We start from the raw sequence: 107,752 nt of genomic DNA on the forward strand, positions 1-107,752 counted from the left end.
CCCCTGCGGAGCGGGGGTCTCAGTGGTAGTAGAGGTTTCTCCAGCAAGGGTGTCCCGCTGGGGGTCAGGGCGGTCATCTCTCAGCGGCGGGGACTGCTGGGGACCAGGGGGTGTGACTGGTGCCCGCCGGGGGACAGGGGAGCCGTCTCGTGGTGGCTGGAGCTGCTGGGGAGCAGGGGGCGTGTCTGGGTACCGCAGGAGAACCGGGGAGGCATCTCGTGGTGGCTGGGGCGTGTGGCAGAGTTCCCTTGACAGCCGGGGGACGTGGGGTGGGGTGTTCAGCAGTTGCGGCTGCTGTGGGGCGGTGTGGGGGTCTCCTGTTGGCTGGAGCAGCTGGTGGACAGCGGGGGAGTCACTCTGCAGCTGGAGTGCCAGATGATGGGGGGGCAGGTCTCCCAGGTTCCGCGGCAGCCGGCGGGCAGCGGGTCGGGGTCTTGTCTGCCGGGGCGCATCAGTGGGCTCCTCGGGCACTGTGAGCGGTGGTGGCTGGGGCGCAGGGTGAGAGGCCCCCTGTGGCTCAGACAGCGGCGGCCGGGGCAGGTGGTGGGGGTCCCCTGGCTGCATAGGCGGCAGCAGCGCGGAGCAGGAGATCCCCGGTGGCCAAGGCAGGGGCGACTGGGCCACGTGGTGGGGCTCCCCGCGTCGCCCGAGTAGTTGCAGCTGGGGAGCGGGGCAGGAGTCCCCTGGCGGTGGGACCAGCGGCGGCTGCGGGGCAGCCGGGGAGCGGGGCAGGAGTCCCCTGGCGGTGGGACCAGCGGCGGCTGCGGGGCAGCCGGGGAGCGGGGCAGGAGTCCCCTGGCGGTGGGACCAGCGGCGGCTGCGGGGCAGCCGGGGAGCGGGGCAGGGGTCCCGAGGTGGCGGAGGCGCGCCGCAGGGCTCTCCGGGCCGTGTAGGCAGCGGTAAACGGGGAGCGGAGCAGGGAACCCCTGACGGCGGCTCGGGCAGCAGCGGTCGGGGCACGCGGTGGGGCTCCCCGGGCTGCCCAGGCAGAGGTGGCCAGGGCGTGGGGCAGGAGTCCCCCACCGGTGGCTGGGGTAGGGGCAGCTGGAGCACGTGGCCCGGCTCCCCAAGGTGGACACGCGGCAGCGGCTGGGGCTCGGGGCAGGGATCCCCCGGCGGCCGGAGCAGCAGCGGCTGGGGCGCGTGGCGGGGGTCCCCAGGCTGCGCCAGCGGCGGCAGACAGGGCATGGGGCAGGAGTCCCCCGGTGGCATGGGCAGCCGCTCTGGGGAGGGGGGGCAGCCCCCCGGCGTCATGGGCGGTGGGGGAGCCGTGGGAGAGTCCCATGGAGGGAGTAGGTGCTGGGGCTCAGTGGGAAGGATACCTGGCCCCAGGGGCAGCAGATGGCCAGCGGGGCTCCTCTCCGGCAGCTGGGACACGTGGGGACGGACTCCGGGTGGCAGCATCAGCTGGGCGGCAGTGGATGTCTCGGGCAGCAGGGGCGTGGGGAGGCAGTCTCTCCGCGGCTGCGGCTCTTCCCGCGGCAGGAGCGAGGTGGAGCAGACTCCTGGTGGCTGCAGCCGCTGGTGGTCGGCTGCAGGTTCTTCCAGCGGCTGGAGCACTGCGGGGCGGCCTCCCGGCGGCTGGAGAGCGAGGTGTACGTTCCTCCTCTCGGTGATGTTCCTGGTCTCCGGATGGAAGAGCTTTCTGCAGCAGCATCTTGGGGGCGATTCTCCTTGTTTTCGCACTTCCCTCGGGATCTGCTGGTTTGCCATGGCTCTGAGACACCGAGAGTCTTCTTTCGGGTAGTGATCTGAGAAGATCTCCGGGGAGGACCAGGCATAACAGCCGGGAGCCTGTGTCGAGCAACAGGCTGTGCTGGGACAGTGGTCGGAGCTTTAGGTTGCGTGTTAGGGTCTGCGGGATGCATCCCAGGGCACCATGAGCTCTTCAGGATAGCTGATATAGAGTATCAGTAGAAATTAAGATTAAACTGATATAGATATAGGTAGTAGCTTATCATGTAGAATTAATAAAGATTAAACTGATAAGAACAGACACTACACTTTCATCTTAGCTCTAAGGAGCCGAGAAGCGATACTACACTAGACAGGGTAAATGTCTTTTCCTCTCTCTACTTCCCCCATCTCCATCCAACTTATCAATCACCACTTGTGTCCAAAAAACTTTGGTCCCCAATGCATCAGGTTTATTTTTCGTTAGGTTCTCTAATAGTCTTTTTGTTGTTAATTTTTGTTATTAATATATTTGTATTGTTAGTTACATTTGCTTGTATTATTATTAATTCCACACTTTCCTCTATGCACTCTGGTTCTATTTCCCCAAGCCCTGAAGGGTAGTTCTTGGGCCCCCATAACCTGTAAGACCTTGGCCCATAATTGTATGGCCCCATCTTTCAGGTCCCCAGAAACCTCTAAGAACAACTGTTAAAAATAGGGAATTCTACAACATTTTAGCAACTGAATGTTAGTTTAAGTCCAAATCAGCTTAACCTTGCATAACAACTGTGGTACTCCTACAAAATCTTATTTGCTGTGCGTGCTTAAGAAGGCAGCATCAAACTTGGGCCTCATCTTGTTTGTCAATGTACCCAATTATTGTAATGGTAATGGTTTTGTTGTATTTCCAATTATTATAATTATAATTGTTTGCATTTGTGTTTATGTTATATCTGGTGTTTAGTCAATTGTAATGGTTTTATTTATATTCACCTGGTTATAATTGTTTGGTTTGTTTGCAACAAATAGAAAAGATTTATATGGTGACCACTCAAGAATTGTTTTTGAGAGGTCAAAAGGGGGACAATGTAGATCAATCTCTGATAATTTTCATATCACTTTCCATTGTGCCTCTTCATATAACCTTGTGGTGGGTCTACCCACGTGTGACCTCTGTTTTCATGGGACTTTGTATCAAAGCCTCATTTAGAAACTTTGCATTGCCCTTGGTAGAATATTATAGCTCCTAAGGATAGAATAAGATAGAAGAAAATTTTCTTTTTGCTAGCAGTAGAACAAGAGCTCTCCCCGCCCCCCCCCCCCCCACTCTTAATCAATTGCCCTGTTGAATGAATGAGGTGTGGATGAGCAAGGCATGGAAGGCAGCACCTCCAGACAGCCTCAACTGTTGGAGAGGGGCTGGGAGCCAGACCCAAGGACAATAAAACGTGTCAAGTGGGCTCATTAAAGACAAGCAGACATACCTACGGCCTCGGGGGTTAGAAGCAAGCACCTTCTTTTGGAAACACCCTCTTTGCAGCATTGGGACAACACTCAAAAGAAAGCAGCACAAAGGACCAATGGACACAGACACAGAGTTTGAATCTGGTATACATTTGCATAAGAGAAAAGCTGGTATAAAAGTGAGGTGTCTTGTAGAGGACCCCGGGTCTCGTCTTGTCAACATGGGAGCATCGATCCGGATCGGCAGAAGCCCGGCTCCACCCCCTCCCCCATCTAACTCACCTGGCCAGTGAAGTTAAGGGGAGCAACTAATTGGTAACAACAAGACGGAGTGTGTATGTGTGAGTGTAAGTGTTATATATTATATGCATATGATACAGTGTTAATGAATACATGTATTACTATAAATGTGGCATTTTGTCTTATTCCCCCTGAAAAGATCCTGTGCAGTACTTTAAGTACAACAGTGGGAACTAGTGATCACAGCAGGGGGGGGGCTGGGAGTCAAGACTCCTGGGTTCTCTCCCAGCTCTGGGAGGGGAGCCTGGTACAGGTCACACCTCCACCTGGTCTTGAGGCTGCTCTCAAAGAAGGGGCAGTGGCTGGTGACTGGAGGTGGCTGTCCCCATGGCCGTGCCCCCAGCAGTGACTGGCTCTCCCTTCACCCACCCTACACAGAACATCAGTGCAGGGTCAATTCTGGCATGACCAGGACCTCCAGTCTCCTGAGCGGCAGCATGGTCTGCTCCATCTCCGAGCGCTGCGCCTCCTCCGGCCTGCATTGGTACGACGGAGCCGGCGCGCGGATCCTGGAGGAAACTGAAGCTGGCAAAAGCAATAGGCTGAGGATGCGCATCATCTGGCAGCACCGGGGGGCGGCGCTGGAGTGCCGGGTGCAGGGCTACCGGAATAGGTGCCTCCCCAAAGGGTCCCAGCCTCCAGCCACAGGTGAGTTGCATTATGTATGGGGCCTTCCCTTTCTAGGGGGTGCCAGCTCCCATCAGGCCCCAGGGCAGGGGCTGGCTGGGGGGCAGGGAATGGGGCACGGGGCCTTTCCCCTCTAGCAGGCACTGACTCTAATCCGGTCTGAGGGCAGGGGTCTGGCTGGTGCTGGGGGTGGGGAATGGGATACGGGACCTTTCCCCTCTAGGGGGCGCCAGCTCCCATCCGGCCCCAGGGTGCGGGACTGGCTGGCTCAGAGGGGCAAGGAATGGGACATGGGGCTTTTCCCCTCTAGGGGGCGCTGGGTCTGACCCATCTCCAATGGCCTTTTCAGGCCGGCCCCCCCGCCTGAAGGTCCTGGTGGACATGGACGTCCCAGACCCGATCAGGGAGGGCAACTCATTCACGCTGAGATGTGTGGGGGACAGCGGGTCGCTGGACCAGGTCTACTTCTGGATTCACAACTACGAGGACCTGCACGGGGGCCCCTCTCAGCAGATTGAAGGGGCAACCTTGTCTCACGGGGGCAATTACACCTGCATGAAGTGGGTCTCCGACATAGGGCGTGCCTACCTGGCCATATCCCCCACCACCTATGTGGCCATCCTTGGTGAGTAGCCAGTGCCAGGGCGGGGCCACAGCCCTGGGGGTGGGGCCAAGGAGCACAGATGGGAGGGGTCCTTGTCTCACCTACATTCCAAATGGGGGCGGGACCACAGCATCTGTTGCAGGCAGGGAGAGTAGTAGACACAGGGAAGGCGTCACACATCAGTGGGCGGGGTTATGCAGATCAGCAATGTCTGGCGGCAACACAGAGCAGCTGGCTGAGCCCAAGGAAGCGGGCGGAGAGAATTCTCTGTGTGGGAGCAGAATTCGGTGTGGAGAGTTGGTGGTTTGAGTGAGTGTATCGGAGTCACTTCGGGGCAGCGATTGCCACTTAGCTAGGAAGGTATGAAAGCAGGTCCTGGTGACATAGAAAGCAATGGGAGCACGAGGGGGGCGCGCTGTTCCGAGGAAAGGTATCGCTTCTCGGCTCTATGAGCTAAGATCAAGCGTAGTATCTGTTCTTATCAGTTTAATATCTGATATGTTCTCAATATGGGAACTTTATACTAACTGGATTTTTGGAACAGGGAGATGGAATAGGAGCTTGCTCTTTCCACTCCATGCATCAACCTGGTATTGCAGTACTTCCAGGTGTGGTGCGCCTCTCTCTGGGGAGAACATGGTTGTTCAAAAAATAGAAAAAATCTTTTGGGCTCTATCAGTGCTCATGCTGTTTGACTGTTTTGTATGTTGTTTTTTTTTCTGATGAGGGTTTACCTACTTACTTAAGCAGCTGCTTGCCTAATGGTCTCGGACACTATCCGTTGGTCCCGGGACATTTACACCGAGCACATCACCGGCCACCGCCAATACCGAGAGTGAGCCGGGGAGACCTCGTGCACCCACACACACCCCCTGCTGGACCCTATCCCCTGAGCCCTAAACCCACCAAACCTAGCTGAATCCCGCCACGTGAGGGTCACCCCATCCCCATTACCCAGCCCGCTTGCTTATACCCATGACTGTCCCTGCCTCCCGTATGGGTGGTGGACCCTCACCGTTTATCGACTGTCTCCTGATCCCGCCCACCGGTTACCCACCCCTCATTGGGGACATTGCAGTGTGTATATACTATGTGTGCTGCCCAGCCCCAAAACACCAACATACCCCCTTACTCTGCATGTTACCCCCAATGACCAATGACTAACGCTTCAAATTTTCTGTATCGTTTATTTCTTTAAATATTCTCTAATAAAATTTAAATCTGTTCTTATCAGTTTAATATCTGATATGTTCTCAATATGGGAACTTTATATTAACTGGATTTTTGGAACAGGGAGATGGAATAGGAGCTTGCTCTTTCCACTCCATGCATCAACCTGGTATTGCAGTACTTCCAGGTGTGGTGCGCCTCTCTCTGGGGAGAACATGGTTGTTCAAAAAATAGAAAAAATCTTTTGGGCTCTATCAGTGCTCATGCTGTTTGACTGTTTTGTATGTTGTTTTTTTTTCTGATGAGGGTTTACCTACTTACTTAAGCAGCTGCTTGCCTAATGGTCTCGGACACTATCCGTTGGTCCCGGGACATTTACACCGAGCACATCACCGGCCACCGCCAATACCGAGAGTGAGCCGGGGAGACCTCGTGCACCCACACACACCCCCTGGTGGACCCTATCCCCTGAGCCCTAAACCCACCAAACCTAGCTGAATCCCGCCACGTGAGGGTCACCCCATCCCCATTACCCAGCCCGCTTGCTTATACCCATGACTGTCCCTGCCTCCCGTATGGGTGGTGGACCCTCACCGTTTATCGACTGTCTCCTGATCCCGCCCACCGGTTACCCACCCCTCATTGGGGACATTGCAGTGTGTATATACTATGTGTGCTGCCCAGCCCCAAAACACCAACATACCCCCTTACTCTGCATGTTACCCCCAATGACCAATGACTAACGCTTCAAATTTTCTGTATCGTTTATTTCTTTAAATATTCTCTAATAAAATTTAAATCTGTTCTTATCAGTTTAATATCTGATATGTTCTCAATATGGGAACTTTATATTAACTGGATTTTTGGAACAGGGAGATGGAATAGGAGCTTGCTCTTTCCACTCCATGCATCAACCTGGTATTGCAGTACTTCCAGGTGTGGTGCGCCTCCCTCCGGGGAGAACATGGTTGTTCAAAAAATAGAAAAAATCTTTTGGGCTCTATCGGTGCTCATGCCGTTTGACTGTTTTGTATGTTGTTTTTTTTTGATGGGGGTTTACCTACTTAAGCAGCTGCTTTTTCCATTTCTATTCTACTCTTTCATAAAATTTTGAAAAGATTGGTTCTCACACGTTATGGAAGTGGGGGCTTTGGGTCAGTGTTTCTCAGCAGTGTTACCCCCCTATAGTAGAGAATTGTTCCATTCCTTTCCCCTTGTGAAAATATTCCTGTTGTTATGCAGGGAGCAGGATGAGATCACATGGAGGAGAGAGGACTGTTCTAGGAGCTCCAGTATGGAACCAGTCCTTAGGAGAGGACTGAGAGTCCCAGGAAGGATGCAGGGGGTTGGACTAGATGACCTCTGATTTGCAGTCACAGTTCTCTCTTCTAAGGGCTTGACCTTGAGGACTGTGAGTCAGCACTGCAAATGTTGCCAGCAAAGGACTTCCCAAGAACGATGGCTTGCACGCAGGCAGGTTTCAGAGCAGCAGCCGTGTTAGTCTGTATCCGCAAAAAGAACAGGAGTCCTTGTGGCACCTTAGAGACTAACAAATGTATTAGAGCATAAGCTTTCGTGGGCTACTGCCCATTTCTTAGTGTGCAAGCGCAGAGTTCCCGAGGTGACTGAGGGGCATGGGGGGGAGTGGTCGATGGGTGCAGCTGCTGCTGGGCGGTGTGGGGGTCTCTTGTTGGCTGGGGCAACAGGAGCGTTGGGGGGGGTCCCCAGCTGCTGGGGCAGTAGTGGTGTGTTTGGGGGGGTCTCCCGGCGGCTGAAGCGGCTGATGGACTGCGTAGGGATCGTTCGGCAGCTGGAGCGTCGAGTAGCGGGTGGGCGATTCTCTCGGACTCTGTGGCAGCTGGTAGGCGGCGGGCCGGGGTCTCATCTGCTGGGGCGCATCAGGGAGCTCCACGGACGTTGTGTGCATTGGTGGCTGGAGCACAGGGTGGGAAGGCGGCCGGGGCAGGTGGGGGGGGTCCCCTGGCTGCATAGGCGGCAGCGGCGCGGTGCAGGAGACCCCCAGGGGCTCAGGCAGCGATGGCTGGGGCAGGTGGTGCGGCTCCCCATGGCAGTCAAGCAGCAGCGGCCAGGGCGCGGGGCAGGGGTCACCTGGAGTCCTGGGCGGCGGCGGCAGCACACCGCAGGGCTCCCTGAGCACACCGCTGGGCTCCCCAGACTGCTCGGGAAGTGGCAGCCGGGGAGCGGGGCAGAGGTCCCATGCCGGCCCGGGCAGGGGTGGCGGCGGCCAAGGAGGGGGGCAGGGGTCTCCCGGCATCCCAGGAGATGGCGGCAGTGGCCGGGGAACGCCGCAGGGCTCCCCGGTCCGCTCAGGTAGTGGCAGCCGGGGAGCGGGTCCCAAAGTGGCCCGAGCGGCAGCGGCTGCGGTGCGCCGCGGGTCCGCTCGGGCCAGAGCGGCCGAGGAGCGGGGCAGGGGTCCGGCAGCGGCCCCGGCAGTGGCGGCCAAGGCGCGCCGCGGGGCTCTCCTGGCTGCCCGGGGGGCAGCGGCCAGAGCATGGGGCGGGGTTCATCCGGAGTCCCCGGCGGTGGCGGGAGCATACCGCAGGGCTCCCCGACTACGCCACATGGCTCCCCGGACTGCTCAGGAAGCGGCAGCTGTAGATAAATCTCTGATAATTTTCATATCACTTTACATTGTGCCTCTTCATATAACCTTGTGGTGGGTCTACCCACGTGTGACCTCTGTTTTCATGGGACTTTGTATCAAAGCCTCATTTAGAAACTTTGCATTGCCCTTGGTAGAATATTATAGCCCCTAAGGATAGAATAAGATAGAAGAAAAATTTCTTTTTGCTAGCAGTAGAACAAGAGCTCTCCCTCCCCCCCACTCTTAATCAATTGCCCTGTTGAATGAATAAGGTGTGAATGAGCAAGGCATGGAAGGCAGCACCTCCAGACAGCCTCAACTGTTGGAGAGGGGCTGGGAGCCAGACCCAAGGACAATAAAAAGTGTCAAGTGGGCTCATTAAAGACAAGCAGACATAGGGAGGGCTCGGGGGTTAGAAGCAAGCACCTTCTTTTGGAAACACCCTCTTTGCAGCATTGGGACAACACTCAAAAGAAAGCAGCACAAAGGACCAATGGACACAGACACAGAGTTTGAATCTGGTATAGATTTGCATAAGAAGGAAGCTGCTATAAAAGTGAGGTGTCTTGCAGAGGACCCCGGGTCTCGTCTTGTCAACATGGGAGCATCGATCCGGATCGGCAGAAGCCCGGCTCCACCCCCCCCCCCATCTAACTCACCTGGCCAGTGAAGTTAAGGGGAGCAACTAATTGGTAACAACAAGACGGAGTGTGTTTGTGTGTGTGTGTGTGTGTGAGTGTAAGTGTAATATATTATATGCATATAATACAGTGTTAATGCATACATGTATTGCTAATAAATGTGGCGTTTTGCCTTATTCCCCCTGATAAGATCCTGTGCAGTACTTTAAGTACAACAATATCACTCGGCTGCGTGCTTGTGTTCCCTTTTGTGCTGCCCCAGCTCTGCGCAGATAGCTGACACAGCAAACCCGATGAGAACCCCCAATGACCACAGAGTCTAGTAAGGTACAAAGGCACCTCGGCCAGGTTTATTGCGATCTCGGACACAATTGCAGTTCCCTGTAGGTTTCTGAGCCTCATTCAGGACATACTACGAGAAAAGTGCCTCTTGGCAAGGACCCGGCTCAGTGGCGGGACTTTCCACTGCCCCCGTGGCCGGACAAAGACACCACCCCAGGGACACATTCTTATACACAGGTACAAACAAGTTACACATCACTCCTGACGTATTGAGGTGCAACCCCTCTACGTAGCAAGGTACAACCCCTCTATGCAGTAAGGTGCCGCCTCGCACCTTGTACCTGTTGGTTCGATCAAAACAACTCTATCCATCATTTTACCCTTTTGCCCCTGTCATTGGGATGGGTCGGCCTGTTCCATGTTATCTGTGGAATGTTCCGGTATGGTATGTCTTGGTACCATGTTTATACTGTAACTATGCTAAATTAGGGTTACCATATTTCAGCAAGCAAAAAAGAGGACGGGAGGAGCCCCGCCCTAGCCCCGCCCCTGTCCTGCCCTAGCCCCGCCCCTGCCCCCACCCACTTCCCACCCCCCTCAGAACCCCCAACCCTCCCCCCCTGCTCTTTGTCCCCCGACTGCCCCCTCCTGGGACCCCTGCCCCTAACTGCCCCCCCAAGACTTCACCCCCTACCTAAGCCTCCCTGCTCCTTGTCCCCTGACTGCCCCCTCCTGAGACCCTCTCCCCAGTCCTAACTGGCCACCTAGGACCCTACCCCCTACCTGTGCCCTGATTGCCCCAACCCTTATCCACACCCCCAGACAGAGCCCTGGGACTCCCACACCCCATCCAACCACTCCCCACCCCCTGACAGCCCCCCCCAGAACTCCCGACCCATCTAAACCCCTCTGCTCCCTGTCCCCTGACTGCTCCGATCCCTCTCCCCACCCCTGCCCCCTGACAGCCCCCCCAAAACTCCCAAACACCCCCCCCGCTCCTTGTCCCCTGACTGCCCCCCCCGGGACCCCTGCTCCTAACTGCCCTCCAGAACCCCACCCCCTACCTAAGCCTCCCTGTTCCTTGTCCCCTAACTGCCCCTTCCTAAGACCCCCCCCAAACTGCCCCCCAGGACCCTACCCCCTACCTGTACCCTGACTGCCCAAAACCTAACCCACACCTCCCAGAAAGCCCCCCCCGAACTCCCTGCCCCTTCCCTGCCCCCTGGCTCCCTTGTCGTTGGCCTTCTGTTCGCCTAAGGGCTCTCTGGGAGCTTGCTGAGTCTGAGCCGTTCTCCCGGCACGCTGGGCAGCAGCGGGGGAGGAGCTCCAGCCTGCCGGAGGCCAATGCAGGGAGGGAGGGAGGGAGCTCTGCTGCAGGGGGAGGAGGGAGAAGTGCAGGAGGGACTCTCTCTCGCTGTCGGAGCCACATGTAAGTAGCACCATCCGGCTGCCCTCATAGACTCATAGACTCATAGACATTAAGGTCAGAAGGGACCATTATGATCATCTGGTCTGACCCCCTGCATGCTGCAGGCCGCAAGACCCTTCCCTGGACTCTACCGTTGAAGTCCCCAATCCTGTGTTTTAGTGACTTCAATCGGCTGAGACCCTCCTGCTAGTGATCCCTGCCCCATGCTGCGGAGGAAGGCGAAAAACCTCCAGAGGCTCAGCCAATCTACCCTGGAGGAAAATTCCTTCCCGACCCCAAATATGGCGATCAGTAATACCCCGAGCATATAGGCAAGAGTCTCTAGCCTGACCCTTGTTGGCCATTATGCTGTTCATGTACCAGTTGTGCTGTTCATGCCCTGTTAGCCGCGAGTGCTCTGCATGGGGGTGGGGGGGGAGGGAGGGAAGTTCAAAAATCCGGACATGTCCGGGGGAATCCGGACGAATGGTAACCCTAGCTAAATGAATATGTATTTCTGCAACATCAGCCCTTTCCTTGCCAACTTCTGTGAGCAGGGCCTGCCTCTTGCTCACAGCTTAACTTTGCTTCATATTAACAAAGTCTTGACCATTACTTTAGTTCAGGCCTCAGGGCCTTCATTAGGCCTTTACTTACTACATTGCCTTCACTTACTACATTCCCCCACTTTTTGTCTTTTTAAGGGGAGGATGTTTACCCATCGTCCCGGAAAAGCATAATGCATGGACTAAAGATAACCCAGTGGGCTAAACACTTATATGGTTACCTTCTTTTACTATCCATACACTTATGCCCCATCCGTCTGTTTAGTCTGCACATTCCCTCGTACGACTGGCAGACAGATTTTATTATCCAATTATTTTTTAGTCCCTTATGGTGGGCCTGGGAATGTTAGGCCCGGGACCATGACTGAGGAATGTAGTATTATGATTGAGCCTTAGAGGCACTCCCAAATAATTAATATATATCAATTATATGGATATGGCTTATATATTTGTAGTGTGTATGGGCATATATGTATAGTATGTATGTGTACATATGACACTACCTTATATGCAAGCATAACTGTTTTTTCAGTCTGGTGTTGTACTCTGGCCCTTTTACTTTGGTGACACAGATAGAAACACACTCCTGTTAGGGTAATTCCAGTTATCACCTGTTTTATCATTAGTAGTAGGCGGAGTGTTTTGAAATATTGGAATAGGGATTGTGATAGTATGTCCCACAGTGCTATGTATATGAGAAGTAAAACAGAAATTTGGAGTAGTGACACTACCACTGAGGCCTTTATATAGAAATATATTGTAATTAGTTACTACCTAGTACTGTCCATTCATGTTATAGGTCACCCTCTGGTTAGCTTCACTGGGCAGGAAATAGAAGTGGTTCACTTCTCTGTTCCATTGGTTGCACGGCTCTGTGATACACCAGTAGTTGACATAGATCCAGTTGTTTCTTATGGATGCTGTCTTCCAGATAGTTACTGTCCATTCAGTAAGTTAATTTATCAAATATTGCTGTGTCAGGATGTAGTATTGGTACCCAGACACTGAACACGATTGTTTTGAATAACATGTGCCTCAGTTAGGATGCAGTGTCACTGACCCAAATTATGACAGGTACTAACAGGCCATTTGTTTACCCCATTTGTAGTTACTGTGTAACTTTTTGTTTGTTTACTACTTTGTTTTTTCTTTGCCTTCACGTTGTTTGCTGCTATTTGTTTGTTGATTTTTACATGTGTGTTGGTTAAACAGTTTAGCAAGGTTATGCACATTGTCAATGTTGTACAGCAATAATACAGTTGTTTTTACATAGTAACCAAGTTGAAATTAAATGACGGCTTATCCTGGTCCAGCTAGTGGTTTTTAGCTGATTGTTAACTTAATTGTCCATATATGGTAGATCGAGGTGTGTTTCACCTGTCTCTTATTTATAAAGCACTTCATTTTCCTGTTCTTGATGCTTGGGGCTTCTTCACTGTATGCTGATATCATCTGGTGTCTTCAGGGTGTGATATTTTTTGGTGTCTTTGGTCTGTGGGATGCAACTTAAACAGCTGGTTAGTTAACATAATAAAGCGTTTTTTGCTTGTTTCTTTTTTGTTTTTGTTTTCAGTAACTCAAACTTAATACATAGTTTAACTTAGTTTGTTTACAATGTAATAAGGACAATGTAATAGGGACCGAGCCTTTTATAACACAAGCTATACTTTTGCAATTGTTGTATAGACATTCATTTTCATTTGAAGTGCATTACTAATATTTTTATACGAAATGTAATGCTTAACGGCTAAAATAAATGCTCACAATCTTCCATGAGAAGGTGTATTGCTTTTCCTTGCTGAACAATTTGTTTCAGCAAAGGAGTTAACAGAATTTTTACCAAGCTTTTTAGAGTTAATTTGCTTCTGATACCAATTTCACTCTTGTTAACTGTTTAGAAGCACAACTTTAACAACCACTGCTTCCCATTAACATAACATAACAAAAGAAAAGCATACAAAATTAAACCAACTATAAAATTAAACTAAAATAAATTTTAAATGCAGTACTTTGAGGGTATTTGAGGGTATACTTTTATGATGCTTTGCTATGTTTGGGAGCCAAAGGTGGAAACCTGTTGAAAACATGGAAACCTGTTGAAATTGTTTGGTTAGCTTTATGCATAAATTGTTATTTTAAAACATTTTGGTTATGACATTCTTATAACTATATTTAAAAGTGCAAACAAGTTTATAAAAAGCCCAAACAAGAAATTAACATTTTGTTGATATTGTTTTTACCTTAGTATTGAGGTTTCCCCTTACATTTTTTCTTTGAATAACAAAATAAAAAAAAAAATCTTAAAAAACAAAACAAAACTGTGATTGATAAGAGAATATTTTTTGTTTGCAATTGCATTATTTGTTGAGGCAGAAATATATGGAAATATATGTACATATATTTATAACTGAAACCTTTTTGAACTTTGCACAAAAAATTGGTGCTAATAATACTATGATTATACCCCAACCATGATTTTAAAATAGTGTGGTACCACATATACATAAATTTTTTAAAGGGTATAAAATTGACTTTTGTCGCAACAAAATAAAAATAATAAAAAATAGTCACGTAACACACACAACATACAACACAAGACAACACACATGACATACAGGACAAACTTAAAATTAAAAACAAATGGCGCCAGAATTCTATTTATAACTATACAAAATAAGGCAAACAAAAATAAAAAATAAAAAGGGTTATATTTGAATAAACAAATTATTACTTTATATAAAACTTGTTACATAAATTGTTAAAAATATATTAATATTTGCCAAATGTATTGTATTAATTTGGTAACAAGGAATTTTGCATTACTTTATATTTAACATTATTTGAAAATAAGAAAAGCCCATGTTTCAAATATTAGTAAGTGGTTAGGATTAGAAGCAGAGTGTGCATTTCTGTTGCTTGGCAACCATATCTTCAAGAAAGTTAGGAATAATTCCAGCTGTTGCATTCCTGAAGGGTTAAAATACTTAATTTACTGGGATTTATTTAAAGTAAAGTTTTTACCTTGTTTTCTTTTTGTTTCTTGTTTTATTCTGTTTTCAATTGCTGTATATTTTGGAGGTTTCTGTAAAAACTATAACTTTTAACTTTTTAAAACAAAAAGAGAGCAGAATTGAGGAGAGGCAGGGGAGAGAGGGTGGGGGTGAAGAGCAACTTAGGAAGGTAGTGAGACCTGAGCCAAGAGAGATTAACTCTATCAAGATATTTGAAAGTACAGGCAGCAGCAGCAAATTTAACAAACTAAGAAAGCATATAAAGGACAAAACTTAACCGGTATGTAAAAATATTTGAGAAAGACAATTCTATTTTCAGATATGAGTGCGGAGTGTGGTTCCGTGGGTCAAAGCAGTTGGGAACCTGCACAGTTAGGAACCGTGCCCCTGTTTTTTATCCTGGCTTTGAGAGGAGAATGGGGGTAGTTACTTGCTCTAGTAAAACTTGAATTTGTTCCCCCAATGTCTGTTGCTTTTGTGTGCATGCCAGATGGATGGCGGGAGTGCCCTTTTTTGTTGCAGTTAACTGGTTTTGGGCAACTCCATGTGTTAATGCATTAATTCTAGGTGTTAACCCACTTAATTTTGGTTTTTTACTTTGAAATGCTTTTTTATTCACTCCCCTGCGATCGAGTCGCAGCTCCTGTCTCCTAATGTGCTCTGTGAACTGTTCCATATTTTCCTTCATCTGATTTACCAATTCTGTGAAAGTATTATGTGCTACTCTTTCCTTCTGTGCACTTACTTGTCCCGTTCTGACAGGCACCAGTCTAGGTCTCAGTGTAAGTTTAACTGGAACCTGGCTTTTATCATAAGGTGGTGGTTGCAATGCAGTGGACCCCGTTTCATCTTTTAATTTTACTAGGACCACATTTTTCCACTTCTGTCCCCATTCTTCAGGCACAGGGTAGCTACCTGAAGCCTGCTGTTTACTACCAATATTTATAACAGGGGACGGCACTTTTTGCTTCTGCAGGTTTTCTACAGCTGTTTCCAATTTTTTATTTTCCTGCTTCACTTGCTCGAGCATATCATGAGTTTGGCCCGCCTGTTGCTGTGCTAACAGAGTTTGGGCTTTCCAGTGCTCAACTGCCCAGGTTACCTCTTCTACTCCTCCTGTTTTTTCTGTGACTTGTTTGGCTAGCATTCCAACATGCTGTCTGAGCCGTCTCACTACCAGAGACATGAGTTGCAAAATTCTTGCTTTTTTACTCTTATTACTGTTTCTCAGAGCCTCGGTTTCTACCATCGCTCTACATAGGCCAGTCCATGTTTCCCCACTCTCTTTTTTAAATTCATATGGACCCCCCTTACTGGCAATCCAGCGGGTCCAACAATTATCAAACTCCGTGTGGATCATAAGGGAGGGGATAAGGGGGTTCCCTAGCTCGAGGTTTACTGCCATGTTAAATCGCGATTCTTACCACGGCAGTTTTCCTTACTCACCAGATCAGCGGTCGGGGTCACCAGTGTTGTGAGAGGCTACCGGTGTGGTGCTTCTGCTTTCTCCTGTTGATATCACTTGGCTGTGTGCTTGTGTTCCCTCTGTGTGCTGCCCCAGCTCTGCGCAGATAGCTGACACAGCAGACCCGACGAGAACCCCCAATAACCACAGAGTCTACTAAGATACAAAGGCACCTCGGCCAGGTTTATTGCGATCTCGGACACAATTGCAGTTCCCTGTAGGTTTCTGAGCCTCATTCAGGGCATACTACGAGAAAAGTGCCTCTTGGCAAGGACCCGGCTCAGTGGCGGGACTTTCCACTGCCCCCGTGGCCGGACAAAGACACCACCCCAGGGACACATTCTTATACACAGGTACAAACAAGTTACACATCACTCCTGACGTATTGAGGTGCAACCCCTCTACGTAGCAAGGTACAACCCCTCTATGCAGTAAGGTGCCGCCTCGCACCTTGTACCTGTTGGTTCGATCAAAACAACTCTATCCATCATTTTACCCTTTTGCCCCTGTCTTTGGGATGGGTCGGCCTGTTCCATGTTATCTGTGGAATGTTCCGGTATGGTATGTCATGGTACCATGTTTATACTGTAACTATGCTAAATGAATATGTATTTCTGCAACATCAGCCCTTTCCTTGCCAACTTCTGTGAGCAGGGCCTGCCTCTTGCTCACAGCTTAACTTTGCTTCATATTAACAAAGTCTTGACCATTACTTTTAGTTCAGGCCTCAGGGCCTTCATTAGGCCTTTACTTACTACATTGCCTTCACTTACTACACTGGGCGAGCGCCGTCTGGCCCAGCCTATGGATGGAGAGCTCATGGGCCGGGACCTGCTGGGACCTGGAGGCGGGGGACGACTGGGTCAGGGCAGCCAAGGATCAGCCCCTGAACCCCCCACTCTCCGGCACCCCCCATCCTCACCAGGCACCCCAGCCCAGCCCACCTCCCCCCCTGCTCCCCGGGAAGGGCTGCGGGGCCCCGTCGTCACAGCGCCTGCTAGGGTAGTACAGCATTGGTACCCCCGGGAGAGCAGATACCAGTGCAGAGTATTAATACCTCAGAGAGCATCAATGCTCCTCTCACCGCTATAGACTACCAATGCTCCTAGAGCATTATCAGTCCAGAAAGTATTAATCCTCCCACCCCAAATGTCAGGTACCGATGCTCTCAGATTATTATTAACCGGGAGGGAGTATTCATGCTCCCACCAGAGTATTAAAGCCCCTGCCCCATTCTCAGGGTATTAGCTCTCCTCCCAGAGAACACCGGGTTTTCATTAGTATTCCCCAGCACCAACGCTCCTGCTTGTCTCGATGCCGCTACTGCAGCATTAATACCACTGCCCAAGTACTGATGCTCCTCGCAGAGGACGGGCGCCCCCGGCATGGGGCAGAGAAGCAAAGTATCAGTACTGCTCTGCGGGCACCTACCCCCTCGAACCGGCAGATCTCAGGGCAGGTCCGAGCCCCGTTTGAAAGGTGCACAGGCGGGGGGAGGGGGGACAAGATCCCACGAATCCTACATACCCCAAGTCCAGTAGTGGGGGATGGGGAGCACAGCCCTCCATCCAAGGTACTCCCCGCTAAGGCCGGGGGCTCCCCCCATATGGGGATCCAGCCCCTGGGGCACCCCAAGAGGGGATGCGGGGGGACGGATCAGTTCAGACGAGCGGGGGGTGGGGGACTCACCCCAGGAGGCTGCGGCGCAGCAGGCAGGGGAGGGCGATGGCCCCCAGCTGCCGGACCTCGCGCTCCACCCCCCCGTGCAGCCGCTGCGACTCCAGCGTCACGTCCTGCTCCGGGCCCAGCAGCTTCCTCTGCACGAAGGCCTGGACCTGAGAGACAGTGGGGGGAGACCATGCTGGTGCCCCTCAGTCCCAGCCCTGGGCCCCACTCCCCCAGCCCTGCCGGTGCCCCTCAGTCTTGCCCCACAGCCTCCTCCTAAGTGCGGGCGGGTGGGGTGTCTCACCTCGGCCTGGTCCTTGCGGAGCTGGGATTTGATGTAGGAGGTGCCTTTGATCAGCGCCCAGACGTGCTGCTGCTTTTCGCGCTGGGTGGATTGGGGGGGGGGGGTTTCCAGTCCTGGGGTTGCTTCGAGCCAGTGTCCCTGCTCCCCCCGTGCCAGGAAGGCACTGCTATATTCCCTCCCTTTCCCCCCAGAAGTCACCCCCATCCTCCCACAACTTGTCCAATCCCTCCCTTCCCCCATCATCCCCACACCCTTATATTCCCCCCCCAGCATGCACCCCCTCTACTTCCTTCCCCCTAGGCCAGCCAGGTACCCTGTGGATCCCCCTCCAAGAATCCCCCACCCATGGGCCCCTTCCCAGCCAACCCCCCCATATCCTAGTGTGTGCCCTATTGTCCCCCTACCCCCCAGGCAGATCCCATGTCCAGAGACTGCCCTGCTCTAACCCCCAGATTCCTCCCCCCCCCCGTACTCACCACCAGGTGGCGGAAGTCCAAGATGTGCTGCCGCTTGCTCTGCAAGGCCTGCAGCTCGGCGTGGCGGGCACTTGCCTCCCGCTCCAGCTCCCGGCAGCCCCGCCAGCCGCACAGCCCGCAGCTCCAGTTCCAGCACTGCCCTGGGGGCCGGGCGGGATAGGCCGGCTCAGCGGGCAGATGGGGACCAGCAGGGGGCGCACTCTGTAGGTCTGGGGCGGGGGGGACCACATGGGCAGGGAATCTTCCCAGCAGGGGGCACTCTCCCGGGGGTGGGTGGTCACAGACTGTGCAGGAGGGACCCTGGGTGGTGGGGATGTCTCCCCGGCAGGGGGTGCCCACCACAGGCCCCAACAGCACAGGGGGACCCCACGGAACAGGGTAGTCTCCCCAACAGGGAGCACTCTCCAGGGGGCCCTCACAGCGCAGGGGGACCCCTGGAGCGGGAAGTCTCCCCAGCAGGGGACGGTCTCCCAGGAGTGGGTGGTCACCAACTGTGCAGGGGTGAGCCCAGAAGGCAGGGTGTCTCCCAGGGGCTGGGGCAGCTACCTGGCGAGGATGGCACGCTCCGAGCCGTCCGCCAGCAGCCGGTGCATCTCCTGCAGGAGGGAGGCCAGCTGGGCCGTGCCGCGCTGCTCCCGGGCCTGTAGGGGGAGCTGTTGCACCCACAGCTCCTCACACCTGCTCCAGCCTTCCTGCAGCCAGGGGCAGGGAGCAGGTAAGGAGGGGCCAGGGGACACTGCCCCCTCCCCCACTATATCCCAGCTGGAGATATGGCCCTGAGGTCCCCCTGCAGTCCCTGTGACCCCCCAGCACTGAAATACACTCCCCTCCCCCGCTATATCCCAGCCCCCGGAACCTCCAGCCCCCAGATGTGCCCCCCCCGCACTATATCCTACCCGTTGGGACTGCCCAGCCCCCAGATGCAGCCCTGCCTGCCCCTCCCCATGTCCCCACTCACCTGTATGAGGCCCCGGACCGAGGGCAGGGCTGCTGGCGGCCCCGCCAGGTCTCCAGGCGGGCGCTCTCGTAGCGGAACCTGCAGGCCAGAGGGCAGAGGTACAGGCCCCCGCACTGGTGCCATGGGTCACTGCAGCACTGCTGGGGTGACAGCCCCCCAGAGCCCTGACTTTGCCCTCTGCAGTACAAACTGCCACCACCAGGGGGCCAAAGCCCCACAGCAGCCCCTCTCCCAAGCTCTGACTCTGCCACCCTACCCGCCCCCCAGTACAAGCCACCACCACTGGGGGGCGACGGCTCCGTACAGCACCATGCACCCACACTGCCACCCCCTTAGTGGTACCCACTTGAGCGCCTCTACGTCGCGGGGAATGTCAATGCGGCTGGTGAGCTCTTGCATCTGCAGGGTGTTCTCCAGGGCCAGGTGCTCCAGGGCTTCCAGGACGTGGTTGGGAGGGTGGGAACCCACGATGTCCTGCGTGGGCAGAGAGGTGGGATGAGCCACAGCGGGGCAGAGACGCTGTACCCTCCATCAGGGCTGGCTCCAATACCCCAGTGCGGTGCTAGGGGGCGCTGTGCTGAAGGGAGCAGGGCAGGGGGCTCTCCCGGGGCAGTCAGGGCTGGCCCCGATGCCCCAGCCCGGCACTGGGGGCGCTGTGCTGCAGGGAGCAGGGTGGGGGGGATCCCCCAGCAGTCAGGGCTGCCCCAATGCCCGGCGCTAAGGGGCGCGCAGGTGCCCCTCCCAGCTGTGGCTGTACCTTAGCACCAGGTGAGCTGACCCAGTGCAGCGTTATGTGCAGCTGTTCCCAGCTCAGAGGTGGCTGCATCTCTTCACCATGCGAGACGTCCCCAGGGTCCCTACCCTATTGCGCCTCCCTCCCCTGTTACCTCCACCGTGCTCAACCAGTGCTGGTAGGATGCCTCCAGCAGCTCCTCGCTTGTCCCGCTGCTGAGAGACACACACATGGGGCAGGTCAGAAGGGGAAGAGGAGGGCAGGGGAGCTCACAGGCTCTTACGCGAGGGCCCCAGACGTGCTGTGCTCGAAGAGCGACTTCAGGAAGTGGAAGCGCAGCTGGCAGGCTGTCCGCACATCCTGCTGCGGAGAGACGGACAGACACTTGGATGGGTTCCCGGGGTGGGGAGGAGACGACGGCCCTCAAGAAAGCTGCAGATCACCAGGAATCACTGGTGGAATCACCAGGATCTACTGGATCCTCCCCCTTTATTGGGATCCAGGCACAGGCTCAGTGAGATCCCTCAGGATCCCAAGACCTGATTGCCAATGGCCCGACAGACTCCCCCCGGGTCCCGGCACCAGGCTCAGTCCGATTCGCTCCTCCTCCCCAACCAAACCCCATCACCAGATCCCACGGTGAGATCACCAGAGCCCCATGCTGGCATTCACAGGGCTCAGATCACCGGGTACCCTGCGTCACTAGATCCTGCCTTGGGATCTCCAGATCCCCTCAAGATCCCAGGACTGGGATCCCCAGATCACCATCCCCAACTAGCACAGGGCAGAAGGATTCCCAAATTCCTCTCCGCCCACCCGGGAATCTACCCACTGTCCCCTCCCCACTCACCAGTACTTCAGGCTCCACGCCAGCAAGTCCGAGGTCAGGCACCTTCCCTCCCACCGTCAGCTCCACCTTGGCCTTTCTGCAGAGACCAGAGGCGCTGATCACACAAGTCAGGGTCAGAAGGCTACACCTAGAGAGAGAGCTGGGTTCTCGCCACTCTGTGAAGCCTTAACCCGTCGGGGGTCCCAGGTGGTGGTGGTAGGGGAGGGTCTAGAGTGCTGGAGACATGCAGAGCCCCCAGCACGATCAGTCAGGAGAAGACGTCTCAATGGAACTGATGCAGATGTTGGATCCAGGCATCAGAACACTTACTTGAGCGTGGGTAGGGGTTTTTGTAGGGAAAGAGCAATGGTGTCTGGGCGGGGGGGGTGGTGTCCTTCATGAATCAGACAGGCTGGATACTGCACCCTGGTTCCCCAAGAACATAGAGCTGACAGGTAACACCCCAGAGGCGGCCGCATCTCGGGGCTGGGCGAAGGGTCCCTGGATAACCCCCCCCACATGTCCCACCCCAGAAGCAGCCGCATCTCAGTGCCAAGCGAGGAGTCCCTGGATAACCAGCCCCCCCATACATCCCACCCCAGAGGCGGCCGCATCTCGGGGCCAGGCGAGGGCTCCCTGGATAACCAGCTGCCCTGTGCCCCATCCCAGAGGCAGGTGGGGGGGAGAGCAGGTCTTAGCTGGGGTCTCTGGATCCTTTGCACCCCAAAGTTTGTTCTTTCTAGGCTCCAAGAGGCCTGTTACCCACAGAGAGCCCGGGAGCTTGGCCAGATCAGGTGAGTGCCCTGGGGCCGGATCGGAGCCAGAGCCCCCCAGAGGGGAAAGGTCCCTGCCCCATTCCTCCCTTCCCCACCCCCGAGCTGGGCATTTGGGGTAATTCTCTCTCTGCCCCCGCAGGAGCCGGCCAAAGCCAAGAGGAAATCTTCACTTATGGTGGGTAGTAGCTGTTCCTGCCTCGAGCAGCAGGGGGTGCTGCTCCTCACCTCACTCGACTCAGTCGCCCCCTTCCCTCCTCCCTTCCAGATTACCACTCCCTGCGCAAGTGGGGCCTGAGAGCCTAGGGTTACCATCCGTCCGGATTCTGCCGGACATGTCCGGCTATTTTGAGTTAAAAATAGCATCCGGGGGGAATTTGTAAATGTCCGGATTTCCCCCCCATGCAGAGCGCGCGTGCTGACAGGGCAGCCGGCCGGATCGTGCCACTCACACGGGGCTCTGGCAGCCAGAGCCCCTCCTCCGCTTCCCCCTCCTCTCCCCTGCCACTTGAGACCACTCCCCTCCTCTCTCCCCTCCCTCCCCCTCCCTGCATTCGCAGATCGCCGGCCGGCCGTTCGCATCGGGCCTCCGGCAGTCTGGAGCTCCTCCCGCTCCCCCTCCCCTGCTGCCCAGCGCGCCGCCCGCAGCACTCTGTTCTGAGCGGCACGGTAAGGGGGCCAGGGGGTCGGAGAAGGGGCAGGGAGGTTCTGGAGGGGGTAGTCAAGAAACAGGGAGCAGGGTTGGATGGGTCGGGAGTTCGGGGGGGGGCTGTCTGGGGGTTGGGGGTGTAAGGTTTTGGGTAGTCAGGGTACAGGTAGGGGGTAGGGTCCTAGGGGGGCAGTTAGGGGACAAGGAACAGGGAGGCTTAGGTAGGGGGTGGGATTCTGGACGGCAGTTAGGAGCAGGGGTCCCAGGGGGGGCAGTCAGGGGACAGGGAGCAGAGGGGTTTACATGAGTCGGGAGTTCTGGGGGGGGCTGTCAGGGGGTGGGGAGTGGTTGGATGGGGCGTGGGAGTCCCTGATGTCTGTCTGGGGGTGGGGGTGGGGGTGTGGATAAGGTTTGGGGCAGTCAGGGGACAGGTAGAGGTAGGGTCGTAGGGAGCCAGTTAGGATGGGGGGAAGGTCTCATGAGGGGGCAGTCAGGGGACAAGGCCTTTCAAAGTTGATAGCTCTGTTACCTCTTCTTCTAAAGAAAGTTTTGAATAAAATAACAGTTTATCTTTTACAAGAGCTTTGAACATCTCTTTTTATTATGCATTCAAAACAGTGCAGTTTTCCTTTAATCCAGCCCTGCAGGAAGCACTCTCCAGTCAAACAATACCAAAAGCACTGGTGCTAACTCATCCCCTTCCCATTCATTAACCTCAGCCAGGTGTTAATTTCAGTGTTAATATAATTGAGGGTGTGCTCCAAAACCCACTGAAAGCCATGAAACTCCTTTGATTTACTTCAGTGTGTTCTGAATTAGATAACAGGTAATAGATTTAAAAAATAATTAAGTGGCTATTATGAGGTAGCCAGCATTGAGATTTTTACTCTAAAGAAATCTAATATGATTTAATAGAAATGTTTCCACACACAAATACAAAAAATTCAGAGAATGCATGTGTTTTTAATGTAAACGGTCCTTTGCAATGTTTATAACCCTAACAATTTTGAGTTGCAAGAGAACCAGAGAATGAAATTGACTGAAAACAAGGAAAATTAACTGATTGATTATTTTCTAGATAAATGCAACATGTAAAGAGCATACCCTTGAAAAGTAAATTAGATTTTTAAAACCCTCTTACTTTCAGCAATCAAAGATGTAACACAGGGAGAAGTCAACATTTTTAATGACTTCTTAGCTGACAGTGGTTTCTAATATTACTTTCAGGTATAGCAAGATACAGAGGTGGATTACATACCAAAACCACCTTCAAAATAAACCTTTGAAAATGGTTTTAAGATCTTGTCACTGAGCTCTTGATTTGACACCTCCCCCACCACCAGCTTTAAAAACAAAACAAAAAACTGAATTGGGATCAAACTTGGATGTTATATTTATTTTTAAATATCCACACCCAAATACAATCTTCAGAGCCTGATCCTGCAAAGAGAACTGCAGGGGATGGCCACCCTACACCTGAGGTGAAAGACCAACTCCACTGAAGTCAATAGCAAAACACACATCAATGGGGCCAAGATCTCACCCTTTGGCTTCAGTGGGTTCCAGGTGGGTGTGAGTTCTTTTTTCAGCACTGGAGAATCAGATCTAAAATTAATATGCTATTTAGCACTTCCCCCTCTAGTCCCTTTGTTTTGCTCTTGTTTCATTTTGTTCCCCCTCTCTCATTTTCTATTAAGAGTAAATGGATTGAATGTCTGTTTAAAAAGGATTATAGGGTGGAGGATCAAGAGAAGCCTGGCCAGGGCAAAGAACCTGCAATGTTTGGACAAAGCCCTGAGCATTAGGGACAATAAAATGAATAAATTATACCAGGTGCTACATTACCTGACCCCACAACATAATTGTGGGAAGGGCTATTGGCAAGGTTATAAGAGATACAACCATTGCTTCCAAAAGCAGGCAATGTTTTATATTATCTTAAAATGAATCATTATTCCTGTTTCTAGCATTAGCATAGTTCAGCTTAACTGAAACTTCTGTAGCATGTATTCATGATTAATATGATCACTTTCCCCTGCGACTCAGTCTATACTGGCATATAGAAGCCCAGTAATTCACCACCATGTTCACTGGTGTAGCAGCAAGACTGGGGTAGCAAAGGTCTACTTCTCTACTAGAAGCACTAGTTAAGGCATTTTACCACCGAGTCATATAAGTCTACTCTGTCAATTTAAGAATGATACCTCTGTCTGAATCTTGTAACCTATTGTTAAAGAAATTATTCAAACTGAAAGAGATGAGAAAATGGGGAGGGAGGGTGTTGTTTCCTTTGTCCATTTGGTAGACAACACCGAATAGAATGAAACTGACTCTTTCTCCTGTAGAAGCAGTTAGTGCCTGATCTTGCATCTGGGCGTGCTACTGAACCTGACTATATAGATGCAGGGGCCCACATTAATTGAGCTGAGTGCAGAGTTAGGCCTTAGACACTGTCCCCATTTTGCTTGTGTGAGTCTTTTACGGGGAAAGACAAATATTTCGGGTGTACTTTTTAAATTTCCCTCTGAACAGAAGATTAGTGAGCTGCACAGTTACATGGAGCTGAGGTGAAAATCTCCTCAGAATTTGTCTGCAGTGGAGGCAGATTTGTGTTGGCTCCAGTAACATACAGTACATTAGCAGCAAAACAATGAAGCAGGCATTCCTGGAAAATATATTTTGATGCAGTGTTTAAGTAAGGTACATAGAACATGGCAAAATGGTTTACAGTTTTACTCACACACGCAGAGATGGTACGTAGCTTTTTCCACAATTTTCAACTTTTCCTTGTTTTTTTTCCCACAAGTTTCAACTATCCCTGCTCATCTGTGTAAATTCCATGCAGATCATTGGCTCGGTCCTCTTCCCATCTCTTATTTGGCATTAAGCTCTCCATGGAAAAGGCATCACCTCTGGAACAATAGACTTGGGTGTGTATTCTTCCAATCGAATGGCTAGTCTGTCAAAAGTCTTTCTCCTGGAGATTTATATTTCTCTCTCTTCTCTTGCCCCAGGTCATTCACAGCCTGGAAGGACGTAGGATATAGTAGCCAAGTATCCTGCTATATCTAAGGTGAAGTTGTCATATGATGGCTGCACTGGTTCCCCTTTGTGCTGGCAACCAGAGTCACATCTATGATCTGTAGGAGACATGCAGTCACCCATAAAACACTTTGGAAAACATTTCATGTAGAGACCGTATTGCTTCAATATCAGATTTCTTTCTCCTCCCTTGTTTTTTAACTCCGGGGGACATAGGGTGTTTGCTAGGTAGAGGTCCTGCTCACTTCAAGTCATAATCACCTGTGATACTGCCATTAATTGCTCTGCATTTGATGATGTCACATCACAGACAGAATTATGACTCTCAACTCTTTCTATACATTTACCAAAGTTGCCAACACTGGTTCTACTCCACTGGGAGCTCTAGTATAGATGGGGCATTTTGTATTTCTGTTGTTTGGGAGGAGGTTTTGTTGTTTTTGAGTTTTAAGACACTATATATTTCAGGCTTATTCTGAGCAGAGGTAGATGACATGGCTCTTAAAATGTCTGGCAGCAAAAGACCCATCCACATGAGGGCTCGCCCAGTGTTGCCATGCTGATGTAGATGGAGATTAATGTGTGTAAAAGCTGGTCTGCGCACAGAATTTACCTTGTTTTAACCAAAGGGGTTTTAATCTGATTGGTTTGCACAAATTCAGTCCAATGTAGACACACTTATCAATTTAAAACTGATTATAACAACTTAGCTTGTGCCTGTAAAGCCTTGGCTGAACACAAAAGTTGTACCACTTTAATTATACCATTATAACTACGTCCACACTAGGGGGTGTAGTGGTTTGCCTACATTAGTAAGAAATTACATCCCTACTGATTGTAGCTCAAGCCTAACTTGTTTCAAATCCATCAACCCTACCCCCTGTGGACAATTCCATTGATTTAAGACACTCAAACTGATTTATCTTAAGGGCTGGTCCACCCTTCAAATCTTATTGAAAAGCTCCTCTTCAGATACAGCAAAAACTAGAGCAGAACAAGGCACCTTTATACTGATATAACTGCATTTCCACTAGGCGAATGGTACTGTTTAACTCTCCTGGTAGAGTTAAAGCAGTACAACTTTTTAGTGTAGACAAGGTCTAAATTGAGTACAAACTGATTTAAACTAAGATGATTTAAGACACTCTTAAAACTGTGCAGAGATGCTCTTAAATCAGTTTATCATCTGCTCACTGCAGGAACTGACTCTAGTTCCTCACACCATATTCTGAAGCCCTTTGCCAACTCTAGAGAGTCAAGGACAATGGAGATTCCACCACTTCCTTTGGCAGGCTATTCCCTAATCTATTAGATCCTGAGGCTTTCCTGACATTCAGCTGGTTTTCTTTTTTCACTTTTCATCCTAGTTACCTAAACCTCTTCTATCACCATCAATGATTATTTCCCCTTCTTGGCGTGAAATCCTGGGCCCATTGAAGTCTATAGGGCAAAACGTCCATTGACTTCAATGGGGCCATGATTTCACCCTTGCTATTGCACTAATAGTGATACATAGTGATGATGACAAAGATTTACTACTCTTGGTGGTGGTTTAGTCAAGCTGCACATATCTAGCGGTTTTAATCTTTCTCCATACATCAGTCCCATCTATGTGTCTCTAACAGAATGTTGTCCAAAGTTTCTCTTGGGACCAAGGTGATTCTCTGAGGACAGGTATAGGATCATGTGTACACACAGGTGTTTGAGGGTCCTGTGGCACCTTTGCATCTGAAGAAGTGAGGTTCTTACCCACGAAAGCTTATGTTCCCAATACTTCTGTTAGTCTCAAAGGTGCCACAGGACCCTCTGTTGCTTTTTACAGATTCAGACTAACACGGCTACCCCTCTGATACTTGACACAGGTGTTTGTATATTGGCTATGAATTAACTGAATGAATAGTAGGAGCTCGTTTTAAGGAGAGAAAAATAGTGGTGGTTGATGATACCTGAATGTGTGAAGATTCAGTGGGAAAAAAGTATCAAACACTAGGTAAAGATCAAAAGGTATCTGACTCAGAGTAGATCCCCATCCTGTTTTGAGAAGCCTCCACTCCTCCGTCCCTCCCCACCATTGTGGGCTGGAGCTACAAAGAGACACAGCAGTAATAAGGAGCCTCCGCGCTTATCATCAAATCTGCACCCAAAGGCGCGATTCACACATTCTCCACAGCCTGCCTCTCCCTTTTTATAATTCTCTCCTGGTCATCTGTGAGCCAGTAGAGGGCGCAATTACTCCGCTACCAGCGCGGAGGGACCAGGCGTGAGAAGCGTTTTGCAGCCAAAGCCAGGAGTGGTGCAGTACTGAGTCCCTGGCTAAGAATGTTTGTTTCCTGCAGCGAACCAGAGGCCTCGGATTGTTTTTCCCTGCAAGCTCTGAGTGTAGCATTACACGTCACAATATTTTAACAAATTGGTGTGATAGCACTTTCCCCCCAATTGCTTCCCCGAGGTTTGTTTGTAAGTGCACAGGAGGTAAAGGAAAGTTTGTTAAGAAGACGCAGGGGGAGCAGTTTAATCTGAGCAGCAGGGAAAGGACCTGGCTCGTCTGACCCTTTGAAGCCAGCTGCATTTTAAAATGGTGCCAATCACTCTCAAGTATTGGGTCTGTCTCTCCCCGGTTGGCTGTGAAAGGATCTCATGCCAACCAGGTTAATACGTAAGAGACAAAACAGGCGAGAAAAAGCGTAACTAGGGGACAACTCGGTGACCCTGTGAAACAGGGCGGGGCAGTGTGAAATAAATGGCATGTTTAGGGTTACCATTCGTCCGGATTTACCCGGACATGTCCTCCTTTTCGCGCTAAAAATAGCGTCCGGGGGGAATTTGTAAAGCACTCACAATGTCCGGGATTTCCCCCTCCCCCGGCAGAGCGAGCGGCTGGGAGGGCTGCAGAAAAATCCCGGGCTGGACTCCTAAGCAGCTGTAGAGGAGCCGGAGCCGCCCTGCATTCTGAGTTGGCCTCTCCTGCAACCCGGTCCGGCAGCACTGTGCAGGGCCAGGGACCGGGTTTTGTTGTGCAGGGGAGCGCAGCCACGTGTCCGGCTCGGCTCGCACAGAGCCCAACACCCTGTTCTGAGCAGCAGGGTAAGGGGGACCGGGGGCAGGAAGGTTCTGGAGGGGGCAGTCAAGAAACGGGGGGGGGCTTTTGGGGGGGGTGGAGAAAGTTTTGGGCAGTCAGGGTACAGGTAGGGGGTAGGGTCCTGGGGGGCAGTTGGGGGGGGTCTTAGGAGGGGGCAGTTAGGGGACAAGGAACAGGGAGGCTTAGGGGTGGGGTTCTGGAGGGCAGTTAGGAGCAGGGGTCCCAGGAAGGGGCAGTCAGGGGACAAGGAGCAGGGGGGTGGGGAGCTGGGAGTTCTGGGGGGGGGGGCTGTCAGGGGGCAGGAGTGGGGAGAGGGATCGGAGCAGTCAGGGGACAGGGAGCAGAGAGGTTTAGATGGGTTGGGAGTTCTGGGGGGGGCTGTCAGGGGGCAGGAGTGGGGAGAGGGATCGGAGCAGTCATGGGACAGGGAGCAGAGGGGTTTAGATGGGTTGGGAGTTCTGGGGGGGGCTGTCAGGGGGCAGGAGTGTGGAGAGGGATCGGAGCAGTCAGGGGACAGGGAGCAGAGAGGTTTAGATGGGTTGGGAGTTCTGGGGGGGGCTGTCAGGGGGTGGGGAGTGGTTGGATGGGGCGTGGGAGTCCCAGGGGTCTGTCTGGGGGTGGGGGTGTGGATAAGGGTTGGGGCAGTCAGGGGACAAGAGGCAAGGAGGCTTAGATAGGGAGTGGAGTCCTGGGGGGCAGTTAGGGGCAGGGGTCCCAGGAGGGGGCAGTCAGGGGACAAGGAACGGGGGGAGGGTTGGGGGTTCTGGGGGGGCGGGAAGTGGGAGGGGCAGGGGCGGGGCTAGGGCGGGGCTCCTCCCGTCCTCTTTTTTGCTTGCTGAAATATGGTAACCCTAGGCATGTTGGCAATCCCAGGTGTCTGGAATAACTGGGCAGGTAGAGTATCAGTAGCAAAGAATAAAGGAGCCGCCAGCAGGCGGGGATTTTTGCGTGGTAGAGAAAGGAAAGAGTTAATGGTTTTCCCTCCCTCCCTTTACCTGGGAGATGAACCTGGCGGAGCCGCCCGTCTGCTGGGATAAGGGCAGGCTGAGCCTGGATCCATTTCCCTCTTTGCAATCTCCGCTGAGAAAGCTTTGCACCCGAGTCTGTCATTTGGGCGGAGCCAGCTGGTTTATTAAGATCCCACTATTTTCCCCCAGAGGGGGGAAGATACTTTTAAATTAAAAAGGACATCGAGGCTGTGGCGGGGACACCAGATTGCAGCAGCCATTTGGGGAGTCAAACCAATTGTCTCTTGCCCCTCTGCTTGGGTTTGCTCCGTCTAGTACAGGATCTTTTCAGGGGGAATAAGGCAGAACACCACATTTATTAGTAATACATGTATTCATTAACACTGTATTATATGCATATAATATATTACACTTACACTCACACACACACACACACACACACACACAAACACACTTCGTCTTGTTGTTACCAATTAGTTGCTCCCGTTAACTTCACTGGCCAGGTGAGTTAGATGGGGGAGGGGGTGGAGCCGGGCTTCTGCCGATCCGGATCGATGCTCCCATGTTGACAAGACGAGACCCGGGGTCCTCTGCAAGACACCTCACTTTTATAGCAGCTTTCCTCTTATGCAAATCTAGACCAGATTCAAACTCTGTGTCTGTGTCCATTGGTCCTTTGTGCTGCTTTCTTTTGAGTGTTGTCCCAATGCTGCAAAGAGGGTGTTTCCAAAAGAAGGTGCTTGCTTCTAACCCCCGAGGCCCTCGGTATGTCTGCTTGTCTTTAATGAGCCCACTTGACACGTTTTATTGTCCTTGGGTCTGGCTCCCAGCCCCTCTCCAACAGTTGAGGCTGTCTGGAGGTGCTGCCTTCCATGCCTTGCTCATCCACACCTTATTCATTCAACAGGGCAATTGATTAAGAGTGGGGGGGGGGGGGGGAGAGCTCTTGTTCTACTGCTAGCAAAAATAATTTTTTCTTCTATCTTATTCTATTCTTAGGGGCTATAATATTATACCAAGGGTAATGCAAAGTTTCTAAATGAGGCTTTGATACAAAGTTCCATGAAAACAGAGGTCACACGTGGGTAGACCCACCACAAGGTTATATGAAGAGGCACAATGTAAAGTCATATGAAAATTATCAGAGATTTATCTACAGCACCGCACTGGGGTATTGGAGCCAGCCCTGATGGAGGGTACAGTGTCTCTGCCCCGCTGTGGCCCACGCAGGACATCGTGGGTTCCCACCCTCCCAACCACGTCCTGGAAGCCCTGGAGCACCTGGCCCTGGAGAACACCCTGCAGATGCAAGAGCTCACCAGCCGCATTGACATTCCCCGCGACGTAGAGGCGCTCAAGTGGGTACCACTAAGGGGGTGGCAGTGTGGGTGCATGGTGCTGTACGGAGCCGTCGTCCCCCAGTGGTGGTGGCTTGTACTGGGGGGTGGGTAGGGTGGCAGAGTCAGAGCTTGGGAGAGGGGCTGCTGTGGGGCTTTGGCCCCTGGTGGTGGCCGTTTGTACTGCAGGGGGCAGAGTCAGGGCTCTGGGGGGTTGTCACCCCAGCGGTGCTGCAGTGACCCATGGCACCAGTGCGGGGGCCTGTACCTCTGCACTCTGGCCTGCAGGTTCCGCTACGAGAGCGCCCGCCTGGAGACCTGGCGGGGCCGCCAGCAGCCCTGCCTTCGGTCCGGGGCCTCATACAGGTGAGTGGGCACATGGGGAGGGGCAGGCAGGGCTGCATCTGGGGGCTGGGCAGTCCCAACGGGTAGGTGTGACGAACTGGGCCTGTTCTCACGGTGGTCTGTGAATGCTGACAGGGGAGTGTTCTGGGATAGTCTGCATTGCAGGATGGGATCTGCCCGAGGGCGCCCGAGGGCGCATACCTGAGTGTGTAACATGAGAACCCAGGAAGGGGTTGAAGGGGAGGCGACTCCTTAGCCCGGGAAACTGAACAAAGGCTGTGGGAGGGGTCGCTGAAAGCGGAGGGCTGGAAGCAGGCAGGGAGAGAGGGCTGGGGGGGATAGATGGCTCTGACCTCCCAGGGGGGGCTGGGCTTGGATGCCCGGGGACCCCAAGATGGACCTAACTGAGGGGGTCCCTGTTGTCTGTGCCTGCAAGACCTGTCTTGGACTGTATTCCTGTCATCCAAATAAACCTTCTGCTTTACTGGCTGGCTGAGAGTCATGGTGAATCGCAGGAAGCCGGGGGTGCAGGGCCCTGAGTCCCCCAATACTCCGTGACAACTGGTGGCAGCGGTGGGATCTACTGCACCCCGTGGACGGCGCTTCCTCGGCGCTTCCTGCAGTAAGTGACTGGGGAGCAGTAAAACGAAGGGGGATTGACGGGGACCAGGCGTGCTGAAGAGTGAGAGAGAGACGGTTATTACCCCTGGGAGTGTGTGACCAGCGAGAAGGACTTTTGCAGTAACAGGGTCCCCCGAGGGGATCGCAGCGAGTGGTCCCAGGGGCGGAGGAGTCTGCAGCTCGACCCTGGCAGAGAGGCGGTGACCTCGAGAAGGGCTGGCACACTAGGGGTCCCCCTGGGAACTGTGGGGAGCTGTGAGCACACAGGCCGGTGAGTGGGCAGCAGGAAGATGTATGCCAAGCGGCTTAAGAGCGACCTGGTGGAGCTGTGCAAGCAGAGGCGGCTGCGCATTGGGAGGCTCACCAAAGAACAGCTCATTGCCCAGCTGGAGGCGGAAGATCGCGCGAATGAACTGATCCCTGTGTCTCAGGGAAGCAGCCTGGCAAATGCAGCGCAGGCACCAGTGTCTGTCCCAGCTGGGAGTGGTCAGCCGGCTGCTGAGGGCTTCCCGAGACCCCTCCTTCCTATGCCTAGGGGAAGGGTGGGGAGGAGCCCAGCAAATACCGAGGGCGCCGTGAGGATCCCCGGCCAGCAGAGGATCCTCCCGGCGACGTTCGGCATCCGGGGAGCGGAATTGGCTGGAATGGGAGAAAGAGCTAAAACTGAGAGAGCTGGAGGATCGTGAACAACAGAGACAGCATGAACGGGAGGAGAAAGAGAGACAGCATCAGCGTGAACGGGAGGAGAAAGAGAGACAGCGTCAGCATGAACGGGAGGAGAAAGAGAGACAGCATCAGCGTGAAGAGAGACAGAGACAGCATGAACGGGAGGAGAATGAGAGACAGCGTCAGCATGACCTGGAACTGGCGAGATTGAAGGGCAGCGAACCCCCGGCTGCGGTGAGTGAGGGGGGACCCAGGACTGCACGGAGCTTTGATAAGTGCATCATGGCCCCATACAAGGAGGGGGAGGACATGGATGACTTCCTGGAGGCCTTTGAGACGGCCTGCGAGCTGCACCGTGTGGACCCCGCGGACAGACTCCGGGTCCTTACCCCCTTACTGGACCCCAAATCCGTGGCATTGTACCGCCAACTGGGAGAGGCAGAGAAAGGGGACTACGAACTATTCAAAAGGGCCCTGCTACGAGAGTTTGGGCTGACTCCTGAGATGTACCGGGAAAGGTTCCGGAGTCAGGATAAAACCCCTGAGATCTCATATCTGCAACTAGCCGCCCGCATGGAGAGATACGCCAGCAAGTGGGCTGGTGGGGCCCAGACGAAGGAGGACCTGATTAAACTGCTGGTACTGGAGCAACTGTATGACCGGTGCCCATCCGACCTGAGGCTGTGGTTGGTGGACAGAAAGCCAGAGAACCCGCGACACGCCGGGCAGCTGGCTGATGAGTTTGTAAAGAGCCGGTCAGGAGATAAAAGGGAGGAGTCCCAAAGGAACAGTCCCACCACAACGCAGAGAGAGAGTCACCATGGGACCTCCCCATGGGAAAATACAGAAAAAACCCATCAGAGGGGAGCATCCGGCATCAGGACCATCCGACCTACTCAAGGGGACCCATGGGACATGGGCTGCTACCACTGTGGCCAAAAGGGCCACATACGGGCCCAGTGCCCTAGGCTCAGGGACAGACTGAGCAGACCGAACCCACAGAGGGTTAACTGGGTAGAGACCCAGCCCGGCGAAAGGCAGCATTCCCAGGGAAGAGGGGCTGGCAGAGTACCACCTGCTAAGGAGGGAGGAGAGCTCCAGGCCAGCTCCTCTAGGGGGCTGGATGCTCCAGACTCAGGGTTTTTGGTTTATATGGTAGGCGCGGGGCTGTCCCTCCGGAGAGAGTACCTTGTTCCCCTGGAGGTGGATGGGAGGAAGGTCAGTGGATACTGGGATACGGGCGCAGAGGTGACGCTGGCCCGGCCCGAGGTGGTGGCCCCAGATCAGGTGGTGCCCAACACCTACCTGACCCTGACGGGGGTGGGCGGAACACCAGTCAAAGTACCCGTGGCAAGGGTACACCTGAAGTGGGGGGCCAAGGAGGGCCCCAAGGATGTGGGGGTACACCCGTATTTGCCCACTGAGGTATTGATGGGGGGGGACCTGGAGAACTGGCCAAGCAACCCCCAAAAGGCACTGGTTGTGACCCGCAGTCAGAGCCGGCGAGGGGCACTGCGCCCTGGCCTTGGGGGGGGTGCCTTGCCTGAGGCGCAGGACCCTAACCTGGTGGGGAGGGAACGCCCAGGGACACGGCTCAGGGAGGCTGCAGCTTCAGGCCCAGCGGGCGAGGAAGAGCAGGTGGCCATCCCTGTCCCAGCTGCTGAGTTCCAGGCCGAGTTACAGAGAGACCCCTCCTTGCGGAAGATAAGGGACCTAGCCGACCTCAATGCGGTACAGACCATGGGACGAGGTGGCCGGAAAAGGTTCCTGTGGGAGAAGGGGTTCCTGTACCGAGAATGGGCTCCCCCAGGGGAAATGGAGTCAGGGGGGATCAGGAGGCAGCTGGTGGTACCCCAGAAGTATCGCCGCCAGCTGCTGTGCCGGGCCCATGATATTCCCCTCTCAGGGCACCAGGGAACCTGGCGTACCCAGCAGAGGCTGCTACGGAGCTTTTACTGGCCTGGGGTCTTTGTTACTGTCCGACAGTACTGCGGATCCTGTGACCCCTGTCAGAGGGGGAGGAAGGCCTGGGACAAGGGGAAAACAGCTTTAGGACCCTTGTCCAGCATAAAGGATCCTTTCCAGAGGGTGGCCAAGGTTAAAAGGGCGGCTCTAAACCAAGAGAGCCCAAAGCACAGACCTCCAGACTGGAGCGCTGGGAGAAGACCACAGCCCAGTTGGAACCCCAGAGGTATGGGGGTGGGAAAAGGGCACAGGCCGCATAAACCTTCCCACATGCGAACTGCGAGTGCCATCAAGCACCCCGACCTAAGGGGGGGCGTGAAACTGAAGGGGCCTGGTGTAATTCCCACCAAGGAACTGGAGGGATGCGGGGGCATCCATGGGAACGGGGGTAGGTTCGAACTTCCCCGGGTCACTGGCTAAAGTGACCCTGCTCAGTTCGGTCTCGAAGGGGGGAGAGATGTGACGAACTGGGCCTGTTCTCACGGTGGTCTGTGAATGCTGACAGGGGAGTGTTCTGGGATAGTCTGCATTGCAGGATGGGATCTGCCCGAGGGCGCCCGAGGGCGCATACCTGAGTGTGTAACATGAGAACCCAGGAAGGGGTTGAAGGGGAGGCGACTCCTTAGCCCGGGAAACTGAACAAAGGCTGTGGGAGGGGTCGCTGAAAGCGGAGGGCTGGAAGCAGGCAGGGAGAGAGGGCTGGGGGGGATAGATGGCTCTGACCTCCCAGGGGGGGCTGGGCTTGGATGCCCGGGGACCCCAAGATGGACCTAACTGAGGGGGTCCCTGTTGTCTGTGCCTGCAAGACCTGTCTTGGACTGTATTCCTGTCATCCAAATAAACCTTCTGCTTTACTGGCTGGCTGAGAGTCATGGTGAATCGCAGGAAGCCGGGGGTGCAGGGCCCTGAGTCCCCCAATACTCCGTGACAGTAGGATATAGTGCAGGGGGAGGGGGGGCACATCTGGGGGCTGGAGGTTCCGGGGGTTGGGATATAGCGGGGGAGGGGAGTGTATCTCAGTGCTGGGGGGTCACAGGGACTGCAGGGGGACCTCAGGGCCATATCTCCAGCTGGGATATAGTGGGGGAGGGGGCAGTGTCCCCTGGCCCCTCCTTACCTGCTCCCTCCCCCTGGCTGCAGGAAGGCTGGAGCAGGTGTGAGGAGCTGTGGGTGCAACAGCTCCCCCTACAGGCCCGGGAGCAGCGCGGCACGGCCCAGCTGGCCTCCCTCCTGCAGGAGATGCACCGGCTGCTGGCGGACGGCTCGGAGCGTGCCATCCTCGCCAGGTAGCTGCCCCAGCCCCTGGGAGACACCCTGCCTTCTGGGCTCACCCCTGCACAGTTGGTGACCACCCACTCCTGGGAGACCGTCCCCTGCTGGGGAGACTTCCCGCTCCAGGGGTCCCCCTGCGCTGTGAGGGCCCCCTGGAGAGCGCTCCCTGTTGGGGAGACTACCCTGTTCCGTGGGGTCCCCCTGTGCTGTTGGGGCCTGTGGTGGGCACCCCCTGCCGGGGAGACATCCCCACCACCCAGGGTCCCTCCTGCACAGTCTGTGACCACCCACCCCCGGGAGAGTGCCCCCTGCTGGGAAGATTCCCTGCCCATGTGGTCCCCCCCGCCCCAGACCTACAGAGTGCGCCCCCTGCTGGTCCCCATCCGCCCGCTGAGCCGGCCTATCCCGCCCGGCCCCCAGGGCAGTGCTGGAGCTGGAGCTGCGGGCTGTGCGGCTGGCGGGGCTGCCGGGAGCTGGAGCGGGAGGCAAGTGCCCGCCACGCCGAGCTGCAGGACTTGCAGAGCAAGCGGCAGCGCATCTTGGACTTCCGCCACCTGGTGGTGAGTACGTGGAGGGGGGGAATCTGGGGGTTAGAGCAGGGCAGCCTCTGGACATGGGATCTGCCTGGGGGTAGGGGGACAATAGGGCACACACTAGGATATGGGCGGGGTTGGCTGGGAAGGGGCCCATGGGTGGGGGATTCTTGGAGGGGGATCCACAGGGTACCTGGCTGGCCTAGGGGCTCAGGATTGCTGCTCCGTAGCTCTCTTTCCCACACCTCGCTAGATTCCCTCGGGGCATCTTCCCAGTCAGGGACGTCACTCTGGGGATCAAAGTCCCACTCTCCTGCCCTTACCGCTGCCATCTGGCGGTTTGCGAATCCCAGCCTTTGTTTAAGGTGCTGGATAAGGGACTCGCATCGGCTGTGATTAGCGGGGAGAGCTTTACTTTGTTCTATGGTTAACCTCTTGACCATGCCTTGCAATATTTGATTTTCTTTTTCTATTTTTTCCTTTTCCCCGACCTGTTCCTCTAACTTCTTTTCTCTTTGTTTGCCCTCCCTGATTGCCTCCCGGAGAGGGTCTAACTGGCTTTGCACCCCTGTCGCTACCACTTTCCATCTTTCTGCCTCTTTTTCCATATGAGTGAGTTTTTCATGCAGGGAGGCATTCTCCTCCTGGCAGGATGCCAAGCGGGAGTATAAATCCCTGCATGCGTCCCACAAAAGCCAGATTGCTGCTGAATCCCTTTTAGTTGGAGTAGGCTTGTACAGGATTATATACCTTGCCAGCCTATCCTCCAAATCTGAAATAGTACACACATCTCCCAGTCCCCCTTCCGTCCACGGGCTGTGTCCAAACCTCTGTAGTACTTGTTTAAAGGGTGTGGGCTCTTGGACAAAAGACAGCGTTCCCTGTTTTTCTCTAAAGATGTCTTTAGACTGTGTCTTCCCAAACATTTTCCCTAACAAGTGTGCCATAGCCAAGTACAACACAGGAAACCAAGCTGATAAATATCAGAACACTATAACCTCCAATTCCTAAAGGAGTGACTTACAAATAGCAATTTTCCCTTTTTAACTCCTGAAGGAACAACTTAACCCTTTCTGGGCCAGAGGAAGAGACACCAAGTCTCCCTCTGTATTACTCTGTCTGCTACCACTGAGGGTTCATACATCAATTATACAAATCCTTCCCCGGATTAGATCCTTCCTCGGATCAGAGTGAGAAACACTAAGTTCTCCTCTTTAGCTCAGTCTTGCTACGGCTGAGGGTGTATGTACCTCTATAACACAATTTAAACCTAAACTCCTATATCCTTCAGAGTTTGGTTAATCCTTCCCCGGATCAGAGTGAGAAACACTAAGTTCTCCTCTTTAGCTCAGTCATGAACACAATTTAAACCTAAACTCCTATATCCTTCAGAGTTTGGTTAGTTAACTGAAAGTTTACGCTCTTTTTCCTCTAGTGCCAGGCTTGCTAAAGCTGGCGGTGTGCACACCAGTTTTATAATAACTGTGGATTCTATGCTTGCTCCCCCTTTCGCATTCTCCACCAATAATGTTGTCCCACAAACTTATACAGGATCGTTTTAGGGGTCAAGGCAAAGATGCCACATTTATTATTAATCTGTAACTATTAACAAATACCTCAATGCTTATACACATACAGTCACACACACACACACACACACACACACACCCCAAAATGTTCTGCAGCTGCTGGATAGTTACCAGTCCTGAGTGTAGTTTGAGTTCTCAGCTTGGGATCGTAGCTCGTGACAGCTAACTGGCCAGGAGAGCTGAGCACGAGGGGGAGCCGGGTCTCTGTCGGGCGCGCACCGATGCTCCTTGATGTTGATAGCAGAACGTTACCCAAAGTCTCTCATTTCACCCTTCCTTTTTTATAGGAGTTTTTGGATTCAAAGTCTCTAGGTCTCGCTGTGTCACGCCGCCTCTGGGTTTGACTTGATCACCCGTCAATTGCAGGCGTGACTGTCAGCCTGGGACCTGGCTTTGATCTTCCTTCTGTTGTTTCTTTTTAAGGTGGAGGCTTCTTGCTTGAGTTAGGGCTGTTGTCTAGTTCTTCAGCCTTTGGTATTTGAACTTTATCTCATCAGGACGGGCTGGTGCTGGAGGTTGATTCTATCACCCATACATCCCTCATTCACACATCTTAACTAGACTAATAAAATTACAGCAGGGTCTGCAAAAATGAAGGTTGCAGCAAGCCCTTACAAAATGGAGTAAGCGTTTTAAAATGGGGTTTGAATTACAATATGGCACAGAAGTTACAATGTAGCAAAATGGCAAGTGTAATGAAAGTTACAATGTAGTAACAGAAGTTACAATGGTACAGTGGATAACTTAAAAACAATTTCATTCACATTGGTTCTACAGTACCAATGCTGTACTACCCTGGCAGGCGGCTGTGACGACGGGGGCCCGCAGCCCTTCCCAGGGAGCAGGGGGGGAGGTGGGCTGGGGTGCCTGGTGAGGATGGGGGGGTGCCGGAGAGTGGGGGGTTCAGGGGCTGATCCTTGGCTGCCCTGACCCAGTCGTCCCCCGCCTCCAGGTCCCAGCAGGTCCCGGCCCACGAGCTCTCCATCCATAGGCTGGGCCGGACGGCGCTCGCCCAGCACCGGGCCTTCCTCACTGTGTGCCAGGCTTCTGGCTTCCCTCTCTACAAGGTGAGACGCACACTTGGTGGAGCAATGGGGCAGGGAGTGGGGAGGTCTCCGCACAGGGCAGGAGTGAGACCCTCTTCTGGGGGGAGATGGGATGGGGGGCCCTGGAGGAGGGGGTGGGGCAGGAGCACCTCCCTAGTTTATTCTGCATTAAACCTCTCTAGAGCCCCATGGGGAGTGATCTTGGGCGGGAGGGGGAAGGCCCTGTCTCCCCTCACCCCCCGTCTCTGTCTGTCTCTGCCCCAGGCCCTGGAGCACCTCCTGCCCCACATGGCTGAGCTGAAGAAGGAGCTGCTGGCCCTGCGTGCCCAGCTGGGCTACAAGAGCCAGGCGCTGGCCAGCCTGCAGCAGCGCCAGGGCTCCCCAGGGACCGACGCACAAAGTGAGATCCCCTCCATGGCTCCAGACGGACAGGGGGACGCCCCCCCCCCCGCCTGAGGACCCTTCCCAGGGTCTGCAAGGGGCACGAGCCGGCCTGAGGGGCGGCAGGACCATGGCATCCACCCAGCAGCTCAGCACACCCCTCCCGCCGCCCCCCAAAGCCATAACTCCTCCAGGCCTCACTGACGTCTCTTCCCCCAGCCCTGGTGCAGGCCCTGCGGGACCACGACCGGGAGCAGGCCAGAGCCCTGGGGCCGCGGATCCAGCTGGTGATGGAGCAGTGCAGGCAACGCATCGAGCGTTATTATTCTCTAATAAAATTTAAATCTTGATTTTTATCAGTTTAATCCTCATTTATTCATAGAATCATAGAATATCAGGGTTGGAAGGGACCTCAAGAGGTCATCTAGTCCAACCCCCTGCTCAAAGCAGGACCAATTCCCAGCTAAATCATCCCAGCCAGGGCTTTGTCAAGCCAGGCCTTAAAAACCTCCAAGGAAGGAGACTCCATCACCTCCCTAGGTAACGCATTCCAGTGTTTCACCACTCTCCTAGTGAAATAGTTTTTCCTGATATCCAACCTGGACCTCCCCCACTGCAACTTGAGACCATTGCTCCTTGTTCTGTCATCTGCCACCACTGAGAACAGCCGAGCTCCATCCTCTGTGGAACCCCCCTTCAGGTAGTTGAAGGCTGCTATCAAATCCCCCCTCATTATTCTCTTCTGGAGACTAAACAATCCCAGTTCCCTCAGCCTCTCCTCATAAGTCATGTGCTCCAGACCCCTAATCATTTTTGTTGCCCTCCGCTGGACTCTTTCCAATTCTTCCACATCCTTCTTGTAGTGTGGGGCCCAAAACTGGACACAGTATTCCAGATGAGGCCTCACCAATGTCGAATAAAGGGGAACGATCACGTTCCTCGATCTGCTGGCAATGCCCCTACTTATACAGCCCAAAATGCCGTTAGCCTTCTTGGCAACAAGAGCACACTGTTGACTCATATCCAGCTTCTCGTCCACTGTGACCCCTAGGTCCTTTTCTGCAGAACTGCTACCTAGCCATTCGGTCCCTAGTCTGTAGCAGTGCATGGGATTCTTCCGTCCTAAGTGCAGGACTCTGCACTTGTCCTTGTTGAACCTCATCAGGTTTTTTTCGGCCCAATCCTCTAATTTGTCTAGGTCCCTCTGTATCCGATCCCTACCCTCTAGTGTATCTACCATGCCTCCTAGTTTAGTGTCATCTGCAAACTTGCTGAGAGTGCAGTCCACACCATCCTCCAGATCATTAATAAAGATATTAAACAAAACCGGCCCCAGGACCGACCCTTGGGGCACTCCGCTTGAAACTGGCTGCCAACTAGACATGGAGCCATTGATCGCTACCAGTTGAGCCCGACGATCTAGCCAGCTTTCTATCCACCTTACAGTACATTCATCCAGCCCATACTTCTTTAACTTGGCGGCAAGAATACTGTGGGAGACCGTATCAAAAGCTTTGCTAAAGTCAAGGAATAACACATCCACTGCTTTCCCCTCATCCACAGAGCCAGTTATCTCATCATAGAAGGCAATTAGGTTTGTCAGGCACGACTTCCCCTTCGTGAATCCATGCTGACTGCTCCTGATCACTTTCCTCTCCTCTAAATGTTTCATAATTGATTCCTTGAGGACCTGCTCCATGATTTTTCCAGGGACTGAGGTGAGGCTGACTGGCCTGTAGTTCCCCGGATCCTCCTTCTTCCCTTTTTTAAAGATGGGCACTACATTAGCCTTTTTCCAGTGATCTGGGACCTCTCCCGATCGCCATGAGTTTTCAAAAATAATGGCTAATGGCTGTGCAATCACATCCGCTAACTTCTTTAGCACCCTTGGATGCAGCGCATCCGGCCCCATGGACTTGTGCACGTCCAGTTTTTCTAAATAGTCCCGAACCACTTCTTTCTCCACAGAGGGCTGGTCACCTTCTCCCCATGCTGTACTGCTCAGTGCAGCAATCTGGGAGCTGACCTTGTGCGTGAAGACAGAGGCAAAAAAATCATTGAGTACATTAGCTTTTTCCACATCCTCGGTCACTAGGTTGCCTCCCTCATTCAGTAAGGGGCCCACACTTTCCTTGACTTTCTTCTTGTTGCTAACATACCTGAAGACACCCTTCTTGTTACTCTTAACATCTCTTGCTAACTGCAACTCCAAGTGTGATTTGGCCTTCCTGATTTCACTCCTGCACGCCTGAGCAATATTTTTATACTCCTCCCTGGTCATTTGTCCAATCTTCCACTTCTTGTAAGCTTCTTTTTTGCGTTTAAGATCAGCAAGGATTTCACTGTTTAGCCAAGCTGGTCTCCTGCCATATTTACTATTCTTTCTACACATCGGGATGGTTTGTTCCTGCAACCTCAATAAGGATTCTTTAAAATACAGCCAGCTCTCCTGGACCCCTTTGCCCTTCATGTTATTCTCCCAGGGGATCCTGCCCATCTGTTCCCTGAGGGAGTCAAAGTCTGCTTTTCTGAAGTCCAGGGTCCGTATTCTGCTGCTCTCCTTTCTTCCTTGTGTCAGGATCCTGAACTCGACCTTCTCATGGTCACTGCCTCCCAGGTTCCCATCCACTTTTGCTTCCCCTACTAGTTCTTCCCTGTTTGTGAGTAGCAGGTCAAGAAAAGCTCTGCCCCTAGTTGGTTCCTCCAGCACTTGCACCAGGAAATTGTCCCCTACACTTTCCAAAAATTTCCTGGATTGCCTGTGCACCGCTGTATTGCTCTCCCAGCAGATATCAGGGTTATTAAAGTCTCCCATGAGAACCAGGGCCTGCGATCTAGCAACTTCTGCTAGTTGCCAGAAGAAAGCTTTGTCCACCTCATCCCCCTGGTCTGGTGGTCTATAGCAGACTCCAACCACGACATCACCCTTGTTGCTCACACTTCTCAACTTTATCCAGAGACTCTCAGGTTTTTCTGCAGTTTCATACCGGAGCTCTGAGCAGTCATACTCCTCTCTTACATACAATGCAACTCCCCCACCTTTTCTGCCCTGCCTGTCCTTCCTGAACAGTTTATATCCATCCATGAGTGGTACTCCAGTCATGTGAGTCATCCCACCAAGTCTCTGTTATTCCAATCGCATCATAGTTCCCTGACTGTGCCAGGACTTCCAGTTCTCCCTGCTTGTTTCCCAGGCTTCTTGCATTTGTGTATAGGCACTTAAGATAACTCATCGATCGTCCCTCTTTCTCAGCATGAGACAGGAGTCCTCCCCTCTTGCGCTCTCCTGCTTGTGCTTCCTCCCAGGATCCCATTTCCCCACTTACCTCAGGGCTTTGGTCTCCTTCCCCCGGTGAACCTAGTTTAAAGCCCTCCTCACTAGGTTAGCCAGCCTGCTGGCGAAGATGCTCTTCCCTCTCTTCGTTAGGTGGAGCCCGTCTCTGCCTAGTACTCCTTCTTCTTGGAACACCATCCCATGGTCGAAGAATCCAAAGCCTTCTCTCCGACACCACCTGCGTAGCCATTCGTTGACTTCCACGATTCGACGGTCTCTACCCCGGCCTTTTCCTTGCACAGGGAGGATGGACAAGAACACCACTTGTGCCTCAAACTCCTTTATCCTTCTTCCCAGAGCCACGTAGTCTGCAGTGATCCGCTCAAGGTCATTCTTGGAACTATCATTGGTGCCCACGTGGAGAAGCAGGAAGGGGTAGCGATCCGAGGGCTTGATGAGTCTCGGCAGTCTCTCCGTCACATCGTGTATCTTAGCTCCTGGCAAGCAGCAGACTTCTCGGTTTTCCCGGTCGGGGCGGCAGATAGATGACTCAGTCCCCCTGAGGAGGGAGTCCCCGACCACCACCACCCTCCTCCTCCTCTTGGGAGTGGTGGTCGTGGAACCCCCATCCCTAGGACAGTGCATCTTTTGCCTTCCAATCGGTGGAGTCTCCTTCTGCTCCCTTCCCTCAGATGGGTCATCTAGTCCACTCTCCGCATTAGTACCTGTAGAGAGAACATGGAAACGATTGCTCACCTGTATCTCCATTGCTGGTGCATGGACGCTCCTCTTTCTCCTTCTGGAGGTCACATGCTGCCAAACCTCCTCACAATCCTTCTGTCCCTGCTGCGCCTGCTCTGAATCTTCAGAACATTGTGGCCGTAGAAGCATCTCCTGACGTCTGTCCAGGAAATCTTCATTTTCCCTTATGCAACGCAGAGTCGACACTCGTTTCTCCAGCCCTCGAACCTTCTCTTCCAATATGGAGACCAGCTTGCACTTTGTACAGACAAAGTCGCTTCTATCCCGTGGAAGAAAGACAAACATGGCACAACCTGTGCAGGTTACAACAGCTGATCGCTCACCTTCCATATCACCGTCCTCTTAAGAGCTTCCTCAACTGTTGCAGGAACTACTCGGAGAAATCTGCAGATGAAAGCCTCAGTGAGCTCTCCCCAAGCAAAAACTCCCAGGCAAACTCCCGCTGTTAACCTCTGCTGTTCGCCGCTCAGCTGGTTCGCTGCTGACTGCCCTTATATACCAGTCAGGCCCACTCAAGGCCCACCTGGAACAAAGCACTCCCAATTCACACTTTTCAAACAAGCAAGCAAGCAATCAAGCACACGGTCAAACTGACCAACTGTCCCAGCAGCAGACACTCAGATACTCACCAACACAGCCCCCCTAATGCAGCACTTAGCGTACCTCCTATACGATTCTATACGATTAAGCCGCTACCTTGATCTATATAGCACTATATCTGCCACACTAAGCACAAGCAGTGGGAATGCATCCTACTGCTCCTAAAACTCAGCCCAAACTGCTGGCCTCTACTCCAGCATGCCACCGGGCCCCGCCACTGCCAACTCTACCGAGAGTGGTCCTCAGGGTGCTTCCCGAGAAAGACCCCAGGGGTCTCCAAGCCACAGCAAGTCACCAGCTGCAGAAGAAAAGAGGGAGTGGGGGAAAGACCCCCCAGATGCTACCACAGGAAGCTCCCGCATCCTGAGACCAGCCTGCAGGGACATCAGGGAGAGGAGGAACATCCACCCCGCTCCTCAGCCACAGCGAGGTCCCCCCGCCGTGGTCCTGCCGCCGGTAGACTCTCCGGCCGACCAGCAGCTGCAACCACCTGGAGCCTGCCCTGCCGTACTTCTGCCGCCAGGGAAGCCCCTCGCAGATGGCCAGCTGCAGGGTGCCCGCCACACCATGCGGCTATCACGGACCGGCCGCCAGAGAACCCCACTGCCCAGCTGCTGCTCCTCCCGCCAGGGGACTGCTTCCTTGGATCCCAGCCGCCTGGGAAACCCTCCGGCGCCCAGCTGCTGCTCCGGATGCCGGGTAAGTGCCCCAGAGAACCCCAGGACTTACCCGCACGTGGAGACTCTCCCACAGCCCCCCCACCACCCATGCCGCCGGGGGACCCCTGCCCTGCGTCCCAGCCGCTGCCCCATGTGCGGACTGGGGACCCCTGCGGCGTGTCCAAGCCGCCGCCGCCGCCTGGGACGTCGAGCGACCTCAGCTCCGCTCCCCGGCTGCCGCTTCCTGAGCAGTCCGGGGAGCCATGCGGCGAGCTCCAGCCGCCGCCGCCCGGGACGCCATGGGACCCCTGCCCCGCGTCTGGACCGCCGCTCCCTGGGCAGCCCAGGGAGCCACGTGGCGCGCCCTGGCCGGCGCTGCCGGGGCCACCAGGGGACCCCTGCCCCACTCCCTGCCCGCCGCCGTCCCTGCCCGGGCTGGCGTGGGACCCCTGCCCCGCTCCCCGGCTGCCGCTTCCCGAGCAGTCCGGGGAGCCATGTGGCGTGCTCAGGGAGCCCTGCGGTGTGCTGCCACTGCCCAGGACTCCAGGTGACCCCTGCCCCGCGCCTTGGCCGCTGCCCCCCGGGCAGCTAGGAGAGCCCCGCGGCGCACTTTGGCTGCCGCTGCCGGGGCCGTTGAGAGACCCCTGCCCTGCTCCTTGGCCGCTCTGGCCCGAGCGGACCCGTGGCGTGCCGCAGCCGCTGCCGCCCGGGTCACTCTGGGACCCCTGCCCCGCTCCCCGGCTGCCACTGACCGAGCAGTCCGGGGAGCCCTGCGGCGTGCCCTGGCCGCCACCCGGGACGCCGGGGGACCCCTGCCCCGCGCCCTGGCCGCTGTCCCCCAGGCAGCCCAGAGATCCACGTGGCACGCACCGTGCCGCTGCAGCCTATGCAGCCAGGGGACCCCCACCACCTGCCCCGGCCGCCACCGCCCGAGCGGCCGGGGGCTTCCCACCCTGTGCTCCAGCCACCAATGCACACAACGTCCGTGGAGCTCCCTGATGCGCCCCAGCAGATGAGACCCCGGCCCGTCGCCTACCAGCTGCCACAGAGTCCGAGAGAATCGCCCACCCGCCACTCGACGCTCCAGCTGCCGAACGATCCCTACGCAGTCCATCAGCCGCTTCAGCCGCCGGGAGACCTCGCAACCACTCCACTACTGCCCCAGCAGCTAGGGACCCCCCCCACGCTCCTGTTGCCCCAGCCAACAAGCGACTCCCACACCGCCCAGCAGCAGCTGCACCCATCGACCACTCCCCCCCCATGTCCCTCAGTCACCTCGGGAACTCTGCGCTTGCACACTAAGAAATGGGCAGTAGCCCACGAAAGCTTATGCTCTAATACATTTGTTAGTCTCTAAGGTGCCACAAGGACTCCTGTTCTTTTTGCGGATACAGACTATCACGGCTGCTGCTCTGAAACCTGCCTGCGTGCAAGCCATCGTTCTTGGGAAGTCCTTTGCTGGCAACATTTGCAGTGCTGACTCACAGTCCTCAAGATCAAGCCCTTAGAAGAGAGAACTGTGACTGCAAATCAGAGGTCATCTAGTCCAACCCCCTGCATCCTTCCTGGGACTCTCAGTCCTCTTCTAAGGGCTTGATCTTGTATTACTGAAGTCAGTGGGAGTTTTACCACTTGTTTTGCTTGGATCTGGACTGGTTCCATACTGGAGCTCCTAGAACAGTCCTCTCTCCTCCATGTGATCTCATCCTGCTCCCTGCATAACAACAGGAATATTTTCACAAGGAGAAAAGAATGGAACAGTTCTCTCCTATGGGGGGGGGGGGGGTAACACTACTGAGAGACAGTGACCCAAAGACCCCACTTCCATAACATGAGAAAGCCAATCTTTTCAAAATTTTATGAAAGAGTAGAATAGAAATGAAAAAAGCAGCTGCTCAAGTAGGTAAACCCCCATCAAAAAAAAAAACATACAAAACAGTCAAACAGTTTGAGCACCAATAGATCACAAAAGATTTTTTTCTATTTTTTCAACAACCATGTTCTCCCCGGAGGGAGGCGCACCACACCTGGAAGTACTGCAATACCAGGCTGATGCATGGAGTGGAAGGAGCAAGCTCCTATTCCATCTCCCTGTTCCAAAAATCCGTTTAATATAAAGTTCTCACATCGAGAACATATCAGATATTAAACTGATAAGAACAGATTTAAATTTTATTAGGGAATATTTAAAGAAATAAACGATACAGAAAATTTGAAGCGTTAGTCATTGGTCATTGGGGGTAACATGCAGAGTAAGGGGGTATGTTGGTGTTTTGGGGCTGGGCAGCACACATAGTATATACACACTGCAATGTCCCCAATGAGGGGTGGGTAACCGGTGGGCGGGATCAGGAGACAGTCGATAAACGGTGAGGGTCCACCACCCATACGGGAGGCAGGGACAGTCATGGGTATAAGCAAGCGGGCTGGGTAATGGGGAAGGGGTGACCCTCACGTGGCGGGATTCAGCTAGGTTTGGTGGGTTTAGGGCTCAGGGGATAGGGTCCAGCAGGGGGGGTGTGTGGGTGCACGAGGTCTCCCCGGCTCACTCTCGGTATTGGCGGTGGCCGGTGATGTGCTCGGTGTAAATGTCCCGGGACCAACGGATAGTGTCCGAGACCATGAGGCGTCTCATGAGCCGCGCGTAATGACGGCCCACCCCACAGGACCTCAGCACGCGTTCGTTACACGGGTCCCAGGCACCCAGGGCCCCAACGAGCAGAGCGTCGACGTGCACCTCGTAGCCCTTGGTCCGCAAGGTGTCAGCCAGGGGGGCGTATTTTTCGAGCTTGCGGGCTCGGGCTTCGCGGAAGGCCGGGGTCCTGTTCTCGAACGGAATCGCTACGTCGACCAGGATGATCTTTTTCCCCACCTCGTCCGTGACGACGATGTCCGGGCGCAGCGGGCTGTCGGTGCCAGGGACGGTGCGGTTGACAGCGATCTCTCCCAGACGCGGGTTGATGGCCTTCACTAGACGGTCCTGGACGGCGTTGTGGCGTAGCTGCCAGGCTCTGGCGTGGGGCTTGCAGCAGCACAGGACGTGGGGCAGGGTTTCGTTGACGTACCCGCACTTCCTGCAGCGTTTGTCCCGGTTCCCGTGGCGGATGGCACCGTTGAGAGGGACGCAATTCAGCCGGGCGCGGTGAATGAACCGCCAGTCGGCGAACCGGGTGAAGCTGCCTGTGGGGAGGAAGTGGTTGCTGGAGTCCCACTTGCTGGTTATTTCGAAGACTTTACCCTGGTCCGGCTTTTTCTTCAGGGCGTCCACGTAGAGCGCGTGGACGGCGGCCTTCAGGGATCTCTCCAGCACGCCTCTGGCTCCCGGGGTGACGACGATGTTGTCCTCCGTTCCGATCCGCGGTATCAGGACTCCCAGCTCCTGCCGTTCCTCGTTCCATTCCCAGCGGCAGCCCAGGCGCTTTCCCAGCCGGCGCGTGGCATTGCGGGCGCGGGTCCACAGCGAGGCGAAGTCTCCCCTGTCCCGGGCGAAGTCGCCGTCCAGGGAGCCGCTCAAGAAGGTGGCCACATCTCGGTCGGAGGGAGGTCTGCCGATTCGTTTCTCGGTGGCGGCGTGCAGGGCGGTCGTTGCGACGTTCTTTACCGTGGCGTCCGGGCAAGTCAGGAGGCGGAAGGCGTGTGTGAGGACCGCGATGTCGCAGAGGTCTCCCATACGGGGGACGCCGGCACCACCGTGCCTGTGCTTGATGTATACGAGTTCGTTGCTGGCTCTCCGGGGCAGGGACATCCAGTTTTTGACCAGTTTCCGGATGGCGCTGTCCGCCTTGTTGAGGGGCACCTTTGCCACGGCGGATCCCCTCAGGACGAAGGCGATGCGGGGGATCAGGAAGGTGTTGAGGGCGTTGATCTTCTGCCACGGCGCCAGCAGGGATGTGTCGATTTTGGCGGCGTCTTGCAGGATCTCCCCGATGGTGTCCTCGGGGGTCTGCCGGACGCGGAAGCCTGTCGGCGTGCCGAGGTGCTGGTACGCCTGCCCCTCCGCCAGGGGAACGACGGACTCGCCCTGGATGAGGAACTCCGTCATCAGTACCGAGTCCCTCTTGCTCCCGTCGACGTGGAGGGACGCACACTTCTTGGCATTGAAGCGGAGTCCCGCCCAGTCCGCGGCTCTCCCGATGGTGTCAAGCATGCCCTGGAGCCTCTCGGGGTCGTCCGCGATCAGGACCAGGTCATCCGCGTAGGCCAAGATGCTCACCCTCTCGCCGTGTAGGTCGAAGCCGTCGGCGCCGTCAGAGATCGCCCGCAGGAGCGGCTCCATGGTGAGGTTAAAGACGATGGGGCTGAGGGGGCAACCCTGCTTCACGCCGCTGTGGATCGGTATCTCTGCGGTCTCCCCTTCTACCGATCGGATGGTGGTGCTGCAGCCCTCATATAGCTCCCGGATCAGGTGGAGGAAGGTCTCTGGCATCCCAAACTCCTGTAGAGTGTCGAAGATGTGATGGTGGGGGATGGACCCGAAGGCGTTGGCCAGGTCGAGCCACGCTATCGAGCACTGCCTCCGCGTTCTCCTGGTCGTCTGGATGACGGTCTGGAGAAGGAAGTTGTGCTCGTAGCACCCCTCCGACGGCATGAAGCCCTTCTGGGCAGCGCTGATGGCTCCCCCGGTCGTCGCCCACTCCGTGATCCTGGCTGCCAGGCAGCTGGCGTACAGTTTGTACATGGTGGAGCAGAGGGAGATGGGTCTCCAGTTGCTGGGGTCGTCCCGCTCGCCCTTCTTGGGAATCAGGACGGTCATGGCCTTCTTCCAGGAGGTGGGGGATCGGCCGAAGCGCTTGCACAAGTTAAAGATGTTGGAGAGCAGGAGGCAGCCGGGGTCCCGCTTCTTGAGGAGGCTGTAGGGGATGCTGTCTTTTCCGGGTGCAGTATTCTTGGTTCTGGAGAGCCTGGCCGTCACCTCTTTAGGGGTGAAGTCGGCCTCCAGGCCGTCCGCGTCGGGAATGCGGGGCAGGGGGCGGAGGCACTCCGGGCGCTGCGCGTCGTTCCTGGGCACGCCGCCGAACACTCCGAGGAAGTAGTTGTAGAGGCGCTCGGGCGGGATCGTGCAGTACGACGGGGGCCCGTCGAGGATCTCTCTCACAGCCTTGAGGCGGTTCGTACGGTACATCTTCTGGATCCTTGACGCGGCTGCCGGGTCGAAACGGCGGCCGGTGTTCCTCCTTCCAGCTCCCCTGGTGTTGTTGTCACGGTGTGGGGCGGGCCGTCTCGGGGCAGGCCGGGTGGTCTCCTGGTTCGGTGTCCTCTTGAAGGCAATCTCCGCGGACAGCTCGCCGGTGAGCCTGTCAACGAGCAGGTCAAATTCCGCGAAGGAGGCTGCCGCTTGGAGCTCCTCGATCCAGGCGGCCTGCCAAGGCGTGGCTGGCCTAGGCTCCGGCCGCCGGTCCTCGGGCTCCTCGGTCGGCGTGGGCAGCGAGTTTGTCGTGTGGTCGATGGGTTGTCCCACTTGTGGGTCGGGGGACTCCGCGGTTGGGTCCCGGGGCGTAGTCGCTGGTGGGGTAGGATCGCCACTGGTTGTTGGCGGAATCTGGACAGGGTCAAGGGGGGCGGGGGTGATGCCAGGTCTTCCGTGTGCGGCTGCTGTCTGGGGGGTTGTCGCGGAAGCGTGCGACCTTCTGGCAGCAGGGATCGGCCTGGGGCCTCTGGCAGCAGTAGTTTGCAGAGTGGGCTGGGGGGTGGACCCCGTTCCCTCGGTAGGCGGGGTTCGAGGTGCAGGTTGAGGGGTCGCATTGGCTCTTCCTGCGGTTGGCGCCCGTAGGGTGGCCTGGCGACCGGCGTCGGTTCCGCGGGGGGCAGGGGTTCGGGCGGCCACGCGTGGCGGGGCGCTGACCCTTCTTGGGATGGGGTTGCGCTGGTTGGGCGTCGGGAGTGCACTAAGACGCCTCAGCTCAGAGAGCTTACGGGCCACCTGGGTGGATGTGAAAGGTGTCCAGCTGGCAGGGGCTCGGTTAACGTTGCCTGCTGTGGGAGGTGCCGTCTCGGTGGTGGGGCCCTGGTCCAACGGCTCGGGGGTTGGAGTGGGTTTTAAGGTGGCGGTTGGCGGGGGTGCCCCGTTTCCACGCGGCGCGGGAGCAGCGGGCCGGGGCACAGGAGGGCGAGAGGCCGGGACCAGAGTTGTCGCAGAACGGGCTCTCTTGCAGCTGGCCTGGTGTGCCTTGCATCTCTTCTGAGTTTCAAAGGGCAGGCTGCAGAGGGCGCAGCTGAAGGTGGTGGATTTGCCATGGCACCTTTTCAAGTGCCTGGTGACTCCTCCGAGGAGGCGGAAACGCCGGGGCGGCGAGCAGATGGGGCAGGTGAGCGCATCAGCGGCAAGGGGGTATGTGAGGTAGATGGTGTCATCGTCACCCCCCTGCGGAGCGGGGGTCTCAGTGGTAGTAGAGGTTTCTCCAGCAAGGGTGTCCCGCTGGGGGTCGGGCGGGGACTGCTGGGGGCCAGGGGGTGTGACTGGTGCCCGCCGGGGGACAGGGGAGCCGTCTCGTGGCGGCTGGAGCAGCTGGGGAGCAGGGGGCGTGTCTGGGTACCGCAGGAGAACCGGGGAGGCATCTCGTGGTGGCTGGGGCGTGTGGCAGAGTTCCCTTGACAGCCGGGGGACGTGGGGTGGGGTGTTCAGCAGTTGCGACTGCTGTGGGGCGGTGTGGGGGTCTCCCGTTGGCTGGAGCAGCAGGAGCGTGGAGTATGTCCCCGGCGGTTGGGGTGGCAGGGGAGTGGTTGGGGGGTCCCCCGGTGGCTGGAGCAGCAGGTGGACAGCGGAGGAGTCGCTCTGCAGCTGGAGTGCCAGGTGATGGGGGCGCAGGTCTCCCAGGTTCCGCGGCAGTCGGCGGGCAGCGGGTCGGGGTCCTGTCCGCCGGGGCGCATCAGTGGGCTCCTCGGTCACTGCGAGCGGTGGCGGCTGGGGCGCAGGGTGGGAGGCCCCCTGCGGCTCGGGCGGTGGTGGCTGGGGCAGGTGGTGGGGATCCCCTGGCTGCATAGGCGGCAGCTGCGCGGGGCAGGAGACCCCCGGGGGCTCAGACAGCGGCGGCCGGGGCGGGTGGTGGGGATCCCCTGGCTGCATAGGCGGCAGCAGCGCGGAGCAGGAGATCCCCGGTGGCCAAGGCAGCAGTGACTGGGCCACGTGGCGGGGCTCCCCGAGCTGCCCGAGTAGTTGCAGCTGGGGAGCGGAGCAGGAGTCCCCTGGCGGTGGGACCAGCGGCGGCTGCGGGGTTCCGCGGGGCTCCCCGGGCTGCCCAGGCAGCGGCAGCCGGGGAGCGGGGCAGGAGTCTCTGGGCGGCAGCCGGGGCACGTGGCGGGAGTCCCCGAGCGGCGGCGGCGGGGGTGCGCCGCGGGTCTCCCCGGGCCGCTCGGGCAGCGGCAGCCGGGTAGCAGGACAGGAGTCCCCAGGCAGCCCCGGCCGCGGCACGCCGCGGGGCTCCACGGACCGCGGCAGCCGGGGCGCGGGGCGGGAGTCCCCGAGCGGCGGCGGTGGGAGTGTGCCGCAGGGCTCCCCGGGCCGCCCAGGCAGCGGCAGCCGGAGAGCGGGGCAGGAGTCCCCCAGCGGCGGCGGCAGAGGCGCGCCGCGGGACTCCCCGGGCTGCTCAAGCAGCGGCAGCCGGGGAGCGGGGCAGGAGTCCCCGGGCGGCGGCGGCGGAGGCGCGCCGCGGGGCTCCCCGAGCTGCTCCGGCAGCGGCAGCCGGGGAGCGGGGCAGGAGTCCCCGGGCGGCGGCGGCGGAGGCGCGCCGCGGGGCTCCCCGAGCTGCTCCGGCAGCGGCAGCCGGGGAGCGGGGCAGGAGTCCCCGAGCGGCGGCGGCGGAGGCGCGCCGCGGGGCTCCCCGGGCTGCTCCGGCAGCGGCAGCCAGGGATCGGGGCAGCGGTCACCGTGCGTCGGCGGCGGAGGCGCGCCGCGGGGCTCCCCGGGCTGCTCAAGCAGCGGCAGCCGGGGAGCGGGGCAGGGGTCCCCGGGCGGCGGCGGCGGAGGCGCGCCGCGGGGCTCCCCGAGCTGCTCCGGCAGCGGCAACCGGGGCACGGAGCAGGGAACCCCTGACGGCGGCTCGGGCAGCAGCGGTCGGGGCACGCGGTGGGGCTCCCCGGGCTGCCCAGGCAGAGGTGGCCAGGGCGTGGGGCAGGAGTAGCCCACCGGTGGCTGGGGTAGGGGCAGCTGGAGCACGTGGCCCGGCTCCCCAAGGTGGACACGCGGCAGGGGCTGGGGCTCGGGGCAGGGATCCCCAGGCTGCGCCAGGGGGGGCGGCCAGGGCGTGGGGCACGGGTCCCCCGGTGGCATGGGCAGCCGCTTTGGGGAGGGGGGGCAGCCCCCCGGCAGCATGGGCGGTGGGGGAGCCGCGGGAGAATCCCCTGAGGGGAGTAGGTGCTGGGGCTCAGTGGGAAGGATACCTGGCCCCAGGGGCAGCAGATGGCCAGCGGGGCTCCTCTCCGGCAGCTGGGACACGTGGGGACGGACTCCTGGCGGCAGCAGCAGCTGGGCGGCAGTGGATGTCTGGGGTAGCAGGGGCGTGGGGAGGCAGTCTCTCCGCGGCTGCGGCTCTTCCCGCGGCAGGAGCGAGGTGGAGCAGACTCCCGGTGGTTGCAGCTGCTGGCGGTCGGCTGCAGGTTCGTCCAGCGGCTGGAGCACTGCAGGGCGGCCTCCCGGCGGCTGGGGACCGGGGTCTACCTTCCTCCTCTCGGTGGTGTTCCTGCAGGCTGGTCTTCGGATGGAAGAGCTTTCTGCAGCAGCATCTTGGGGGCGATTCTCCTTGTCTTCGCACTTCCCTCTGGATCTGCTGGTTTGCCATGGCTCTGAGACACCGAGAGACTTCTTTCGGGTAGTGATCTGAGAAGATCTCCGGGGAGGACCAGGCGTAATAGCCGGGAGCCTGTGTCGAGCAACAGGCTGTGCTGGGACAGTGGTCAGAGCTTTAGGTTGCGTGTTAGGGGTTGCAGGATGCATCCCGGAGCACCATGAGCTCGTCAGGATAGCTGATACAGTGTATCAATAGTGATTCAGATTAAACTGATATAGATCTAGGTAGTAGCTTATCAGATGCAATTAATAAAGATTAAACTGATAAGAACAGATACTAGGTTTGCACCACAGCTCAGAGAGCCGAGACGCTGGACCAGAGCTCAAAGAGCCGAGAAGCGAAGTAATGGGGAAGGGGTGACCCTCACGTGGCGGGATTCAGCTAGGTTTGGTGGGTTTAGGGCTCAGGGGATAGGGTCCAGCAGGGGGTGTGTGTGGGTGCACGAGGTCTCCCCAGCTCACTCTCGGTATTGGCGGTGGCCGGTGATGTGCTCGGTGTAAATGTCCCGGGACACTACTGAGAGACAGTGACCCAAAGACCCCACTTCTATAACATGAGAAAGCCAATCTTTTCAAAATTTTATGAAAGAGTAGAATAGAAATGAAAAAAGCAGCTGCTCAAGTAGGTAAACCCCCATCCAAAAAAAAAAAAACATACAAAACAGTCAAACAGTTTGAGCACCAATAGATCACAAAAGATTTTTTTCTATTTTTTCAACAACCATGTTCTCCCCGGAGGGAGGCGCACCAAACCTGGAAGTACTGCAATACCAGGCTGATGCATGGAGTGGAAGGAGCAAGCTCCTATTCCATCTCCCTGTTCCAAAAATCCGTTTAATATAAAGTTCTCACATCGAGAACATATCAGATATTAAACTGATAAGAACAGATTTAAATTTTATTAGAGAATATTTAAAGAAATAAACGATACAGAAAATTTGAAGCGTTAGTCATTGGTCATTGGGGGTAACATGCAGAGTAAGGGGGTATGTTGGTGTTTTGGGGCTGGGCAGCACACATAGTATATACACACTGCAATGTCCCCAATGAGGGGTGGGTAACCGGTGGGCGGGGTCAGGAGACAGTCGATAAACGGTGAGGGTCCACCACCCATACGGGAGGCAGGGACAGTCATGGGTATAAGCAAGCGGGCTGGATAATGGGGATGGGGTGACCCTCACGTGGCGGGATTCAGCTAGGTTTGGTGGGTTTAGGGCTCAGGGGATAGGGTCCAGCAGGGGGTGTGTGTGGGTGCACGAGGTCTCCCCGGCTCACTCTCGGTATTGGCGGTGGCCGGTGATGTGCTCGGTGTAAATGTCCCGGGACCAACGGATAGTGTCCGAGACCATGAGGCGTCTCATGAGCCGCGCGTAATGACGGCCCACCCCACAGGTCCTCAGCACGCGTTCGTTACACGGGTCCCAGGCACCCAGGGCCCCAACGAGCAGAGCGTCGACGTGCACCTCGTAGCCCTTAGTCCGCAGGGTGTCAGCCAGGGGGGCGTATTTTTCGAGCTTGCGGGCTCGGGCTTCGCGGAAGGCCGGGGTCCTGTTCTCGAACGGAATCGCTACGTCGACCAGGATGATCTTTTTCCCCACCTCGTCCGTGACGACGATGTCCGGGCGCAGCGGGCTGTCAGTGCCAGGGACGGCGCGGTTGACGGTGATCTCTCCCAGACGCGGGTTGATGGCCTTCACTAGACGGTCCTGGACGGCGTTGTGGCGTAGCTGCCAGGCTCTGGCGTGGGGCTTGCAGCAGCACAGGACGTGGGGCAGGGTTTCGTTGACGTACCCGCACTTCCTGCAGCGTTTGTCCCGGTTCCCGTGGCGGATGGCACCGTTGAGCGGGACGCAATTCAGCCGGGCGCGGTGGATGAACCGCCAGTCGGCGAACCGGGTGAAGCTGCCTGTGGGGAGGAAGTGGTTGCTGGAGTCCCACTTGCTGGTTACTTCGAAGACTTTACCCTGGTCCGGCTTTTTCTTCAGGGCGTCCACGTAGAGCGCGTGGACGGCGGCCTTCAGGGATCTCTCCAGCACGCCTCTGGCTCCCGCGGTGACGACGATGTTGTCCTCCGTTCCGATCCGCGGTATCAGGACTCCCAGCTCCTGCCGTTCCTCGTTCCATTCCCAGCGGCAGCCCAGGCGCTTTCCCAGCCGGCGCGTGGCATTGCGGGCGCGGGTCCACAGCGAGGCGAAGTCTCCCCTGTCCCGGGCGAAGTCGCCGTCCAGGGAGCCGCTCAAGAAGGTGGCCACATCTCGGTCGGAGGGAGGTCTGCCGATTCGTTTCTCGGTGGCGGCGTGCAGGGCGGTCGTTGCAACGTTCTTTACCGTGGCGTCCGGGCAAGTCAGGAGGCGGAAGGCGTGTGTGAGGACCGCGATGTCGCAGAGGTCTCCCATACGGGGGACGCCGGCACCACCGTGCCTGTGCTTGATGTATACGAGTTCGTTGCTGGCTCTCCGGGGCAGGGACATCCAGTTTTTGACCAGTTTCCGGATGGCGCTGTCCGCTTTGTTGAGGGGCACCTTTGCCACGGCGGATCCCCTCAGGACGAAGGCGATGCGGGGGATCAGGAAGGTGTTGAGAGCGTTGATCTTCTGCCACGGCGCCAGCAGGGATGTGTCGATTTTGGCGGCGTCTTGCAGGATCTCCCCGATGGTGTCCTCGGGGGTCTGCCGGACGCGGAAGCCTGTCGGCGTGCCGAGGTGCTGGTACGCCTGCCCCTCCGCCAGGGGAACGACGGACTCGCCCTGGATGAGGAACTCCGTCATCAGTACCGAGTCCCTCTTGCTCCCGTCGACGTGGAGGGACGCACACTTCTTGGCATTGAAGCGGAGTCCCGCCCAGTCCGCGGCTCTCCCGATGGTGTCAAGCATGCCCTGGAGCCTCTCGGGGTCGTCCGCGATCAGGACCAGGTCATCCGCGTAGGCCAAGATGCTCACCCTCTCGCCGTGTAGGTCGAAGCCGTCGGCGCCGTCAGAGATCGCCCGCAGGAGCGGCTCCATGGCGAGGTTAAAGACGATGGGGCTGAGGGGGCAACCCTGCTTCACGCCGCTGTGGATCGGTATCTCTGCGGTCTCCCCTTCTACCGATCGGATGGTGGTGCTGCAGCCCTCATATAGCTCCCGGATCAGGTGGAGGAAGGTCTCTGGCATCCCAAACTCCTGTAGAGTGTCGAAGATGTGATGGTGGGGGATGGACCCGAAGGCGTTGGCCAGGTCGAGCCACGCTATCGAGCACTGCCTCCGCGTTCTCCTGGTCGTCTGGATGACGGTCTGGAGAAGGAAGTTGTGCTCGTAGCACCCCTCCGACGGCATGAAGCCCTTCTGGGCAGCGCTGATGGCTCCCCCGGTCGTCGCCCACTCCGTGATCCTGGCTGCCAGGCAGCTGGCGTACAGTTTGTACATGGTGGAGCAGAGGGAGATGGGTCTCCAGTTGCTGGGGTCGTCCCGCTCGCCCTTCTTGGGAATCAGGACGGTCATGGCCTTCTTCCAGGAGGTGGGGGATCGGCCGAAGCGCTTGCACAAGTTAAAGATGTTGGAGAGCAGGAGGCAGCCGGGGTCCCGCTTCTTGAGGAGGCTGTAGGGGATGCTGTCTTTTCCGGGTGCAGTATTCTTGGTTCTGGAGAGCCTGGCCGTCACCTCTTTAGGGGTGAAGTCGGCCTCCAGGCCGTCCGCGTCGGGAATGCGGGGCAGGGGGCGGAGGCACTCCGGGCGCTGCGCGTCGTTCCTGGGCACGCCGCCGAACACTCCGAGGAAGTAGTTGTAGAGGCGCTCGGGCGGGATCGTGCAGTACGACGGGGGCCCGTCGAGGATCTCCCTCACGGCCTTGAGGCGGTTCGTACGGTACATCTTCTGGATCCTTGACGCGGCTGCCGGGTCGAAACGGCGGCCGGTGTTCCTCCTTCCAGCTCCCCTGGTGTTGTTGTCACGGTGTGGGGCGGGCCGTCTCGGGGCAGGCCGGGTGGTCTCCTGGTTCGGTGTCCTCTTGAAGGCAATCTCCGCGGACAGCTCGCGGGTGAGCCTGTCAACGAGCAGGTCAAATTCCGCGAAGGAGGCTGCCGCTTGGAGCTCCTCGATCCAGGCGGCCTGCCAAGGCGTGGCTGGCCTAGGCTCCGGCCGCCGGTCCTCGGGCTCCTCGGTCGGCGTGGGCAGCGAGTTTGTCGTGTGGTCGATGGGTTGTCCCACTTGTGGGTCGGGGGACTCCGCGGTTGGGTCCCGGGGCGTAGTCGCTGGTGGGGTAGGATCGCCACTGGTTGTTGGCGGAATCTGGACAGGGTCAAGGGGGGCGGGGGTGATGCCAGGTCTTCCGTGTGCGGCTGCTGTCTGGGGGGTTGTCGCGGAAGCGTGCGACCTTCTGGCAGCAGGGATCGGCCTGGGGCCTCTGGCAGCAGTAGTTTGCAGAGTGGGCTGGGGGGTGGACCCCGTTCCCTCGGTAGGCGGGGTTCGAGGTGCAGGTTGAGGGGTCGCATTGGCTCTTCCTGCGGTTGGCGCCCGTAGGGTGGCCTGGCGACCGGCGTCGGTTCCGCGGGGGGCAGGGGTTCGGGCGGCCACGCGTGGCGGGGCGCTGACCCTTCTTGGGATGGGGTTGCGCTGGTTGGGCGTCGGGAGTGCACTAAGACGCCTCAGCTCAGAGAGCTTACGGGCCACCTGGGTGGATGTGAAAGGTGTCCAGCTGGCAGGGGCTCGGTTAACGTTGCCTGCTATGGGAGGTGCCGTCTCGGTGGTGGGGCCCTGGTCCAACGGCTCGGGGGTTGGAGTGGGTTTTAAGGTGGCGGTTGGCGGGGGTGCCCCGTTTCCACGCGGCGCGGGAGCAGCGGGCCGGGGCACAGGAGGGCGAGAGGCCGGGACCAGAGTTGTCGCAGAACGGGCTCTCTTGCAGCTGGCCTGGTGTGCCTTGCATCTCTTCTGAGTTTCAAAGGGCAGGCTGCAGAGGGCGCAGCTGAAGGTGGTGGATTTGCCATGGCACCTTTTCAAGTGCCTGGTGACTCCTCCGAGGAGGCGGAAACGCCGGGGCGGCGAGCAGATGGGGCAGGTGAGCGCATCAGCGGCAAGGGGGTATGTGAGGTAGATGGTGTCATCGTCACCCCCCTGCGGAGCGGGGGTCTCAGTGGTAGTAGAGGTTTCTCCAGCAAGGGTGTCCCGCTGGGGGTCGGGCGGGGACTGCTGGGGGCCAGGGGGTGTGACTGGTGCCCGCCGGGGGACAGGGGAGCCGTCTCGTGGCGGCTGGAGCAGCTGGGGAGCAGGGGGCGTGTCTGGGTACCGCAGGAGAACCGGGGAGGCATCTCGTGGTGGCTGGGGCGTGTGGCAGAGTTCCCTTGACAGCCGGGGGACGTGGGGTGGGGTGTTCAGCAGTTGCGACTGCTGTGGGGCGGTGTGGGGGTCTCCCGTTGGCTGGAGCAGCAGGAGCGTGGTGGATGTCCCCGGCGGTTGGGGTGGCAGGGGAGTGGTTGGGGGGTCCCCCGGTGGCTGGAGCAGCTGGTGGACAGCGGGGGAGTCACTCTGCAGCTGGAGTGCCAGGTGATGGGGGGGCAGGTCTCCCAGGTTCCGCGGCAGTCGGCGGGCAGCGGGTCGGGGTCCTGTCCGCCGGGGCGCATCAGTGGGCTCCTCGGTCACTGCGAGCGGTGGCGGCTGGGGCGCAGGGTGGGAGGCCCCCTGCGGCTCGGGCGGTGGTGGCTGGGGCAGGTGGTGGGGATCCCCTGGCTGCATAGGCGGCAGCTGCGCGGGGCAGGAGACCCCCGGGGGCTCAGACAGCGGCGGCCGGGGCGGGTGGTGGGGATCCCCTGGCTGCATAGGCGGCAGCAGCGCGGAGCAGGAGATCCCCGGTGGCCAAGGCAGCGGTGACTGGGCCACGTGGCGGGGCTCCCCGAGCTGCCCGAGTAGTTGCAGCTGGGGAGCGGAGCAGGAGTCCCCTGGCGGTGGGACCAGCGGCGGCTGCGGGGTTCCGCGGGGCTCCCCGGGCTGCCCAGGCAGCGGCAGCCGGGGAGCGGGGCAGGAGTCTCCGGGCGGCAGCCGGGGCACGTGGCGGGAGTCCCCGAGCGGCGGCGGCGGGGGTGCGCCGCGGGTCTCCCCGGGCTGCTCCGGTAGTGGCAGCCGGGGAACGGGGCAGGAGTCCCCGGGCGGCGGAGGCGCGCCGCGGGGCTCCCCGGGCCGTGTAGGCAGCGGTAACCGGGGAGCTGGGCCGGAGTCCCCGGGCGGCGGCGGCGGAGGCGCGCCGCGGGACTCCCCGGGCTGCTCAAGCAGCGGCAGCCGGGGAGCGGGGCAGGAGTCCCCGGGTGGCGGCGGCGGCGGCGCGCCGCGGGGCTCCCCGAGCTGCTCCGGCAGCGGCAGCCGGGGAGCGGGGCAGGAGTCCCCGAGCGGCGGCGGCGGAGGCGCGCCGCGGGGCTCCCCGGACTGCTCCGGCAGCGGCAGCCGGGGATCGGGGCAGGGGTCCCCGTGCGTCGGCGGCGGAGACGCGCCGCGGGGCTCCCCGGGCTGCTCCGGTAGTGGCAGCCGGGGAACGGGGCAGGAGTCCCCGGGCGGCGGAGGCGCGCCGCGGGGCTCCCCGGGCTGCCCAGGCAGAGGTGGCCAGGGCGTGGGGCAGGAGTCCCCCACCGGTGGCTGGGGTAGGGGCAGCTGGAGCACGTGGCCCGGCTCCCCAAGGTGGACACGCGGCAGGGGCTGGGGCTCGAGGCAGGGATCCCCCGGCGGCCGGAGCAGCAGCGGCTGGGGCGCGTGGCGGGGGTCCCCGGGCTGCGCCAGGGGGGGCGGCCAGGGCATGGGGCATGGGTCCCCCGGTGGCAGGGGCAGCCGCTTTGGGGAGGGGGGGCAACCCCCCGGCGGCATGGGTGGTGGGGGAGCCGCGGGAGAGTCCCCTGGAGGGAGTAGGTGCTGGGGCTCAGTGGAAAGGATACCTGGCCCCAGGGGCAGCAGATGGCCAGCGGGGCTCCTCTCCGGTAGCTGGGACGCGTGGGGACGGACTCCTGGCGGCAGCAGCAGCTGGGCGGCAGTGGATGTCTGGGGTAGCAGGGGCGTAGGGAGGCAGTCTCTCCGCGGCTGCGGCTCTTCCCGCGGCAGGAGCGAGGTGGAGCAGACTCCCGGTGGTTGCAGCTGCTGGCGGTCGGCTGCAGGTTCGTCCAGCGGCTGGAGCACTGCAGGGCGGCCTCCCGGCGGCTGGGGACTGGGGTCTACCTTCCTCCTCTCGGTGGTGTTCCTGCAGGCTGGTCTTCGGATGGAAGAGCTTTCTGCAGCAGCATCTTGGGGGCGATTCTCCTTGTCTTCGCACTTCCCTCGGGATCTGCTGGTTTGCCATGGCTCTGAGACACCGAGAGACTTCTTTCGGGTAGTGATCTGAGAAGATCTCCGGGGAGGACCAGGCGTAACAGCCGGGAGCCTGTGTCGAGCAACAGGCTGTGCTGGGACAGTGGTCAGAGCTTTAGGTTGCGTATTAGGGGTTGCAGGATGCATCCCAGAGCACCATGAGCTCGTCAGGATAGCTGATACAGTGTATCAGTAGTGATTCAGATTAAACTGATATAGATCTAGGTAGTAGCTTATCAGATGCAATTAATAAAGATTAAACTGATAAGAACAGATATAACTTAGAGAATTTTTTCACTTCGAGGTCCCAGAAGCAGAGGCAAGGTTTTCATCCCGAGGCCAAAAGACCAAAAACATCAAGACACTTGATCACGGCCTTGGATAGACCAAGAGACTACTAACACTTGGACCACAGCTCAGAGAGCCGAGACGCTGGACCAGAGCTCAAAGAGCCGAGAAGCGAAGTAATGGGGAAGGGGTGACCCTCACGTGGCGGGATTCAGCTAGGTTTGGTGGGTTTAGGGCTCAGGGGATAGGGTCCAGCAGGGGGTGTGTGTGGGTGCACGAGGTCTCCCCAGCTCACTCTCGGTATTGGCGGTGGCCGGTGATGTGCTCGGTGTAAATGTCCCGGGACACTACTGAGAGACAGTGACCCAAAGACCCCACTTCTATAACATGAGAAAGCCAATCTTTTCAAAATTTTATGAAAGAGTAGAATAGAAATGAAAAAAGCAGCTGCTCAAGTAGGTAAACCCCCATCCAAAAAAAAAAAACATACAAAACAGTCAAACAGTTTGAGCACCAATAGATCACAAAAGATTTTTTTCTATTTTTTCAACAACCATGTTCTCCCCGGAGGGAGGCGCACCAAACCTGGAAGTACTGCAATACCAGGCTGATGCATGGAGTGGAAGGAGCAAGCTCCTATTCCATCTCCCTGTTCCAAAAATCTGTTTAATATAAAGTTCTCACATCGAGAACATATCAGATATTAAACTGATAAGAACAGATTTAAATTTTATTAGAGAATATTTAAAGAAATAAACGATACAGAAAATTTGAAGCGTTAGTCATTGGTCATTGGGGGTAACATGCAGAGTATGGGGGTATGTTGGTGTTTTGGGGCTGGGCAGCACACATAGTATATACACACTGCAATGTCCCCAATGAGGGGTGGGTAACCGGTGGGCGGGATCAGGAGACAGTCGATAAACGGTGAGGGTCCACCACCCATACGGGAGGCAGGGACAGTCATGGGTATAAGCAAGCGGGCTGGATAATGGGGATGGGGTGACCCTCACGTGGTGGGATTCAGCTAGGTTTGGTGGGTTTAGGGCTCAGGGGATAGGGTCCAGCATGGGGTGTGTGTGGGTGCACGAGGTCTCCCCGGCTCACTCTCGGTATTGGCGGTGGCCGGTGATGTGCTCGGTGTAAATGTCCCGGGACCAACGGATAGTGTCCGAGACCATGAGGCGTCTCATGAGCCGCGCGTAATGACGGCCCACCCCACAGGTCCTCAGCACGCGTTCGTTACACGGGTCCCAGGCACCCAGGGCCCCAACGAGCAGAGCGTCGACGTGCACCTCGTAGCCCTTAGTCCGCAGGGTGTCAGCCAGGGGAGCGTATTTTTCGAGCTTGCGGGCTCGGGCTTCGCGGAAGGCCGGGGTCCTGTTCTCGAACGGAATCGCTACGTCGACCAGGATGATCTTTTTCCCCACCTCGTCCGTGACGACGATGTCCGGGCGCAGCGGGCTGTCAGTGCCAGGGACGGCGCGGTTGACGGTGATCTCTCCCAGACGCGGGTTGATGGCCTTCACTAGACGGTCCTGGACGGCGTTGTGGCGTAGCTGCCAGGCTCTGGCGTGGGGCTTGCAGCAGCACAGGACGTGGGGCAGGGTTTCGTTGACGTACCCGCACTTCCTGCAGCGTTTGTCCCGGTTCCCGTGGCGGATGGCACCGTTGAGCGGGATGCAATTCAGCCGGGCGCGGTGGATGAACCGCCAGTCGGCGAACCGGGTGAAGCTGCCTGTGGGGAGGAAGTGGTTGCTGGAGTCCCACTTGCTGGTTACTTCGAAGACTTTACCCTGGTCCGGCTTTTTCTTCAGGGCGTCCACGTAGAGCGCGTGGACGGCGGCCTTCAGGGATCTCTCCAGCACGCCTCTGGCTCCCGGGGTGACGACGATGTTGTCCTCCGTTCCGATCCGCGGTATCAGGACTCCCAGCTCCTGCCGTTCCTCGTTCCATTCCCAGCGGCAGCCCAGGCGCTTTCCCAGCCGGCGCGTGGCATTGCGGGCGCGGGTCCACAGCGAGGCGAAGTCTCCCCTGTCCCGGGCGAAGTCGCCGTCCAGGGAGCCGCTCAAGAAGGTGGCCACATCTCGGTCGGAGGGAGGTCTGCCGATTCGTTTCTCGGTGGCGGCGTGCAGGGCGGTCGTTGCAACGTTCTTTACCGTGGCGTCCGGGCAAGTCAGGAGGCGGAAGGCGTGTGTGAGGACCGCGATGTCGCAGAGGTCTCCCATACGGGGGACGCCGGCACCACCGTGCCTGTGCTTGATGTATACGAGTTCGTTGCTGGCTCTCCGGGGCAGGGACATCCAGTTTTTGACCAGTTTCCGGATGGCGCTGTCCGCCTTGTTGAGGGGCACCTTTGCCACGGCGGATCCCCTCAGGACGAAGGCGATGCGGGGGATCAGGAAGGTGTTGAGGGCGTTGATCTTCTGCCACGGCGCCAGCAGGGATGTGTCGATTTTGGCGGCGTCTTGCAGGATCTCCCCGATGGTGTCCTCGGGGGTCTGCCGGACGCGGAAGCCTGTCGGCGTGCCGAGGTGCTGGTACGCCTGCCCCTCCGCCAGGGGAACGACGGACTCGCCCTGGATGAGGAACTCCGTCATCAGTACCGAGTCCCTCTTGCTCCCGTCGACGTGGAGGGACGCACACTTCTTGGCATTGAAGCGGAGTCCCGCCCAGTCCGCGGTTCTCCCGATGGTGTCAAGCATGCCCTGGAGCCTCTCGGGGTCGTCCGCGATCAGGACCAGGTCATCCGCGTAGGCCAAGATGCTCACCCTCTCGCCGTGTAGGTCGAAGCCGTCGGCGCCGTCAGAGATCGCCCGCAGGAGCGGCTCCATGGCGAGGTTAAAGACGATGGGGCTGAGGGGGCAACCCTGCTTCACGCCGCTGTGGATCGGTATCTCTGCGGTCTCCCCTTCTACCGATCGGATGGTGGTGCTGCAGCCCTCATATAGCTCCCGGATCAGGTGGAGGAAGGTCTCTGGCATCCCAAACTCCTGTAGAGTGTCGAAGATGTGATGGTGGGGGATGGACCCGAAGGCGTTGGCCAGGTCGAGCCACGCTATCGAGCACTGCCTCCGCGTTCTCCTGGTCGTCTGGATGACGGTCTGGAGAAGGAAGTTGTGCTCGTAGCACCCCTCCGATGGCATGAAGCCCTTCTGGGCAGCGCTGATGGCTCCCCCGGTCGTCGCCCACTCCGTGATCCTGGCTGCCAGGCAGCTGGCGTACAGTTTGTACATGGTGGAGCAGAGGGAGATGGGTCTCCAGTTGCTGGGGTCGTCCCGCTCGCCCTTCTTGGGAATCAGGACGGTCATGGCCTTCTTCCAGGAGGTGGGGGATCGGCCGAAGCGCTTGCACAAGTTAAAGATGTTGGAGAGCAGGAGGCAGCCGGGGTCCCGCTTCTTGAGGAGGCTGTAGGGGATGCTGTCTTTTCCGGGTGCAGTATTCTTGGTTCTGGAGAGCCTGGCCGTCACCTCTTTAGGGGTGAAGTCGGCCTCCAGGCCGTCCGCGTCGGGAATGCGGGGCAGGGGGCGGAGGCACTCCGGGCGCTGCGCGTCGTTCCTGGGCACGCCGCCGAACACTCCGAGGAAGTAGTTGTAGAGGCGCTCGGGCGGGATCGTGCAGTACGACGGGGGCCCGTCGAGGATCTCTCTCACGGCCTTGAGGCGGTTCGTACGGTACATCTTCTGGATCCTTGACGCGGCTGCCGGGTCGAAACGGCGGCCGGTGTTCCTCCTTCCAGCTCCCCTGGTGTTGTTGTCACGGTGTGGGGCGGGCCGTCTCGGGGCAGGCCGGGTGGTCTCCTGGTTCGGTGTCCTCTTGAAGGCAATCTCCGCGGACAGCTCGCGGGTGAGCCTGTCAACGAGCAGGTCAAATTCCGCGAAGGAGGCTGCCGCTTGGAGCTCCTCGATCCAGGCGGCCTGCCAAGGCGTGGCTGGCCTAGGCTCCGGCCGCCGGTCCTCGGGCTCCTCGGTCGGCGTGGGCAGCGAGTTTGTCGTGTGGTCGATGGGTTGTTCCACTTGTGGGTCGGGGGACTCCGCGGTTGGGTCCCGGGGCGTAGTCGCTGGTGGGGTAGGATCGCCACTGGTTGTTGGCGGAATCTGGACAGGGTCAAGGGGGGCGAGGGTGATGCCAGGTCTTCCGTGTGCGGCTGCTGTCTGGGGGGTTGTCGCGGAAGCGTGCGACCTTCTGGCAGCAGGGATCGGCCTGGGGCCTCTGGCAGCAGTAGTTTGCAGAGTGGGCTGGGGGGTGGACCCCGTTCCCTCGGTAGGCGGGATTCGAGGTGCAGGTTGAGGGGTCGCATTGGCTCTTCCTGCGGTTGGCGCCCGTAGGGTGGCCTGGCGACCGGCGTCGGTTCCGCGGGGGGCAGGGGTTCGGGCGGCCACGCGTGGCGGGGCGCTGACCCTTCTTGGGATGGGGTTGCGCTGGTTGGGCGTCGGGAGTGCACTAAGACGCCTCAGCTCAGAGAGCTTACGGGCCACCTGGGTGGATGTGAAAGGTGTCCAGCTGGCAGGGGCTCGGTTAACGTTGCCTGCTGTGGGAGGTGCCGTCTCGGTGGTGGGGCCCTGGTCCAACGGCTCGGGGGTTGGAGTGGGTTTTAAGGCGGCGGTTGGTGGGGGTGCCCCGTTTCCACGCGGCGCGGGAGCAGCGGGCCGGGGCACAGGAGGGCGAGAGGCCGGGACCAGAGTTGTCGCTGAACGGGCTCTCTTGCAGCTGGCCTGGTGTGCCTTGCATCTCTTCTGAGTTTCAAAGGGCAGGCTGCAGAGGGCGCAGCTGAAGGTGGTGGATTTGCCATGGCACCTTTTCAAGTGCCTGGTGACTCCTCCGAGGAGGCGGAAACGCCGGGGCGGCGAGCAGATGGGGCAGGTGAGCGCATCAGCGGCAAGGGGGTATGTGAGGTAGATGGTGTCATCGTCACCCCCCTGCGGAGCGGGGGTCTCAGTGGTAGTAGAGGTTTCTCCAGCAAGGGTGTCCCGCTGGGGGTCGGGCGGGGACTGCTGGGGGCCAGGGGGTGTGACTGGTGCCCGCCGGGGGACAGGGGAGCCGTCTCGTGGCGGCTGGAGCAGCTGGGGAGCAGGGGGCGTGTCTGGGTACCGCAGGAGAACCGGGGAGGCATCTCGTGGTGGCTGGGGCGTGTGGCAGAGTTCCCTTGACAGCCGGGGGACGTGGGGTGGGGTGTTCAGCAGTTGCGACTGCTGTGGGGCGGTGTGGGGGTCTCCCGTTGGCTGGAGCAGCAGGAGCGTGGTGGATGTCCCCGGCGGTTGGGGTGGCAGGGGAGTGGTTGGGGGGTCCCCCGGTGGCTGGAGCAGCTGGTGGACAGCGGGGGAGTCGCTCTGCAGCTGGAGTGCCAGGTGATGGGGGGGCAGGTCTCCCAGGTTCCGCGGCAGTCGGCGGGCAGCGGGTCGGGGTCCTGTCCGCCGGGGCGCATCAGTGGGCTCCTCGGTCACTGCGAGCGGTGGCGGCTGGGGCGCAGGGTGGGAGGCCCCCTGCGGCTCGGGCGGTGGTGGCTGGGGCAGGTGGTGGGGATCCCCTGGCTGCATAGGCGGCAGCTGCGCGGGGCAGGAGACCCCCGGGGGCTCAGACAGCGGCGGCCGGGGCGGGTGGTGGGGATCCCCTGGCTGCATAGGCGGCAGCAGCGCGGAGCAGGAGATCCCCGGTGGCCAAGGCAGCGGTGACTGGGCCACGTGGCGGGGCTCCCCGAGCTGCCCGAGTAGTTGCAGCTGGGGAGCGGAGCAGGAGTCCCCTGGCGGTGGGACCAGCGGCGGCTGCGGGGTTCCGCGGGGCTCCCCGGGCTGCCCAGGCAGCGGCAGCCGGGGAGCGGGGCAGGAGTCTCCGGGCGGCAGCCGGGGCACGTGGCGGGAGTCCCCGAGCGGCGGCGGCGGGGGTGCGCCGCGGGTCTCCCCGGGCTGCTCCGGTAGTGGCAGCCGGGGAACGGGGCAGGAGTCCCCGGGCGGCGGAGGCGCGCCGCGGGGCTCCCCGGGCCGTGTAGGCAGCGGGCCGGAGTCCCCGGGCGGCGGCGGCGGAGGCGCGCCGCGGGACTCCCCGGGCTGCTCAAGCAGCGGCAGCCGGTGAGCGGGGCAGGAGTCCCCGGGCGGCGGCGGCGGAGGCGCGCCGCGGGGCTCCCCGAGCTGCTCCGGCAGCGGCAGCCGGGGAGCGGGGCAGGAGTCCCCGAGCGGTGGCGGCGGAGGCGCGCCGCGGGGCTCCCCGGACTGCTCCGGCAGCGGCAGCCGGGGATCGGGGCAGGGGTCCCCGTGCGTCGGCGGCGGAGACGCGCCGCGGGGCTCCCCGGGCTGCTCCGGTAGTGGCAGCCGGGGAACGGGGCAGGAGTCCCCGGGCGGCGGAGGCGCGCCGCGGGGCTCCCCGAGCTGCCCAGGCAGAGGTGGCCAGGGCGTGGGGCAGGAGTCCCCCACCGGTGGCTGGGGTAGGGGCAGCTGGAGCACGTGGCCCGGCTCCCCAAGGTGGACACGCGGCAGGGGCTGGGGCTCGAGGCAGGGATCCCCCGGCGGCCGGAGCAGCAGCGGCCGGGGCGCGTGGCGGGGGTCCCCGGGCTGCGCCAGGGGGGGCGGCTAGGGCGTGGGGCATGGGTCCCCCGGTGGCAGGGGCAGCCGCTTTGGGGAGGGGGGGCAACCCCCCGGCGGCATGGGTGGTGGGGGAGCCGCGGGAGAGTCCCCTGGAGGGAGTAGGTGCTGGGGCTCAGTGGAAAGGATACCTGGCCCCAGGGGTAGCAGATGGCCAGCGGGGCTCCTCTCCGGTAGCTGGGACGCGTGGGGACGGACTCCTGGCGGCAGCAGCAGCTGGGCGGCAGTGGATGTCTGGGGTAGCAGGGGCGTGGGGAGGCAGTCTCTCCGCGGCTGCGGCTCTTCCCGCAGCAGGAGCGAGGTGGAGCAGACTCCCGGTGGTTGCAGCTGCTGGCGGTCGGCTGCAGGTTCGTCCAGCGGCTGGAGCACTGCAGGGCGGCCTCCCGGCGGCTGGGGACCGGGGTCTACCTTCCTCCTCTCGGTGGTGTTCCTGCAGGCTGGTCTTCGGATGGAAGAGCTTTCTGCAGCAGCATCTTGGGGGCGATTCTCCTTGTCTTCGCACTTCCCTCTGGATCTGCTGGTTTGCCATGGCTCTGAGACACCGAGAGACTTCTTTCGGGTAGTGATCTGAGAAGATCTCCGGGGAGGACCAGGCGTAACAGCCGGGAGCCTGTGTCGAGCAACAGGCTGTGCTGGGACAGTGGTCAGAGCTTTAGGTTGCGTGTTAGGGGTTGCAGGATGCATCCCGGAGCACCATGAGCTCGTCAGGATAGCTGATACAGTGTATCAGTAGTGATTCAGATTAAACTGATATAGATCTAGGTAGTAGCTTATCAGATGCAATTAATAAAGATTAAACTGATAAGAACAGATATAACTTAGAGAATTTTTTCACTTCGAGGTCCCAGAAGCAGAGGCAAGGTTTTCATCCCGAGGCCAAAAGACCAAAAACATCAAGACACTTGATCACGGCCTTGGATAGACCAAGAGACTACTAACACTTGGACCACAGCTCAGAGAGCCGAGACGCTGGACCAGAGCTCAAAGAGCCGAGAAGCGAAGTAATGGGGAAGGGGTGACCCTCACGTGGCGGGATTCAGCTAGGTTTGGTGGGTTTAGGGCTCAGGGGATAGGGTCCAGCAGGGGGTGTGTGTGGGTGCACGAGGTCTCCCCAGCTCACTCTCGGTATTGGCGGTGGCCGGTGATGTGCTCGGTGTAAATGTCCCGGGACACTACTGAGAGACAGTGACCCAAAGACCCCACTTCTATAACATGAGAAAGCCAATCTTTTCAAAATTTTATGAAAGAGTAGAATAGAAATGAAAAAAGCAGCTGCTCAAGTAGGTAAACCCCCATCCAAAAAAAAAACATACAAAACAGTCAAACAGTTTGAGCACCAATAGATCACAAAAGATTTTTTTCTATTTTTTCAACAACCATGTTCTCCCCGGAGGGAGGCGCACCAAACCTGGAAGTACTGCAATACCAGGCTGATGCATGGAGTGGAAGGAGCAAGCTCCTATTCCATCTCCCTGTTCCAAAAATCCGTTTAATATAAAGTTCTCACATCGAGAACATATCAGATATTAAACTGATAAGAACAGATTTAAATTTTATTAGAGAATATTTAAAGAAATAAACGATACAGAAAATTTGAAGCGTTAGTCATTGGTCATTGGGGGTAACATGCAGAGTAAGGGGGTATGTTGGTGTTTTGGGGCTGGGCAGCACACATAGTATATACACACTGCAATGTCCCCAATGAGGGGTGGGTAACCGGTGGGCGGGATCAGGAGACAGTCGATAAACGGTGAGGGTCCACCACCCATACAGGAGGCAGGGACAGTCATGGGTATAAGCAAGCGGGCTGGATAATGGGGATGGGGTGACCCTCACGTGGCGGGATTCAGCTAGGTTTGGTGGGTTTAGGGCTCAGGGGATAGGGTCCAGCAGGGGGTGTGTGTGGGTGCACGAGGTCTCCCCGGCTCACTCTTGGTATTGGCGGTGGCCGGTGATGTGCTCGGTGTAAATGTCCCGGGACCAACGGATAGCGTCCGAGACCATTAGGCGTCTCATGAGCCGCGCGTAATGACGGCCCACCCCACAGGTCCTCAGCACGCGTTCGTTACACGGGTCCCAGGCACCCAGGGCCCCAACGAGCAGAGCGTCGACGTGCACCTCGTAGCCCTTGGTCCGCAAGGTGTCAGCCAGGGGGGCGTATTTTTCGAGCTTGCGGGCTCGGGCTTCGCGGAAGGCCGGGGTCCTGTTCTCGAACGGAATCGCTACGTCGACCAGGATGATCTTTTTCCCCACCTCGTCCGTGACGACGATGTCCGGGCGCAGCGGGCTGTCGGTGCCAGGGACGGTGCGGTTGACAGCGATCTCTCCCAGACGCGGGTTGATGGCCTTCACTAGACGGTCCTGGACGGCGTTGTGGCGTAGCTGCCAGGCTCTGGCGTGGGGCTTGCAGCAGCACAGGACGTGGGGCAGGGTTTCGTTGACGTACCCGCACTTCCTGCAGCGTTTGTCCCGGTTCCCGTGGCGGATGGCACCGTTGAGAGGGACGCAATTCAGCCGGGCGCGGTGAATGAACCACCAGTCGGCGAACCGGGTGAAGCTGCCTGTGGGGAGGAAGTGGTTGCTGGAGTCCCACTTGCTGGTTATTTCGAAGACTTTACCCTGGTCCGGCTTTTTCTTCAGGGCGTCCACGTAGAGCGCGTGGACGGCGGCCTTCAGGGATCTCTCCAGCACGCCTCTGGCTGCCGGGGTGACGACGATGTTGTCCTCCATTCCGATCCGCGGTATCAGGACTCCCAGCTCCTGCCGTTCCTCGTTCCATTCCCAGCGGCAGCCCAGGCGCTTTCCCAGCCGGCGCGTGGCATTGCGGGCGCGGGTCCACAGCGAGGCGAAGTCTCCCCTGTCCCGGGCGAAGTCGCCGTCCAGGGAGCCGCTCAAGAAGGTGGCCACATCTCGGTCGGAGGGAGGTCTGCCGATTCGTTTCTCGGTGGCGGCGTGCAGGGCAGTCGTTGCGACGTTCTTTACCGTGGCGTCCGGGCAAGTCAGGAGGCGGAAGGTGTGTGTGAGGACCGCGATGTCGCAGAGGTCTCCCATACGGGGGACGCCGGCACCACCGTGCCTGTGCTTGATGTATACGAGTTCGTTGCTGGCTCTCCGGGGCAGGGACATCCAGTTTTTGACCAGTTTCCGGATGGCGCTGTCCGCCTTGTTGAGGGGCACCTTTGCCACGGCGGATCCCCTCAGGACGAAGGCGATGCGGGGGATCAGGAAGGTGTTGAGGGCGTTGATCTTCTGCCACGGCGCCAGCAGGGATGTGTCGATTTTGGCGGCGTCTTGCATGATCTCCCCGATGGTGTCCTCGGGGGTCTGCCGGACGCGGAAGCCTGTCGGCGTGCCGAGGTGCTGGTACGCCTGCCCCTCCGCCAGGGGAACGACGGACTCGCCCTGGATGAGGAACTCCGTCATCAGTACCGAGTCCCTCTTGCTCCCGTCGACGTGGAGGGACGCACACTTCTTGGCATTGAAGCGGAGTCCCGCCCAGTCCGCGGCTCTCCCGATGGTGTCAAGCATGCCCTGGAGCCTCTCGGGGTCGTCCGCGATCAGGACCAGGTCATCCGCGTAGGCCAAGATGCTCACCCTCTCGCCGTGTAGGTCGAAGCCGTCGGCGCCGTCAGAGATCGCCCGCAGGAGCGGCTCCATGGCGAGGTTAAAGACGATGGGGCTGAGGGGGCAACCCTGCTTCACGCCGCTGTGGATCGGTATCTCTGCGGTCTCCCCTTCTACCGATCGGATGGTGGTGCTGCAGCCCTTATACAGCTCCCGGATCAGGTGGAGGAAGGTCTCTGGCATCCCAAACTCCTGTAGAGTGTCGAAGATGTGATGGTGGGGGATGGACCCGAAGGCGTTGGCCAGGTCGAGCCATGCTATCGAGCACTGCCTCCGTGTTCTCCTGGTCGTCTGGATGACGGTCTGGAGAAGGAAGTTGTGCTCGTAGCACCCCTCCGACGGCATGAAGCCCTTCTGGGCGGGGCTGATGGCTCCCCCGGTCGTCGCCCACTCCGTGATCCTGGCTGCCAGGCAGCTGGCGTACAGTTTGTACATGGTGGAGCAGAGGGAGATGGGTCTCCAGTTGCTGGGGTCGTCCCGCTCGCCCTTCTTGGGAATCAGGACGGTCATGGCCTTCTTCCAGGAGGTGGGGGATCGGCCGAAGCGCTTGCACAAGTTAAAGATGTTGGAGAGCAGGAGGCAGCCGGGGTCCCGCTTCTTGAGGAGGCTGTAGGGGATGCTGTCTTTTCCGGGTGCAGTATTCTTGGTTCTGGAGAGCCTGGCCGTCACCTCTTTAGGGGTGAAGTCGGCCTCCAGGCCGTCCGCGTCGGGAATGCGGGGCAGGGGGCGGAGGCACTCCGGGCGCTGCGCGTCGTTCCTGGGCACGCCGCCGAACACTCCGAGGAAGTAGTTGTAGAGGCGCTCGGGCGGGATCGTGCAGTACGACGGGGGCCCGTCGAGGATCTCTCTCACGGCCTTGAGGCGGTTCGTACGGTACATCTTCTGGATCCTTGACGCGGCTGCCGGGTCGAAACGGCGGCCGGTGTTCCTCCTTCCAGCTCCCCTGGTGTTGTTGTCACGGTGTGGGGCGGGCCGTCTCGGGGCAGGCCGGGTGGTCTCCTGGTTCGGTGTCCTCTTGAAGGCAATCTCCGCGGACAGCTCGCGGGTGAGCCTGTCAACGAGCAGGTCAAATTCCGCGAAGGAGGCTGCCGCTTGGAGCTCCTCGATCCAGGCGGCCTGCCAAGGCGTGGCTGGCCTAGGCTCCGGCCGCCGGTCCTCGGGCTCCTCGGTCGGCGTGGGCAGCGAGTTTGTCGTGTGGTCGATGGGTTGTCCCACTTGTGGGTCGGGGGACTCCGCGGTTGGGTCCCGGGGCGTAGTCGCTGGTGGGGTAGGATCGCCACTGGTTGTTGGCGGAATCTGGACAGGGTCAAGGGGGGCGGGGGTGATGCCAGGTCTTCCGTGTGCGGCTGCTGTCTGGGGGGTTGTCGCGGAAGCGTGCGACCTTCTGGCAGCAGGGATCGGCCTGGGGCCTCTGGCAGCAGTAGTTTGCAGAGTGGGCTGGGGGGTGGACCCCGTTCCCTCGGTAGGCGGGGTTCGAGGTGCAGGTTGAGGGGTCGCATTGGCTCTTCCTGCGGTTGGCGCCCGTAGGGTGGCCTGGCGACCGGCGTCGGTTCCGCGGGGGGCAGGGGTTCGGGCGGCCACGCGTGGCGGGGCGCTGACCCTTCTTGGGATGGGGTTGCGCTGGTTGGGCGTCGGGAGTGCACTAAGACGCCTCAGCTCAGAGAGCTTACGGGCCACCTGGGTGGATGTGAAAGGTGTCCAGCTGGCAGGGGCTCGGTGAACGTTGCCTGCTGTGGGAGGTGCCGTCTCGGTGGTGGGGCCCTGGTCCAACGGCTCGGGGGTTGGAGTGGGTTTTAAGGTGGCGGTTGGCGGGGGTGCCCCGTTTCCACGCGGCGCGGGAGCAGCGGGCCGGGGCACAGGAGGGCGAGAGGCCGGGACCAGAGTTGTCGCTGAACGGGCTCTCTTGCAGCTGGCCTGGTGTGCCTTGCATCTCTTCTGAGTTTCAAAGGGCAGGCTGCAGAGGGCGCAGCTGAAGGTGGTGGATTTGCCATGGCACCTTTTCAAGTGCCTGGTGACTCCTCCGAGGAGGCGGAAACGCCGGGGCGGCGAGCAGATGGGGCAGGTGAGCGCATCAGCGGCAAGGGGGTATGTGAGGTAGATGGTGTCATCGTCACCCCCCTGCGGAGCGGGGGTCTCAGTGGTAGTAGAGGTTTCTCCAGCAAGGGTGTCCCGCTGGGGGTCGGGCGGGGACTGCTGGGGGCCAGGGGGTGTGACTGGTGCCCGCCGGGGGACAGGGGAGCCGTCTCGTGGCGGCTGGAGCAGCTGGGGAGCAGGGGGCGTGTCTGGGTACCGCAGGAGAACCAGGGAGGCATCTCGTGGTGGCTGGGGCGTGTGGCAGAGTTCCCTTGACAGCCGGGGGACGTGGGGTGGGGTGTTCAGCAGTTGCGACTGCTGTGGGGCGGTGTGGGGGTCTCCCGTTGGCTGGAGCAGCAGGAGCGTGGTGGATGTCCCCGGCGGTTGGGGTGGCAGGGGAGTGGTTGGGGGGTCCCCCGGTGGCTGGAGCAGCTGGTGGACAGCGGGGGAGTCACTCTGCAGCTGGAGTGCCAGGTGATGGGGGGGCAGGTCTCCCAGGTTCCGCGGCAGTCGGCGGGCAGCGGGTCGGGGTCCTGTCCGCCGGGGCGCATCAGTGGGCTCCTCGGTCACTGCGAGCGGTGGCGGCTGGGGCGCAGGGTGGGAGGCCCCCTGCGGCTCGGGCGGTGGTGGCTGGGGCAGGTGGTGGGGATCCCCTGGCTGCATAGGCGGCAGCTGCGCGGGGCAGGAGACCCCCGGGGGCTCAGACAGCGGCGGCCGGGGCGGGTGGTGGGGATCCCCTGGCTGCATAGGCGGCAGCAGCGCGGAGCAGGAGATCCCCGGTGGCCAAGGCAGCGGTGACTGGGCCACGTGGCGGGGCTCCCCGAGCTGCCCGAGTAGTTGCAGCTGGGGAGCGGAGCAGGAGTCCCCTGGCGGTGGGACCAGCGGCGGCTGCGGGGTTCCGCGGGGCTCCCCGGGCTGCCCAGGCAGCGGCAGCCGGGGAGCGGGGCAGGAGTCTCCGGGCGGCAGCCGGGGCACGTGGCGGGAGTCCCCGAGCGGCGGCGGCGGGGGTGCGCCGCGGGTCTCCCCGGGCTGCTCCGGTAGTGGCAGCCGGGGAACGGGGCAGGAGTCCCCGGGCGGCGGAGGCGCGCCGCGGGGCTCCCCGGGCCGTGTAGGCAGCAGTAACCGGGGAGCTGGGCCGGAGTCCCCGGGCGGCGGCGGCGGAGGCGCGCCGCGGGACTCCCCGGGCTGCTCAAGCAGCGGCAGCCGGGGAGCGGGGCAGGAGTCCCCGGGCGGCGGCGGCGGAGGCGCGCCGCGGGGCTCCCCGAGCTGCTCCGGCAGCGGCAGCCGGGGAGCGGGGCAGGAGTCCCCGAGCGGCGGCGGCGGAGGCGCGCCGCGGGGCTCCCCGGACTGCTCCGGCAGCGGCAGCCGGGGATCGGGGCAGGGGTCCCCGTGCGTCGGCGGCGGAGACGCGCCGCGGGGCTCCCCGGGCTGCTCCGGTAGTGGCAGCCGGGGAACGGGGCAGGAGTCCCCGGGCGGCGGAGGCGCGCCGCGGGGCTCCCCGGGCTGCCCAGGCAGAGGTGGCCAGGGCGTGGGGCAGGAGTCCCCCACCGGTGGCTGGGGTAGGGGCAGCTGGAGCACGTGGCCCGGCTCCCCAAGGTGGACACGCGGCAGGGGCTGGGGCTCGAGGCAGGGATCCCCCGGCGGCCGGAGCAGCAGCGGCTGGGGCGCGTGGCGGGGGTCCCCGGGCTGCGCCAGGGGGGGCGGCCAGGGCGTGGGGCATGGGTCCCCCGGTGGCAGGGGCAGCCGCTTTGGGGAGGGGGGGCAACCCCCCGGCGGCATGGGTGGTGGGGGAGCCGCGGGAGAGTCCCCTGGAGGGAGTAGGTGCTGGGGCTCAGTGGAAAGGATACCTGGCCCCAGGGGTAGCAGATGGCCAGCGGGGCTCCTCTCCGGTAGCTGGGACGCGTGGGGACGGACTCCTGGCGGCAGCAGCAGCTGGGCGGCAGTGGATGTCTGGGGTAGCAGGGGCGTGGGGAGGCAGTCTCTCCGCGGCTGCGGCTCTTCCCGCGGCAGGAGCGAGGTGGAGCAGACTCCCGGTGGTTGCAGCTGCTGGCGGTCGGCTGCAGGTTCGTCCAGCGGCTGGAGCACTGCAGGGCAGCCTCCCGGCGGCTGGGGACCGGGGTCTACCTTCCTCCTCTCGGTGGTGTTCCTGCAGGCTGGTCTTCGGATGGAAGAGCTTTCTGCAGCAGCATCTTGGGGGCGATTCTCCTTGTCTTCGCACTTCCCTCTGGATCTGCTGGTTTGCCATGGCTCTGAGACACCGAGAGACTTCTTTCGGGTAGTGATCTGAGAAGATCTCCGGGGAGGACCAGGCGTAACAGCCGGGAGCCTGTGTCGAGCAACAGGCTGTGCTGGGACAGTGGTCAGAGCTTTAGGTTGCGTGTTAGGGGTTGCAGGATGCATCCCAGAGCACCATGAGCTCGTCAGGATAGCTGATACAGTGTATCAGTAGTGATTCAGATTAAACTGATATAGATCTAGGTAGTAGCTTATCAGATGCAATTAATAAAGATTAAACTGATAAGAACAGATATAACTTAGAGAATTTTTTCACTTCGAGGTCCCAGAAGCAGAGGCAAGGTTTTCATCCCGAGGCCAAAAGACCAAAAACATCAAGACACTTGATCACGGCCTTGGATAGACCAAGAGACTACTAACACTTGGACCACAGCTCAGAGAGCCGAGACGCTGGACCAGAGCTCAAAGAGCCGAGAAGCGAAGTAATGGGGAAGGGGTGACCCTCACGTGGCGGGATTCAGCTAGGTTTGGTGGGTTTAGGGCTCAGGGGATAGGGTCCAGCAGGGGGTGTGTGTGGGTGCACGAGGTCTCCCCAGCTCACTCTCGGTATTGGCGGTGGCCGGTGATGTGCTCGGTGTAAATGTCCCGGGACACTACTGAGAGACAGTGACCCAAAGACCCCACTTCTATAACATGAGAAAGCCAATCTTTTCAAAATTTTATGAAAGAGTAGAATAGAAATGAAAAAAGCAGCTGCTCAAGTAGGTAAACCCCCATCCAAAAAAAAAAAACATACAAAACAGTCAAACAGTTTGAGCACCAATAGATCACAAAAGATTTTTTTCTATTTTTTCAACAACCATGTTCTCCCCGGAGGGAGGCGCACCAAACCTGGAAGTACTGCAATACCAGGCTGATGCATGGAGTGGAAGGAGCAAGCTCCTATTCCATCTCCCTGTTCCAAAAATCCGTTTAATATAAAGTTCTCACATCGAGAACATATCAGATATTAAACTGATAAGAACAGATTTAAATTTTATTAGAGAATATTTAAAGAAATAAACGATACAGAAAATTTGAAGCGTTAGTCATTGGTCATTGGGGGTAACATGCAGAGTAAGGGGGTATGTTGGTGTTTTGGGGCTGGGCAGCACACATAGTATATACACACTGCAATGTCCCCAATGAGGGGTGGGTAACCGGTGGGCGGGGTCAGGAGACAGTCGATAAACGGTGAGGGTCCACCACCCATACGGGAGGCAGGGACAGTCATGGGTATAAGCAAGCGGGCTGGATAATGGGGATGGGGTGACCCTCACGTGGCGGGATTCAGCTAGGTTTGGTGGGTTTAGGGCTCAGGGGATAGGGTCCAGCAGGGGGTGTGTGTGGGTGCACGAGGTCTCCCCGGCTCACTCTTGGTATTGGCGGTGGCCGGTGATGTGCTCGGTGTAAATGTCCCGGGACCAACGGATAGCGTCCGAGACCATTAGGCGTCTCATGAGCCGCGCGTAATGACGGCCCACCCCACAGGTCCTCAGCACGCGTTCGTTACACGGGTCCCAGGCACCCAGGGCCCCAACGAGCAGAGCGTCGACGTGCACCTCGTAGCCCTTGGTCCGCAAGGTGTCAGCCAGGGGGGCGTATTTTTCGAGCTTGCGGGCTCGGGCTTCGCGGAAGGCCGGGGTCCTGTTCTCGAACGGAATCGCTACGTCGACCAGGATGATCTTTTTCCCCACCTCGTCCGTGACGACGATGTCCGGGCGCAGCGGGCTGTCGGTGCCAGGGACGGTGCGGTTGACAGCGATCTCTCCCAGACGCGGGTTGATGGCCTTCACTAGACGGTCCTGGACGGCGTTGTGGCGTAGCTGCCAGGCTCTGGCGTGGGGCTTGCAGCAGCACAGGACGTGGGGCAGGGTTTCGTTGACGTACCCGCACTTCCTGCAGCGTTTGTCCCGGTTCCCGTGGCGGATGGCACCGTTGAGCGGGACGCAATTCAGCCGGGCGCGGTGGATGAACCGCCAGTCGGCGAACCGGGTGAAGCTGCCTGTGGGGAGGAAGTGGTTGCTGGAGTCCCACTTGCTGGTTATTTCGAAGACTTTACCCTGGTCCGGCTTTTTCTTCAGGGCGTCCACGTAGAGCGCGTGGACGGCGGCCTTCAGGGATCTCTCCAGCACGCCTCTGGCTCCCGGGGTGACGACGATGTTGTCCTCCATTCCGATCCGCGGTATCAGGACTCCCAGCTCCTGCCGTTCCTCGTTCCATTCCCAGCGGCAGCCCAGGCGCTTTCCCAGCCGGCGCGTGGCATTGCGGGCGCGGGTCCACAGCGAGGCGAAGTCTCCCCTGTCCCGGGCGAAGTCGCCGTCCAGGGAGCCGCTCAAGAAGGTGGCCACATCTCGGTCGGAGGGAGGTCTGCCGATTCGTTTCTCGGTGGCGGCGTGCAGGGCAGTCGTTGCGACGTTCTTTACCGTGGCGTCCGGGCAAGTCAGGAGGCGGAAGGTGTGTGTGAGGACCGCGATGTCGCAGAGGTCTCCCATACGGGGGACGCCGGCACCACCGTGCCTGTGCTTGATGTATACGAGTTCGTTGCTGGCTCTCCGGGGCAGGGACATCCAGTTTTTGACCAGTTTCCGGATGGCGCTGTCCGCCTTGTTGAGGGGCACCTTTGCCACGGCGGATCCCCTCAGGACGAAGGCGATGCGGGGGATCAGGAAGGTGTTGAGGGCGTTGATCTTCTGCCACGGCGCCAGCAGGGATGTGTCGATTTTGGCGGCGTCTTGCATGATCTCCCCGATGGTGTCCTCGGGGGTCTGCCGGACGCGGAAGCCTGTCGGCGTGCCGAGGTGCTGGTACGCCTGCCCCTCCGCCAGGGGAACGACGGACTCGCCCTGGATGAGGAACTCCGTCATCAGTACCGAGTCCCTCTTGCTCCCGTCGACGTGGAGGGACGCACACTTCTTGGCATTGAAGCGGAGTCCCGCCCAGTCCGCGGCTCTCCCGATGGTGTCAAGCATGCCCTGGAGCCTCTCGGGGTCGTCCGCGATCAGGACCAGGTCATCCGCGTAGGCCAAGATGCTCACCCTCTCGCCGTGTAGGTCGAAGCCGTCGGCGCCGTCAGAGATCGCCCGCAGGAGCGGCTCCATGGCGAGGTTAAAGACGATGGGGCTGAGGGGGCAACCCTGCTTCACGCCGCTGTGGATCGGTATCTCTGCGGTCTCCCCTTCTACCGATCGGATGGTGGTGCTGCAGCCCTTATACAGCTCCCGGATCAGGTGGAGGAAGGTCTCTGGCATCCCAAACTCCTGTAGAGTGTCGAAGATGTGATGGTGGGGGATGGACCCGAAGGCGTTGGCCAGGTCGAGCCATGCTATCGAGCACTGCCTCCGTGTTCTCCTGGTCGTCTGGATGACGGTCTGGAGAAGGAAGTTGTGCTCGTAGCACCCCTCCGACGGCATGAAGCCCTTCTGGGCGGGGCTGATGGCTCCCCCGGTCGTCGCCCACTCCGTGATCCTGGCTGCCAGGCAGCTGGCGTACAGTTTGTACATGGTGGAGCAGAGGGAGATGGGTCTCCAGTTGCTGGGGTCGTCCCGCTCGCCCTTCTTGGGAATCAGGACGGTCATGGCCTTCTTCCAGGAGGTGGGGGATCGGCCGAAGCGCTTGCACAAGTTAAAGATGTTGGAGAGCAGGAGGCAGCCGGGGTCCCGCTTCTTGAGGAGGCTGTAGGGGATGCTGTCTTTTCCGGGTGCAGTATTCTTGGTTCTGGAGAGCCTGGCCGTCACCTCTTTAGGGGTGAAGTCGGCCTCCAGGCCGTCCGCGTCGGGAATGCGGGGCAGGGGGCGGAGGCACTCCGGGCGCTGCGCGTCGTTCCTGGGCACGCCGCCGAACACTCCGAGGAAGTAGTTGTAGAGGCGCTCGGGCGGGATCGTGCAGTACGACGGGGGCCCGTCGAGGATCTCTCTCACGGCCTTGAGGCGGTTCGTACGGTACATCTTCTGGATCCTTGACGCGGCTGCCGGGTCGAAACGGCGGCCGGTGTTCCTCCTTCCAGCTCCCCTGGTGTTGTTGTCACGGTGTGGGGCGGGCCGTCTCGGGGCAGGCCGGGTGGTCTCCTGGTTCGGTGTCCTCTTGAAGGCAATCTCCGCGGACAGCTCGCGGGTGAGCCTGTCAACGAGCAGGTCAAATTCCGCGAAGGAGGCTGCCGCTTGGAGCTCCTCGATCCAGGCGGCCTGCCAAGGCGTGGCTGGCCTAGGCTCCGGCCGCCGGTCCTCGGGCTCCTCGGTCGGCGTGGGCAGCGAGTTTGTCGTGTGGTCGATGGGTTGTCCCACTTGTGGGTCGGGGGACTCCGCGGTTGGGTCCCGGGGCGTAGTCGCTGGTGGGGTAGGATCGCCACTGGTTGTTGGCGGAATCTGGACAGGGTCAAGGGGGGCGGGGGTGATGCCAGGTCTTCCGTGTGCGGCTGCTGTCTGGGGGGTTGTCGCGGAAGCGTGCGACCTTCTGGCAGCAGGGATCGGCCTGGGGCCTCTGGCAGCAGTAGTTTGCAGAGTGGGCTGGGGGGTGGACCCCGTTCCCTCGGTAGGCGGGGTTCGAGGTGCAGGTTGAGGGGTCGCATTGGCTCTTCCTGCGGTTGGCGCCCGTAGGGTGGCCTGGCGACCGGCGTCGGTTCCGCGGGGGGCAGGGGTTCGGGCGGCCACGCGTGGCGGGGCGCTGACCCTTCTTGGGATGGGGTTGCGCTGGTTGGGCGTCGGGAGTGCACTAAGACGCCTCAGCTCAGAGAGCTTACGGGCCACCTGGGTGGATGTGAAAGGTGTCCAGCTGGCAGGGGCTCGGTGAACGTTGCCTGCTGTGGGAGGTGCCGTCTCGGTGGTGGGGCCCTGGTCCAACGGCTCGGGGGTTGGAGTGGGTTTTAAGGTGGCGGTTGGCGGGGGTGCCCCGTTTCCACGCGGCGCGGGAGCAGCGGGCCGGGGCACAGGAGGGCGAGAGGCCGGGACCAGAGTTGTCGCTGAACGGGCTCTCTTGCAGCTGGCCTGGTGTGCCTTGCATCTCTTCTGAGTTTCAAAGGGCAGGCTGCAGAGGGCGCAGCTGAAGGTGGTGGATTTGCCATGGCACCTTTTCAAGTGCCTGGTGACTCCTCCGAGGAGGCGGAAACGCCGGGGCGGCGAGCAGATGGGGCAGGTGAGCGCATCAGCGGCAAGGGGGTATGTGAGGTAGATGGTGTCATCGTCACCCCCCTGCGGAGCGGGGGTCTCAGTGGTAGTAGAGGTTTCTCCAGCAAGGGTGTCCCGCTGGGGGTCGGGCGGGGACTGCTGGGGGCCAGGGGGTGTGACTGGTGCCCGCCGGGGGACAGGGGAGCCGTCTCGTGGCGGCTGGAGCAGCTGGGGAGCAGGGGGCGTGTCTGGGTACCGCAGGAGAACCGGGGAGGCATCTCGTGGTGGCTGGGGCGTGTGGCAGAGTTCCCTTGACAGCCGGGGGACGTGGGGTGGGGTGTTCAGCAGTTGCGACTGCTGTGGGGCGGTGTGGGGGTCTCCCGTTGGCTGGAGCAGCAGGAGCGTGGTGGATGTCCCCGGCGGTTGGGGTGGCAGGGGAGTGGTTGGGGGGTCCCCCGGTGGCTGGAGCAGCTGGTGGACAGCGGGGGAGTCACTCTGCAGCTGGAGTGCCAGGTGATGGGGGGGCAGGTCTCCCAGGTTCCGCGGCAGTCGGCGGGCAGCGGGTCGGGGTCCTGTCCGCCGGGGCGCATCAGTGGGCTCCTCGGTCACTGCGAGCGGTGGCGGCTGGGGCGCAGGGTGGGGGGCCCCCTGCGGCTCGGGCGGTGGTGGCTGGGGCAGGTGGTGGGGATCCCCTGGCTGCATAGGCGGCAGCAGCGCGGAGCAGGAGATCCCCGGTGGCCAAGGCAGCGGTGACTGGGCCACGTGGCGGGGCTCCCCGAGCTGCCCGAGTAGTTGCAGCTGGGGAGCGGAGCAGGAGTCCCCTGGCGGTGGGACCAGCGGCGGCTGCGGGGTTCCGCGGGGCTCCCCGGGCTGCCCAGGCAGCGGCAGCCGGGGAGCGGGGCAGGAGTCTCCGGGCGGCAGCCGGGGCACGTGGCGGGAGTCCCCGAGCGGCGGCGGCGGGGGTGCGCCGCGGGTCTCCCCGGGCTGCTCCGGTAGTGGCAGCCGGGGAACGGGGCAGGAGTCCCCGGGCGGCGGAGGCGCGCCGCGGGGCTCCCCGGGCCGTGTAGGCAGCGGTAACCGGGGAGCTGGGCCGGAGTCCCCGGGCGGCGGCGGCGGAGGCGCGCCGCGGGACTCCCCGGGCTGCTCAAGCAGCGGCAGCCGGGGAGCGGGGCAGGAGTCCCCGGGCGGCGGCGGCGGAGGCGCGCCGCGGGGCTCCCCGAGCTGCTCCGGCAGCGGCAGCCGGGGAGCGGGGCAGGAGTCCCCGAGCGGCGGCGGCGGAGGCGCGCCGCGGGGCTCCCCGGGCTGCTCCGGCAGCGGCAGCCGGGGATCGGGGCAGGGGTCCCCGTGCGTCGGCGGCGGAGACGCGCCGCGGGGCTCCCCGGGCTGCTCCGGTAGTGGCAGCCGGGGAACGGGGCAGGAGTCCCCGGGCGGCGGAGGCGCGCCGCGGGGCTCCCCGGGCTGCCCAGGCAGAGGTGGCCAGGGCGTGGGGCAGGAGTCCCCCACCGGTGGCTGGGGTAGGGGCAGCTGGAGCACGTGGCCCGGCTCCCCAAGGTGGACACGCGACAGGGGCTGGGGCTCGAGGCAGGGATCCCCCGGCGGCCGGAGCAGCAGCGGCTGGGGCGCGTGGCGGGGGTCCCCGGGCTGCGCCAGGGGGGGCGGCCAGGGCGTGGGGCATGGGTCCCCCGGTGGCAGGGGCAGCCGCTTTGGGGAGGGGGGGCAACCCCCCGGCGGCATGGGTGGTGGGGGAGCCGCGGGAGAGTCCCCTGGAGGGAGTAGGTGCTGGGGCTCAGTGGAAAGGATACCTGGCCCCAGGGGTAGCAGATGGCCAGCGGGGCTCCTCTCCGGTAGCTGGGACGCGTGGGGACGGACTCCTGGCGGCAGCAGCAGCTGGGCGGCAGTGGATGTCTGGGGTAGCAGGGGCGTGGGGAGGCAGTCTCTCCGCGGCTGCGGCTCTTCCCGCGGCAGGAGCGAGGTGGAGCAGACTCCCGGTGGTTGCAGCTGCTGGCGGTCGGCTGCAGGTTCGTCCAGCGGCTGGAGCACTGCAGGGCAGCCTCCCGGCGGCTGGGGACCGGGGTCTACCTTCCTCCTCTCGGTGGTGTTCCTGCAGGCTGGTCTTCGGATGGAAGAGCTTTCTGCAGCAGCATCTTGGGGGCGATTCTCCTTGTCTTCGCACTTCCCTCTGGATCTGCTGGTTTGCCATGGCTCTGAGACACCGAGAGACTTCTTTCGGGTAGTGAGCTGAGAAGATCTCCGGGGAGGACCAGGCGTAACAGCCGGGAGCCTGTGTCGAGCAACAGGCTGTGCTGGGACAGCGGTCAGAGCTTTAGGTTGCGTGTTAGGGGTTGCAGGATGCATCCCAGAGCACCATGAGCTCGTCAGGATAGCTGATACAGTGTATCAGTAGTGATTCAGATTAAACTGATACAGATCTAGGTAGTAGCTTATCAGATGCAATTAATAAAGATTAAACTGATAAGAACAGATATAACTTAGAGAATTTTTTCACTTCGAGGTCCCAGAAGCAGAGGCAAGGTTTTCATCCCGAGGCCAAAAGACCAAAAACATCAAGACACTTGATCACGGCCTTGGATAGACCAAGAGACTACTAACACTTGGACCACAGCTCAGAGAGCCGAGACGCTGGACCAGAGCTCAAAGAGCCGAGAAGCGAAGTAATGGGGAAGGGGTGACCCTCACGTGGCGGGATTCAGCTAGGTTTGGTGGGTTTAGGGCTCAGGGGATAGGGTCCAGCAGGGGGTGTGTGTGGGTGCACGAGGTCTCCCCAGCTCACTCTCGGTATTGGCGGTGGCCGGTGATGTGCTCGGTGTAAATGTCCCGGGACACTACTGAGAGACAGTGACCCAAAGACCCCACTTCTATAACATGAGAAAGCCAATCTTTTCAAAATTTTATGAAAGAGTAGAATAGAAATGAAAAAAGCAGCTGCTCAAGTAGGTAAACCCCCATCCAAAAAAAAAAAACATACAAAACAGTCAAACAGTTTGAGCACCAATAGATCACAAAAGATTTTTTTCTATTTTTTCAACAACCATGTTCTCCCCGGAGGGAGGCGCACCAAACCTGGAAGTACTGCAATACCAGGCTGATGCATGGAGTGGAAGGAGCAAGCTCCTATTCCATCTCCCTGTTCCAAAAATCCGTTTAATATAAAGTTCTCACATCGAGAACATATCAGATATTAAACTGATAAGAACAGATTTAAATTTTATTAGAGAATATTTAAAGAAATAAACGATACAGAAAATTTGAAGCGTTAGTCATTGGTCATTGGGGGTAACATGCAGAGTATGGGGGTATGTTGGTGTTTTGGGGCTGGGCAGCACACATAGTATATACACACTGCAATGTCCCCAATGAGGGGTGGGTAACCGGTGGGCGGGATCAGGAGACAGTCGATAAACGGTGAGGGTCCACCACCCATACGGGAGGCAGGGACAGTCATGGGTATAAGCAAGCGGGCTGGATAATGGGGATGGGGTGACCCTCACGTGGTGGGATTCAGCTAGGTTTGGTGGGTTTAGGGCTCAGGGGATAGGGTCCAGCATGGGGTGTGTGTGGGTGCACGAGGTCTCCCCGGCTCACTCTCGGTATTGGCGGTGGCCGGTGATGTGCTCGGTGTAAATGTCCCGGGACCAACGGATAGTGTCCGAGACCATGAGGCGTCTCATGAGCCGCGCGTAATGACGGCCCACCCCACAGGTCCTCAGCACGCGTTCGTTACACGGGTCCCAGGCACCCAGGGCCCCAACGAGCAGAGCGTCGACGTGCACCTCGTAGCCCTTAGTCCGCAGGGTGTCAGCCAGGGGAGCGTATTTTTCGAGCTTGCGGGCTCGGGCTTCGCGGAAGGCCGGGGTCCTGTTCTCGAACGGAATCGCTACGTCGACCAGGATGATCTTTTTCCCCACCTCGTCCGTGACGACGATGTCCGGGCGCAGCGGGCTGTCAGTGCCAGGGACGGCGCGGTTGACGGTGATCTCTCCCAGACGCGGGTTGATGGCCTTCACTAGACGGTCCTGGACGGCGTTGTGGCGTAGCTGCCAGGCTCTGGCGTGGGGCTTGCAGCAGCACAGGACGTGGGGCAGGGTTTCGTTGACGTACCCGCACTTCCTGCAGCGTTTGTCCCGGTTCCCGTGGCGGATGGCACCGTTGAGCGGGACGCAATTCAGCCGGGCGCGGTGGATGAACCGCCAGTCGGCGAACCGGGTGAAGCTGCCTGTGGGGAGGAAGTGGTTGCTGGAGTCCCACTTGCTGGTTACTTCGAAGACTTTACCCTGGTCCGGCTTTTTCTTCAGGGCGTCCACGTAGAGCGCGTGGACGGCGGCCTTCAGGGATCTCTCCAGCACGCCTCTGGCTCCCGGGGTGACGACGATGTTGTCCTCCGTTCCGATCCGCGGTATCAGGACTCCCAGCTCCTGCCGTTCCTCGTTCCATTCCCAGCGGCAGCCCAGGCGCTTTCCCAGCCGGCGCGTGGCATTGCGGGCGCGGGTCCACAGCGAGGCGAAGTCTCCCCTGTCCCGGGCGAAGTCGCCGTCCAGGGAGCCGCTCAAGAAGGTGGCCACATCTCGGTCGGAGGGAGGTCTGCCGATTCGTTTCTCGGTGGCGGCGTGCAGGGCGGTCGTTGCAACGTTCTTTACCGTGGCGTCCGGGCAAGTCAGGAGGCGGAAGGCGTGTGTGAGGACCGCGATGTCGCAGAGGTCTCCCATACGGGGGACGCCGGCACCACCGTGCCTGTGCTTGATGTATACGAGTTCGTTGCTGGCTCTCCGGGGCAGGGACATCCAGTTTTTGACCAGTTTCCGGATGGCGCTGTCCGCCTTGTTGAGGGGCACCTTTGCCACGGCGGATCCCCTCAGGACGAAGGCGATGCGGGGGATCAGGAAGGTGTTGAGGGCGTTGATCTTCTGCCACGGCGCCAGCAGGGATGTGTCGATTTTGGCGGCGTCTTGCAGGATCTCCCCGATGGTGTCCTCGGGGGTCTGCCGGACGCGGAAGCCTGTCGGCGTGCCGAGGTGCTGGTACGCCTGCCCCTCCGCCAGGGGAACGACGGACTCGCCCTGGATGAGGAACTCCGTCATCAGTACCGAGTCCCTCTTGCTCCCGTCGACGTGGAGGGACGCACACTTCTTGGCATTGAAGCGGAGTCCCGCCCAGTCCGCGGTTCTCCCGATGGTGTCAAGCATGCCGGATGCATCCCAGAGCACCATGAGCTCGTCAGGATAGCTGATACAGTGTATCAGTAGTGATTCAGATTAAACTGATACAGATCTAGGTAGTAGCTTATCAGATGCAATTAATAAAGATTAAACTGATAAGAACAGATATAACTTAGAGAATTTTTTCACTTCGAGGTCCCAGAAGCAGAGGCAAGGTTTTCATCCCGAGGCCAAAAGACCAAAAACATCAAGACACTTGATCACGGCCTTGGATAGACCAAGAGACTACTAACACTTGGACCACAGCTCAGAGAGCCGAGACGCTGGACCAGAGCTCAAAGAGCCGAGAAGCGAAGTAATGGGGAAGGGGTGACCCTCACGTGGCGGGATTCAGCTAGGTTTGGTGGGTTTAGGGCTCAGGGGATAGGGTCCAGCAGGGGGTGTGTGTGGGTGCACGAGGTCTCCCCAGCTCACTCTCGGTATTGGCGGTGGCCGGTGATGTGCTCGGTGTAAATGTCCCGGGACACTACTGAGAGACAGTGACCCAAAGACCCCACTTCTATAACATGAGAAAGCCAATCTTTTCAAAATTTTATGAAAGAGTAGAATAGAAATGAAAAAAGCAGCTGCTCAAGTAGGTAAACCCCCATCCAAAAAAAAAAAACATACAAAACAGTCAAACAGTTTGAGCACCAATAGATCACAAAAGATTTTTTTCTATTTTTTCAACAACCATGTTCTCCCCGGAGGGAGGCGCACCAAACCTGGAAGTACTGCAATACCAAGCTGATGCATGGAGTGGAAGGAGCAAGCTCCTATTCCATCTCCCTGTTCCAAAAATCCGTTTAATATAAAGTTCTCACATCGAGAACATATCAGATATTAAACTGATAAGAACAGATTTAAATTTTATTAGAGAATATTTAAAGAAATAAACGATACAGAAAATTTGAAGCGTTAGTCATTGGTCATTGGGGGTAACATGCAGAGTATGGGGGTATGTTGGTGTTTTGGGGCTGGGCAGCACACATAGTATATACACACTGCAATGTCCCCAATGAGGGGTGGGTAACCGGTGGGCGGGATCAGGAGACAGTCGATAAACGGTGAGGGTCCACCACCCATACGGGAGGCAGGGACAGTCATGGGTATAAGCAAGCGGGCTGGATAATGGGGATGGGGTGACCCTCACGTGGTGGGATTCAGCTAGGTTTGGTGGGTTTAGGGCTCAGGGGATAGGGTCCAGCATGGGGTGTGTGTGGGTGCACGAGGTCTCCCCGGCTCACTCTCGGTATTGGCGGTGGCCGGTGATGTGCTCGGTGTAAATGTCCCGGGACCAACGGATAGTGTCCGAGACCATGAGGCGTCTCATGAGCCGCGCGTAATGACGGCCCACCCCACAGGTCCTCAGCACGCGTTCGTTACACGGGTCCCAGGCACCCAGGGCCCCAACGAGCAGAGCGTCGACGTGCACCTCGTAGCCCTTAGTCCGCAGGGTGTCAGCCAGGGGAGCGTATTTTTCGAGCTTGCGGGCTCGGGCTTCGCGGAAGGCCGGGGTCCTGTTCTCGAACGGAATCGCTACGTCGACCAGGATGATCTTTTTCCCCACCTCGTCCGTGACGACGATGTCCGGGCGCAGCGGGCTGTCAGTGCCAGGGACGGCGCGGTTGACGGTGATCTCTCCCAGACGCGGGTTGATGGCCTTCACTAGACGGTCCTGGACGGCGTTGTGGCGTAGCTGCCAGGCTCTGGCGTGGGGCTTGCAGCAGCACAGGACGTGGGGCAGGGTTTCGTTGACGTACCCGCACTTCCTGCAGCGTTTGTCCCGGTTCCCGTGGCGGATGGCACCGTTGAGCGGGACGCAATTCAGCCGGGCGCGGTGGATGAACCGCCAGTCGGCGAACCGGGTGAAGCTGCCTGTGGGGAGGAAGTGGTTGCTGGAGTCCCACTTGCTGGTTACTTCGAAGACTTTACCCTGGTCCGGCTTTTTCTTCAGGGCGTCCACGTAGAGCGCGTGGACGGCGGCCTTCAGGGATCTCTCCAGCACGCCTCTGGCTCCCGGGGTGACGACGATGTTGTCCTCCGTTCCGATCCGCGGTATCAGGACTCCCAGCTCCTGCCGTTCCTCGTTCCATTCCCAGCGGCAGCCCAGGCGCTTTCCCAGCCGGCGCGTGGCATTGCGGGCGCGGGTCCACAGCGAGGCGAAGTCTCCCCTGTCCCGGGCGAAGTCGCCGTCCAGGGAGCCGCTCAAGAAGGTGGCCACATCTCGGTCGGAGGGAGGTCTGCCGATTCGTTTCTCGGTGGCGGCGTGCAGGGCGGTCGTTGCAACGTTCTTTACCGTGGCGTCCGGGCAAGTCAGGAGGCGGAAGGCGTGTGTGAGGACCGCGATGTCGCAGAGGTCTCCCATACGGGGGACGCCGGCACCACCGTGCCTGTGCTTGATGTATACGAGTTCGTTGCTGGCTCTCCGGGGCAGGGACATCCAGTTTTTGACCAGTTTCCGGATGGCGCTGTCCGCCTTGTTGAGGGGCACCTTTGCCACGGCGGATCCCCTCAGGACGAAGGCGATGCGGGGGATCAGGAAGGTGTTGAGGGCGTTGATCTTCTGCCACGGCGCCAGCAGGGATGTGTCGATTTTGGCGGCGTCTTGCAGGATCTCCCCGATGGTGTCCTCGGGGGTCTGCCGGACGCGGAAGCCTGTCGGCGTGCCGAGGTGCTGGTACGCCTGCCCCTCCGCCAGGGGAACGACGGACTCGCCCTGGATGAGGAACTCCGTCATCAGTACCGAGTCCCTCTTGCTCCCGTCGACGTGGAGGGACGCACACTTCTTGGCATTGAAGCGGAGTCCCGCCCAGTCCGCGGTTCTCCCGATGGTGTCAAGCATGCCGGATGCATCCCAGAGCACCATGAGCTCGTCAGGATAGCTGATACAGTGTATCAGTAGTGATTCAGATTAAACTGATACAGATCTAGGTAGTAGCTTATCAGATGCAATTAATAAAGATTAAACTGATAAGAACAGATATAACTTAGAGAATTTTTTCACTTCGAGGTCCCAGAAGCAGAGGCAAGGTTTTCATCCCGAGGCCAAAAGACCAAAAACATCAAGACACTTGATCACGGCCTTGGATAGACCAAGAGACTACTAACACTTGGACCACAGCTCAGAGAGCCGAGACGCTGGACCAGAGCTCAAAGAGCCGAGAAGCGAAGTAATGGGGAAGGGGTGACCCTCACGTGGCGGGATTCAGCTAGGTTTGGTGGGTTTAGGGCTCAGGGGATAGGGTCCAGCAGGGGGTGTGTGTGGGTGCACGAGGTCTCCCCAGCTCACTCTCGGTATTGGCGGTGGCCGGTGATGTGCTCGGTGTAAATGTCCCGGGACACTACTGAGAGACAGTGACCCAAAGACCCCACTTCTATAACATGAGAAAGCCAATCTTTTCAAAATTTTATGAAAGAGTAGAATAGAAATGAAAAAAGCAGCTGCTCAAGTAGGTAAACCCCCATCCAAAAAAAAAAAACATACAAAACAGTCAAACAGTTTGAGCACCAATAGATCACAAAAGATTTTTTTCTATTTTTTCAACAACCATGTTCTCCCCGGAGGGAGGCGCACCAAACCTGGAAGTACTGCAATACCAAGCTGATGCATGGAGTGGAAGGAGCAAGCTCCTATTCCATCTCCCTGTTCCAAAAATCCGTTTAATATAAAGTTCTCACATCGAGAACATATCAGATATTAAACTGATAAGAACAGATTTAAATTTTATTAGAGAATATTTAAAGAAATAAACGATACAGAAAATTTGAAGCGTTAGTCATTGGTCATTGGGGGTAACATGCAGAGTAAGGGGGTATGTTGGTGTTTTGGGGCTGGGCAGCACACATAGTATATACACACTGCAATGTCCCCAATGAGGGGTGGGTAACCGGTGGGCGGGGTCAGGAGACAGTCGATAAACGGTGAGGGTCCACCACCCATACGGGAGGCAGGGACAGTCATGGGTATAAGCAAGCGGGCTGGATAATGGGGATGGGGTGACCCTCACGTGGCGGGATTCAGCTAGGTTTGGTGGGTTTAGGGCTCAGGGGATAGGGTCCAGCAGGGGGTGTGTGTGGGTGCACGAGGTCTCCCCGGCTCACTCTTGGTATTGGCGGTGGCCGGTGATGTGCTCGGTGTAAATGTCCCGGGACCAACGGATAGCGTCCGAGACCATTAGGCGTCTCATGAGCCGCGCGTAATGACGGCCCACCCCACAGGTCCTCAGCACGCGTTCGTTACACGGGTCCCAGGCACCCAGGGCCCCAACGAGCAGAGCGTCGACGTGCACCTCGTAGCCCTTAGTCCGCAGGGTGTCAGCCAGGGGGGCGTATTTTTCGAGCTTGCGGGCTCGGGCTTCGCGGAAGGCCGGGGTCCTGTTCTCGAACGGAATCGCTACGTCGACCAGGATGATCTTTTTCCCCACCTCGTCCGTGACGACGATGTCCGGGCGCAGCGGGCTGTCAGTGCCAGGGACGGCGCGGTTGACGGTGATCTCTCCCAGACGCGGGTTGATGGCCTTCACTAGACGGTCCTGGACGGCGTTGTGGCGTAGCTGCCAGGCTCTGGCGTGGGGCTTGCAGCAGCACAGGACGTGGGGCAGGGTTTCGTTGACGTACCCGCACTTCCTGCAGCGTTTGTCCCGGTTCCCGTGGCGGATGGCACCGTTGAGCGGGACGCAATTCAGCCGGGCGCGGTGGATGAACCGCCAGTCGGCGAACCGGGTGAAGCTGCCTGTGGGGAGGAAGTGGTTGCTGGAGTCCCACTTGCTGGTTACTTCGAAGACTTTACCCTGGTCCGGCTTTTTCTTCAGGGCGTCCACGTAGAGCGCGTGGACGGCGGCCTTCAGGGATCTCTCCAGCACGCCTCTGGCTCCCGGGGTGACGACGATGTTGTCCTCCGTTCCGATCCGCGGTATCAGGACTCCCAGCTCCTGCCGTTCCTCGTTCCATTCCCAGCGGCAGCCCAGGCGCTTTCCCAGCCGGCGCGTGGCATTGCGGGCGCGGGTCCACAGCGAGGCGAAGTCTCCCCTGTCCCGGGCGAAGTCGCCGTCCAGGGAGCCGCTCAAGAAGGTGGCCACATCTCGGTCGGAGGGAGGTCTGCCGATTCGTTTCTCGGTGGCGGCGTGCAGGGCGGTCGTTGCAACGTTCTTTACCGTGGCGTCCGGGCAAGTCAGGAGGCGGAAGGCGTGTGTGAGGACCGCGATGTCGCAGAGGTCTCCCATACGGGGGACGCCGGCACCACCGTGCCTGTGCTTGATGTATACGAGTTCGTTGCTGGCTCTCCGGGGCAGGGACATCCAGTTTTTGACCAGTTTCCGGATGGCGCTGTCCGCTTTGTTGAGGGGCACCTTTGCCACGGCGGATCCCCTCAGGACGAAGGCGATGCGGGGGATCAGGAAGGTGTTGAGAGCGTTGATCTTCTGCCACGGCGCCAGCAGGGATGTGTCGATTTTGGCGGCGTCTTGCAGGATCTCCCCGATGGTGTCCTCGGGGGTCTGCCGGACGCGGAAGCCTGTCGGCGTGCCGAGGTGCTGGTACGCCTGCCCCTCCGCCAGGGGAACGACGGACTCGCCCTGGATGAGGAACTCCGTCATCAGTACCGAGTCCCTCTTGCTCCCGTCGACGTGGAGGGACGCACACTTCTTGGCATTGAAGCGGAGTCCCGCCCAGTCCGCGGCTCTCCCGATGGTGTCAAGCATGCCCTGGAGCCTCTCGGGGTCGTCCGCGATCAGGACCAGGTCATCCGCGTAGGCCAAGATGCTCACCCTCTCGCCGTGTAGGTCGAAGCCGTCGGCGCCGTCAGAGATCGCCCGCAGGAGCGGCTCCATGGCGAGGTTAAAGACGATGGGGCTGAGGGGGCAACCCTGCTTCACGCCGCTGTGGATCGGTATCTCTGCGGTCTCCCCTTCTACCGATCGGATGGTGGTGCTGCAGCCCTTATACAGCTCCCGGATCAGGTGGAGGAAGGTCTCTGGCATCCCAAACTCCTGTAGAGTGTCGAAGATGTGATGGTGGGGGATGGACCCGAAGGCGTTGGCCAGGTCGAGCCATGCTATCGAGCACTGCCTCCGTGTTCTCCTGGTCGTCTGGATGACGGTCTGGAGAAGGAAGTTGTGCTCGTAGCACCCCTCCGACGGCATGAAGCCCTTCTGGGCGGGGCTGATGGCTCCCCCGGTCGTCGCCCACTCCGTGATCCTGGCTGCCAGGCAGCTGGCGTACAGTTTGTACATGGTGGAGCAGAGGGAGATGGGTCTCCAGTTGCTGGGGTCGTCCCGCTCGCCCTTCTTGGGAATCAGGACGGTCATGGCCTTCTTCCAGGAGGTGGGGGATCGGCCGAAGCGCTTGCACAAGTTAAAGATGTTGGAGAGCAGGAGGCAGCCGGGGTCCCGCTTCTTGAGGAGGCTGTAGGGGATGCTGTCTTTTCCGGGTGCAGTATTCTTGGTTCTGGAGAGCCTGGCCGTCACCTCTTTAGGGGTGAAGTCGGCCTCCAGGCCGTCCGCGTCGGGAATGCGGGGCAGGGGGCGGAGGCACTCCGGGCGCTGCGCGTCGTTCCTGGGCACGCCGCCGAACACTCCGAGGAAGTAGTTGTAGAGGCGCTCGGGCGGGATCGTGCAGTACGACGGGGGCCCGTCGAGGATCTCTCTCACGGCCTTGAGGCGGTTCGTACGGTACATCTTCTGGATCCTTGACGCGGCTGCCGGGTCGAAACGGCGGCCGGTGTTCCTCCTTCCAGCTCCCCTGGTGTTGTTGTCACGGTGTGGGGCGGGCCGTCTCGGGGCAGGCCGGGTGGTCTCCTGGTTCGGTGTCCTCTTGAAGGCAATCTCCGCGGACAGCTCGCGGGTGAGCCTGTCAACGAGCAGGTCAAATTCCGCGAAGGAGGCTGCCGCTTGGAGCTCCTCGATCCAGGCGGCCTGCCAAGGCGTGGCTGGCCTAGGCTCCGGCCGCCGGTCCTCGGGCTCCTCGGTCGGCGTGGGCAGCGAGTTTGTCGTGTGGTCGATGGGTTGTCCCACTTGTGGGTCGGGGGACTCCGCGGTTGGGTCCCGGGGCGTAGTCGCTGGTGGGGTAGGATCGCCACTGGTTGTTGGCGGAATCTGGACAGGGTCAAGGGGGGCGGGGGTGATGCCAGGTCTTCCGTGTGCGGCTGCTGTCTGGGGGGTTGTCGCGGAAGCGTGCGACCTTCTGGCAGCAGGGATCGGCCTGGGGCCTCTGGCAGCAGTAGTTTGCAGAGTGGGCTGGGGGGTGGACCCCGTTCCCTCGGTAGGCGGGGTTCGAGGTGCAGGTTGAGGGGTCGCATTGGCTCTTCCTGCGGTTGGCGCCCGTAGGGTGGCCTGGCGACCGGCGTCGGTTCCGCGGGGGGCAGGGGTTCGGGCGGCCACGCGTGGCGGGGCGCTGACCCTTCTTGGGATGGGGTTGCGCTGGTTGGGCGTCGGGAGTGCACTAAGACGCCTCAGCTCAGAGAGCTTACGGGCCACCTGGGTGGATGTGAAAGGTGTCCAGCTGGCAGGGGCTCGGTGAACGTTGCCTGCTGTGGGAGGTGCCGTCTCGGTGGTGGGGCCCTGGTCCAACGGCTCGGGGGTTGGAGTGGGTTTTAAGGTGGCGGTTGGCGGGGGTGCCCCGTTTCCACGCGGCGCGGGAGCAGCGGGCCGGGGCACAGGAGGGCGAGAGGCCGGGACCAGAGTTGTCGCTGAACGGGCTCTCTTGCAGCTGGCCTGGTGTGCCTTGCATCTCTTCTGAGTTTCAAAGGGCAGGCTGCAGAGGGCGCAGCTGAAGGTGGTGGATTTGCCATGGCATCTTTTCAAGTGCCTGGTGACTCCTCCGAGGAGGCGGAAACGCCGGGGCGGCGAGCAGATGGGGCAGGTGAGCGCATCAGCGGCAAGGGGGTATGTGAGGTAGATGGTGTCATCGTCACCCCCCTGCGGAGCGGGGGTCTCAGTGGTAGTAGAGGTTTCTCCAGCAAGGGTGTCCCGCTGGGGGTCGGGCGGGGACTGCTGGGGGCCAGGGGGTGTGACTGGTGCCCGCCGGGGGACAGGGGAGCCGTCTCGTGGCGGCTGGAGCAGCTGGGGAGCAGGGGGCGTGTCTGGGTACCGCAGGAGAACCGGGGAGGCATCTCGTGGTGGCTGGGGCGTGTGGCAGAGTTCCCTTGACAGCCGGGGGACGTGGGGTGGGGTGTTCAGCAGTTGCGACTGCTGTGGGGCGGTGTGGGGGTCTCCCGTTGGCTGGAGCAGCAGGAGCGTGGTGGATGTCCCCGGCGGTTGGGGTGGCAGGGGAGTGGTTGGGGGGTCCCCCGGTGGCTGGAGCAGCTGGTGGACAGCGGGGGAGTCACTCTGCAGCTGGAGTGCCAGGTGATGGGGGGGCAGGTCTCCCAGGTTCCGCGGCAGTCGGCGGGCAGCGGGTCGGGGTCCTGTCCGCCGGGGCGCATCAGTGGGCTCCTCGGTCACTGCGAGCGGTGGCGGCTGGGGCGCAGGGTGGGAGGCCCCCTGCGGCTCGGGCGGTGGTGGCTGGGGCAGGTGGTGGGGATCCCCTGGCTGCATAGGCGGCAGCTGCGCGGGGCAGGAGACCCCCGGGGGCTCAGACAGCGGCGGCCGGGGCGGGTGGTGGGGATCCCCTGGCTGCATAGGCGGCAGCAGCGCGGAGCAGGAGATCCCCGGTGGCCAAGGCAGCGGTGACTGGGCCACGTGGCGGGGCTCCCCGAGCTGCCCGAGTAGTTGCAGCTGGGGAGCGGAGCAGGAGTCCCCTGGCGGTGGGACCAGCGGCGGCTGCGGGGTTCCGCGGGGCTCCCCGGGCTGCCCAGGCAGCGGCAGCCGGGGAGCGGGGCAGGAGTCTCCGGGCGGCAGCCGGGGCACGTGGCGGGAGTCCCCGAGCGGCGGCGGCGGGGGTGCGCCGTGGGTCTCCCCGGGCTGCTCCGGTAGTGGCAGCCGGGGAACGGGGCAGGAGTCCCCGGGCGGCGGAGGCGCGCCGCGGGGCTCCCCGGGCCGTGTAGGCAGCGGTAACCGGGGAGCTGGGCCGGAGTCCCCGGGCGGCGGCGGCGGAGGCGCGCCGCGGGACTCCCCGGGCTGCTCAAGCAGCGGCAGCCGGGGAGCGGGGCAGGAGTCCCCGGGCGGCGGCGGCGGAGGCGCGCCGCGGGGCTCCCCGAGCTGCTCCGGCAGCGGCAGCCGGGGAGTGGGGCAGGAGTCCCCGAGCGGCGGCGGCGGAGGCGCGCCGCGGGGCTCCCCGGGCTGCTCCGGCAGCGGCAGCCGGGGATCGGGGCAGGGGTCCCCGTGCGTCGGCGGCGGAGACGCGCCGCGGGGCTCCCCGGGCTGCTCCGGTAGTGGCAGCCGGGGAACGGGGCAGGAGTCCCCGGGCGGCGGAGGCGCGCCGCGGGGCTCCCCGGGCTGCCCAGGCAGAGGTGGCCAGGGCGTGGGGCAGGAGTCCCCCACTGGTGGCTGGGGTAGGGGCAGCTGGAGCACGTGGCCCGGCTCCCCAAGGTGGACACGCGACAGGGGCTGGGGCTCGAGGCAGGGATCCCCCGGCGGCCGGAGCAGCAGCGGCTGGGGCGCGTGGCGGGGGTCCCCGGGCTGCGCCAGGGGGGGCGGCCAGGGCGTGGGGCATGGGTCCCCCGGTGGCAGGGGCAGCCGCTTTGGGGAGGGGGGGCAACCCCCCGGCGGCATGGGTGGTGGGGGATCCGCGGGAGAGTCCCCTGGGGGGAGTAGGTGCTGGGGCTCAGTGGAAAGGATACCTGGCCCCAGGGGTAGCAGATGGCCAGCGGGGCTCCTCTCCGGTAGCTGGGACGCGTGGGGACGGACTCCTGGCGGCAGCAGCAGCTGGGCGGCAGTGGATGTCTGGGGTAGCAGGGGCGTGGGGAGGCAGTCTCTCCGCGGCTGCGGCTGCGGCTCTTCCCGCGGCAGGAGCGAGGTGGAGCAGACTCCCGGTGGTTGCAGCTGCTGGCGGTCGGCTGCAGGTTCGTCCAGCGGCTGGAGCACTGCAGGGCAGCCTCCCGGCGGCTGGGGACCGGGGTCTACCTTCCTCCTCTCGGTGGTGTTCCTGCAGGCTGGTCTTCGGATGGAAGAGCTTTCTGCAGCAGCATCTTGGGGGCGATTCTCCTTGTCTTCGCACTTCCCTCTGGATCTGCTGGTTTGCCATGGCTCTGAGACACCGAGAGACTTCTTTCGGGTAGTGAGCTGAGAAGATCTCCGGGGAGGACCAGGCGTAACAGCCGGGAGCCTGTGTCGAGCAACAGGCTGTGCTGGGACAGCGGTCAGAGCTTTAGGTTGCGTGTTAGGGGTTGCAGGATGCATCCCAGAGCACCATGAGCTCGTCAGGATAGCTGATACAGTGTATCAGTAGTGATTCAGATTAAACTGATATAGATCTAGGTAGTAGCTTATCAGACGCAATTAATAAAGATTAAACTGATAAGAACAGATTTAAATTTTATTAGAGAATATTTAAAGAAATAAACGATACAGAAAATTTGAAGCGTTAGTCATTGGTCATTGGGGGTAACATGCAGAGTAAGGGGGTATGTTGGTGTTTTGGGGCTGGGCAGCACACATAGTATATACACACTGCAATGTCCCCAATGAGGGGTGGGTAACCGGTGGGCGGGGTCAGGAGACAGTCGATAAACGGTGAGGGTCCACCACCCATACGGGAGGCAGGGACAGTCATGGGTATAAGCAAGCGGGCTGGATAATGGGGATGGGGTGACCCTCACGTGGCGGGATTCAGCTAGGTTTGGTGGGTTTAGGGCTCAGGGGATAGGGTCCAGCAGGGGGTGTGTGTGGGTGCACGAGGTCTCCCCGGCTCACTCTTGGTATTGGCGGTGGCCGGTGATGTGCTCGGTGTAAATGTCCCGGGACCAACGGATAGCGTCCGAGACCATTAGGCGTCTCATGAGCCGCGCGTAATGACGGCCCACCCCACAGGTCCTCAGCACGCGTTCGTTACACGGGTCCCAGGCACCCAGGGCCCCAACGAGCAGAGCGTCGACGTGCACCTCGTAGCCCTTAGTCCGCAGGGTGTCAGCCAGGGGGGCGTATTTTTCGAGCTTGCGGGCTCGGGCTTCGCGGAAGGCCGGGGTCCTGTTCTCGAACGGAATCGCTACGTCGACCAGGATGATCTTTTTCCCCACCTCGTCCGTGACGACGATGTCCGGGCGCAGCGGGCTGTCAGTGCCAGGGACGGCGCGGTTGACGGTGATCTCTCCCAGACGCGGGTTGATGGCCTTCACTAGACGGTCCTGGACGGCGTTGTGGCGTAGCTGCCAGGCTCTGGCGTGGGGCTTGCAGCAGCACAGGACGTGGGGCAGGGTTTCGTTGACGTACCCGCACTTCCTGCAGCGTTTGTCCCGGTTCCCGTGGCGGATGGCACCGTTGAGCGGGACGCAATTCAGCCGGGCGCGGTGGATGAACCGCCAGTCGGCGAACCGGGTGAAGCTGCCTGTGGGGAGGAAGTGGTTGCTGGAGTCCCACTTGCTGGTTACTTCGAAGACTTTACCCTGGTCCGGCTTTTTCTTCAGGGCGTCCACGTAGAGCGCGTGGACGGCGGCCTTCAGGGATCTCTCCAGCACGCCTCTGGCTCCCGGGGTGACGACGATGTTGTCCTCCGTTCCGATCCGCGGTATCAGGACTCCCAGCTCCTGCCGTTCCTCGTTCCATTCCCAGCGGCAGCCCAGGCGCTTTCCCAGCCGGCGCGTGGCATTGCGGGCGCGGGTCCACAGCGAGGCGAAGTCTCCCCTGTCCCGGGCGAAGTCGCCGTCCAGGGAGCCGCTCAAGAAGGTGGCCACATCTCGGTCGGAGGGAGGTCTGCCGATTCGTTTCTCGGTGGCGGCGTGCAGGGCGGTCGTTGCAACGTTCTTTACCGTGGCGTCCGGGCAAGTCAGGAGGCGGAAGGCGTGTGTGAGGACCGCGATGTCGCAGAGGTCTCCCATACGGGGGACGCCGGCACCACCGTGCCTGTGCTTGATGTATACGAGTTCGTTGCTGGCTCTCCGGGGCAGGGACATCCAGTTTTTGACCAGTTTCCGGATGGCGCTGTCCGCTTTGTTGAGGGGCACCTTTGCCACGGCGGATCCCCTCAGGACGAAGGCGATGCGGGGGATCAGGAAGGTGTTGAGAGCGTTGATCTTCTGCCACGGCGCCAGCAGGGATGTGTCGATTTTGGCGGCGTCTTGCAGGATCTCCCCGATGGTGTCCTCGGGGGTCTGCCGGACGCGGAAGCCTGTCGGCGTGCCGAGGTGCTGGTACGCCTGCCCCTCCGCCAGGGGAACGACGGACTCGCCCTGGATGAGGAACTCCGTCATCAGTACCGAGTCCCTCTTGCTCCCGTCGACGTGGAGGGACGCACACTTCTTGGCATTGAAGCGGAGTCCCGCCCAGTCCGCGGCTCTCCCGATGGTGTCAAGCATGCCCTGGAGCCTCTCGGGGTCGTCCGCGATCAGGACCAGGTCATCCGCGTAGGCCAAGATGCTCACCCTCTCGCCGTGTAGGTCGAAGCCGTCGGCGCCGTCAGAGATCGCCCGCAGGAGCGGCTCCATGGCGAGGTTAAAGACGATGGGGCTGAGGGGGCAACCCTGCTTCACGCCGCTGTGGATCGGTATCTCTGCGGTCTCCCCTTCTACCGATCGGATGGTGGTGCTGCAGCCCTTATACAGCTCCCGGATCAGGTGGAGGAAGGTCTCTGGCATCCCAAACTCCTGTAGAGTGTCGAAGATGTGATGGTGGGGGATGGACCCGAAGGCGTTGGCCAGGTCGAGCCATGCTATCGAGCACTGCCTCCGTGTTCTCCTGGTCGTCTGGATGACGGTCTGGAGAAGGAAGTTGTGCTCGTAGCACCCCTCCGACGGCATGAAGCCCTTCTGGGCGGGGCTGATGGCTCCCCCGGTCGTCGCCCACTCCGTGATCCTGGCTGCCAGGCAGCTGGCGTACAGTTTGTACATGGTGGAGCAGAGGGAGATGGGTCTCCAGTTGCTGGGGTCGTCCCGCTCGCCCTTCTTGGGAATCAGGACGGTCATGGCCTTCTTCCAGGAGGTGGGGGATCGGCCGAAGCGCTTGCACAAGTTAAAGATGTTGGAGAGCAGGAGGCAGCCGGGGTCCCGCTTCTTGAGGAGGCTGTAGGGGATGCTGTCTTTTCCGGGTGCAGTATTCTTGGTTCTGGAGAGCCTGGCCGTCACCTCTTTAGGGGTGAAGTCGGCCTCCAGGCCGTCCGCGTCGGGAATGCGGGGCAGGGGGCGGAGGCACTCCGGGCGCTGCGCGTCGTTCCTGGGCACGCCGCCGAACACTCCGAGGAAGTAGTTGTAGAGGCGCTCGGGCGGGATCGTGCAGTACGACGGGGGCCCGTCGAGGATCTCTCTCACGGCCTTGAGGCGGTTCGTACGGTACATCTTCTGGATCCTTGACGCGGCTGCCGGGTCGAAACGGCGGCCGGTGTTCCTCCTTCCAGCTCCCCTGGTGTTGTTGTCACGGTGTGGGGCGGGCCGTCTCGGGGCAGGCCGGGTGGTCTCCTGGTTCGGTGTCCTCTTGAAGGCAATCTCCGCGGACAGCTCGCGGGTGAGCCTGTCAACGAGCAGGTCAAATTCCGCGAAGGAGGCTGCCGCTTGGAGCTCCTCGATCCAGGCGGCCTGCCAAGGCGTGGCTGGCCTAGGCTCCGGCCGCCGGTCCTCGGGCTCCTCGGTCGGCGTGGGCAGCGAGTTTGTCGTGTGGTCGATGGGTTGTCCCACTTGTGGGTCGGGGGACTCCGCGGTTGGGTCCCGGGGCGTAGTCGCTGGTGGGGTAGGATCGCCACTGGTTGTTGGCGGAATCTGGACAGGGTCAAGGGGGGCGGGGGTGATGCCAGGTCTTCCGTGTGCGGCTGCTGTCTGGGGGGTTGTCGCGGAAGCGTGCGACCTTCTGGCAGCAGGGATCGGCCTGGGGCCTCTGGCAGCAGTAGTTTGCAGAGTGGGCTGGGGGGTGGACCCCGTTCCCTCGGTAGGCGGGGTTCGAGGTGCAGGTTGAGGGGTCGCATTGGCTCTTCCTGCGGTTGGCGCCCGTAGGGTGGCCTGGCGACCGGCGTCGGTTCCGCGGGGGGCAGGGGTTCGGGCGGCCACGCGTGGCGGGGCGCTGACCCTTCTTGGGATGGGGTTGCGCTGGTTGGGCGTCGGGAGTGCACTAAGACGCCTCAGCTCAGAGAGCTTACGGGCCACCTGGGTGGATGTGAAAGGTGTCCAGCTGGCAGGGGCTCGGTGAACGTTGCCTGCTGTGGGAGGTGCCGTCTCGGTGGTGGGGCCCTGGTCCAACGGCTCGGGGGTTGGAGTGGGTTTTAAGGTGGCGGTTGGCGGGGGTGCCCCGTTTCCACGCGGCGCGGGAGCAGCGGGCCGGGGCACAGGAGGGCGAGAGGCCGGGACCAGAGTTGTCGCTGAACGGGCTCTCTTGCAGCTGGCCTGGTGTGCCTTGCATCTCTTCTGAGTTTCAAAGGGCAGGCTGCAGAGGGCGCAGCTGAAGGTGGTGGATTTGCCATGGCATCTTTTCAAGTGCCTGGTGACTCCTCCGAGGAGGCGGAAACGCCGGGGCGGCGAGCAGATGGGGCAGGTGAGCGCATCAGCGGCAAGGGGGTATGTGAGGTAGATGGTGTCATCGTCACCCCCCTGCGGAGCGGGGGTCTCAGTGGTAGTAGAGGTTTCTCCAGCAAGGGTGTCCCGCTGGGGGTCGGGCGGGGACTGCTGGGGGCCAGGGGGTGTGACTGGTGCCCGCCGGGGGACAGGGGAGCCGTCTCGTGGCGGCTGGAGCAGCTGGGGAGCAGGGGGCGTGTCTGGGTACCGCAGGAGAACCGGGGAGGCATCTCGTGGTGGCTGGGGCGTGTGGCAGAGTTCCCTTGACAGCCGGGGGACGTGGGGTGGGGTGTTCAGCAGTTGCGACTGCTGTGGGGCGGTGTGGGGGTCTCCCGTTGGCTGGAGCAGCAGGAGCGTGGTGGATGTCCCCGGCGGTTGGGGTGGCAGGGGAGTGGTTGGGGGGTCCCCCGGTGGCTGGAGCAGCTGGTGGACAGCGGGGGAGTCACTCTGCAGCTGGAGTGCCAGGTGATGGGGGGGCAGGTCTCCCAGGTTCCGCGGCAGTCGGCGGGCAGCGGGTCGGGGTCCTGTCCGCCGGGGCGCATCAGTGGGCTCCTCGGTCACTGCGAGCGGTGGCGGCTGGGGCGCAGGGTGGGAGGCCCCCTGCGGCTCGGGCGGTGGTGGCTGGGGCAGGTGGTGGGGATCCCCTGGCTGCATAGGCGGCAGCTGCGCGGGGCAGGAGACCCCCGGGGGCTCAGACAGCGGCGGCCGGGGCGGGTGGTGGGGATCCCCTGGCTGCATAGGCGGCAGCAGCGCGGAGCAGGAGATCCCCGGTGGCCAAGGCAGCGGTGACTGGGCCACGTGGCGGGGCTCCCCGAGCTGCCCGAGTAGTTGCAGCTGGGGAGCGGAGCAGGAGTCCCCTGGCGGTGGGACCAGCGGCGGCTGCGGGGTTCCGCGGGGCTCCCCGGGCTGCCCAGGCAGCGGCAGCCGGGGAGCGGGGCAGGAGTCTCCGGGCGGCAGCCGGGGCACGTGGCGGGAGTCCCCGAGCGGCGGCGGCGGGGGTGCGCCGTGGGTCTCCCCGGGCTGCTCCGGTAGTGGCAGCCGGGGAACGGGGCAGGAGTCCCCGGGCGGCGGAGGCGCGCCGCGGGGCTCCCCGGGCCGTGTAGGCAGCGGTAACCGGGGAGCTGGGCCGGAGTCCCCGGGCGGCGGCGGCGGAGGCGCGCCGCGGGACTCCCCGGGCTGCTCAAGCAGCGGCAGCCGGGGAGCGGGGCAGGAGTCCCCGGGCGGCGGCGGCGGAGGCGCGCCGCGGGGCTCCCCGAGCTGCTCCGGCAGCGGCAGCCGGGGAGTGGGGCAGGAGTCCCCGAGCGGCGGCGGCGGAGGCGCGCCGCGGGGCTCCCCGGGCTGCTCCGGCAGCGGCAGCCGGGGATCGGGGCAGGGGTCCCCGTGCGTCGGCGGCGGAGACGCGCCGCGGGGCTCCCCGGGCTGCTCCGGTAGTGGCAGCCGGGGAACGGGGCAGGAGTCCCCGGGCGGCGGAGGCGCGCCGCGGGGCTCCCCGGGCTGCCCAGGCAGAGGTGGCCAGGGCGTGGGGCAGGAGTCCCCCACTGGTGGCTGGGGTAGGGGCAGCTGGAGCACGTGGCCCGGCTCCCCAAGGTGGACACGCGACAGGGGCTGGGGCTCGAGGCAGGGATCCCCCGGCGGCCGGAGCAGCAGCGGCTGGGGCGCGTGGCGGGGGTCCCCGGGCTGCGCCAGGGGGGGCGGCCAGGGCGTGGGGCATGGGTCCCCCGGTGGCAGGGGCAGCCGCTTTGGGGAGGGGGGGCAACCCCCCGGCGGCATGGGTGGTGGGGGATCCGCGGGAGAGTCCCCTGGGGGGAGTAGGTGCTGGGGCTCAGTGGAAAGGATACCTGGCCCCAGGGGTAGCAGATGGCCAGCGGGGCTCCTCTCCGGTAGCTGGGACGCGTGGGGACGGACTCCTGGCGGCAGCAGCAGCTGGGCGGCAGTGGATGTCTGGGGTAGCAGGGGCGTGGGGAGGCAGTCTCTCCGCGGCTGCGGCTGCGGCTCTTCCCGCGGCAGGAGCGAGGTGGAGCAGACTCCCGGTGGTTGCAGCTGCTGGCGGTCGGCTGCAGGTTCGTCCAGCGGCTGGAGCACTGCAGGGCAGCCTCCCGGCGGCTGGGGACCGGGGTCTACCTTCCTCCTCTCGGTGGTGTTCCTGCAGGCTGGTCTTCGGATGGAAGAGCTTTCTGCAGCAGCATCTTGGGGGCGATTCTCCTTGTCTTCGCACTTCCCTCTGGATCTGCTGGTTTGCCATGGCTCTGAGACACCGAGAGACTTCTTTCGGGTAGTGAGCTGAGAAGATCTCCGGGGAGGACCAGGCGTAACAGCCGGGAGCCTGTGTCGAGCAACAGGCTGTGCTGGGACAGCGGTCAGAGCTTTAGGTTGCGTGTTAGGGGTTGCAGGATGCATCCCAGAGCACCATGAGCTCGTCAGGATAGCTGATACAGTGTATCAGTAGTGATTCAGATTAAACTGATATAGATCTAGGTAGTAGCTTATCAGACGCAATTAATAAAGATTAAACTGATAAGAACAGATACTACACTTGATCTTAGCTCATAGAGCCGAGAAGCGATACCTTTCCTCGGAACAGCGCGCTCCCCTCGCGCTCCCAGTGCTTTCTATATCACCAGGACCTGCTTTCATACCTTCCTAGCTAAGTGGCAATCGCTGCCCCGAAGTGACTCCGATACACTCACTCAAACCACCAACTCTCCACACCGAATTCTGCTCCCACACAGAGAATTCTCTCCGCCCGCTTCCTTGGGCTCAGCCCGCTGCTCTGTGTTGCCGCCAGACATTGCTGATCTGCATAACCCCGCCCACTGACGTGTGACGCCTCCCCTCGCTGTCTGCTGCTCTCCCTGCCTGCAACAGACGCGGTGCGCCACGTGCTGCCGGAGCCCCGCTCTCGGAACCAGCCCGTCGGGGCGCGTCCCTCCGCCACTGCTCCAGCCCCCGGCCCGCGCCGTCCCTGCCCTGCACTCCCCCCGCTGCTGCGCTCAGCGCAGGGAGCCGGGCAGCGAGAGCCGGGCTGGGGATCAAGGGGAGTTTTCTGGGGGCGGGGGGTGTGCAGGGGCGAGGGAATTTCCGGTCCTTAAAAGTGTGGGGGGGGCACCAGCACCGGAACGTGGCCGCCCCCCTTCCTCCGAGCCCCCTCCCTCACGCTTCGCCTTCACCTGCAGGCCCCGCCCCCGCTCCGCCCCTTCCCCCAAGGCCCCGTCCCCACACCAGCACTTCCACCAAGACTCCGCCCCCACCCGTCCCTTTTCCCCAATCCCCCGCCCTCACTCGCCCCTTCCCCCCATCCCTGCTCCCGGATTGCCCCTCCCCTCTAGGGCCCGCCCCTGCACCGCCCCTTCCCCCGAGGCCCCGCCCCCGCACCAGCCCTTTCCCCAAGGCTCCGCCCTCGCGCTGCTTCTTTCCCCGAGTCCCCACGGCCACGCTGCCTTTCCTCGGAGGCCCTGCCCCTGCGCTGCCCCTGCCCCCTAATCCCCACCCCTGCACCGCCCCTTTGCATGAGGCCCCGCCCTCGCACCGCCCCTTCTCCCCAAGGCCCCGCCCTCACGTTGCCCTTTCTCCCCGAGCTTCCACCCCCCCGCGCCGCCTTTCCCCGAGTCGGAGTCCCCACCACCACACTGCCCCTTCTCCCCAGACCCCGGCCTCGCACCGCCCCTTCCCCCCAGGCCCCTGCCCCTGCACCACCCAGCGACCCAGGAGCAGGCAGGACCGGGGAGGCGGGAGGGCAGAAACTTCCTTAAGAAAAGGAATCCGGGCCCAGCCTCCCGTTCCCGGGTGCCCTCGGGCACATCACTCAATCTCTCTGGGCCTCAGTTCTCCCGGCCGGGACATGGGGCTGGCGGCGCTTCCCACTCTCGCCCGAGCCTGGGAGGGGAACTACCCTGCGGATTAGGAAGATGCTCAGATACTGGGGTGATGGGGGAGGGGCGCAGGGGGAGCGTATTAGCACCATTGGTTGGTATATGGAGTCTGTTTGGAAACAAACTATTTCCCTCAAGTCATTCCCAAAACCTGTATTCAGCGATAACCTTGGAAATATTTAACAGAGCAGCGTGGTTTTTTTCCCGTGTCGCCAGCCCCCAGTTCTGCCCCATTCCTGCCACTGTGGCCCCATCTCACCTTCAGACCCTGGCTGGGCGCCTCTGGGCCGCTCATAGCAGGGGGCTGTCCAGGAGGGTGCGGGGGGGGTGGTCTCCTTGCAGCCAGGAGGGGGTGTCTGGTGGGTGCTGTCACCTCTGCCAGAGACCCCCAAGAAACTCACTAGCTTCCTCCACATATGGGGAGGAGCTCCTACTTTCTGACGTGGGGGGCGGGGAGGGGATCGAATCATGACTCTGAAGTGGCAGGGCAACCTTCCCCCCGCCCCCGCAACCCCGCTCAGATTCCTATAGGGGGCTGGGCTGGGATCTCTAGGGAGGGAGACACAGGAAAAAACCGCTGCCATTTTGGAACCCAGGAGTCCTGGCTCCCAGTCCCCCTGCTCTAACCTCTTGATCCCCCCCCTCTGCTCCCAGAGCCAGGCACAGTACCCAGGGGTCCTGGCGCCCAGCCCCCAACCCGCTCTGACCACTAGATCCCACTCCCCTCCCAGGGTGGTGCAGGGGTAACTGTGTCTGTGTCCCAGCTCGGCTAAGGGCCTTGACTGATTTTCCTGAAGTGCTTCCTTCCAAATCCATCACATCAGCACCTTCCCTTCACTGCCCACCCCCGTGTGGGGGCACCAGCACCGGGCCGGGTCGTGATGGGAAATCATCCAAGCTGGCCCTAGGGAGGTGTGTGTGTTCCTGCTGCCCCCTGCTGGAGGGGCTGAGCCCTGCTGTGTGTGTGCGTGTGAGACACTGTGTTTGTATCAGTGTCAGTGTGTTGCTGGGCTAACTGGTAGGAAATGCTTTTGCAGGACTTTGTATCCTGCAGCAGGTCACACACACACACACACAGACCACAGCTACCACACACACAAATCCACACAGCCAGTAACACGCTGACACACAAAGGGACTCACACAATCCCAGACACTCACATACGACACACTTGGGACACACATTAGCCCACCCATCAAAGAGAAACAATCACACTCCCAGCCACACACACACCAGAATATTCACAATCGTGCTCAGAGACACAACCACACACAGTTCACTCCCACTGCTCCCAACACAAGGACCTCCTGTCCCGCACAGCATGTGCCGAGGCCCGTGGAACTCACTGCCACTGGACAGCTACCAATGGGAATGGACCTTTCCAAGAGACCAACAGACATAGCCGTGGTGACGGAGGGGGATGGGCTCCCAGGGGCTGACCCGGGCTGAGACTGGGCTAAAAGCGCCCATGGGTCTGATGTAGAACGGTCTATCCAGCAGGGGGCAGCGTGACCCACACACAAACCCACCAGAAGCACCTTTCTTAGCGGGAATACTTGTGGCACTTTAGAGACTAACAAATTTATTAGAGCATAAGCTTTCGTGAGCTACTGCCCACTTCTTCGGATGCATATAGAGTGGAACATATATTGAGGAGATATATATACACACACACAGAGAGCTGACACACAAAGGGACTCACACAATCCCAGACACTCACATACGACACTCACATACGACATACAGAGAGCCGTATGTGTGTATATATATCTCCTCAATATATGTTCCACTCTATATGCATCCGAAGAAGTGGGCAGTAGCCCACGAAAGCTTATGCTCTAATAAATTTGTTAGTCTCTAAGGTGCCACAAGTACTCCTGTTCTTTTTGCGGATACAGACTAACACGGCTGCTACTCTGAAACCTTTCTTCGCGGGTCTCCCAGGCCATCCCCCACCCTGCCCCTGGTTGAGTAACAAAGGGGCGGCACGGGACTCTGGGCCCTGTCGCAACCTGGCCCCACCCCCTCGCTCCCACACGCTGGCGGGTTGGGTAACTGCCGAGGGATTGCACAAGAGAGAGTCAGAGCAGGGAGAGAACCCAGGAGTCCTGGCTCGCCCCTCCCCCCTCCACTCCAAACACTAGACCTCACTCTCTTCCCAGGGCTGGGGATAAAACCCAGCAATTCCGACCACCAGCACTCCTCCCAACCACTAGACCCCCCTCCTCTTTTAGGTTTTAGGCTCGCTGTCTCCTCTATCCACCAACCCCACCCCCTCCATCTGTCCATCCCTTCGCTGCAGGTTTTTGGGTTGTCGCCCCTGCTCTGCACTCCCCCAGTGTAGCCCAAGGCCTTCCCTCCCCCCAACCACCTATCCTCTCCCCCCTGGTGCTGGATCATCTGCTTGGCCCCCCACTCCCTCTCGGGGTACACTGTGCGGCGTGGCTGGGGATTGTGCAATGGCCCAGCACCAGGCAACGTAGAACGGAAACCACAGGCCCTGCCCAGCCCCGCCCCACCCGAGCTGCCCTCCAGGTGCATCTGAGCCCAGCGCCCAGCACCTGCGCCCTCCTGCGTGACAGGGGGTGAGCTGCAGCCCCCATCACATTCCACAGATGGGCGAAGGAAGGATCAGGCCAGCCAGCCCTTGTAGGATGGTGGAATCGCCACCGGGGTTGACGGTATGGGGGCTGTGACACATGGAGAAGCGGTTGTTACTGCTGCCGGCAGAGGGCAGCAGAGCATGCACATACACAAATGATTGCAAACATACACAAACACCTGCACAAATCCAGTGTCACACTAACACAATCGCTAACAGATGCAAACATGCACAAATCCAGCCAAACGAACACAAACACTTGCACAGCCACACACACACACACAACTGCCCCCCCCCACAGCTACACAAACACCCATCCAGACACAACCCCTGCAGAACCCAAGACATACAGAAACACGTGCATAAATCCATCCACACACCCACACCCACCCCCCTCCTATACACACCCCTTGGGTCACTGCGACACTTAACACTTCAGTTGGATGCGGTGCCCAGGACCGTGTCTATTCTCTGCCCCCCAGAGCCCGCAGGGGACAGATTGGGGGTGTGGCCGGGCCACCCTGCACTGTAGCTATTCCCTGTCCCCCAGGGGCCATAGGGGACGGATTGGGGGTGTGGGCGGGCCGCACTGAGCTGTGGCTATTCTCTGCCCCACGGGACCTGTAGGGGGTGGATTGGCAGCCCAGGGGGCACGATCCAATGCCAGTCAAGGGGGGATAAGAGGTGGGGAGGGGGACGAGGTTTCTGCACCACCCCGTTCCTGGCACAGGCTCCTTCGAGGATTTGCATTTCTTGGTAGTTTTCACCCCATCGCCACTTCCTACCCAGCCCCCTCCTGCTGTGCGAGATGGTTAAGGGGGGGGATGGGAAGAACCCAGGAGTCCTGGCTCCCAGCCACAGCTGTGCTAACGTACCAGACCCCACTTTAACCCAGAGCTGGGAATGGAACCCAGGAGTCCTGACGCCCAGCTTCCCTTCCTCTAACCACTAGACCCCACTCCCGCCCTTTTCGGGAGCCAGGACACCTGGGTTCCATCCAGGCTCTGGGAGGGGAGTGGGGGCTACTTGATAGAGCAGGAGGAGCCAGGACTCCTGGGTTCTATTCTCAGTGCTGCTGTGTGACACTGGGCCTCTGTTTCTCCTCCCAACTTTTTGGGCATGGAGCCTGTAAACTCTTTGGGG

At 59.8% G+C, this 107,752-nt stretch overlaps 2 protein-coding genes, 11 non-coding genes and 2 pseudogenes across 13 annotated transcripts; 4 read left to right on the plus strand and 11 right to left on the minus strand.

Moving 5' to 3' along the window:
* Positions 1-1,902: 1,902 nt before the first annotated feature.
* On the minus strand, positions 1,903-2,037 carry LOC128827577 (U2 spliceosomal RNA; annotated as a pseudogene).
* Positions 2,038-5,104: 3,067 nt separating this feature from the next.
* Positions 5,105-5,296, plus strand: LOC128827561 (U2 spliceosomal RNA). The gene has a single exon (XR_008442989.1). It is a non-coding gene; the product is annotated as a U2 spliceosomal RNA (small nuclear RNA).
* Positions 5,297-5,860: 564 nt separating this feature from the next.
* LOC128827566 (U2 spliceosomal RNA) lies at positions 5,861-6,045 on the plus strand. Its single transcript, XR_008442994.1, has one exon. It is a non-coding gene; the product is annotated as a U2 spliceosomal RNA (small nuclear RNA).
* A 564-nt stretch (positions 6,046-6,609) lies between these two features.
* On the plus strand, positions 6,610-6,794 carry LOC128827567 (U2 spliceosomal RNA). Its single transcript, XR_008442995.1, has one exon. It is a non-coding gene; the product is annotated as a U2 spliceosomal RNA (small nuclear RNA).
* Positions 6,795-18,807: 12,013 nt separating this feature from the next.
* On the minus strand, positions 18,808-20,350 carry LOC128827349 (HAUS augmin-like complex subunit 5). Its single transcript, XM_054011205.1, has 4 exons — positions 20,111-20,350; positions 19,570-19,697; positions 19,224-19,301; positions 18,808-18,943 (listed from the first exon to the last, which is right to left on the minus strand). Exons 1-4 carry the CDS (start codon positions 20,186-20,188, stop codon positions 18,808-18,810), a joined length of 420 nt encoding a protein of 139 aa, XP_053867180.1. The 5' UTR covers positions 20,189-20,350.
* Positions 20,351-30,304: 9,954 nt separating this feature from the next.
* LOC128826926 (uncharacterized) lies at positions 30,305-39,360 on the plus strand. The gene is made up of 6 exons (XM_054010498.1): positions 30,305-30,654; positions 30,922-30,999; positions 35,371-35,516; positions 35,923-36,062; positions 38,577-38,691; positions 38,935-39,360. Exons 1-5 carry the CDS (start codon positions 30,428-30,430, stop codon positions 38,613-38,615), a joined length of 630 nt encoding a protein of 209 aa, XP_053866473.1. The 5' UTR covers positions 30,305-30,427; the 3' UTR covers positions 38,616-38,691; positions 38,935-39,360.
* A 6,997-nt stretch (positions 39,361-46,357) lies between these two features.
* Positions 46,358-46,542, minus strand: LOC128827565 (U2 spliceosomal RNA). Its single transcript, XR_008442993.1, has one exon. It is a non-coding gene; the product is annotated as a U2 spliceosomal RNA (small nuclear RNA).
* A 7,323-nt stretch (positions 46,543-53,865) lies between these two features.
* LOC128827554 (U2 spliceosomal RNA) lies at positions 53,866-54,050 on the minus strand. The gene has a single exon (XR_008442982.1). It is a non-coding gene; the product is annotated as a U2 spliceosomal RNA (small nuclear RNA).
* Positions 54,051-61,280: 7,230 nt separating this feature from the next.
* LOC128827551 (U2 spliceosomal RNA) lies at positions 61,281-61,465 on the minus strand. The gene has a single exon (XR_008442979.1). It is a non-coding gene; the product is annotated as a U2 spliceosomal RNA (small nuclear RNA).
* A 7,213-nt stretch (positions 61,466-68,678) lies between these two features.
* On the minus strand, positions 68,679-68,863 carry LOC128827555 (U2 spliceosomal RNA). Its single transcript, XR_008442983.1, has one exon. It is a non-coding gene; the product is annotated as a U2 spliceosomal RNA (small nuclear RNA).
* Positions 68,864-76,093: 7,230 nt separating this feature from the next.
* On the minus strand, positions 76,094-76,278 carry LOC128827556 (U2 spliceosomal RNA). The gene has a single exon (XR_008442984.1). It is a non-coding gene; the product is annotated as a U2 spliceosomal RNA (small nuclear RNA).
* A 7,146-nt stretch (positions 76,279-83,424) lies between these two features.
* On the minus strand, positions 83,425-83,609 carry LOC128827557 (U2 spliceosomal RNA). Its single transcript, XR_008442985.1, has one exon. It is a non-coding gene; the product is annotated as a U2 spliceosomal RNA (small nuclear RNA).
* A 2,672-nt stretch (positions 83,610-86,281) lies between these two features.
* Positions 86,282-86,466, minus strand: LOC128827563 (U2 spliceosomal RNA). The gene has a single exon (XR_008442991.1). It is a non-coding gene; the product is annotated as a U2 spliceosomal RNA (small nuclear RNA).
* Positions 86,467-89,138: 2,672 nt separating this feature from the next.
* LOC128827564 (U2 spliceosomal RNA) lies at positions 89,139-89,323 on the minus strand. The gene has a single exon (XR_008442992.1). It is a non-coding gene; the product is annotated as a U2 spliceosomal RNA (small nuclear RNA).
* A 13,259-nt stretch (positions 89,324-102,582) lies between these two features.
* On the minus strand, positions 102,583-102,702 carry LOC128827575 (U2 spliceosomal RNA; annotated as a pseudogene).
* Between the last annotated feature and the right edge of the window lie 5,050 nt (positions 102,703-107,752).

This window comes from Malaclemys terrapin, chromosome 21 (assembly GCF_027887155.1).
Source record: "Malaclemys terrapin pileata isolate rMalTer1 chromosome 21, rMalTer1.hap1, whole genome shotgun sequence".
In the NCBI taxonomy this organism is placed as follows: Eukaryota; Metazoa; Chordata; order Testudines; family Emydidae; genus Malaclemys; species Malaclemys terrapin.

Bases quoted from the DNA above. Each gene is read 5' to 3' on its own strand.
- LOC128827349 (XM_054011205.1), bottom strand. From the start codon at position 20,188: ATGTGTGTGTCTCTCAGCAGCGGGACAAGCGAGGAGCTGCTGGAGGCA. The intron at 19,698-20,110 runs GTAACAGGGGAG...CTGCCCACGCAG, and splicing joins ACTGGTTGAGCACGGTGGAG to GACATCGTGGGTTCCCACCC. The intron at 19,302-19,569 runs GTGGGTACCACT...TCTGGCCTGCAG, and splicing joins CGCGACGTAGAGGCGCTCAA to GTTCCGCTACGAGAGCGCCC.
- LOC128826926 (XM_054010498.1), top strand. From the start codon at position 30,428: ATGAAAATTATCAGAGATTTATCTACAGCACCGCACTGGGGTATTGGA. The intron at 31,000-35,370 runs GTGAGTGGGCAC...CCCTGGCTGCAG, and splicing joins CGGTCCGGGGCCTCATACAG to GAAGGCTGGAGCAGGTGTGA. The intron at 35,517-35,922 runs GTAGCTGCCCCA...CCCGGCCCCCAG, and splicing joins GAGCGTGCCATCCTCGCCAG to GGCAGTGCTGGAGCTGGAGC.